The sequence below is a fragment of the Squalius cephalus genome (assembly GCF_949319135.1).
Source record: "Squalius cephalus genome assembly, chromosome: 12".
NCBI lineage: Eukaryota > Metazoa > Chordata > Actinopteri > Cypriniformes > Leuciscidae > Squalius > Squalius cephalus.
In genome coordinates, this window is record NC_137133.1 from 32,905,829 (window position 1) to 33,050,007 (window position 144,179).

Here is a 144,179-nt window from a genome sequence, read left to right on the forward strand (position 1 = left end):
TTGCTGGTCATCTTACAGGCGCATATTGAGTTTCAAGCAGTATTGTCCATGATAACATTTATTTTGAATTGAGATGGAAGAAATCGCAACCACAGAGGAACATTGGCCTGGAAGTATGTTTGACTGGAAGACTATTAACAATGTGGTTGAATCTAAAACCAGGCAGAGATTCACGTGGTTATTTTGAATTAAAAGTCACTCCGGTCCAACATGCTGTTGTTTTCCAGAAAAAGGGATAGAATTCAGAGCAACGCCGGGTCAGTCAAGGACAACATTTCCCGATTCCAGCAATACAGGAGGAAAGCTATGACTGCAGCAGCTCATAACCAGAGCATTTAAACACTAACTGGTTGTTTTGGTCACTTTGGTGGCATCTACTAAAACCTCCAATATAAATACAGAAGATATTTTCAGAGTTTGGGTTTGTTTGGGTTCCTTCATTCCACTATAAAATGTGGAAATATCTGCTGCCATTTTTGCATTTTGTTATAGCATCTGTAATATTTTAATAATTCCCCTATATATCAACCCAATGAAAACAAATTCCCAAACCCCATAATGGTTAAATATTTGCTCCTTGAGGCTAGATGTTATGTTGTCAGCTGTTTACTGCGGCAAATTTGGATTCTGACAGCCTATTTCAGTATAGAAACAAACATTAAAGTCCTGACAACAAAGTTAATACTCAAAGTTAAACAATAACAAAAATATATAAATTTATAAGAATGGATTTTAATTGACAACTTGCCCTGAAAAACAAAACAAAACATACACACTGAAAAAAATGATTAGTTGAATTTACTAATTTTTTTTATGGTAAGTGGTTCCACACAATTGATTTAAGCTACATTTAAACAAATGCATTAAGTTGAACTAAAATTGTATAAATTCAACTTAATGCATTTGTTTAAATGTAGCTAAAATTAATTGTGTGGAACCACTTACCATAAAATCTTTTAGTAAATTCAACTATCATTTTTTTCAGTGCAGTGTATATATACACACACACACATTTATATCAATAAAAATGGAAAAGGAAATATAAAAATATCAAAACTACACTGTAAAAATTATTTTCATGATTTGTTATCGCAACTTTTTCCTTTTGTCAAATCAACTTGATAATTAAAGTGGTTCAGATAACATAATATTTTGAGTTTCTGTTGATTAAACCAATTTCCTTCTTTGTATTAACTCAATTTTTTTATTTCAATGACCTCACAATTTTAAGGCAACCAGGTTATTTAATTTTTTAAGTTAAACCAACATTTCACTAAAAAAAGCCTTAAGCCTTAATTTTTAAGTACAGTCAACTTGGATGTTTAAGTCAGTTCAACTTAAATTACATTTAACTGACTTTAAAAGAAGAGTTGAATCTTGAATAACCCATGACAAAAGATATTAACATATTTTGATGAGTTACAACATTTTTTTTTTTTTGCGTTGAATTGTAAAATATTTAAACACAGTTGAAAGTACAATAATAGTTGCCTCTACATGATGGTAAAAATATGATATAATTTTTCTGTTGAAGACTCAAATAGTTACTGAGAGATATAGTCCTTGTGACTAGTAGTCCCAGTCTCACTTCTAGGCAGGCCTCAAGGTGAGAGAAAACTACTCAGTGCCATATTGTTGTCAGGCAAGTTACCGTTTAAAAAGTGTTTCACTTCTTCCTGATGTCTTCCTTGTTAAGAGCATTCTGGGTTTATTGGCGTTAAGTTCAGCGTGAAAGTGTGACCTTAGCATTCCTCTTCACGGTTTCCTGCTTTCTCTCCGTCTCCGACACTCAACAAGATTTCCAGACCAACATGTACCATAATGCACTGAGGCAGATGTGGCTCCATTGTTTTTAGCCGGGGGAGAGGGAGGCTTTCTGTAGCTGTCTGGATTTGAAAGCGTGCCGGGTTACAGCAGCACAGACGCCGTGGCGGAGCTCCAGAGGTAAATGGAAAACCACAGTCTCCGGTCCACACAAGTGCAGCATGAGTCACCGGAAGGAGCCGCGCTCTTGCAGAACTCATTAAGGGAAATGCAAGGCATATGGATTTCCTATGTCAATAAAGCGTGCTTTGGCAGACCACGCAAACCCCCTGGTGAATCCTGGAGGACTAACACACAGAAAATGCCTAAACTTGCATCTGATTAGCATGATAGATCATGACTCGAATGAATAAATAAAGAGTCCAGTTTTCTATCAACAGATCATTAATAACAAAGACGGGGCATTTTATGAAACCTCACGTTGTGCGTGAAATGGGACCGCCGTTAGGAAAACATCTTGGCAGTGGAAGCTTTGGAAATGCCTCTGTCACTTTTAGTCAGTTTAAACTTGACATGTTCGTACTAGTAAGGAGGGGTTCCACATTACTGCACTGTATTTCCATGTCTGTGTTTAGTTTTCGGTGTCTAGCGGGAGGTTTTGTCCAGATCAAATTAATGCAGGGGATCAAATGTAACTGTGCAGCGCCCGGACATGCATACCAAACTCAGGTCCAGTTTTCCATTATCAAGTTACCGGTTTGCAACAGCGCCATCTGGTGGACATGAGCTAGTAGGTTTCTGCAGGTTTTATGAATGTAAATTTAAAGTCCCCATGAAATAAAAATATGTTTTTTGTGAATATATTAGCCTTACTGTTATCTGTAAGATAGTGTGCTCCAAAACAATGACAAAATTCGCATTTAGAAGATATAAGCATTTAAAACTTACAGTCTCTCACTTCCGCCAATATGGATCAATGATTATGATGACATCACTATGCACTTAAGCTTCTCATTAGATCTTCTGTCCAATCAAATGCTCTCTAGAATCTGAAGCTCCGCCCCTACTCTATAAATAGACGCTGAAGCTGCAGCTGAAAAATTGGTCACTTGTTCACACATTTACTCTTTTCTACATGGTGAATGGCACATAGTGCACTATAGAGGGGATAGTGAACGATTCAGACTGTGTAAATGTGCTTTCCATTGGGGCGAATGAAGTCTGGTTTCACGTTAGTATCACGCAAACCATCGCAGCCTGTCTGCTCCGGTCCAGAGACACGATACACAGAGCGGATCATATGCACGAGTCGGCGGAGACCACAAAAAGTATCCGTTCATTTGAATTCTGCAGAGAATACTATATTTTAAAGCAATATGGAGGAGATTAAGAGGAGAAACGGTTAGAGGAAACTGCAGCTTTACCGAGCTCAATGGCTCATTTCCATTGCACAAAATGTTATTTATACTGGAAAAAGGTTTTCTTTAGATTATAAAATGTTCTTCTATGGGATTCTATGTTTTTAAGTTCCTTGTGAGAGTGGGATACATTATTCACATATTGTACATAGTTTATACGTGGCATATTGCATGCATTTTATTGCAATTCCTAGGCCTAGTTTCAAAGACAATAGGCCTTAGTTAAATTAGGACATTTAAGTAGCTTTTATCAACGTGCTTTAGAAAAAGAAAAGAAAACATTACTGGTGTGCCTCTTGAGACAAAACAATGGCACTGACATATTGTAAGATATATCAGTGCAAGTTGCTTTCAGTTAAAACAGCTCAAACATGCATTTTAGGCAAATGTTAAAAAAGCTAAAAAAAATTGAGTAGCTACAGGCTTTAAATGTGAATGCGTTTAAACCGTAGTGCGGTGCAATTTTGTGTGATTCAATTCTGAGCCAATTCCTTATAACAGAGATTTACTGCCAGTAGCTCTGTAATAAAACCTAAAACTAAGCTTGTTAGGCTTCATCTATGTTTTTATCTCTGCCCATTTGTGAACATGAGTCTTGAAGCTGGTGTTTTGGATTGTATTTGAAGGCCACACAAATCCTTATAGACCTGCACTTGTACGGTCTGAGAAACATGGAGAAAAATAACTGCTGATTGGTCTTTATTTTCCCCCCAAAATGCATGCAGATTATAGCAAATTGCAGACCTCCTTGTATGCATGCACAGGCAAGAATAGTAACAGGGTGGTCACAGTAGTTTACCCATGAACTCGGTTGCCCTTTAGTATTTTAAGAGCAATATCTTATTTAGCAAAGGTCACAAGCCACAGGCACAGAGTGGGTGGGTGGTTGTGTTTACAGCATGAGCAATATTTTCCCACCCCTGACATGTCTTTAGAACCTGTAGGGCAAGTTATGTAGAAAAATCCAATCTGAAAATGTAAAACATTACCTGATTGGAGGAGTTATTCAGATTTCAATGATGCATGAAGTAGCCTATACAAAGCTCTGCAGTAATAATAATAATACAAAAATTCAAAATCAGACAAAATCATCTATCCATACAAAACAAAACATTATTTAATAAAAAAAAAAATGAAAAAAATATGTATTTGCAGTTTTACATTATTATAATTTTACATTTTATTTTATTAATAATGCATTATTTACTTAAATAAAGTATTATTATTATTATTATTATTATATGGAGTGATTTAACAGACAGAATGTGATTTAAAAATACACCACCACACATCCTATCACGAATCAAGAGAATCTCTAAAAGAAAAACTCAATTTCCCATGATGCCTTCTGCTCTAGTGTGCGCTGAGTGCGCGTTCTACCGGAAATACTCTTGTTGTGCCTGTGGATTTGATTTGTACAGGGCTGCCGTTTTACTGGCCTTACGGTAAGAAATCTCCAGCCTGCAATGCAAACCCTCCTTTCACGGCATGTCACCGATGGACATTAAACATCTGATCTAATCACCTGTATTTCTCTCTTAAGTTTCACTAGCTCGGTTGCTAATACCCGAAGATCAAAGCTAATGATGCTAACTGCTTTAGCGTCCCCTTTTATTTTCTCTTGACGGTTTTACTCCAAAGCAGATAAATGAACACGTATACATAATTAGGTGAATAAAAGAAGTTTAAATGAGACTGAGAGAAATTGGTTTATATATTTTGTGCCGTTACCATGACCTACAAAGCTATAGTTTTAAGCATGTAACGTTACAATAACCGGCTTAACATAGCTAAAAAGGCTTTAGTACAGAAATACAAGGGTTATATTCATTTTATTAATAAAAAATGTAAAAAAGAACTCAAAGTGATTTATAAGGTGTTTAATAGTCTGTGTTTGTAAAAAAGAAAATACACATTTGTGAACCTGGACCACAAAACCAGTCACATGGGTCCATTTTTTGACATTGAGATTTATACATCGTCAAAGCTGAATAAATAAGCTTTCCGTTGATGTATGGTTTGTTAGGATATGACAATATTTGTCCAAGATACAACTATTTGAAAATCTGGAAACTAAGGGTGCAAAAACATCGAAACATTGAGAAAATCGCCTTTAAAGTTGTCCATTTATGTTCGCGATTGTGCTGCATTCACTCACAAAAATAAATGTTTTATATATTTACGGTTAGAAATTTACAAAATATGTTCATGGAGCATGATATTTACTTAATAGCCTAATGATTTTTGGCATAATAGAAAAATCGATCATTTTGACCCACACAATGTATTGTTGGCTATTGCCACAAATATACCCTTGTTACTTGTGACTGGTTTTGTGATCCAGGGTCACATATATAGAAATTTGTCACAGTAAATGCATATATATATATATATATATATATATATATATATATATATATATATATATATATATACATATACACGTATGTATGTTTGATAAATGTGTCTGTTACTGACTTGCCTTGTTTATGTTGTGGCAGCTGCAGAAACCAGAGAAGATGAGTGATGGATGTGTTCAACTGCAATCCAACTGTCACCACAAAAATCTGCTCAATGCCATGTGGAAGCTGAGGACCATGGGAAACCTGTGTGACATCACGGTGCAGGTGGATTTTCAAGGAGAGCTGGAGGAGTTTGAGGCCCATCAGGTGGTCCTCGCCGCATCCAGTGGTTACTTCAAATCCCATCTCTTATCTAATGACCAATTGAAAAAGATTTTCCTGTGTGACATTTCACCAAATGCGTTTGCAAAATTCTTGGAGTATGTGTATTCTGGGAAAATGGAGGTGGAGAAAAGTTACATCAGTACCGTATTACAAATGGCAAATCTCTTGAAGTGCCCAGACTTAGTGGATGCTTGTGAGGCTGAAATTCCCAGCGCCGTTTCAGCTGAATCTCTGCAGAAAGATGACGTGGATTCAAATACTACTCAAGTCAAGACGAAACAAGAATGTGTGAAAAGAGCAATAAAGAGAAAAAAGACCGTAAAAGTGTCTGAAACTGTGAAGGAGACGGAACCGGACGTGCACGGCAGGAGAAGCAGTAGGTTAGCCGGTCGCAAAGTCTCTGTGGACTTCCCTCTGAAAAAGTCATCAAAAATATTTGATGATTCTGACACAGCAGCAGAAGAAGAACAGACGTCACATGACCCAGAGGCAGAACCATCTCAGGCCGCTTTGGGTGAAAAAGACGCTTGCGATGACATTGGGCCCGAGTCACCTCACGATGTGCCTGAGGAAGACCCTCAAGAATCAGACTACCTGCCCAATGAGGAAATGGACGAGGCAGACGAAGCCGAGAAGGAGATCAAGAAAGGAGCATCAAAATACAGGTGTGAAAAATGCAGCCGTTCCTTCTACTACGAGAAGAGCTTCCTGAAACACTTGAAGGTCAGCCACGGGGTTCAAATGGACACCTCGTTCCGCTGCGACATCTGCGAGCAGACGTTCGCCAACCGCTGCAACCTGAAAATCCACCAGCGGCACGTGCACAACGACGAGAGGCTCTTCCCCTGCGACGTCTGCAACAAAACCTTCAAGCGCAAGAAGGACGTGACCCGCCACAGACGGCAGGTGCACGAGGGCGGCACGGACAGGCACTTCTGCCACATCTGCGGCAAATCTCTGAGCTCCAAAACGGCCCTGACTCTGCATGAGAGGACACACTCGGGGGACAAACCCTTCAAGTGCGACGAGTGTGGATCCAGATTCTCCCAGAGTTCAGCCCTCAAGACACATCAAAGGTAGTGGGCAACTTATGGGATGCACTAGTTAATCTGATACAAACCACAAACCCTAAATATTAGGGTGCTAAATACATGAATGCTACCTAAAGTTGGCTCTTTAAGTAAGCAACCATTCTTTCACAATTTGAGCCTGATGAATCCTGACATTGTCATCCTGGATTATGGCCATGATGTGTCTTCCTACATAGTTGTTTAAGAAATGAAAAGCTACACACTCCATCAATTAGGGTTAGAAAAACTGTTGCCAAACATATAACATGCTCGAAACATAATAATCACTGCAGTAATGATCCAATCATCAAGTATTTGCCTATTTAAATCCAAACAGCGACTTTTTTTGGCCGAGCAGTGTATAATATAATATAAAATCTATAATATCAATTAATAAAATATAGCATATAATATTTAATATAATATGATGGCCAACATTTTGACAAAAAATACGGTTCACACCTGGTGAAAAAAAAAAACCAATTACAATACATTTTAGAATACCAGTGCAGAAAATGCAAATTGGTGCAATCATAATTGTTTAAAAAAGTACTAAATATTGCAAATACTGAAATAGTCAGAGATTTGTAATGCATCCCTAATGAACATCTTGTGTTGCGCATTTACTATTTACACATTCCATATTGTATTTTTCCAGGATCCACACTGGAGAGAAACCTTTCGCCTGTGACCTCTGTGGTGCCAGATTTACCCAGAACCACATGCTGTCCTACCACAGAAGATGTCACACAGGTGAGCCAACTGGTTCTTGTTACTGAAAGAGAAATAATATGATGGCAAAAGATAATGACTCCCTCTTCTCTAGGTGAAAAGCCGTTCATGTGTGAGAACTGTGGGAAGAGCTTCGCATCCAAAGAATACCTGAAACATCACAACAGAATCCATTCAGGATTCAGACCCTACAAATGTGAAACCTGCGAAAGAGCGTTTGCTCAGAGGAACTCCCTCCACCAGCATATGAAAATACACACAGGTATTCTAATATTGCTGTGCATTTCACTCAAGTAGTGCTCAAATGCTCTCTAATGTGACATAAAACGTATTGATCATATAAAATAGTTGCAAAAGCAGTTTGATGAAAGACACCAATGTGCAGTAAATAATTGCATTAATTATAATTACATTAAACTTCAAAGTAATTTAGTTCATTAGCATGTTCAAAGTATAGTATAGTTCAACAAGCAATGCACAATTTATGTAGTCACAGGTTTGAGTATATTTTACAATAGGGACGATCATTAAAACCAGAACCTCCTGTTTTGGCTCTGCTTTCTTCACAGGTGAAAGGCCGTATCATTGTAAGGACTGTGATAAGCAGTTCACTCAACTCAACGCCCTGCAGAGACATCAGAGAATCCACACCGGAGAGAAGCCGTACATGTGCAGCATGTGTGGAAGAACGTTCACAGACAAATCCACCGTACGCCGACACACCATGGTAAAAAACCTGCCATTTTACACAGCACGGTTTTATAAGTGGGTTTATAGCGCCTATAAAAAAATATTCATGCCCATGGGCTTTCAGTTCATTGCATCACTACATTAAATCATGATGTATTTTACTATAAATGGTGGAAAAAGTCCGGAAAGGACTGTAAGTATTTTTATAGGTGCCAGTATGCCAACTAAACCTGTTACTGATATTTCCTAACTTTTGAAAGAAATGACTTTTATTCAGCAAGGATGCATTAAGTTGATCAGATGTGACAGTTAATACTTTTATAATGTTACAAAAGATTTCCATTTTAAAGAAATGTTGTTCTTTTGAACTTTACATTCATCAAAACATCCTGAAAAAATTGATCAGTTTGCACAAAAATATTAAGTAGCACAACTGTTTTTTAACATTATATATTTTTTCTTGAGCAGCATATTAGAATGATTTCTGAAGGATCATGTGACACTGAAGACTGGAGTAATGATGCTGAAAATTCAGCTTTGCCATCACAGGAATGAATTACATTTTGAAATTTTGAAACATTTTGAAAAAAATTTTTAATTGTAATAATATTACTGTTTTTAGCCTTGGTGAGATTAAGAGACTTCTTTCAAAAACATTAAAGTTGGCATGAAATCAAAATTGACACTATTTACTTTGTTAGCGCACATTACTAGTCTCGTGGTTAACAATTCATCTGTGCAAATTCATCCACAAAAAATATTTAAAGGGATACTCCACCGTTTTTTCATATTAAACTATGTTATTCTCTTAACTAAGACGAGTTGATACATACCTCTCTCGTCTCAGTGCGTGCACTAAATCGCTCTGTCTTGCGGCGAAACTTTGTTAGCACTTAGCTTAGCCCAGTTCATTCAATATGGGCCAAGCAGAGAAGCTACCAAACACCACCACGTTTTCCCTATTTAAATACAGTTACTCGCGTAGTGTAACTCGACCTAGGACGGTGACACAAAACAAAACATTGCGCTTTTCTAAGCGTGTAAAATGGATAGCTATATTGTATGGCGGAATACCATAGCAAGTGCTTGGAAGCACTTTGACTTCGGCGCAGTAATATCTTCACTAGAGGGAGCGGGGGCCGGTGAGAGGATTTTTCACGAGTGTTTGTGTGTTTGGTAGCTTCTCTGCTTGGCCCATATTGAATGAACTGGGCTAAGCTAAGTGCTAACAAAGTTTCGCCGCAAGACAGAGCGATTTAGTGCACGCACTGAGACGAGAGAGGTATGTATCAACTCGTCTTAGTTAAGGGAATAACATTCAAGGGAATAACAGTTTAATATGAAAAAACGGTGGAGTATCCCTTTAATCAAAATCTGAAAATATACTTCCCCTCTGGAATGGCCTTTCTTAATGGAACGCCCACTTTTCTAGATCCAATCAATTCCCAGCAGGAAAAAAAAAAAACTAGCCACGCCTTTTATTTTTCTCATTCGATATTCAGTTTCATTCTGAAAATACGTCACAATGCTAAAGTAAATTTGGTCGCAACTTCCAGTTCACGCAGACTTTAAAAAAAATCTTACCACTAGTGTAATTCATGCCTAAATGTGTCCATGAACACATTAGATCTTTTATTCCACTCTAGAACACAATAAATCTGTTAGCAGTTACAGTTACTCAGAACAGAACACACACCAGTTACAGCTATTTATAATCATCAAACTCTCATCACATTAATTAGATATCAATAATGCTGGTTAAGTTAGCAAGTTAAGTTAGTAGGGATTTAGTGTTGTGCGTTGAATTGGGACTTAATATAATCAAACTTTTTCCATATGCAGACTCATGACAAACAAACTCCATGGAAGAACTTCCTGGTTGTTTTGGAGGGGAATGTTGAAAACAGAGACAAGAAACCGAAGGGCTCTTCTCAAAAAAAGGACAAGGCAGCGGAATCTGTTCCCGAAGCTCAGGATCATCAGAGCGACACAGGGTTGACTGTATCCGGAGAACCCGTGACCATTTCCGGAGACTGGGCCGGACCCGGAACCATCGCGCTGGTCAGCCACAGCGCCCTGGGCGGCCTCACGGTCATCCAGACCGAAGTGCCCGCGGGAACACAACTGCAGCCGCTGGTCACCACGGACGGCACCAGCGTTATCTCTCTGGATGCTTCTGCGGTCGGGATGCCCATGACCGTTCCCTTTTCCATCCCCATTTCAGTCGCACGTTCCATCAGCGTCTCGCCAGCGATATCCGGTTCTGTGCCAATCACAGTCACCAGTCACGTTTCAGACGCCATATTGGCTCCAGCAACGGCAGCCGCAGCATCAGGAGCCGATAAAACCGAGAACGTACTGGCTTCGGCTGCGGATGAAGAGTGTGTAGCAGTCCAGTCTGTTGTGCTTGAGACGGACTGTGCAGACATCCAACAGGAAGATGCTTCAAACACCATAGAAGTCTCAGTGGAAGTGGATGCCGAGTAGATTATATCAACTTCAGTTGCAAGAACTCAAAAAAAAACAATCAAACATTGCTTCAAATTATCAATGTAAATACTTTTATTTGCGTTATGAGTGGAGAAATGATCTATAAATGTAACTCGTACAGTACTTAAATCACAATGTTAAATTCTTCTCTAGTTTGTTTCTGATAACATCATATACAATTTCCCATTCCACATCTTGTCATTGAACTGTTTTTTTTAGTGTTTCCTGTAAAATCAAATACTAGCTTTTTTTTCCTCAGTAGTGATTTTCAGATATTTATTATGCTCAACACTACAAATACACATTTCAAATGACGCAAATGCTTTGTTTTAGTATCCTATTATGTGTATAATGATTTGCAACCATGATAACACTCCCTAAAATCATCCAATAAAGTGTCTATTGAATTCAGCCTCCTTTTTGTCTTTTAGATCAGAGATGCTCAAACCAGGCCAAAGTTGGCCCATGATGACCTTTAAAAAAAAAGGTTTAAATTTTTTTTATTTTTTTTTTTGGATTGATGTGTTGAGATAAGTGAATAATATACAAGTGAATATAAGTAAAAATTAACATTTTAATATAATAGTTTGATATGTCCTTTATAGTAAAAATCCAGGCACCTCTGTTTTAGACTGAAAATATATGTTTAATATAAATACACACACACACACTCACTTGTATACACTAACGTTCAAAAGTTTGGGGCCAGTAAAAATCTTTTTTTTTCTGGAAAGAAATTCATATTTTTATTCAGCAAGGAAGCATTACATTGATAGTGTGAAAAAAGTCACAGTTAATACATTTATAATGTTTTAAAAGAATTGTATTTCAATTAAATTAATATTAATAATAATAAGAAATGTTTCTTGAACAGAAAATCAGTGTATTAAAATTATTTCTAAAGGATCATGTGACACTGAATCATGCAAAGATGCTGAAAATTCAGCTTTGATCACAGAAATAAATTAGATTCACATAGAAAACAGTTCTTTGAAATTGTAATATTTTTGTTTTTAATGTATTTTTTGATCGAATAAATGCAGCCTTGGTGAGCAGAAGAGACTTCTTTCAAAAACATTAATAAATCTTATCGACCCCAAACTAAAATTATATATATATATGGGCCTATATAAATAAATATTCTTATATTTACTTTCCATAACTAGCCGTGTGATCTGATCATGTCCACAGCACAAGAGTTACTCGTCAAGATGTAACACTGAGAATACGTAATAGTGATGCTAGGCTTGGCGAACACCAGTATTTAGACAGAAACCGATAGAACTGAATCATGCACCCATTTCAATATTGGTTTTTATTTCTGTACATTCTCACAGACATTCAGTAAAGACATCAGTTGCTCTGTGGGAAAGTACATCGTTTGGTACGTCTTCATGGCTTCTTAAAAACTCTAGAATATGGTAAAGTACAGACGTCACGACACGTGAAACACAGAATGACATGCGCTGCTAAAGACCACAGGAGTGGAGAGTACATGAGCTTTGCATTCACAACACGACACACACACAAATAGAGCATGTTAATAAAGGTTATACAAGGATTTTACAAACGCATCAATTGCTTTGCTGATGGAGATGCTGATTTAACTTAGACGGTGTAAAAATAGATTTTAACTAATATTATTAGAGTAATAATGTGTATAATATTTCTGACTAATTATAATATTATTACAGTAATAATACTCTGACTAATAATAATAATAATATTTCAGGTAATAATTACATTAAATAAATATATATTTAAGAAAACAATCCAAAAGTAAAATTTCAAAGAGTGGATAGAAAAAGAAATCATTTCCATCAGGTATGACATGATTTTGTAAGAATTTAAATTCCAATTCAAAATGGTGGATTATGGGGAACTGAAATTCTCAGTGCTGCATGAATTAAACATGGGCGACAGCTGCATTTTGAGGCCTGCATGCCAACTAGTGTGAGCAGACTACCAAAACTGCACAAATAAAAACAACATAAAGGTCAATGTCTAAATAACATTAATCAAAATACACAATCCTGCAGCACTGACTCAATAATTATATCTGTACAATTCATGCAGCTCTAGCACGTTACAATTCAGTGACTGTTGCGAAATAACCCGAGGACTATCTCAAATTCCCATTGAATCCTCTAATATCTCATGAACCGGTTCGCTCCGTGTTTCCAGAAATAGCCTCGTAACGCAACAGGGAAACCAGAGCACATCTTTCAACTGCTGTGCTAAATTTTGATATGTGCTATACTATATAACTGGATATCAATGTTAACAGTACAGGCTTATAAGTATATTCTCTAGAAATGTTGTAGCAATACATTTTGACATACTGTTTTGGGAAACCTGGACTTGGCCATTGCACAAAACTGATGTAAAATGGAAGTGGGGAAAGAGTGTGCCATGCAGTGGGTGGTCCAGATCATTTTAGGTCGCCCTCGTCGTCGCCCTGAATGGTCTTCTTGATCCGCAGAAGCATGGTGGTGTGCCACTGGTCCAGGCGTGAGATGGAGTCAAACTCCTTCACCTGAAAGATGAAGAGAAAAACTCTTATCGTCATCATATAGACCAACTGTGGAAGAATGAACACTATTATCATTAACTAAAACATTTCTGAAATAAAGCATAAATATTAGTAACATAAACTAAATAAAATGTGAAAGGCAATAAACTGAAATAAGTTTAGGTTGAAGCACTAAATTTAATAGCAATATTTAGATAAACTAAGAACATAAAAATAAAAGCTAATTCATATTAATAAAACTAAAATGAGATTTCTGTGGCATTAGCGTCGCCAAAACGAATTGCAAAAATGACAGCCTAGTACAGTCCCGTCCCAGACTTATTTAAGTATTTTAACATGGCAAAAATTCAATTAAATGTATTTTATACGAATACAATGGAAAGATGTTAACGTGGAGTCTTACCGCTTCTGTGAAAGCCTCTGCGTTTTGCTCCTCATGGGCATCTAGAAGTTTCTGGAAGGACGAAAACTCTTATCATTATTCATTTTTGAAAGTGGTGCAAAACTTGATGTTTACAGCTCATTGATGGGAAACGTTCTTTTCTCGCTTTCTTTATATAATTGTTTTTTGAATGTTACTAAGATAAAGATAACCAATGTGAACTCTTTATTTTCCAATACGTAAAAAAAAAAAAAAAAAAAATTCATAAATGGTTTTCAGGTTGCATTGCCTGAGTAGACTAAAAGAATATGCCGTTTCTCCACACATAAAAACATTTGTAATGTATTCCGTTAATAGACATCATTATTACAATATCAAGGGCAATAGTCGACTAATAATAGTGCAAGCCTTATCCTGTAATGAGTTCCTGTTTTTTTCATTTTACAATTAGAGGCCAAAGGTGATATCTGGAGGGGATATTTGTTTTTAATGACCCTACGAGGTCGATTTAACCATCAAAATATGAGGAAAATATATATTTTTTTTTCATATTTTAAATATGAGGAAATATACAACACTAAACCTGGTCATGGTTGGCGCATGTTGCGTTCCCAAATTAAATTATAAGCGACTCAGTGAATTGAAACTGAAATTGAACACAGTGCTGTGCTCTGAAACATGCAGCATGTCAGACTATTTTTATCATTTTATATTACAACCGTTGCGATTTGATGATCGCACTAAGCCAAATCACATTCTCACAGCCATGCTTTGTTAATTCATAAAAAAAATGACCAGGCAACTGTCAAGTAACAACCGCGATTCTTCCTCACATTTGGTACTTTGAACACTGGCTAACATGCTAATAGTGTCCCGCAGTTAGCGGTGCGATGATGGTGCATGAAATAAATGTATTAGAAAACGCAACATTTTGCAGTTTATTTAGTAATTAATCACACCAACCCCAACCATGTGTTTCTCTGATTTACGCAATTCACGTGGCTCATACTTTTCAGGTCAGAAAATATGGAAATCCGTCCATAAAAAAAAAAAAAAAAAATCCCATCCGTGAAATATTGCACTTTAATGGAAAACTTAATTGAAAGAGTCCTTCAATGCAAGCAGACTTAATTTTTTTCTGCTTTACCCACTAGTCTAATCCACCCTGATTAAAAATTATAAGCACAAACTCTATAATCACAAACCTTCAGAAGTTTGCACTCTCTTGAATCTGAGAAGGCTGGAAACATCTCTTCATACTTTCCAATAGCGAGCTACAACAGAAAAGAAATCATACACATCATCTGTATCAGATCTCCATATCAATCTGCGCATCCTCAACTGAGAACTGACCTTTGCGTTTAGCTCGTCCACGATGAAGTGACACAAAGCAGCTTTGAAGAAGTATTCTTTGGCGCTGTATTTCAGAAGGGGATTGTCCATGGTGTTGGATCCAACCTGTTCACACACACACACACACACACACACACACAGAGTGATTTAGCAACTGCTGGTGAGTGACTAAGCAATGTTGGAGATGGACAGATGGCATACCTGCTCATAAATCTCTATTGCTTTGGCGTACTGTTCTAACTGAGCGCTGTATGAAGCCACCTTCAGCAGACACTTGTTTGCAGAGCTGTAAAATAAGCAAATGGACCGTATCAAATCTTAAACTAATAATCAAAATGCCTTAATCATAAAACCTCTCTTTAGAAACAAATGGGGAAACCACAATACTTCTGCGAAGCAAGCTTACCTGTTTGATTCCTCTCCTTTGTAATAGTCAGCCGCTTGTTCATAATGTGCAATCGCCTTTGGACAACCAGACACAGAATCATCTTAACCGGTGACAGAATACTGTTCTGTTTAACATCAAGTGTTTACATCCACACCAGATAACTAGAGCAGCGCACTATTAGAAAACAACTTTATTAAAGGTTATAAAATCTGTTTTAAGAGATTGCATGCTATTTTTAAACATTTATTATGTATTATTTATTAATAATACTTTATTAAGAATAATAAACTATACATTACAATAATTTATAATCAGTCATTATTATTATTAATGATGGTTGGTTAATGATTTATTATTGATAATTGTCAATAATAATATATTACTTTTTATTTGTATTATTATTAAAGCAAAATTCTAGTCAACTGGGTTTTTGCTTAACTGTTTATGAACTTGCTAAGAAAACCCCATTTAATGCATGACTTTAATAATAAATAATACATTATAATAATTGTATTATCAGTAATTATCATCATCACCATTAATAATAATAATAATGGTTGCTTAATGATTTATTATTAAGCGCTTTGTTTGCATATTAAATGTTTGCGGTTTAAGAATGTGCATGTAAATGTGTTCATTTACACTTCAAAGCTTCGTGGTGGTAAGAGATCGAACTGGCTAAAATGTATTTTAAGATGATGTAAACTTCAAACAACATTCAAATACAGCTTATGAATATCTGTTAAATTAGGAATGTGTCTTATACTTAATTTAGTTTTAAGAATTCAGTGTCCAACAGAATATAGAAAACCATTCAACATTCTCAGTATATGCTATATAAATAAGATGCACCGTTGGGTTACACTAAATGACATGTTTGTACCTTCTCAATGTCCACCAGCTCTGACTCGTACACCTCAGCGATTGTGATATGATGCTTGGCTGCGATGGTGAATCTTCCCTGAGGACAGAACAGAAGAGACATTATAAAATGAATATCAATTGAATATTTCATTCAGTATCCATCAAGCTTTTCTAATCTACATGCTTTGCAGATTATACATATTATAAGCCTCATCTAAGCCCCTTTCACACAGAGCGTTGATCCCAGAAAATTGCCATAGAATTGCTAGAGTGTCTTCTGTGAGTGTGAACGCAAACATGTCCCAGGATTGATACCGAGATGGGGACCTAGTAACATTGCTGGGATCAGTCCCGGAACGTGCCCTGTGTGAACAAAAGGCAGGACCAATGGCATAAGGAGTGTGTCGTAGTGATGACGCTGAAGCTGAGATCGTTCGCCAGCTTAGTGGAACGTTACGCGATGCGCTAGTTTACAATAATAGCCAAACGCAGAACCATTATTTTTTCCAGCAGTCTGAGGACAACAGCGCCAGGCCAGCAGTCTCACACCGCTGTTGGGGTGGAGCTTATAGCGTCATTAAAGGTAGGTTTAGTGGTTGGGTGGGGTTTGCATTCGTTAAAGGGTTAGTTCACCCAAAAATTAAGATTCTGTCAGTAATCACTCACCTCATGTTGTTCCAACCCCGTAAGACTTTCGTTCATCTCCGGAACACAAATGAAGATATTTTTGATGAAATCTGAGAGCTGTCTCACTCCTCCATAGGCTTCTATGTTATTGAAACTTGCCGGCCCAGAAAAGTTAGTAAAGGCAATGTTTAAAATAGTCCAAGTGACTACAGAGGCTCAACCTTATATAACAGCGCAGCGCTTCTGGGTTGTACGTCAGAGCGTAGGCTCACTATCAAAAATATCTTAATTTGATTTCCGAAGATGAACGAACGTCTTGGAACAACATGAGGGTGAGTAATTACTGACAGAATTTTCATTTTTGGGTTTTCCTTTAAGGTTGAGTTTATAGTTCTAGTGAAGGATAAGGTTAGTGGTAGTGGGTTACACGATCGTCAGCACCACTAACTTCAGGTCTGACGCTGTTGTCCTCAGAGTGTGGTTCTGCAGATAGATATATCAATTAGAAAAAAAATGCATGAACATGGTTTCTTCTTGAGAGAGAAATCACAGATCATAAGCAAACTTAAGACGATGCGGAGATATTACACATCACATCCTGATGTCACGTGTCTTTACAGGATGTGTGTGAATGCATACATAGATTCCAGGAAATCGCTGGCAGTGTGAATGAACCGAAATCTGATGATCCCAGGACACATTATCGGTGTATTTTCCGGAATCTCAGTGTGAAAGGGGCTCTAGTGACTCTATGAAATTTCGCTTAGATTTCGGAATGCTTTACGGTCTCATTATTCTGTTCAAATGTTCTGTGGGAGTTTCTCCTGTTGGTGGGTTGCTGGACAGCTAAAAGGTTTATTGCAGTTTAAAATGCCCCCAGATGACAACAGAACACAACCTGACTGAACATTATATGAAACTGTGATTTTTGACTGCTATAAAAACATCTTACCATGTCTGTGTAAATATCAATGGATGCGTTTAAGCACTTGATAGCCTCTAATTGCAAGCATTAAAGAGAAGGAGGAGGAAGAGTTAGACAGTCAGACTTAGGATCAATGATATGGAAATAAAACAAAATGTATTGAATTCTAAGGGCACTTTTTGTCTACTTGGTGATATAAATATATATACAGTGAGGAAAATAAGTATTTGAACACCCTGCTATTTTGCAAGTTCTCCCACTTGGAAATCATGGAGGGGTCTGAAATTGTCATCAAAAAAAAAATCCAGAAATCACAATGTATGATTTTTTTAACTATTTATTTGTATGATACAGCTGCAAATAAGTATTTGAACACCTGTCTATCAGACAGAATTCTGACCCTCAAAGACCTGTTAGTCTGCCTTTAAAATTTCCACCGCCACTCCATTTATTATCCTAAATTAGATGCACCTGTTTGAGGTCGTTAGCTGCATAAAGACACCTGTCCACCCCATACAATCAGTAAGAATCCAACTACTAACATGGCCAAGACCAAAGAGCTGTCCAAAGACACTAGAGAGAAAATTGTACACGTCCACAAGGCTGGAAAGGGCTACGGGGAAATTGCCAAGCAGCTTGGTGAAAAAAGGTCCACTGTTGGAGCAATCATTAGAAAATGGAAGAAGCTAAACATGACTGTCAATCTCCCTCGGACTGGGGCTCCATGCAAGATCTCACCTCGTGGGGTCTCAATGATCCTAAGAAAGGTGAGAAATCAGCCCAGAACTACACGGGAGGAGCTGGTCAATGACCTGAAAAGAGCTGGGACCACCGTTTCCAAGGTTACTGTTGGTAATACACTAAGACGTCATGGTTTGAAATCATGCATGGCACGGAAGGTTCCCCTGCTTAAACCAGCACATGTCAAGGCCCGTCTTAAGTTTGCCAATGACCATTTGGATGATCCAGAGGAGTCATGGGAGAAAGTCATGTGGTCAGATGAGACCAAAATAGAACTTTTTGGTCATAATTCCACTAAACGTGTTTGGAGGAAGAATGATGAGTACCATCCCAAGAACACCATCCCTACTGTGAAGCATTGGGGTGGTAGCATCATGCTTTGGGGGTGTTTTTCTGCACATAGGACAGGGCGACTGCACTGTATTAAGGAGAGGATGACCGGGGCCATGTATTGCGAGATTCTGGGGAACAACCTCCTTCCCTCAGTTAGAGCATTGAAGATGGGTCAAGGCTGGGTCTTCCAACATGACAATGACCTGAAGCACACAGCCAGGATAACCAAGGAGTGGCTCTGTAAGAAGCATATCAAGGTTCTGGCGTGGCCTAGCCAGTCTCCAGACCTAAACCCAATAGAGAATCTTTGGAGGGAGCTCAAACTCCGTGTTTCTCAGCGACAGCCCAGAAACCTGACTGATCTAGAGAAGATCTGTGTGGAGGAGTGGGCCAAAATCCCTCCTGCAGTGTGTGCAAACCTGGTGAAAAACTACAGGAAACATTTGACCTCTGTAATTGCAAACAAAGGCTACTGTACCAAATATTAACATTGATTTTCTCAGGTGTTCAAATACTTATTTGCAGCTGTATCATACAAATAAATATTTAAAAAATCATATATTGTGATTTCTGGATTTTTTTTTTTAGATTATGTCTCTCACAGTGGACATGCACCTACGATGACAATTTCAGACCCCTCCATGATTTCTAAGTGGGAGAACTTGCAAAATAGCAGGGTGTTCAAATACTTATTTTCCTCACTGTATATATATACACACACACACATATAATGTATAGGCTAATTAGTCACATGTAATTAATTTGATTAACATTTTAATCAAATGACAGCCCATATTAACATAAACATTCTCTATTACATACATGGCTACACTGCTGAATTATTGTGTCTAAGGAACCATTTACATTTTCATAAACTGTATTCATATGCAAATTTTCTCTGATTTGTATTTGTTAGTGGTCAGTTGCATCGTTTCTACCTGCAAAGCCCACTAATATTACAGGGATCGTTCACCCAAAAATGAAAATTCTGTCATCGTTTACTCATCCTCAAGTTGTTCCAAACCTGTATTCATTTTCTTTCTTGTGCTGAACACAAGTGAAGTTGTTTTGAAGAATATGGGTAACCAAAGAGTTACTGTTCCCCATTGACTTCCATAGTATATATTTTTTCTAGATACTATGGAAGTCATACTACTATATACTATGAAGTATGGACCAGCAACTGTTTGGTTACCAACATTCTTCAAAATATCATCCTTTATGTTGAACAGAAGAAAAAACTTCATGCAGGTTTAGAACAACTTGAGGGTGAGTAAATGATGACAGAATTTTCCGGTGAACTATCCCTTTAAGTGCAATGAGGCATTCATTCTTATGCCATATAGAGTCAGAGGACAGTTTTGATTTATTGTCTGAGCTTCACTGTTCTGATGCTCTTTAAACTTCAGTTCCAGTGCTGTTATTTGTTAACTAAAACTATTAAAAAAATAGTTACATTAATTAAAATAAATATTATAAATATTAGATGAGATTTTTTTAACTTAAAACTGAATTCAATAGAAATATAAAAAAACGAATAAAAATGACATATTACGACATAATGACATAAAATTACTCAAATTTAAATACAATTTAAAAATGAAAACTAATAATAAGTATTAATACATACTACAACAGTATATAATATTTAAACAAACAACACAGAAACAATTGTTTTATAAAATCGAAATCATTTAGTTAAAAGGTGCACTATGTATCTCTAGCGTTTAAAAAAACTAAACTGCATGCATTTTGCGGAAGAACATTTTGTTTGGTTGTGCTTCGACTCGGATGAATATGGTTATCCTGCTGTTCATCAAACATTCACTACTACTAGGCTTAAGAGATAGATATTGATATTGACTCATTATTTAAATCTTGTTCATTTTGAAAAGAAACACAGTTACATAGTGTACCTTTAATGAATCAATTCAGCAAAAATATGATAGGATGAAATGATTCTTGTTTGAGATTTGCTTTAAGAACAAATTTAGGATTACTTAATGCATCTCAACAGTCAGGCCTCATCCAGTACTCTCCTCTTGAGATGCATCAACAATCATTCAGAATAAATCAGCTCTGTGATTGTCATGACACTGGGAGTTATGATCTGTGTCCTCACCATGTGGATCGGCCTTCTTGAAGGCGTTTCCCGCATCGACGTAGCTGGTGGCCGAATCGTGCTTATTCTGAAGCTGCATGTGAAGTCTGGCCGCCTGACAGAAAGCATTGCCTGCAGCTGGGTACAAACACACAAACCTCATCAGTGCGATATGAATATATCATAAACATATAATACTTCCTGTAAATTACAAACAAAGCCGTTTCAATATTCACGATTCCACTATAATAACTTGCATTGATGAGATAATCATTCAGAAATATTAGTTGGCTAGTGACCATTCAAACAATTTGAATGCGTGTTACATAATGACCTTTTAAGCATTATATAATACAATAATGATTGTTAAAGGTGAACGATGTAATTCCTGCACCACTAAAAAGCACATACCACTCCAGTTTTTGGCCATTTTGAACATGTTGGCCGCTCTGGCGTACATCTCACAAGCCTCTTCCACTTTCTGATTTCCCCTGAAAGATGTGAGAAAATTCAGTTATGGCTTTTTGTCTATTTTAATATCTTAATGCTTAAATGATAATGTTTGTCTAATAAATCTACAAGACAGAAGTTATAGCCTATGCTTTATAAATGTTGGTCAGGATTTACAAGTAAAATTTGGTTGTATATTGGATCAAGACTTCAAGTCAGAAAAGTATAGCTGGTAATAAACAGAAAGGCCTAGATAACGTGTGTCCTGGTGGGAATATTCAATTGGGTCAGTTTTTGAAATGCCTCATATAATATTAATCAAACCTATTTGAATTAAATCCATTTCACAACATAGTAGGTCAGAGCTTGTTTACAATAAATAACACTGAATATGTGCTTATATGATCTGGGTATCAATAAAACATCAGCTGTTCTTAAGAAATTTAAAACCATAGGTTATAAAAAAAATATTACAATAAATTTTTATTTTTAAATTAAGATTTTAAACCTTGATTTAATAAAATATAACTACACTTAAATATTTAATACATCTACTATGAAATTTTAATTAGCAAAAATTTTAATTAGCAATACATATCTTGTATATATCGACCATAAGCCATTACTAAACTAAATATTGCATAATGTATCATTCATATATATATATATATATATATATATATATATATATATATATATATATATATATATATTATAGGAACGTCATGTCACATGTCACTTTTTTTTCATATACTGTATATATACTTTTATTCAATATATGTAAAGTGTCATGACGTTCCTACTCGAATGCATTAACTAATAATGTTTTGGCCATTGTGCTCGTACCGTGTTACTGTGTTTCTTAGTATTATTATTGTGAAATAAAAACAAGCAAATGTAGGGTATGTAAATACCGCAGCCACTGCGCCACTAATGCGCCAAACACACAACTTCACTTACTGGGACAGTCATGATGAACCCACATCAATTATTATTATTATTAATATTTGATATTTTATTAAGTCATTATGATCATTGCAAATAAATTCAGCTATCTTTTATAATAAACAAGCCTTTTTTCTATCGATTGATGCGCAAAGCGGCCTGTAACAGCTTGGGTCCCTTTTACAATAAAATTCATGTATATTTTTAATTTGCATGACATAAACAGTCAGTGTTCACTGGTAAACCTAAAACCAAAGCTTGACAACATGATCATACTGACTATATGCTATTTTTACGGACTAGCAGACTGATCGGATAAATAGAGAAGGAGGCATCAAGCTTACCCAAACATTCCCCCTAAAAAAGAGCCGGAAGACTTCACTTTCTTGTCGGCGTCAGCCATAAGCTGAATTGCCTCTTTTTCTTTCCCGGAATTGTCCATTACTTCTGTGGTTAAATGAACAGATAAACGATAAAATATATTTTCCGCTTATCTGCTAGCTTCTCTCGCGCTCTGTCACTATAGCAGCGGGGATTATACTGTCATAGCGTTTCTTAAGCGTGGGCGTACGTCCTCAATCGGGGCATTATGGGATTTCGAGTTCTGCGAGGGCACTGGAACGAACTTCCTGTAAAGAGAATCGAGTACAAATAAACTACAACTCCCATACACACGCATAAACACGCGTTACGTAATATTGCAATTATCGTACAGTCACTTTTATAAATTTAGGGTTATACTAACAATTTTAACTAAAAATCTTAAATAATTTGTAGTCATTTTAATCAATTTACTTTTTACTTCAATTAGATTTGTGGTTTAGTGTAGTTAGTGAATGTGAGGATATGCATTGTGGGCTTAATTTTGGTACGGCTTGTAGCCTTATGGGTTTACACAGCTCAAATACAATTTGCATTTATAGAGAACATCCTTCATTGAAAGCTAATAATCTAATTGATAATAATCAGCAAGAAGCTTCTTTACACTGCCACTGCAGAATATTACGATGAAAAATATAATGCTCGTTCCATACTGACCACTAGATGGCATTGTAGATCAGCAGACTACAGGGAGTCGAGGCGGGCTGAATCATTGAAAGAAGCTCAGTTGGCCTATTAGTTTTCTTTTATCACAAAATCAAAATGAACTAATACAATTTTCATCTTTACTAACTGTGAGTTTAGTATTTTATTCAACATACTAAGACATATTGGGACATAAATATGTGCTGCATAACAGGAATAACCACACAAATGTGAAAAACCAAGCTTTTAGGCATAGTGTGCAAACAGAGAGAGAGAAACAGGCTGAGGCAGAACTTAGCGTATACACTGTCAAAGCTAAAATAATGTACAGAATACAACAAAATAGCATCTGTAAAACCGCATTCTTCCATCTTAAAATTATATCTAAATTACGACAAATGCTTTCAATAAAAAATGCGGAACAGTTAGTTCATGCATTCATGACCTCAAGGCTAGATTATTGTAATGCTCTTATGGGTGGTTGCCCTGCACGCATAATAAACAAACTACAGTTGGTCCAAAACGCAGCAGCTCGAGTTCTTACCAGAACCAGGAAGTATGACCATATTAGCCCTGTTCTGTCAACACTGCATTAGCTCCCTATTAAACATCGTATACATTTTAAAATATTGCTGATTACTTTCAAAGTACTAAATGGTTTAGCTCCGCAGTACTTGAGCGAGCTCTTAACGCATTATAGTCCAAAATTCCGGCCAGTTGATAATACCTAGAATATCAAAATCGACTGCTGGCGGTAGATCCTTTTCCTATTTAGCACCTAAACTCTGGAACAGTCTTCCTAACATTGTCCGGGAAGCAGACACACTCTGTCAGTTCAAAGCTAGACAAAAAATGCATCTCTTTTACCTGCCATTCATATAGAACATTATGCATTTCTATTATTCAAATCAGTTAAATGATTATTAGGCTGCATAAATTAGGTCAGCCGGAACCGGAACACTTCCTATGACACCCGATGTACTCGTTACATCATAAGAAGAATGGCATCTACGCTAATGTTAGTCTTTCTGTTTATTCCGAGGTTTACTGAAGTCAGTCGGATCCGGGCCGTATCCAGATCAGATGGTGGACCTGCGCCTGGACACGACCACAACTCATCCCTGAGGTGCCAGCCTCATCCACCCTGTGAAGGCCTCATCGGCACGACAGCCATCGGCACTGATCCTCAACAAACTCGTCTCCATCCTGGCGTGATGACTCCGGCTTCCAACCAGATGGAACTGGATAAATATTCTGAATGTTCTGATCCATAATGCTGCCTGAATCATGATCATATACTGTTCGTTCATTGGCCAGAGGAGAACTGGACTGAGCTCAACTGAACTCAGACTGAGCCTGATTTCTCCCAAGGTTTATTTCTCCATTCTGTCACCTTATGGAGTTTTGGTTCCTTGCCACTGTCGCCTTGGCTTTTGGCTTGCTTGGGTACATTTAATATTCAACAATATTACTGACCTGACAATGACGCAATTTTCTTCTAAAAACAAACTTTGTTGTATTATTTTCATGTTAACACTGTGAAGCTGCTTTGATACAATCTGTATTGTAAAAAGCGGCGCTATATAAATAAAGGTGATTTGACTTGACAAAAGCATCACATGCACTTTCCCTCTGTTTATACAATTATGTCAGGAAAGGGCGGTTAGTTTCCATTCCTCTGATCACTTGTTCAAAGTGACCAAAGAATGTCGGCCGCTCACTATTGTTTGAGACACAGCCTTTAGAGTCGATAGGAGCAGCTTTTCTGGTGATTTTCCTTTGCTGTTTATATGAATAAGGAGGGAGAACCAATAGAAAGTGCTCACCCGCACAATGTTAAATATGAACGGACACGGCCACAGCTGCAGAATGACATTACGCATCAAAGGTCACCTCACCTATGCAGGATAAAAGAGTATTTCAACATGAAACATTTCAATGCCACATCCAGTGCCCTTACATGAAGTCAACTAACACTTATAATCATCCTGTATAAAAGAATTAAAGTTTTTGCATTCTTGCTGAAAACCTTGAATTTACAGGTATTGCTGTTTTATCGTTAATACCTACTTTTTGGTGGTTTAGTGACAACGTCAAAATCCAAAATTCGCCACTGGTTGCCTCAAGATTTTCCTATGGACAGTCCTCATGAAATCAAAATGGAATTTTTTTGGGCTTTTAGTACGAATATGCTAGTCTCACTGTTATCAATAAGCTAGTGTGAAGATATAAGTGTTCAAAACTTACAGTCTCTTACTTCTGTCAGTGGTAAGTTCTGTCAGTGTTGTTCACTGAGCTAGGAATTTATTTCAGAAATCGGGTCACCTTACTTTAACGTACAAATTCCATTCAAACGGTTTCGTTTATTTTTTATTTATTAAAAAAATAATTGTAATTTTAAGTAATTAACTATGATTATTTATGCCATTGCGTATGAATGCATGCTGAGACAAGACCACACTGACACACAGCAGCACATACATCAGACAGAGGTTTACAGAGGCACATTCATTCAATATGTACCCAGTTACAATGAAGAGTTCATGTGAATTACACAGCTGAATAAAAATATAAAAATTTCTTCTATTGAAACCATCAATGTTTCATTTATGAATTAATCTAATTAATTATGATCATTTTTGCCATTGTGACCTGGTCCTTGAAAATTAAATCATTATTTTATTTATAATATTTAATGCAAAATATTTTTTTTAATATAGACTTCAAAATCTAACTGACAGACACCATAGCAGGGTGATATTTGCATACTAAATTATGATTGGTCTTTATTAAATTTTCACATCGTGTATTTGTTGTTGGTTTTGTTGTCTTGAAAAACAATAATTTATCAATGCAAAGTCCCTTTTCCCTGTATAGTGCACTATAAGAAGTGTCAGCCATTTTACAGCCTAAAGTTGTAGTGTACAAACTTTATTCCTATCTTCCATAGTGCACTACTTTCTACCCATAATGCATAATCTTATCTTTAGCATACAACGAACTAATGTTTTACATTATTGGTGATATTAAGATCTTCCTGAACAAAAGACACAGATTTCATTCATATTAAATATATTTATTCTGGCTCTCAGAGCATTGTTCTGGTCTACGTTGGCATGGTGGCATCCACTACAATGAGTGTGGATTCATACAGCAAGTTTAGGGAGTCCAGTGTGGAATTGAACAGCAAACATGCAAGATTTCCCTGCCCTGCCGTATGAATGCATGCTGAGATAAGACCACACTTCCAGTCAGCAGCTCATACATCAGATAGGTTTACAGAGGCACATTCATTCCAATATATACCCAGTTACAATGAAGAGTTTGTGTGAATTGCACAGCTGAATAAAAAGTTTTCATTTTGTTCTGCTGAAACCATCAGCGTTTCATTTATGAATGAATCTGTGGATGGATACAGTAGTGATAAAAATAATATACATTTTCATGAGTGTCATTTTAAAGACAAAAGCCCTCAGAATCAGTTTTTTTTAAGAGAGACATGTCTCACTTTTAGTTAGTAAATATTGTTAAATAATAGCTATTAAACAAAATAGCTATTTATAGCTTTTCATGAATTTGAATTCTGCTTGTTTGTGATTCATGAAATTCTAATACTAAATTGCATAATGTTCAATACTCATTCCGCAGATAGAGAAATCAATAAATACTTGAAGAGAAAAAAAAAAAAAAATCCGAAGGCGTCCCCAAGATCCTCTTATATAACAGAGTATTAAGAATGATAAAACAAATATTTGCTTTAAGGCAAAATACACATTCTATACACCATTTTTTACACCCAAATATACAGCAAATTGGCTAAATACAGCAAACACACAGCCTTAGTGGAAGCTAGCATTGTCCTTAATATCATTCTTTTGACATGTTTATACTCCAAAACATCTCAGACTTAAGTGAACTTTGGCTTAATGACGGAGTGCATTTGTGCGTTATTTCTGGTGCATTGTGGGAAGATTACAGACATTGAGTGAAGGCAGACTGGGTGTGTGGCTCTCAAGAGGAACTGAGTCCGGAGTCCGACTCCCCGTTGTTCTCCTGGGATTTCCCTGTGCACGGAATGGAGCAGCAGGGAATACTGTAGGAGGAGCAGGCACACGTTTGGATCATGTCCTTGAGAGCAATCTGTTCCTCTACATTGAAAATGTTTGATTGCTCGAGCTTGTCGTCGCAGATTCTGTAATTAAAAAGAAAGACCAAATCATTATTTTATCTGTAGGTCAATCTGAGGGAGGATCGTCATCAAACAAGGAAAGAGCTAGAACAAGTTTCATTAAAGGATTAGTTCCCCCAAAAATGAAAATGATCCCATAATTTACATAATTTACTACATAATTTACTCACCCTCAAGTCATCCAAAGTGTATATGACTTTCTTCTTTCAGCCAAATACAATTAGAGTTATTTTAAAAAATATCCTGGCTGTGAGTGAATAGAGCCTGAGATTTTGAAGCCCGAAAAAGTGAATCCATTCATCATAAAAGTGCTAGACACGGCTCCAGGGGATTAATAAAGGCCTTCTGAAGCCAAGCGAAGGGTTTTTGGGAGAAAAATATCCACAATTATATCTTTATAAACTGTAATCACTAGCTTCAGGTAACGTCCGTGCGTGCGTTCACGAGAGAGTCGAGTTCCGGCGTTTGATGTAGGAGTAGCGCAAGTTTAGGTGAAAGTAGACGACTCTAGTGGTTCAAACAAATAGAGCTGGGCAACAAACTCAAGCTCCTCCCACATTTCTCTTTAAAAATTCTCATATCAGAGCAGTGTTTTGTTTTGCTCTATCCTCTGCGCTTTCGCGTTCGTCAATGCGTCAACCGGAACTCGACTCGCGTAAGGCTGTTACCGGAAGCCAGTGATTATAGTTCATAAAGTTTTAAATATGGATTTTTTTTTTCATTAACCCACTGGAGTCGTATGGATTACTTTTATGATGGATGGATGCGCTTTTTTGGGCTTTAAAATCTCAGGCTCTACTCACTCCAATTATAAAGTTTTGAAGAGCCAGGATATTTTTTAATATAACGTCAAGTTCGGCTGAAAGAAGAAAGTCATAATCACCTAGGATGGCTTGAGGGTGAGTGAATTAAGGGATAATTTTGGGGGTGAACTAACACTTTAAAAAAAGAATGAGGTGAAGCGGATCATACAAAGGTTCTGACCAAAAGCAAAAAAAAAAAAATTATGATAAGCATGTCCACATGTTTGCCACAATCATCACAACACCATGCCTTTAGTTTCTGCTGAAGACCTTAGAGTAGACAGAATATTTAATTAGACGCAAATGAAAACGAAGATGTGAGATTACAAGCACAGTCTGTGAAGTTGAATATTACAATTATGTCTTTCAAAACAATTCTGTGGAAAAAAACCTTCAGAAAACATGGACAATTATGATCTAGGACAGTGAGACATGTTAAACGGAACTGTGATTGTTGACACATTTTCATCCATGTTAAATTCAAGTCAACTTAATAAAATAAAATAATTTCAAATCAGAATTGATTCAGGCCAAATGGATACCTCTATATGTGTGCAGTTCTTTTTCATATTGACTTTAAATGTGGTGTCTGCTCTCATGAAGGTCAAAAAAATGCCACAAATAAAACACATTCTCTTTCAGAATAAATAAAAATAACAACAGTCAGCCTAAAAATCCAACCAATCCTGCTTGTGTGAAACACGTTCACATTTCATAGTCCAAAAACAAGACATTCAATAAATGTTCCATCACCAACGTAAGAAACTTGGAAAACATGATATCATTTAGGTGATTTTCATGGAAACTGGGACAACTTCTATATTTTATAAGTGAGAGGCATATATGTGTATATTTATTTTTTCTCCATCATGATGTCAGATGATATATGTGTGTTTAAGAACATTATGCATACTGTTGGGCCCATTTCCGTTGTCTCTCGGAAGACTTATGTTTATGTTTTTCTATCATGCCCTAATCAAGATGCTCAGTCAAGCTTGTTTGAGAACAAAAGCCATCCATCTATTTCATTCATACATTCATTCATACTTCAATGATTAAGTCATTGAGGTCCACAGAGGTCCATTCATGCACTGTGGCTAGTACTGAAAAAAATCCACAGTGAAAATAAAACAAATGCACATCTGCACTGTAATTTGGGTTCTGGAAAGAAAACTAGGTCACCCATATAAAAAGGAAGTCTCAAATGCTCAGATTGATATAAAAGGCAGCTGAACCTTAACCCAGTGCTGAATAATTAAAAAAAAAAAAAAAAGCCACTAAAAAATCACAACTCTAGAGTTTTACTGCTTCACATCATTGCTGTAAAACACTACGGTTTCTCTTGGTGCTAGTCTGTGAGCATGATCTGTCAGGCAGCAGCCAATTGCCAATAAAAAACAAACACAACCGGGAAACAGAAGACATTACGGGTATCAGAGGAAGTTGAGGCATTGGGATTTGGCACCAAGCATTCATGTATTCTGAAAAAAGAGGCAAATGACCATAAAATGATGTGAGAAATATTCAAAAAGGGAAAGGAAAGACATGGAAAGAGTCAATACTGCATATAAATATCTGGTTACAGATCAGCTTATAAATCATACTAAATTAAGTGTTTTGAAAATGTAAAAGTGCAGAAAGTTTTGTGTGATGGGTAGGTTTAGGGGTAGGGTTAGTGTAGGGGGATAGAATATACAGTTTGTACAGTATAAAAATCATGTCTATGGGAAGTCCCCATAAAACATGGAAACCAGTGTGTGTGTGTGTGTGTGTGTGTGTGTCTAATATATATATATATATATATATATACACACACACATATATACACACACACACACATATAGATATATACAGAAAAAAAATTAAATGTAATAAAAATAATTAACACTAAATAAATGACAAACTAAAACTAAGAAAATCATACAGGTTTGGAATGAACAGAGGGAAGTACACGAAGAGAGAATTTTAGATTTTTGTGTGAACTATTTCTAAAAAAAAAACAAGGATTCAGTTTCTCTGAGCAGCTCTTTAGGGGTTTTACTGCAGCGGAGGAGGAACAAAAAAACAGAACAAATATCAGCTGAACTGTCAGAAACTGCAAAAAACGGCAAGTTACAGCATGTTATGTAAAACCTCAACATCTGTAATTGTTCGGTGGAAGTGCGTCCTGTAAAACCTAGCTGTTTTTGAAGAATACATTTTAAAACTAAATGTTTTATTGTGTGTGTTTGTGGGTGTGGGTGTGTGTATAGATATATCATCATTCTATATAGATAGATCATCATTGATTAGTTTATTAGTTTAACCTTTACCCAGAATAAAACACAGTTGCACTTAGACATGATATGCCTGAACTATCAGGGAACAGCCATAAACCACTGTCATTTCCACAGAAATTCACATACAGGCTGACATGGGCATTAATGGTGTTGAAAGAGTAAACATGGAAACAAATTTACTATGACAACATCACCTCTTGTTGGCTGATACATTATGCATCTAGTTGATAATTACTCTTTCAACATTGTCTCCACATTGTAATATTTTATTATTTTCCCTATACACGGCAAGATTCCATTTACAAGCCATTTGCCTGTCCATACCTAACCAGATGTGACAAAATCAGTCAAAAAATCACAGCCAATCAGAAGAGGTGGGCGGCGTGTGGGCGGAGTCTTTCTGCAAGTGCACTCCATGTGCAATGACATGGATATTACAGCTAGTTAGGACAAAAACTCTGGTTTACCGCTTGTTGCAGCACGTCTGGTTAGGTCATAGTGCTGTAAATGTTAGTTTATGTTTCCTGCACCAAAAATACCATTTTCCACCCTTACGGCCGTTTCACACCGCAAGCTTGAGCTTCGCATCAGCGTAACTACATCGTCACTGCAGTTGCAGTAGCAGCAGCGGCTCCAAGGCTACATATAAGTGAGCATTTCTTTACAAAGACAACTAGCCTATAAATTTGTTTTTAAAAGTTGGTCATTTATAAACTTGATGGTCTTGAAAGTTCGCTTCAGTCATACTTCGATGTTAAAACACACTAGACATGCTTATTCTGTGCATTTTGGGCACTGAATTCATAGTTATTTTATCCATCAAAAGTGTGCTTTCACTTTAATTGAGCTTGAATAGCGCAGCAAAACTAGACTGCTTCACTGCTAAACCCTCACTTCACTGCTGCTCATGCTTCCGGTGTGAATGCACTCATTGGTTAACATGCACGCCGAAAAAATACGCGCTGCTCATGCTTGCAGTGTGAAACGGCCGTTAGAATTAAACCAGCTGCTATTGCTACTGTACCTTTATGACTTTTATGTGTAAATCACCTCTGACTATCTGATTTGCTTTTCACATGTGAATGAGTAACAATATGTAATCAATATGACATGCCACATAATTGGACAGGAGAGGGAAAAATGTTAGTGCAAGTAAACAGAGTTCATCAATATGCTCAGTCCTGCTGTTTGATTACCAAGTAAGGAACCAAAGACAAATCATGGCCCACCTGTCATATATGAGGCCATCAATTCCCTGGTCCCTCAACTTCATTCTGTTCTCATGGTCGTTGTTATAGTCGCCCCAGCAGAAGACCACTAGTCCTTTGGACTGAGCCTCTCTGATGAACTCCATGTTCCTCAAGAGCTCATCAGCGTGGGCGCTAATTCCCTGTGAGCACATTCAAAAGCTATTTAAGCAAGTTGTTTAGTCTTTGTGATGAAATTTGACATGGCACCAATTTAAAGAAAACAAAATAGCCACATTCCTCTTGCAGTTTAAACAAAACTCACAGAAGCGGAAAAACATGAATAGATCTCTTTTCACTTCAAAGTTCAATACATTTTATTACCCAGCCAAACTGGGCGTCTCACCATGCTATTTCATAACTATGTTCTGAAGTATCAACAGCTGTGCTATTGCACCATCTGGCTGTGTGCGTTCTCTCACCAGTATGTTCTCACTCTGGGCAAAGCTCATGGCGATCTTAGTGCTCTGACAGCGGATGTCCATGAGTTCAGGGTAGAGGTCTGTCACTCCTTGGGTCAGAAATAGGATGGGGTATTTGTTCTGTTTTTTCCTTACCCTGATCAAGAGAACAAAAATTATTGCAACTTAAACGCAACATGTAATCAGGATTGACTATTTACTTTCTTAATAAATGTCCCTGAACTTATTGTGCACATACATTTTAAACAAGAAATACATTATTGGTTTATTTTGTGTTTAAATTGGCTGCCCTACAGTCTTAAAAATAAAGTTTCTTTATTGGTTTCTTTAAGTTTCTATATGGTGCCATAACATCCATGGAACCTTTTAATTGCACAAAAGATTCATTACAGTTGAAAAGTTTGTTTTGGATTATTAAAATTATGTCTTTACACTAAGAAAAAAATGGTTATTTTAAGAAAAGTTCACTGAAAGGTTCTTTGGAGAACCCAAAATGATTCTATGGCATCACTACGGGAAAACAGGAACTAACAATGAATAATACTTCTAATCTTAATTCATGTTAATCTCAGCATTTACTAAAAAAAAATAAAGATCAACCATGGTATCTGGTAACATTAGATAATGCAGTGTCAACTAACATGAATATGAACATTTTTATTAACTAACATTAAAAAGGTTAATAAATGCTGTAAAAAAAATATTTCTCCTTGTTAGTTTATATTTATCAATGCATTGACTAATGTTAACAAATGAAACTGTAAATGTTTCCATAAAAATATATCTATTTTTCCTAATCAGTGCATCATCATCAAAATATGCACGTGAACTAGGCCTCTTACATTGTGCAAACATCAGGATCAAAGCATGAGAAGACTATCCTCCTTTTGCCGGCGTTCTGCAGCACGCATGTGAGAATGATGTCCAAGAACTGATTCATGTTGAAGTAGGTGGAGAGTTTTGCATCCCAGGAGCCATCCTGTTTGGAGGAACAGATATGATGAGGGACGGTGTTTTCTTTCTCCGTTAACAAAGAGATCAAACCATCACATATTGCGTGAGGAAACACAAACCTTAAACTGAGAGATCCACTTCAGCTCAATGTTGAATCCCACATGTTCTGGAACAGAATGGAATATCTGGAACATGATGTCAAATGAGAAGAGAAGTTAAGCAAGCAGTACGGGTGGGCGATATAAACAAACATTTATCACAACGTTCTAAAATCTTTTGGTCAGTAGTAAAAAAAAGTTGCAAAAAATAAATAAAAATAAAATAATAATAATAATAATAATAATAATAATTTATATTTATATATATATATAAAAAAACCCACAATTATTTAAAAAAAACAACTATATATATATTATAAATCTTGAGGTAATTTAATTTCATCTCATATATATTTTTTTATATTTCATATATTTTTTAATAAGTGTGGTTTATATATATATATATATTATTACTGACCATCATTTGAAATAAAAACACACATTTACATGAAAAGAAATGATCAAGCTGTCACACCTGTGAAAGAGAAGGGAAAGGCTGGTGCTCATATATATACTCCTCTTCATCTTGCAAGTCTAGACAAAACAACACCACAAAAGCAATCATTTTTATCTATTCAACAGTTAACTGTTTATTTAGTTCAATACAGCTAAACAGAGGCCTGTGTTTGGCAAGTATTTTTAAAGCTATTAGCATTAAAAATAAAACACTTATTTACAGCAAACTAAGTATTTGAACCTTTTTCTTAAAGTACAATACTGTGTGCTTATTAATGAACTATCCTATGTATTGTAAATTATGCAATAAATCAGCCAGGTTTTTTTTTAATCATTATCAGAAAACACTTCTCTTTTATGGGCTACCACATCCTATATGAACTAATGATAAGTGAAACAGGGATAAAACATCGTTTAACAATCTTAGAGTTCATGATAGATCTGTCTTGAAAGATGTATATGTTATCGCTAAAAGTCTTTCACTATGGAAATTTTGAATTTGATTTTTACTTTTGGTACCTGACTGTTATATAATGATCAGTTATCGTTAAATATGATAACTGATCATATTGCACTTTTGTGACATGAATTAATGGGGCAATTGTACCTTTGTCGTCATCAACTTCCATGGCAGTTGTATGGGCCACCTGAAAAAGACAAACACATTCATATCATCATACTCATCAATATCAGCATGGAGATAATTGCATTTCATTATTCAAACAAGGTAAAAGAATCTGAAATAAGTCGTACTTTTAAAAGCTGAAGTTGATCAAACGTAAGATCCTTGACGGGAACTTCGAACAACACCAATGAATTTTTGTCATTTTTCTATAAAAGGACACAAAAAATGTAAAAAGTTGAAGAAGAGATCTTTCTTTCTTATGATTTGCAATTTAAATCAGTGTTTACGACTGTTCATGTAAAAAAATTTAAGTAGGAAGTCTTCAGTCAGAGTGAAATCAAAAGCTGTACTGAAGGACACAATGGGAGTCGTTCAAATTATACAAGTAATTTCTCACTGCACCAAGTGAGTCAAATTGCCATTGTTACCTTTTTAGTAGAAATACAGCAGGTGAGGTCGTGGTACACGATAGGAACTAAATCTTTAGACAGATGAACATCAAACTCTACATAAGCTGCTCCCTGTGATGAAAACAGAACAGATATGCTTTAGACTTTCATATTATTTAACAAAGCTTTATGCATTTTGGTACAGTTGCAGTATTTATTTACACTCACATGGTTGGCTGCACTTAGAAATGAGACAATTGTGTTTTCTCTGATCTTGTGATGCCTAAAATACAAGAGCAACATATGTACTTTTTCATGGTTTGTTTATGCAGCAAAGTCAGGTGAGCTTATTGTGGTTTCTTGACACCTCGTGGGCCTATCCATAAAGACAAACACAGGACTCTTGTAGCACAACAACCACACTTTTGCTACTCACTTGGCAGCGTGTGTGCTCCCTGCTCCTCTGTGTCCAACATGCAAAGCGCTCCTTTTCTTCCAGTATTTGGCAAAAGACTGACTCATGTCACACTGAAGGCCTGGGATAGGACGCGTCACCAGGTAATCCACTGACATTGCATCAAGAACAAAAAGCATTTACTTTACTTAATGTGTTCACTTCAGTAAAGTCAACACTTAATGGTTAAACTTTAGCACATCAATAAATGACATGCATTTAAATCACATAATCTAGCTACTAAGCAACAATTCAAGCAGGGCGGATCTTGCCAACATGACTATACTTGCTGTCTGTGAAATGTTTACAGAGGCAAATGTTGTGTGCAAGCAGCGAAAGAACAGGTCTCCTCATGGGCAACAGGAATGTACATTAGTTTTATGGTGTAAAACAAATGAGACCAGACAAAATAACACCAGTGCAGTGTGGTACAGATTATACCTCTGACTTTTCCAATAGTCTGTCTGCCGTTTCGGCTCATGATGGGCAGGGTGACCACACCCAAATCTTTGCCGCTCTCCACAAAAGAGGACGACAAGAGGCATGAGGTGCCCACGTAGCCTGGATGGGAATCACCCTGAACCACAGCCTCACTCATGTCCTCCTAATCCATAAAGACAGGACAGAATAGTCATGATTCACTAAGAGGATCCATGCAGAATTTATGTCAATCAAATAAAAAAGCATAAAAATGCTTTCTGATATAGTTGTGGTAATAATCTTTATATGAAGCAACACCAAAGACCATCGTTCACGCACCTCAAAGAACTCAAAGGTGAGCTCTAGGTTGTCAGGGTCCATGGTGTGAATGCTGTATTCTGTCCACTTGGAAGGTACCAGGGAGTATCCACATTCTGGCTGGGAATGACGAGACTTACATTCAACATCACTGATCATACTGGTCTCCAGTGTGGTGATCATCTCATGCCATGATGAAGGGCTTTCCTCTGCTTCTTCCTCAACACCTTCCAGCATCAACTTCAATCTAAAACAGCCATTAATTGGGTAAATTATATTTGAGCATTTTCTCGAAAAGTGAAATCATGCATCAAAACAGTATAATGTGAAGTCAAAAAGACAAATAAATGTTTAGTACTTGTTCTAGAAGAAAGTATACTGTATGAATTGTAAAAATAAGCTCTACTAACATGCTTGCAATATTGTGCATCCCTACATTAATTATCTGATATAAAAATAAATCTATTTGACTATAGTCAATTGTTTCTCATGTAATTTTAACAGACTTTATAAGAACTTATAAATAAGACCTTTATAAATAAATTTGACTTTTTCCGTAATATCTGCATTTTCTTTCGATGGCAATGATGTTGCGTTGGTATAGGGCTGCACAATATATCGAAATCATCGAAATATGCATATCGCAACGGCTTGCAATAACTGGGGTCATGAACAAAAGACAAAGAGAAAATCAATCACTGCTCTTGGCTGAATAACCTTTGTAGCTTTAATAAAGAATCAGTATATCTTTAATTCATACAGTGAAAACTGATTATTCAGTTTCTGTTGTTAAATAAACCTAATGTAGGATAACCTGAGCCCCTGAACCCCGTGGTTTACACTTTTTTCTTATGCTACAGTAAAACACTGCTGTTCACTTTCAGAAGTTTAGGGATGTTTTCCTGTCACAAAAAGAATGTGAAACACGTATGTAGGTTATATAATTTAAAATATATTTTAAAGATAATATAAGTTTATTTTACACACTTTAAGCATTATCGTATCGCATATCGAATATCGAATTTTTAATGAGTTATCGCATATCGCAATTTTCTTCAATATCGTGCAGCCCTACGTTGGTATAGCAAAAACAACATAGAGGAGTTTGCAATGTTGTCTTAGAAGAACATGACAATGTGTAGCAGCAGCGCTGGACTACTAATGAATCAGCGACAGAAACGGAGGCTGGCATGAGCAGTTTACTTCCGTGCTGCCGTCTCTGCCGCACAGTGAAAGAAGTATAGACACCTCATCACTGGACCACAGAGATGCTCCAATGTATTATAATTTTCTGCATGACCTGCACATTAACAACAACACAACGCAATGTTTTCTGCAACGACGTTGCAGTCGTGGCGTGAGAAAGTGACATAAGTTAAAAAAAAGCTATGCGAAATCGGTTCAGACTGAACGGATTTCCAGAAATTAGATTTGAATAGGATTTCAAACCACATATGAATGTATGTGATTTGTAAAAAAAAATTGCCATTGCTAAATAGGATCAAAATCCAATCGGATATGCACAAAAATCGGATTTGGACTGACAGTCTGAACAAGGCTTAAATGTTCCTGAGCTAATTTGTAGGGTTAAATATGTGTTCTGTCTTCTGTGAAGAATGTTACCTGAAGCGTGACTTCTTAAATTTATTCTTAGTAATAGATACTGGAGGTTTCACGGAGTAATGAAGCCTGAGACGAATTTCTGTCTGGCACGTCAACCAGCCAGAGTCCACACATTCAACGCCATCTGCACATAAAACAAATTTTATTTGCATGTTAAAATAAGATACAAAAATTTGGTTTGAATTTGAGTGTGGGTACATTCAAACTGTTTAAGTAATTTAAATGGTCAAACTTACTATGGACTCCAAAGTGTCCATCGTCAATCATGAGCTCTGGTTCTGCGAGACAAGAATACAAAATTTATATGGGAGGTCAAACACTCATGCTACAAAAGATAGTCACCAGTACAGAGTAAACAGACGCCAACACACTTGCTAGTGCCGACATGAGACATTAATTTCCTTGTTTAATTCTTAAACAATCAAAATGTAAAGATAAAATAAGTCTTTAGTTTGCTCTGTACTGGATAGAGCTGTACACACTTGTACCCTATATTCTATACAAGCAAAACTGGGCATGTTAGAATTTAAGAAGAACACTAGAGATTATTAACTGGTTAAATGTATCTTAATTAAATAATATAAAAAGTTAAATAATAATAATAAAAAAATGCAGAATTTAACAAGTATTACCATGCAAGCAAATTGTTTTTGTGGCAACACAAGCACAAAGAAATGCTGACATCTGGAGCAAACATTTACATGATTAAAATTATAGATCCTGCCTAGTAAAAAATAAAAAACATAAATAAAAATAGTATAGACGCCCTTAAAATGTATTGTTTTGAATAGTTTGTTAAATGCATGTGTTAAATGTGTGTTGTGCACACAAATAAAGGAACTCTAAATGTGTGTGTGTATTAAAAAAGTTTTTTAATCATTTTAAGTGTAAAAACTAACTCAAAATTATTAATGCAATTGCTTAAAAAACTAAGAATAGATTAGGTGCACGCAACAAAAGCAAAAAAAAGCATTGCTAGTAAACCCAGGAATGTGCCAGCGGAAACAGCTTTGCCCTGTTTGTCTAAGACGGGTAATAGCCCACTAGATATTATGGTTGCTAATAATTGATCCATTACGTTCCCTTAAGTGGCTTTTATTGACATTACATCTGTCCATGACAAAAAAACACTGAAATCAACATTTAAGACAACATGAAATAAAATAAATGCATTATTTTCTTTACATGCAACATACATGATTCATGCACAACAAGACCACCCAGGAAGAAATTTTGTGTTTAAATGACATCTAATAGCCGTCCAAAAACAGCCCTGACATCTAGGCTAAAACAAGGCAAGATTTGGGCTGTCAGTGAAAATTTACCAGACGTCTAACTATAGCCCAAAAATAGACTAGTCATCAATTAGATAACATGTCAAAGAAATGAAACCAAACACCTTGTAATCACTGTTGACTTTAAGTTAAGTTATTCTGTAAAAACAACCTGTAACCAAATTCAAGGTTAATTTGGCTAGAAGTGGGTTACTCCTAGTTGGACTATATCGGGTCTATAGTTAACCTAGACGGTGAAATGACGGCTATTGCTTGCTGTGCAGGGAATTAAGATGGTTATTTACTTTCTAAATAAATGTCGCTGGTTTTATTGTGCATGATTCATTGATGCATTGTCTAAAGAAAACAATGCAGGCAGGGAAAAATTATTTTAACTAACAACAATCAGATCACTTTAAGTTCCAGTAATGTTCTGAGAGATCCAAGTCCCAAATCACATTACTTCCCACCAGATTAATTCAATTGGAAAGTCATCATATTACAAATATGAAATGTGTTGGGAATATTTCTTGTTGTCTTTAAAAAGTTGAAGTCAACATGTATTGATAATGTACGCTTACAGTTAAAGGGGACAAACTGATCTGAATGTGATAAGCATGAAGAATGGAGTCTAGGGGTTCATTAGACATGTGCACTATTCTGGGATCAGATACCTGAGGGACTCAATGAGCGTGGCATCTGATGGGTCTCCCATCTATTGACTATGACTTGACATGGACCACCATCGTTCTGTAATTCCAAATGGGGGTTAAGATTATGGACAGATTTTGGAAAAACAAAGCCCACTTTGGCCATTCAAACCAAAGTATCACTCCTGGAAAAAGAACATGAGGCATATTCACCACTTTCTTGCCAGCCAGCCAGTTGGTTGACATCTGAAAAGTGGACCAATTAGTCAGAAGAAACAAATTGGCATTTTTCAGTGTTTAACTAGAGATATCCAGGTTATTTATACGTTAAAAAATGCTTTAAAAATCCCTGTACTTATCATTTAGCTTAAAATGTTATTTAACAAGATTAGTTTTCCTCTAATAGTTTGCTGATACGCTTAACTATGAGAAAATGGTTCTAAATTCTTAAATCTTGTTCTTGTTAATTCTGCTTCTAAATTTTAAAAGAATATTTCTGGCTGTGAGATAGTTGATGTGTAAATATTATGTATGAGAGCACAGCATGTTAGGAGAAGCTCGCAGGAAATCTGCAGCCACTGTTCCAGAAACTTCCTTCTCCAGGAAAAAAAAAAAAACCTAAACTACCAAGAACCGAGTCAAGGTCAGCTAAAAGAGATTAACAGCTGTGATGAGAAAATCTTGGAAACCCCCCACACACACACAGAAGAATGTCAAACTCTTAAAGCACCCTAAGAATTTCCACATGTGTAATAATTCTCTAAAGAGAATCTGCAGTCATACATGCATAGTAAAACAGTTGGATGTAATCATCATGAATATCACAAAAGTTTAAACAACATCAGTAGATAGTGCATAGATTATGATGAGTCTTTAAGAAAGATAAAAAAAGATGTTCTAAACAACATCTATAAATACATAAAGCTGAGACTGGTCTTTAAAGGTGTTGGGAAATCAATTCACCATCGGGCCTTTAAAGATTATTTATGCCTTATATCACATCGTTTGTTTACTAGTAAAAGAAGATCTCACCTTAGATTCAAAAAAGAATCCCTTGAAATAGCGATATTTGGTTTCACGCCCTCTAGGAACCTGAATGGTAGTTCTCCACAGGGTGCTGGGGTGAGACGAGACAAGCAAAACACAGAAGATAAATATGTGTGTCAAGGGTAACTGTGATTGTTCTGAAAGACAAACGTAAGATGGCATTGCATGTACCCATCCTCCTCCGCTGGCTGTAGGGGCACGGCTTTTTGATGAAACCAGCTGCCCAGGGTTTCACAACTGCCAACCACTGCTATCACCTCACCTGATACAGCAAAAAGACAAAATACTTTATTATTTCTCTCCTGTGTGGTAAGCAAGTAATGTGTCTCCAGTCGATATAATGGTATTTTCAGAGAGGCTTGCTATAGCATGCTAGCTTTGAAAGCATAAGGTCCCACTCTCCCTTTAGAGCGTCTACAAATCCGCCACTCCTTCAAAACACATGTACGAGTACAGCAGGGAGCAAACAAGAGCGTCAGCATGAACTCGTTGTTTTGGTTCAGGAGGACCTGTAAAAGGCAGTTTCTGTTTGTGGAGCTCTGTGACTGATTTCTGTCTATCTCTTTATAGCTTGAAACGCGCTGATGACGTGTAATATCTGTGTGAGCAGGTGTGCGGAGGTATGAAAATACATATGTTGACAGGCATGTAGGACCGAATGCAACTGGATGAACGTTTTATGGTCCTACGCCTTCCACAGACAATATAAAAGAAGAGAAGTGACTCAACCAGCATTAAAAAAAATATTTCAGGAACAAATCGCCTACCCTGCCTATAAATATCATATGTCAACACTTGCAAAATTTCACAACAAAAGACAATAAATAAATACAAACACATGTGGACGTGGTCAATATTAACTTAATAACAACATACTTATTATTAACAAAACATTTCTGTATTACTATTATACCAAATTATTACATTATGCACTAATGTAAATGTAGTAAAAAGATTATTAATCCATCTTAAAGTTAATATTGATTGAAGACCACTTAATATTAACTAAACATTACTTAATTATCTCACATATAATTGGTAATGCTTTATGCTTTATAATAACATTTTATTTAAAAAAAAAAAACATGGGCAGCTTGTTGTACTTCTCATTTGAAAGTCATTTTGGATAAATGAAAATGAATACATACGCAGTAAATGTAAAATATTATACATTTCATTATTACCATTGACACATTATTAAATGATTTAATGCTTTACATAGTTACAACCATAAAACACTGTAAAACTGGTTGGATTAAAAGAGACAATGTACAATGGACTAGGGACAGCACGTCTTCCTTTGTGGAAATACTTGTGTCATCAAGTTCAAACTCAAAAATCTATGATTAAAGTATCATGGTGTAACTTATGTTTGCCTTTAATCTAAATTATTTCAAAATTATTCAAACAGCAAAACAAAACATTATAACATTTGCTTTAGACGGGATATTAGACTCGTGTTCAGCAACTGAACAAACTCCAAACGATTCCAAAGTCAAACGTACAGAATTTTAATTAGACCACATTGATTTTTTAGAGATTGCAGTGCAGCTTTAACTTGATTAGGCTATATCATGTAAATGGCCAAAAGGAAACCTTATTCCACAGTTGAACTTCAGATTGACAAAATAATTATTGTTACTTTTACTTTTTATTAAACGTTGTGGTAAAACTTTATTTTACAGTGTCCTTGTTACACAAGTTACACGTAGTTACTATAAATTGTGCATAACTACATGCAAGTAAATGTATAATCACACTGTAACAGACACCTTAAAATAAAGTGTAACCAAAGTTGTACACTGTGTTATACTCTTTTATTGAATTATTTCTCTTACCTTGTCGTGCTGTGGTCCCTCTCACAGTCAGAGTCACACTAGTGCTGTCCATGACTGACACACAGGCAAATGGAGATGAGAGTGAAGAGACCTAAAACACAGAGGGAAAGAAACACATGTTTCCCAATGCAAAACAAATCTAAGGTCTGTTAACAGCATCAGTTGATCTGGATTTCCTCTGTGTTGTAATACCTGACTGCAGAACTGCAGTGCACAATCTGCTCCTGGTTCTTTAAGATCCCATTACATTATACGTTGCATCAACGGAAATATATATAACTGCCCCTGGTCACAATATTAGAAAATGAATTCTATGTCAGATTCTTGAATGTAAAAAACGGTCTTAAGAGAGTTGAACAACCGGTTTAAACACTCAACTGGTTTAGTAGAGGAAGCACACGGTCACAATAACACACACCATCATGTATCGTTAGAGGAAACAGACGATCTGAACCGGCTGCAGCCGGTTACTGTCGGTGACAACAACACCCGGTCTCCGATCCGAGGGTGTTGCTCAAACACAGTAAGCTGCTTACATAGACAACATTGTTACGTTCTAACCGGTTCTAACCACGCGCCTAAAATGCTATCTAGATAGGGAGCACAGTGAGGTTTTGAGACGCTCACTGTTTACTGCGCGAAAAACGTGTAAGTTTTGCGTAAAACGAAATGTATACCGTGCATTCGGTGTCGAGTCCGGCAGTTATAAAGTAATTCAAAACATAATAAAGTAACAAGTTACCTGAGTTTAAAGATAAAAATTCATCCTTTTGTACGGCTGTACCGAGAAACGTCAATCCCGCGCTGACGTGCCCATGTTATGTTTAGCTTTACATGCACGCGGATCTGAGAGCCGGGGTAATGCGACACTGTTGACTGTGTAGTAGACCATTTCTTAAAATAACTTTATCGAGGTGTCAGGGTTAAAACTATCACGTCGCTCAATTATGAGTATGTGTACTTGTTTAAACAAAAACAAAAAGATTTACAGGTTAAAATAGCGTTCAGAAGGTGACTTTGTTATAGGAAATAAGAATGAGGGAGGGCTTGACGTGGACAATTGACTCCTCCTCTTTGCGTTTTCTGAACGCATATGATTGGTGGAAGAAATGACTGACGTTTGATAGGCGAGTCTAACTCACTGACCCTTGTTGGGTGGAGTTCATCGACACAAACTGATATGTTTACGATGCAGTATACAGTAAATTAATAAATTGACTTTTTTATTTTTACGCTTTAGCTGAGCAGAAGTTTATCTCTTTTTTTTTTTAATACATAATCTAGATCCGCGTAGAGACTGTATAGAGTCATTACTCATTACACTGTTGTGTGTTACTCTTTTAGTATTTGTTTACATTGAGAGTAAACTCTCTGTACATTTTGTGCATTATCAAGTATGTTTATTTTTACCTTGTTCAAAAAGTTTATTGTCTATTTTATAATTGTATTGCTGTTTTGCACTACATCTGTTTCATCCAATTGGCTGTATGATCATTAAACTTGGATACTTCTATCAGTCTGAACAGAAGTCAAAGGTCTTCTTAACAGGAAATAATCTCCATATTGAGGCTAATAGATTAATTTCATGGCTGGTGAGCCGATAAATGAATGAAGCAGATAAACTTAACGGCCTACTCGAATAAACAAGCCAAGTAATGTTTTTAATGACAATTTAATAGTATATGCATGCTTAGAAAGGACAGATGAACCTTTGCTATAAAATGAGAATAACAGCACATTGATTTATCCCATGGCCTGTCTTTCAATGGAACTGGTTGCATAATGAGGTTCCTCAGCAAGACAGAACATGTTGCATAACAGAGGTCAGACAGGCACACGCATGTTTAAAAAAAAAAAGTTTAGGGGGAAATAGTGATAGAGAGAGTAGGAAAGTTCAGAACAGCATGACCCGGGTTCATGCAATGCAGAGATAAACCATATCTTCAGTCATAAATTAATTTAGCTTAGTCCTTGATTTCTTTATGACGGATGTTTGCTGCCCCCGTTAGCTCTTCCTGTTGCCTGTATGAGCCATTGAGAGGTAAAATACAATTGTTCTTTTGAAATGAAGGCTATTGCTCCCAGAATGGTGAATGCTGCATTTGTATTTGACAGTGCTTAGCACAGCTGAATGGATGAGACTGCAGGATTATAAATATTTAATGAGTCAGTCTTTCTCTCTATTTCCCCCGAATTCACCCACCATTTGCTGTTGTCTGTGGATAAGATAATAGAGAGATCATGAATAAGGTGTGTGTCTCTAGAACTCCTTCTAGATGGTGAATAAGTACAGTGTTAATTCCACAACCCCCCTTGTACGCAATTTGTACAAGTTACTATTTTTCTTGCTTGTATTTTCAAGGAAGAAGAGGAAGCGAGCACAACTTCTCATTAGCTGATTTGTGTGCTCGTGGGTTTGTGTAATAATGAATGCTGAGTTTTGCACATAACATTTCAGGAATGCCCTGAAAAATGCTGGGAAATGTGATTAAGGGTTTTTCTAAATCTAAATCTACATACAAAACAAAGAAACGTTCATAAAACTTTGGTTGACATTTATTTTGCCCTCTATTCAAATAGTCGTAAAGAAATATATCTAAATATATAATTAATTCCCTCTTTAAATCTGAATTATAATATTAATATGATTATTTTTTGTTTTCATACATGTTTTATTAGTTTATGTATTTATATGATTTTATCCTATTTTAAATATGCAGTGCATGATCTGTTTCTTATTTTAGTAATTATAGGAAATTATAGGAGATTTTTCAAGGAAATAGAAATGATTTGTGTCATGTACACAGTTCAAAAGTTTGGGGTCAATAAATTGATCAACATTGACACAGTAAAGAAATAATTTATAATATTACAGGAGATTTCTATTTCACATTAATGTTTCTTTTGAACTTTCTATTCACCAAAGAAACCTGGTAAAGAAATGTTCACGCTTTCTGCAAAAATGTTAAGCAACTGTTTTCAACATTGATAATATTAAGAAAGCAGCAAATCAGAATGATTGTGACACTGAAGACTGGAGAAATGATGCTGAAAATTCAGCTTTACATCACAGGAATAAATTACAGTATGAAAAATATATTCAAACAGAAAACAATTATTTTAAATTGTAATAATATTTGAGAATAATACTGTTTTTACTGTATTTTTAGCAAATAAATGCAGCTTTGGTGAGCAGAGGAGACTTTCAAAAACAAATCTTTCTGAACTCAAACTTTTGATAGTGTAAACCTAAGCATCTATGCATAAACATTCTTTAATCACTCACATTTAATCACACAAGTGGTGGAGGTTGTGGTTTTTGTACAATGAAAAACTTTAAATCAGAGACATGTAAAAGATTTCAGATTAGCTTCCAAAGTGGGAAAAGCAGCTCCACTTAGTGGCACACACTTGTACTACACTGCAGTTAGCCTATACATCCATGCTAATGTTTACAAGATCTTTTTTCTTAGAGATGACCAGTGCCACGATTAAGGGTCATGGTTTGTTGCCTTTAAACAAAAGCATGACTAATTTATTCAGCGTTCAGTGGAGTTTTATAGCAATTTGAGCTTCAGCCATCATTTGAAGCCATCCCACAAAGTAGGGGAAAACTGTTTCATCATCTACATAAGTTCTGTTAGCAGACTATTAGTTTAAAAAGTTGCTGATTCTTGACCAGGGTATGTTGGACATGCAGACTGAGTAGTACAAAACAGGAACAAAAACCATTTTGAGTCATTCTATAAAGCTTATTTGCTCTTTTGAATATAGAGAAGATCTAGTTTATGAATCATCAAATTGGGATTTTCAATTCTGCAAAACGTAGTCTTCTGGATGTTGTGACATTATATATGATGTATTCCATCTCTCCATAGATGAACCAATAAAGGATCTTGCTATAGACCTCATGTCAGGTTAGATGCCATATCGAATTGAATGCAGATGAAACCGAGACTGCATCCGAAAATCGCATTCTTCCCTTCTATACACTAGGCAAAAAACAGTATGTGACGGAAGAATTATGCCTGAATTCACAGTACTCATAAAAAAGTAGGCAAACAGTGACCTGAGATTCTGAAGTGTGCATACGATGGACACTTTACTCTCCCATGAGGCCACGGGAGAGGATTTGTGAATGGCAGTGAAGCGACGCAACTGACGCTGGTAGGTCACATGATATTGACAACATGGCGAATATAGTACGTCCAAATTACATTCATACTACACACACTCATACCGTTTAGAGCGTACTTTTTAGCGTTTGTGGAGTATTATCCAAAATAATTTACTACTCAAAAAGTGGCACGCACTGTAAAGGTCCTTGATCACGTCATTTTCACAACTCACAACTTTCAAAACTGTTTTTTGGGGTTTTTGTCTACTGAAAGTTTTTTTGGAAAGACATTTCGTCAGCTGAATTTTGTACATTGTTAAACAACAGTATAATCCATTGAACGCGCTGTACTTTTATCCATCACAACCTCATTTTCATTCCTGTTAAAAATTAAACATGGCGCTACCGAGTTAGCTACTAAGGTCAATTAAAGCACTTCTCCAAGTGCACTACTCTCCAAAGAACTCATAATGAAATACCCAATGAGTCAAAGAGTTTGACTGTGTTTCTCTGTTTCTCTCTGTGTTTTAGGACCCTTAATCAAACTCTTAATTTGTATAGATCCAATAGATGGGCTGCCACGAATAATGTCATCGTCAATCAAAGACAGAGGCGCTGCCAGTGTGAACAACAGCATAAGGGTTTTAATGTAGATCAGATGCCATTATAATGGATCTGACATCATTCAGAGGCCATTTGCACTTCAGGGCCGCATGCGGGTTGCTTCATTTGCAAATCAGACGCTAGACATTGATGACAAGCCTTTATATGTGACCTTCACATTTCAATTATTTTGAGTGGGGCAAAGAGAGGAGGCTTCAAACAAACACGGTCCTCACATAGCCCGGAATAACAGAAACAAAAGCATGTCCGCCCATGCACTTTTTGTCATTGGTGAAACGCACAAATAAACATCAGGGAAATAATGATATGCAAAAAAGGCCTGATATCAGAAAATGAGATCTTATTAAATACAGTTCACGTTCATTTACATGAACGAGTGGTGTGATTAACTCTGATGCTGCCATTTGTATATTTAAGACTAACCGATATAGATTGTTCACTGAATTAGAATTAGACTGGTATTCATGTAATTGAATAAAAAGGACAAGCTAGAGGGCTCCTTTCAATCTTAATTTTCTTTTTCGAGAGAATAATTTGAATGGCCAATATATTTTTTCAGAAGTTTCTTCTGTTATAAAGCACTTTTTGTTTCTCAAACAGGCCAGGATTAGTCCTTAGTTCAAATAGGACATTTAAGTGTCTTTTATAAACGTGCCTTAGACAAAAAACATTACTGGTGTGCATCTTGAGACAAAACAATGGCACTGACTTATTGTAAGATATATCAGTGCAAGTTGCTTTCAGTTAAAACAGCTCAAACATGCATTTTAGTCTGGGACTATAGCTTAAGTTTTATTCTACATTATCAGGGCCGACCCTGGCCAGTTTGCTGCCCTGTGTGTATCGCAGCAAATATTGTTGTATTTCAACCCTCTCGGATGAAATTGCATTCTGGGGAGGGGGGGCCTTCAAATCTCAATACGATCGAAAGGGCATTTTACTATAAGCCAGGGGTGCCCAACCCTGCCCCTGCTGATCGACTGTCCTGCACAGTTCATCCCCAACCCTAATCAAACACACCTGCCTTTAATTTTCAAGTGATCCTGAAGACCTTAATTGGTTGCTTCAGGTGTGTTTGATTAGGGTTGGAGATGAACTGTGCAGGACAGTCGATCGGCAGGAGCAGGATTGGGCACCCCTGCTATAAGCTATTAAAGGGGCAGGGTCCCGAGTCCCCCGATCACCCCCCGAACCCCTCTCACCACATAAAAAACAGTAAATGTGTGAACAAGTAACTGATTTCAGCCACTACTTCAGCTACTATTTATAGAGTAGGGGCGGAGCTTCAGATTCTAGAAAGCATTTGATTGGACAGAAAATCTGATGAGAAGCTGAACTGCAGAGTGATGTCATCAAAACCTTTGATCCATATTGGCGGAAGAGAGAGACTGTAAGTTTTAAATGCTTATATATTCTAAATGCAAATTTTATCATTGTTTTAGAGCACAGCTTATATAGATAACCTTAAGGCTATATTCATAAAAAAGCCACAAAACTTCAGTTTTGATTTCATGGGGACTTTAATTTATTCCTGTGATTCAAAGCTGAATTTTCAGCATCATTACTCCAGTCGTCAGTGTCACATGATCCTTCAGAAATCATTCTAACATGATGATTTGCTGCTCAAGAAACATTTCGGATTATTATCAATGTTGAAAACAGTTGTGCTGCCTCAACAGAGCAGAATCTTTTGTAACATTATAATTAAATGTCTTTACTGTCACATAAACAGTTGTTCTTTTTCAGCTAAATAATTATTGTCTTTTTGTTGCTTTGCTACAGAATTGAATTCTGTCTTCATCATTGATTCTGCTGTAAAGCTGCTTTGAAACAATCTGTATTGTATAAAGCGCTATAGAAATAAAGGTGACTTGACTTTTTGTAAACTTGCAAAGTTATGATGCTTACCTGATGAAAACAGTCCATCACATTGCGGTTGTCAGTCTGAATTCTTGTCCTTGTCTCTTTGAGTTGTTATGAAAAGAGCCACAGGGCTGCGTTTGGTCAGTCTCGTTGACATTCATCTTTGAAAGATCTTTGCCCAGAACTGAGCGGTGCAGTCTAACATTTACCTCTCTATGGTTTAGTTTCACACCGCAATGAATGCCGCCGGTCATGCTGGAACACCAGGCTGATGTTTATACCTCCTCAGATCATATTATCCAAATGAGAGATCACGTCAGCCCGAGGCATCAGGGATCTGGTGCACAGTGTTCAAATGTCAGATCTCAGTTAAACAGCTCTGCCACTGCGAGTTCTCATCTGGATCATCATGTGTGACGTCTGATCGATTTCAGATAGGGCACCGGGGGTGCGATCAGCTGACAAGTGTGACCTCGCAGGGTAATTGATGAATTAAAGTTGATCAGCAGGTCATCTTTGATGTGGAAACTTTTGGAAGGATTGGATTAAGTCACTAAATTGGCTGGGATTGTCTTTTAAGGCAGTCTGCGCTTATCAGCATCTCTCATTTCATCACTCTCTCATTTGATTATCTGAAAGACTGGAGGCTGAGATCATCACAACTGACGATCTGTATGTCTGTCAGTCTGTCTGTGAAACACAGAGACAGTTTAGTTATCCATTCTCACATGCAGAGTATCACTCTTCTAACTTATTGTTTTATGCGAAAAATAAAAATAAAGGTTATTTATTGGCATTGATGGTTCCATAAAGGACCTTTAACATCCATGCAACTTTTCCATTTCACAAAAGGTTATCTATAGTGGAAAAAGGTTCTTTAGATTTTAAAAATGTTTCTTTACACTAAGAAATAAACTGGTTCTTTTAAGAGAGCCAAAATGGTTCTTCCATGGCATCACATGTTTTGGAGTGTATAAAGAGAAATATTTTAAATGATGATTGCATAATACTTTCATGTTTAACAGGTTATTTAAAATTTTAGGGATAATGTATGTTTGCGATCTGTTTAAAATTAAAGGAGAGCTCCGGTTGTCGATTGTCGAGTTCGGGCGCATGATCGTCCATACTAAACCTATGCACGTGAACTCGACAATCGATTACTGTGGACTTCGACCGAAAACAGGATGTAAATACAGGTATGTGCGCTGGCTGACATAACATCATTTTTATTCATATCTTTCACATCTACTGCAGTCAGATTCACCCGCGTTCACTCTGAAGGAATCACTCACATGGCTGGGCACTTGTAATGACACATCAAGGATGTTAAGAGGCTAAAAGCAGGTTTAAAACTTGCCCCATTGAAGTCAACAGGGTGCACATTTTAAAAAGAGGATAACACGGTGTAGGCAACACCGATTTTTGTCGTTGTTCTCTGTACTGACAGCACTCCAAATTTACAAAAAATTGAGCTCAATGTTAAAATTGACCGGAGTTCTCCTTTAAGCTCATAGATCATAAGATCATAAAATGAAATATAAAAAAAAAAATTTGATTTAAACTATTATTTGAACTAAATCCTAAAACCCATGACAGAACCCTTTAAGCTTCTAGAGCCTTTTATTCTTGCAACTATTTGTGCATGTTGAGTAGATATACAGTGGGACCAATTTTTTTGCGTGAATGAAAAAACTGTCCATGTCGTGATGTTCCCAGTATGGAGCTGTTTGTTCCCAAGTGTCAAACTTTCTATTCAATAAACCCTCCATGCCCCATTACCGTCAGCTTGAGTGTTTCTCTCTGGATGCTGCACTTTATGTTTGCAGTGTTGTCCTGAAACTGAACTGCTGCCTGTGTCCTGGATGAAATATAATGCGATTTCAGTGGGTAAAGGGAGAATAACTCCTCTACTGAACACTTCTGCTGTCTCCTTTAGTTTCAACATTATCTAGACTGTCTGAACGCTTCAGGTCTCACACATATTCCTCTCAGAGGATTTCATAATGAGAACAGGACTCAAAGCTGGAAAAGCGCAGATGTTCGCACTCTTTCTCAGCTTTGTCATTGTGTGTCTGGTCGCTTTCTAACCTCAGATTTCAGAACATTTTGTTTTAAATGAATACTATTATTCAGCAAGAACGCTGAATTAAATTGATCAAAAGTGAAATTAAAGACTTCTATTTCAAATAAATGCTGTTCTTTTGAACTTTCTATTCATCAAAGAAAAAATGCATCACAGTTTCCAGGAAAAATATTAAGCAGTTGTTTAATTAACTGTTTTACAACATTGATAATAATAAGAAATGTTTCTTGAGCAATGTAATATCAAAACATAAATGATGATGAAAATTCAGCTTTGCATCACAGGGATAAATTACATTTTAAAATATATTTAAATAGAAACCAGTTATTTTAAATTGTAATAATATTGAAAACATTTCACAATATTACTGTTTTTACTGTATATCAAATAAATGCAATCTGTGTGAGCATTAGAGACTTTAGACGAAAACATTAAAATCGTACCCACAGAAATATCAACATAAGTATCAGTGTAGTGATTGATTGTTTGCATAGAAGATGCGCTGACCAAAATATATTAGGGTTTCATTTAAATTATGGATCTGGCTGGGGATACTTATGATGAGGTCCTGGTTTATGCTAAATAGGATGCTGTATTTGTGTTTTATGGGACAAGAGAGCTGATGCAGTCCCAGGTCAACACAGGTTTGGTAGCAGTGAATACATAAAAGAGCAGCGCGCTTTCACTGCACACCTGCAGGAGTGCTTCGACTATAATAGACTGACCGTCTATTTTTATGTTTTTAAATATACACCCTTTCAAAAGACCTAAACTCCCCCAAACTGTGCGGTCACTGTTTCCGTTAGCTAATATCTACCTATTTTTTTCATTTGTAAGATACTTGTTTGATGTAGATTGAATGCTCACAACAAGAATATGAGCTATGTCTAATAGGCCTTTTATACAAAGCCTGAAGGTGTGTTTTCCTGTTTTGTGATATGCTTGAATATGAAATACTCTGTTTGATATCGCAAACGTCCTAAGTGGAGTTTAAAACTAAGCGTGATTTAAATAATATTGTTTTGCATATGTTCAGGGCTGTTATGGCAACTGTCCTGTGGTGTTTGTGATTTTTAAAGGTACACAAAATTTTGGCCCTCTAGCTGCTAGAAAAAAAACAAAACTGAATGCATTTTGTGGAAGAACATTGTTTTGGTTGCTCTATATGGCTCTGTGTGACTGTGAGGAATATATTACCCCTCACAACTGTTAGAGAGACATATGGCAGTTTATCTGTCCAATAAAGTATATTACTCACCTGTTGAATAATGAAAATGCAATCTCCGCATCACTTTTACAACATTTCACCTCAGTTCTCACCATCTCAGAAAAGCCAACCCAATGCAACAAGAGCAACTTTTCTTTGACGCCTGGCCTGGCCACACACAGGCGAGTGAAGCATTTACACAATTTCCCGCGAAAACTATGCCGACAGGTCTAAAAAATAAAATAGGCTTATAACAGGCTTACAATAGTGAATCAGGGTAATTTTGAGCGAAAAAAAAAAAAAAAAAAAAAGTTGCATACCTTTAAGGCAGTTTGTTTTTAATAGGCTATCTCTTTCATTAAAACTTACAGAAATTATCTTTCATTGAATGTTGTTTTTTTTAACACATATGAGTAGGTGTGCAATTTTGTATTTCACAATCATTTAACTCGTAATTTCTGTGTCAGGAGTATTATATTGTTTCATTAACTGTGACATATCTGCTGTGCTGTGTGTATGCTGACAGCGCTTTGGGGAAGATATATTTACAATGCAACCTCCCACCCTCGGAACACCGGCAATATTGGAAACAAATTCAGAAATACATCTCGTTTTATGATGCCGTGGGTTCAAAAAAGAAGATCAAAGAAACGAACCCTCAGAGTCTTCGCGTGCGCCGTTGCTGGCCTCCATTTGATTAAAGCCAGACAACCCATACGAGCTCTACTTAATTAGTACATAAGCTAATATGTACAAGGTACTTTGCACCCTGCATCTAATTCTCCCTGTTTATCGTGTCTCTAAAATCTTCACTTTTGACTGAATAAATTATGAACAGGGGTTTTGGCTTTAGAGTCAAGATGTCTCTATAATTCATTACATTCGAGCTTCACAGCTGAATAGCTTCAAGCATGATAGATAGGGATGTGGGATTTTTCCTAAGCGTGCCAAAGGTCTGGATTTCCCAGGGGAGGGGGAGAGATGATAATAAACATGATGAATTCTGGGATATTACTTGGTTCGTGTTGCAGCTTGGAACATTAAACAACAGTGCATGTTTGTATATACATTATGGTGACAAATATTCAGACAGGGCTATGCAATTATCACTTATTTATTCATGAGACTCATTATGCTATATTTAATTAAAAGACATGTATCAATGCTTTTCAGAGCCAGTCTGACAGTATCATATAGCTCAGTCAGATATCTCATAATATGTCAAGTGCAAAACAGGAAGTTAAAAGTGGTAAACTGAATTCAAATACAATTCAACCAGACATTCACAAAGGCCATGTTACATTCGTAACACCCACACCTTTTAATTGCAGATGTAGGCTACTGTATGTGATAAACGCAACAAACTAATTTGATTCAATACAAATCATCTTGAAACACTAGAAACGTGAGAAAATGAAAGACAGACTTTAATAGTGATGCATGCGCATGTGAACACAAAAAGATAGGATAGTTACAATGATAATAAAGCAGATGTTTTGATATCAAGCCCAAAACAACAATGCAACTTTTAAAGTACAGGTAAATGCCTAAAACAATATATAGGTATAAAAATTATGACTCTAAATTCAATAAGACCTGTAGCTTATTTAAAAAAAAAAAAAAAAAAAAAAAAAAAAAAAATATATATATATATATATATATATATATATATATGCTATGTATATATGGTTTTGATTTTATTTAAACAAATGTCAATCATTACTGAAACTATTATTTTGGCAGATATAGAGGACTGAAATGTGCATTTTTGAGCGTTACACTTCTACCTGTTGTCCGTCTCATGAAAATTTAAAGCCACATTACTGATCCTTCTCCAGCCACTGCTTCCTCTGCCTGGTTTTGACAGGCTAAAATGTGGCCCATTCCTTGTTCTGCTTGAGTGGATGATAAATCAAAGCCTCTTTTAACATTCTGCAGCTCTGAAAAAACTCCAACCGCCCCATGATGGTCCCGTTACCACAGCAACTACAGCATCCCAGGTGCAATCCTGCTGAAACAGAGCACCTGTACCAAACATTAGTTTGCAGTTTCACAATTCCCTCATGACACATACTATCCATGAATGAAGTGGGTTGTCTGAGAGTTGCACGACATTCTGTCTGATTTCAAGTGAAAGGAGACTTTTTATTCAAATATTGTATAATAGGCATTATTCAGATATAATTAACAATAAATTAAATGAATAATATTGCAAGATCTTGCAGGGATTTAACTAGATTTGGCATTATACCGCTTCTTGTTGCTATATTGGACTGACAGATTTCATATGACTGGAAGGCAACACACGCGCACACATTGTGTTTTCATGTTTTATGGGAACTTTCCAAAGACACTATGATTTTTATATTGTACAAACTGTATATTCTATCCCCTACTAACCCATCACAGAAAACATTCTGCATTTTTACATAAAAAAACAAAACAAAACATAACTTAGTATTATTTATAAGCTGTTTTCCTCATGGGGACCAAAAAATGTCTCCACTAGGACACAGATTTCAGATATTGCCATCTTTTTGGGGACATTTTGTCCCCATAACATATAGGGTTTACCAGTAGGGTTAATATTTATAATGTTTATATAATTTATTTGAATGTGTTTGAATTGAACACAAAACCCTGCTAGAGAAAACAAGCATTTGAAGTAGGACTTGACTCAAAATTTGAAAGCCCATGTGACAACTTGCCCCGATATCCTGCTTAATGTAACGCAACACATATAACTCCTGGATTGGAAAGTGATAAATGACACAGAAAAAAATTATATAAATCAGTATATTTATATATATATATATATATATATATATATATATATATGCACCGATATAAATGCATCTTCAATACTACACACAGGCTGGAGTGGAAGATTAGATCATTTAATTTAAGTTGGGGTGGTGGGGGTCTCATTATGGTTTCAAATTAGGCGTGACGTAAGCAACCACGAACTCACGAGCTCAGACCCTGTGTGTCCCGCGCGCTCAAAACAGACGCAGCGCGCACTCCGAGCTGCAGCACGCGGAACGGAGCTTGTCTCTGCCTCTTGAGTCTGCAAAACAAGACAAAGACCTTTCCGGATAAGATTGACAGCAGACAACATCTGTGTGCATCATGAAGTTTGCGGCTTTGGTCTGCTTGGTTGTTGTCCTCGCTGCGGGTAAGTGAAATTTTCATAAAGAATCATTGCATAAATCATTTCAGCACCATGGTCAGCGACACGACAGTTATGCTGCAGAAACAAATAGTACATCACAATGGGAATTTTCGTTTTTTGCACAAGTAAAACGTATGGATAATTGGTGATATCGAGATGAATAAGCTTAAAAACATTTTGCATTACGATTTGCACAAATATGATACAAGGCTTTTACTATCCCAGATGGAGATTCCATACCAGTTGAGCAGGACAGCCGAAGAGAGGATCTGGTATGCTGTAGCTTCTGTTTATGAGAATAATAAACATTTATTTCTCTACTCGTTTTATTTATGTACACTCTTTCATTTCAGCTTACCCGGTGTTTAGTTCAGATCCTTTCAAAGGTGCTCTACAAGACTGATGATAATCCAGTGCATCCAGAATGCAAAAACATCCTTACACCAGGTACGTTGTTACTTTGCACTGTTCGTATTGTGTTGCTTCAATTTTTGAGGTAAAAGAACATTGATTTATTATTGGATTAACTCAAAGGTGACTTCTTATGAAAGGTTATTCTAGCCTTGCACTGTTTGCAGAGTGAACTTACATATACATTCATTCAAAATATCATTTGGACATATAACGTGAAAACAGTCAAACTACATTATCGTCATAAATTCTAATCTCAGTACATTGTGTTTGGTGGAGGAGACAGTTATGGGTCAGTGGTTTCATTCTAAGACTGTGGAATAATAATTGGATGTATTCATGCAATGCATAAGCAATGGAGTGGAAATGAGTTACGAGTCATTTGCATTTGTGTTTTGTGCCCATTTTTATGTCTCCCTGAATTCAGGATCAGGTCATTCCACAGTTGTGAAAAATCAGAAAGATGTTTTACAACTGGCTCAAGAGGAGCTGAAAAAACCAAGAGGAGAGTCTAAAGTCAAGGACGAGGAACTCATTGAGGATCTTCTCAAAGCTGACAAACGCGAAGAGCTGGATGACGAACGGAGCCAGGAAGAGTTTCCAAATTTTATGAAAAGAAGATTAAAAGACAGGCGTGAGGAAATGGATGATGAACGGAGCCAGGAAGAGTTCCCTAGTTTTATGAAGAGGAGAATCAAAGAAAAACGTGAGGAACAGGATGATGAACGGAGCCAGGAAGAGTTCCCCAGTTTTATGAAGAGAAGAACCAAAGAAAAACGTGAGGAACTGGATGATGAACGGAGCCAGGAAGAGTTCCCCAGTTTTATGAAGAGAAGAATCAAAGAAAAACGTGAGGAACTGGATGATGAACGGAGCCAGGAAGAGTTCCCCAGTTTTATGAAGAGAAGAACCAAAGAAAAACGTGAGGAACTGGATGATGAACGGAGCCAGGAAGAGTTCCCCAGTTTTATGAAGAGAAGAATCAAAGAAAAACGTGAGGAACAGGATGATGAACGGAGCCAGGAAGATTTCCCAAGTTTCTATAAAAGAGGCTACAAGCATAAAAGAGAAGATTATGATGATGAGAGAAGCCAAGAGGAATTTCCTCAGAAAAGACATTTTTCCATCCTTTACAAGCGTGATAACCCAGATGAGGAGCGCAGCCAGGAGGAATTCCCTCCATACGAGTATAAAAGGAGTCATCTTCTGGCCAGCAGAGAAAAACGTGAAGAACCAGACTATGATAGAAGCCAAGAAGACTTTCCAAGCTACACCCACAAAAGGAACTACGGGGATGGAGAAGAAGAGGATGAGGAGAGTGAGGAGAGAGAAAAACGGATCTGGAAGCCATCACATAGATACCACCACAAGAAAAAGCACCACAAACGCAGTGAGAATGAGGGTTTTGAAGAACCAGACTATGACAGAAGTCAAGAAGAATTCCCAAGCTACACCCACAAAAGAAACTACGGGGATGGAGAAGAAGAGGATGAGGAGAGTGAGGAGAGAGAAAAGCGGATCTGGAAGCCATCACATAGATACCACCATAAGAAAAAGCACCACAAACGCAGTGAGAATGAGGGTTTTGAAGAACCAGACTATGACAGAAGTCAAGAAGAATTCCCAAGCTACACTAACAAAAGGAGCTATGGAAATGGCAGGCACCAAAAACAAATCGAGGATTTGCTGAACGAGCAATCTGAGGACATGAACTCTCAGGAAAAGAGGTCTGAGGAATCCGAAGAGGTAGACGAGGATATTGCAAAACGATACTGGAAACCCACTCATAGATACCACCATAAGAAGCATAACCACAAGCGTGGCGACTCCATAGAGCTCCAGAATGAAGATGAACCCATCTCAGAGAAGACTCACAGTCTCCATGAGTCAATAGACAAGGCCATCAAGCTCCGTTCACCTGAAGAGGAGGAAAAGGAAATTGTCCATGTGCTTAATGAAAATGAGCTGAAGAAAGGACACAAGAGTTCGGCAGAGGAGAAGCAGGACAGGGAGGCTGCGTTGAGGTACCTAACAAAGAAAAAGAATGAGTTAGAGGAACGTCTACTTAACAAAGGCGATGTCTATGAGAAACGCTCCCCATGGATTTACAGAGGATACTACCATCCAGCCTGGTATAAAAGAAGCCACAAGGTGGGTGAAAGCACTGAACACCCCAACCTCAAACTAGAAGAGGTCGCCGAGACCCTCCGGTACAAAAGGGGCCTGCCTTCTCAGGAGTCGTCACCTGGTGAGGAAAAGGATGTCTCCCAACAGAAGCTTTTCACACCAAAGGAGGTATGGTAGTTTCATCCAACAGACAGTGCATTTATTACCAGGATTGCCCACCGAGAGTTACCAAAGGTTACTTGTCTGGTCAAGGTTGATAGTTTACCCTTAACTGTACGCTCTTAGAAAAAAAAGTGCATACATTTTACCTTTAGGGGTACAACAGCAAGTCACTAGGGGGCAGTACCCTCAAAGGGACATCTTCATACCTTATTTACTCCAGAAAAGGTTCACAGTACACTAAAAGGAGAATAAGGAGGTTTATATGGAACCTTAAAGGATTGCTTCATATATAAAACCTTTATGGGTTCCCATTATGGGATCATTTTATGAATTTAGTTTTAATTCATTTTTTAGATTGATTAATTTTTTTTGGATTGAACAGCTGGTAAACATACTTTATCACTAGAAATTTTTAAATAACTCATTAAATATGAAAGTATTATGCAACAGACATTTCTCCTGCTATAGATACTTTTTGACATAAAGGGTTCTTCAAAACTGAGTCAAGAACCCTAGGGTTCTATATAGAAAAATATCAAACTTCTCTCTAAGAGTGTAGTACCTTAAGGATACATACTGTATTACAACTCTAATATGCACCTTTTAGGAGTAGATACAAGTAAAAAGTTGTCCCTTTATGGTTACTGCCCCATTGACAAACTGTTCTACCCCTAAAGATACATTTTTTTTTCCTGACAATGGACACACTTTGGGTGTCTTCCTACTTTGATTCAACTTGTTTGTAGAGACACCAAGACCTGGAATTGGTGTGCCAGATAAGAAAGATATCCAAAATGTGTACTGCTGGTGAAACTTTGGGAAATGGTTTGGGAAGTTTAACAAATGGCCCCACTGAGCCCTAAAGCCTACATTCCAAGTACAAACGGGAATAGAAACCATGGACTGACCAGAGATGTTTATGAATAGACAGGGATGCACTGCAAGCAAACAATGACATTAATGCAATCAAACGTTGCTCCATGGAGCTCTTGAAAAACAAGGCCAGTTTTTCTGCTTGAAGTAGCTTATCTGTATCTCTGCTTGCTGGACTTGGGCAAGTTGAGTTACTAAGAGAGGGCGTGGGTAGACTATAACCCTTTTCTCAGTTTTTATTACATGCAACTCCAACTGCACCAAAAAGTGGTAATTACCTCCCAGCAAAAAAAGTATCTCTGGTGACTACTTGTGTCAAATGTTCTCCTATTACAAGGACATTTGAGTTATCTGATATGCCTCCAAGCTATGCAGTAACATTACTTTTAGTTGAGGGTGTAGAGGAGTTTGAGAACAACCCTGGACTAGAGCAAGGAATTGTCTTTTGTTCATGAAAAGAACATAGTCTGGCTATCACCAGACCAAGCTCAATCTTTTAAGATTGAACATTGTTCTGGGGAGTCTGCTATGTATTTTCTACTGCACAAGAGGCGTGATTCAGCTGGCATAGTTCAAATGACTCTATACGCAATTGGATAGTCCTTCAACCAATCAGATCAATGATCTGGGTGACGTACTTTGCAGAGCAACGCAAAAACTCCAGGCAGGAAATGTGAAACCAAACGTGTTGATCAGCGGTTTGCAGAAGCAGCAATGGCATCGAGTGATTTTTGCAGGTTATGCAAAAAGAACAACATGAAAATTAGTGTTATTTACACCCACTCGAGCGATTTGTTTCCTAAAAAGAAGCCATTGAGCATCGTCGAGAGGTTAAAAGGAATTGGACAGAGCCGCAACAGCTCTGGAATTGGATTGGATTAAACCCGCCAATAGCGCGCCAAGTGGATAAGCCAGTTTGTGATTGGTTCCTGCAAATTTGTAAAGGAAGCAGCAGAGATAAATGCACAGCTTTCCAGCCTGAGCTGCAGGGCAAAATCAAATCGCCGGCAGATCAGGCTGGGTTTACCCAGTCTAAAAAAAAAATAACCTTTGCAAACACAAAACGATTGTAAACAGATTGCAAACACACACAAAAAACCATGGGGACTGATTAAGGCAGTGGTTTTTAAGCATCACTTAAGAGTCAGAAGTATTACATTTAATTCCTGCTCTTTTCTTTCATCAGTTAACCGAACTTGAGAAACTGGCCTCTGTGGATCAACAGATGAAAGAAACAACTTAACCATTCCAAGAACCAGCTGAAACATCATCTTCCTCTGCTGCCTGATTTGACTTTCCATCAGCTTTATGTGTGCTCACTTGGGCTGCTTTATATGAATGCATTATATGTTGTACCCATTTACAACTGCATAAGACTTTTGTTATTGGTGTAAGTCCATGTATATTTAATGTGAGAGTCTGAGAAACAAGACAGTCTATAAAAAGCAAAACTAGCTCGAAAATGTCATGTGAATTATTTTTCTCTTTATTACATAATCTAAAATAACAAAGACAAATGCCCATGTACTATTGGACTGCATTTAAGAGCATGCTACGTGAAAGATGCTGTACGTGTTTAAAAATTCCTGTTGTTCTTTATGGCCTTCAATAGAACCCCTGCATTGTTTGCATTTAATAAAATGTGTAATTATGGGACCAAAGCTGATGGATGCAGTTATCATTTGTGTTTTGATGCTGGAAGCCTTTTGAACATTATCAAAAACCGATAAATATACAGTTTCCCTTAGCGATGAATGATTGACTAAGCTTTATTTTGTGAGCAAAACTTGGTTATTCGCCAAGTGCAGAGGATGGCGTCTTTTACAAAAGTAAATGCATCTTTTACATCCCCCACATCTTGCTAAAAAAATAAATAATTAACGATGAAGGGAACATTCTGAAGCTCTTAAATGCAAATCTTGGTAAAACTAAAAAAAAAAGTAGACTTTGAATAATAAAGTCATGCAACCATACAGAGAATAAAGCACTGCCTGAATGTGTGAGTCAACACTTATTTGGTTTCTTCTCACTTAAGCAAGTTAAACTAAACTAATTGCCTTGGCAGAGCCATCACAAGACGAACTAATCTCATCCAGCTTCAGCCTCTTGGCGGCAGGCTCCTCTGATTTGTGCTGATTCCTAGCTTTGGCAGCGTCTGTAGCGACCGTGGTTCCAGACAGCAGATACCCTCCACCTCCACTCATGAGCAACACTGGATGAGTCCGGTTGGGCAACACCTGGAACAATGATACAGAAGTGAACTTGAAGTCATCAAAGTCTTTCTAGGGGTGGGCGGTATGACCAAAATCTTATTTCACAGTCTTCTTATATAATAGTAATTGTATAACAATGTAGCTATTTTTGCTGAAAATGCAACTTTTTTTTTTTTTTTACATAAACCATGGTAATGGCAATTTTGGGAAAATCCAGAGATTGAAATGCATCACAAATGTTGATTTTTTTTTTTTTTAATATATGGAATTTGATAGATGTACACTACCATTCAAAAGTTTGGGGTTTGTAAGACTTGTTTTTGACAAAAATAGAGTAATATTTTGAAATATTTTTACAATTTAAAGTAAGTTTTCTATTTGAATATATTTTAAGATATAATTTATTCCTGTGATGTCAAAGCTGAATTTCCAGCATCATTACTCCAGTCTTCAGTGTCACATGATCCTTCAGAAATCATTCTAATTTGATGATTTGATGCTCAAGAAACATTTCTGATTATTATCAATTTTGAAAACAATAAGCTGCTTGATTTTTTTGTGTGGAAACTGTAATGCATTGCATTCAGGATTAATAAGTTGAAATATTTATTTGAAATAGAAACTTTGAAACAGTGTAAATGTCTTTAATCAATTAAATGTCACTTTTGATCAATTTAAATGCATCCTTGATGAATAAAAGTATTAATTTCTTTAAAATTGTTAACACTTGGCCTCGGTCTCATTTGTTAACATAAGTTAATGTATTAACTAACATGAACTAACAATGAGCAACAGTATTTATTAATCTTTGTTAATGTTAGTTAATAAAAAATCCAGCTGTTCATTGTTCATGTTAGTTCACAGTGCATTAACTAATGTTAACAAATACAACATTTGGTTTTAATAATGCATTATTAAATGTTGAAATTAACATGAACTAAGATTAATAAATGCTGTAAAAAATTGTTAATTTTTAATTCATGTTCATGTACATTCAACTAATGTAACCTTATTGTAAAGTGTTACCAAAAAATCATACTGACCCCAAACTTTTGAACAGTAGTGTATAAATCAAAGCCTGGCATTAGAGCAAAATCAACTGTGTAAAATGAATATTCTTCATTGAGATGAAGAATTACCTGGTAATGCCTGAGCCAGGAATCTGTTAATCTGAGACTGATTGCTCCTCCTTGTTCCCTGAGCTTTGTGTAGCACTCAATCAGCGGCTGTCCGGAAGAGATCAAAGAGTAAATATTACTGGAAGCAGTTATCAAAACACTCCTCTCAAATTGAATATGCAAATCTTTTTAACACAGTGGTATACCCTGATTTACAACGGAACTGAATCAACACTGAACTGACTTCAGATGAAAATTAATCATTTTCCTGTTATCACTGTTAAAGCTGCTTTGAAACTATCTGTATTATATAAAGCACTTTATAAAAAAGGTGACTTGACTTGATTATATGGTCTTTGGAGAGCCTGGCAATAATTTTGCCAAATAACCACTTTTGTGTTCAACACCATGACGATTAGATTCACACTATTTTATTTAGTGCCATGTCAGCATTCAAAGCTATTTTCATGGCAAAAATTCAATTACAAAAATGCAAATATCATATAAATACAATAAAAACCAAACAAACAAAAACAGCAAATCATATTATACAAGATTTTCTACATTAACATATGATAAAAAAAATCCAAAACCTTTTCAGACATAATCTTACTAAATAAGTCCTTAAGTGAGGTCCTTTAAAGGGATAGTTCACTTTGAAATTAAATTTTGCTATGTTTTAGCTTACCTCAAGGGAATCCAAGATGTAGGTGTCTTTTTTTCCGCAGTAGTTTCAATTTTGATATTTTTAGGTCAAACCGTTCTTGTCTGTCAGTCATTTAATGCAGGTCTGTGGTCACTGTCTCAAAGAGCATGCACAGAGTCCAAATTAAAACAATTCCCCATCGTCCAAATTAAACAATTCCCCATCGTAAGTACACATTGATGGCCTAAGGCACAAAACGAGCGGTTTGTGTGAGAAACCGAACAGTATTATATTTACCTCTTATACACAGCCACGTCCAAGTGATCTGAGGGCGCGCACGCATCCTGGTGTGTGACGTGTACGCAGACTGGTGCATAGATATATACACTAGATGTCGCCTTAAAGACATTCGTTCCGATGAACTGCCGTAGACAAGGCGACATCTAGTGTATATATCTATGCACCAGTCTGTGTACACGTCACACACCAGGATGCGCGCGCGCCCTCAGATCACTTGGAACCGCTTTTCTCACACAAACCGCTCGTTTCGTGTCTTAGGCCATCAATGTGTACTTACGATGGGGAATTGTTTAATTTGGACTCTGTGCATGCTCTTTGAGACAGTGACCACAGACCTGCATTAAATGACTGACAGACAAGAACGGTTTGACCTAAAAATATCAAAATTGAAACTACTGCGGAAAAAAAGACACCTACATCTTGGATGCCCTTGAGGTAAGCTAAATTGCCCTTGAGCTAAGCTTTATTTCAAAGTGAACTATCCCTTTAACTTCATTAAAGAGCATTCTGCTTGTATTAAGTCAAGGGCAATCTACATGACGATTAGTAGGAGATTATAAAATCTTCATTTTTGGGTGAACTGCCTCTTTAAAACTCTTGTCAAATCAAACTCTTGTCAAATCAATCGCTTTACCTCTCTGTACTGGCAGTACACTACGAACGGCCGTGATGGTGCTAGGAACTTCAGCAGACCCATTAACACGGGACAGGGGTGGAACCGACAAGCAATCACCAACCTGAAACAAACATTCAAATCAGCGAATCACTGGAAGACTGCATACAAATCAATAAAAAATATGACATGACAAGACTCATCAATATTACAATACATAATATGCACAATGAACTACCAGGACATATAAAATGTTAGTTGGTTTTAAAAGCATTTAGGGCTGGACAATAAAGTTAAAACTAACATTTTAGCTTATAACAAGCCTTTAACTACACAAAAACACACACCCATCTGCATTTCTCCCCTCTAACAGAGCAGCAGCGGAGGCCAACCTCATCCTCTTCTCCTCCAACTTCACCTTTTTCTCTTGAGCCTGTAAGGTTAGAACGGTGAATTCAATTAAGTATTTGACTTCTACTGAGATTTTAGGAAAACTCTTAAAGGACACTTCCACCAGCCTGACTATTTAAAGTTGCCCCCGAACATTGTTCAACTGTTTTTGTCTGTTTTCTTCACACATTTTATTTCACACATTTCACCTCAAGCTGCTCTTCATTTAAACTTTTGTCTCCTTGGTAACCAAGTAGACCTTTGAAAACACTTCACCGAGGGCAAAACAATACATTTTTTAACAGTTTGATTAGCTTTTGTTTAATTTTTTATAATTATTGACATTTTATTCATATTTTAAAATTGACTAAATACAGCACATTTTTAAATAGTCTGTGGATATTTAGATTTTTCTTTAAACGATCAGATTCATAAAGTGTGTGTATATATATATAGATAGACAGATAGATAGATAGCTATCTAGATAGATAGAGAAAGAGAGAGAGAGATAGATAGAGAGAGTTTTAAAGGTAATCATTAATATTTATAATTATATACATAATATTCATATTTTAAAATGGAAAAGTTTGGTTGTGGACAAAATATAAATACTTTTAAATAGTTTGTGTTTATTGATATTTTTGTTTAAATTACTTTTTGAACAAAATAATAATTGATATTCATAATTATTCAATACGTTAATATTTAAAAATGGCAAGGTTTGGTCTTGGACATTTTTGTGTTATTAGCTTTTTGTTTAAATGATCTCCAAGTAATAATTAATATGTATAATAATTTAAATGATATTCATAATTTAGAATTGAAAGTTTTAAATTCATGTTTTCAAATTTAGAAACAATAAAATCTATACAAAAAAGCAAAAGCAGCAAAAAATAAATGAAGGCATGGAAATATGTTTCCAATTCAATGAATGTTAACAATATATGTTTTTTTAAATCAACCCCTTGGACATAATAGTAGTTGCAGAAACACCCAAACACGAAGCGATACATGAATGTTAAACTCTCTTACCCTCTGTTCTCGCAGTCTTTCTCTCTCCGCTCTCCTCACTTCTTCTTGCGGGTCGACGCTGACCTCCATACTCTTAGGTTCTGATTTCTTCTCCTCAGACACACCTGAAGTTTCCTGAGAAGAGTCAGATCCACCGATCCTGCTGCCGTTGGCCTGAGAATCTGTGTCCTTCTCCGTCAAATCCAGGGTTCCTGCCAGCAGAGCGTTGACTTTGCATAAAGGGAAGTCGTGCAGCGTCTCGTGGAAGTGTGACGGGAAGCCGAAGCTCTCCATGCCGGCTCTCGTTGGCCCTCCACCGGGATACATCTGAATCACTGAGCCAAAACCTGAGGAAAAAAACATTTAGATCATCAGCATAGTGTAACAGTGCTCAGCTGATATAGGTTTTTCAATAGCTCTATTAAAACAGTGAAAAGTAAAGTGTGATTACCTCCCATTCTCTCCATCACTGAGCCCAACACAAGACCAGCACAGGTCTCAAACACGATGATTTTACTGCCAGCGTGGATGTTACCCAGAGTCAATATCTGAGCCAATGTGTCGTACCGCAGGTGACTAAAAGAGTGGAAAAAATACTATAAATGCTTATGAAACATTCAAATCCTGATATGTACTAGTGCAGGGTTTCTCAAACTGGGGTTCAAGCTATTAATTAAATCATAAAAATGTAAAGCAAGCAATCAAAATAAAACACTCAGTAAAAAAATGACATTTTACCCGTTTACTTGAAATGAAACGAGGCATTTATATACATACAAACTTTTATGTTATATGCAATTAATCAAGATGATGAAAAAAATGAATTCAAATGAAAAAAGCACATAATAAAATTAAAACAAAAACTGAAAATAAAGAATAAAAGCCAATTCAAAATATTAATACATACTATTAATACATAATAGTATACAAATAACAATAAAATAACACTGAGAACTGTGACCATGTGGATATGTTATTAAAGAAGTAAAATATTAAGCTAAAATCTTCAAGTAAATGTTTTTAGGTTTGGATAACACAACGTATTCTAGTATATACATATCAAGTATACCTGAAGGAAAACTTAAAATAATAAACTGGACATGCCCCGATGATCTTCTTTATAGGTAGGCCTATTTGTGCTGTACAGAAAATTATAAGACAATAATTGAAGTAATGATCAACATTTTCATATTCATTTTGCTGCTGTATATCTGCAATTGATATTACAAAATAATGATTCAACACCACACACAGTTCATAAAAGCTTTTTGCTTTTTCTATTCTAAACCCCTGCGGTTTGGTGGATTTGTCTCTGACAAACGTCCCGTGCAACAAGTGATTTATTTGACATTTTCAGGTACAGCGGTTAGTTCGAAATAAAAGTTTGTTTAACAGTGGAAATTGAGTCTCATATTATTTAAATTTTATTCACACACAAAACATTAATGGTGAACATTTTTTGACTTTATACAATGATTCTCTCAAGACTTGGCGATCGGCCCCTATTAAACAATAAAGAAAGTACGACATCTTTTTCATTTACATAGTTAGGTAGCCTACTATTCTTTTTGGCAGAATTTATCATTATAATCAACTTAATTATTTCCTTGATTTTGTATCACGATAGTCCCTAAATGTATGTAAATGCAGGATATGAGATTCAAATAAAAATTTTAAAAATCGGAAAAACATTTTCCCCCATTTTGTGCCCCCCCCACTTCTCAAACCAAAGTTACACCCTTGAACTTGTGGGTTTGAAAAAGTGTAAATGATGACTGATTTGATTTTTGAGTGAACTAGTCTTCCGAGATCCCATACCATATTTTTCCTGGTTCTCTGCCGTGATACATCATGGCGAGGAGTCGAGCGGAGGGTTTCAGGACTGTTATGTCACTCTCGTACCTGTGTGCAGAAAGGCAAAGTACATGTTAATGGTTATATTTTTCAAGTGATTGATACAATAGGAATTAAAAATGTTTATCAACTGTTTGAACTCACTTTTTCTTTTTCTTCTTGATGTATTTCGCTTGAGCAAATTCAGTTTTGTCCTTGAATGTTGTACTGTTGTCTATGAGCTGCTGAACAATCTCCTTAAATGCACATGAAAGGACATGTGAGAAAAATGTCTTTGTAACCAACCTAAATACCTTCTATACAGGTATGAATAACACCATTCTGCATTCACACTGCAAACATCCATGAAAGCTTTTATCTTATCCACGCTAGCAAATAATCAAGGCCACCCAACGTAAATTAGAAAATAAGTATAGCACAGCCATTCAAAACACGAGGGTCAACCACAGTAAAGCAATCACCAACAGAATCATTTTGGCCGGGGATTCATGTAAACACAGATATCGGATACCAGTCGTGTCTAATGTGAATGTAAACAGGTTGGGGGAAAAAAATCTGATAAGTTATAAGACTTTTCAGTTTTATAGATGTTGCCTTCTTGGATATTATATTGGTCACTGTCTCTATGATTACTGGTAGGGTTGCAAAGGGGCGGAAAATTTCCGGTAAATTTCCGGAAAGTTTCTGGTAAATTGCCATGGGAAGTTAAGCTGGGGAATTTTGGAAATATTCATTACCGCAGCAACCGCTTGCGCGTCCACTCTGAAAGTAACTGTACACATAAGAGACGGATAGATACATTATTTAAGGTTATTTCTATTCGTTAGAATATTGATATATGAACTTGTTGTCAAGTAAGCCCCGTTGCGAGCATGTCTAAACTTTCAGTGTGCTGCACTGCTCTAGTTGACTTCTGCGCCTCCCCCCCCCCCCCCGAAAATATCACGTTAATTTTGAAAACGTAATTCCTTTTGTGGATCCTCTTAGTTTTTCTTCATGTTTCTTTGACAAATATCAGTGTCTCAGTCTCACACACGCGAGTTAACCACGCCTACCTATTTACATGTCGCGGTATACACGGAATAAAAAAATCTGTTACGGTTGACATTTTCTTCCGCGGTAACGATATTATACCGTCATACCGCCCAGCCCTAATTATGTGGCAAATAAAAGTTATGCTAGCTTATTTAGCATCTAACTTATCAGCTTGCTATCTACTAGATGAATACATTTGTATGTGATATTTGCAATTTAAACATTTAATAAATATATTTCCCCATAATATCATCAAAACTTACTTCACTTTGTTTAGTCCACAGGCTCAAATGTGTGCCTTCAATAGTCTTGTGCTTTGGGCTTCTGTACATGTGATGGAGGCATGCACAGTGCCAGTAGAGGGTGTGGTCTCAATAGCCATGCAGTAAGCAGTGTGCTATGTGCATGTGATTGAGGAATGGCATGGATATTCAAGTGTATTTGAATGGCATCTGTTTGTTTTAGTCAAGATTATGCTAAAATATACTTTCCTCAACTATATTTAAGTTCCCTATGAAGAGCCGACCCTAAACTTTGAAAATTCCCAGTTTATTCCCGTTTATTCCTGTTAATTCCCTTAAATTCCCATTAATTCCCATGGAAAGTTTCCATCTTTGAAAATTCCCATAATTTTGCAACCCTAATTACTGGTAAGAGAATAAAGGTTCGATTCCCTATATAGACAGTATTTAAGACGTTACTATAAGTTGCTGTTTGAATGGAACATTTCAAGACTCACACCTAAGTAAATGCGGTTGTAAAAGTAGCCTTTCCTCGGGTACATACCTGCCCCTTTAACCCTTGCTCTTTCAGTGTTTCAATATCATCCCTGGTCAGTTTTTGAGATCTGCCATCATCCACTATATGTCTGTTATCCTGGCCTGCTTCTTTAGAATCTATGACAGCGGAAAAGAGAAACAAATTCACCTCGTCCAGGAGAAAATAAACGAATACACAAATAACAACACAAATCTGTAATATCATTACCTAAAGAGTCTCCTGCACGCTTTACTGCCTTGGGTTTGAGTGTACCGCCGGCTTCGATTTCAAACATGGTCCCGTACAGCTGCCCAACCACATTGTCCAAGAAGAACCACTGCTTCTCAAAGATCACTTTCCTAAAACACACAATACACAGAATGTCAAATCAAAGCAAGTGAGGCGAGCAACAAGCCTTTAAAGACAGGGTAGGTGATTTGTTCCAGAAACATTTCTGTTATGCTGGTTGAAAGTCTCTTCACATCTTGATAGCGATCACTAAGTTAAGTGGTCTAAATGTATAAGTATGTCTGTGGAAGGCGTAGGACATTAAAATACAATGCCTGTCAATGTATGTTTTTTCATTCCTCCACGCAACTGTTCGCGCAGACATCGCATGTCATCAGCGCGCTTCATGCTATGCAGACGTCAGTCACCGAGAACATAAACAAAGACCTTTTACAGTTCCTCCTGAACCAAACAACAAGCGAATGCTGCGTTCACGCTAAAACTACTGTAATTTGGAAGATATGGAAACCCGTGACATTATACTCGAAGTGCTTCGTGACTCTAAATTATGCCTTTCAATGGCAACACTATCAACGCCGAAATGAATCTGCAGCAATCAGGTGTTACAGGTCAGAGCTCTTTAAGTTGATTATTACTGTAATGGTATGTGCTTTGAAACATGAGGTAGTTTAGTTTGCTCCCTGATGTATGCGTTTGTATGTGTTTTGAAGGAGGCATGACGTTGTAGATGCTCTGAAGTGATGGTGGGATCTCATGGTCTCAAAGCTAGCATGCTATTGCTAGCCGCGCCGGAAATTGCCTACCCTACCTTTAAAATCGACATGAGACGGAAGTTGTGATAGTATTTCCTTCCTTATTGTGACGAGTGAAAGCTTTCCTGGACAAGAAAAAATGTAGGGCAGTACTTGAGGCTTGCTATTTGAGGATCTCATGTGAGTGACAGGTTGCCATAATATTCCATAAAAACACAATAAGTCAATTTTGATTTCATGGTGTGAAACAGGAGTTAAATATTATACTTTATACTATCAATTGACAGATTTACAACAGATAAGATTATTAGCTGCTAATTTTTTATATTATATGGCATTAAAGATAAGCAGTGGTCTTCACAAGTCTACTAATGAAAAATGCATCAACAACAAAATCTTTTACAATCATTTAAGTGTAAAGATGAATTTAAAAACTGACATGAAGTCTAAGTTTATGTCATGTTTACCTTTTGCAGATTATTACACCGAAATAGCGCAGAAAGCAATACATGTCTGATAATTGTAATATTTTAACTTTTCTTTGATGTGCAGGTTTAATTCGTTTTTTAATCCCATCGATTTTCAAGGTGGTGTACACAAAACCTAAAGCCATTGAACCTGCAAGACTTATAACTTATAAGAAAGATGACATTTAATAAAAAGTTGTTAAACTCACTTTTTATTTTCGACCTGCACTGATTTGAAGACATCTCCTCTTTTCAGCACTACATAATCTCCGTAATTTATAGTGCTCTCAGCATCACTGTCATTGACACACTCCGCCATTTACTGTGATCAGCGTGGACAAAGATCGCCCGGAGAATGTTTAAAAACTAGTTTACACTTCAACAAACCCGGCGCAAAAGTGGCAGTTTCTATCCGAAAACAACCGTAATCACACACAAGCTTTGCTCCCTAGTTTCCCCACGTGTGTTGTTTTCTGTCACTTCCTGTTCCGAGAGGCCAGTTAATCGAGTGCTGATTTCGAGAGCCGCAGTCTGTCAGGAACACTACTAGTCACAGATCAAAACGATTTTAGTCACTTAAAAATAAACGTGTACATTTAATATATATCCTAATTTTTAAGTGACCAAACCTCACATTATGTGTATACTAATAAAAACTATATAAAAAATTATATTTGTGTGTATTATCTTAAGTGTGTATATTTGTGTTTAGATGTTTTGTACAGCACTTTGGTAAGACTTGTGGCTGTTTTTAAATGTGCTTTATAAATTAATTAATCTTGAAACTTGAAAAACTACCTAAACATAAGCTACCATGGTTGTCTGACACGTACAATCATGGAATTATCTCTGTACTATGGTACCGCGATTGTACTTTATAAGTTTGTTTAATGCCCTATTATGGTTATCATTACTAAAATACCAATATTTCTAATATAATAGTGCATGTATTGCAAGTACTGTATACGTGAAGTAGCCTATAATGTACAGCTAGATCACATTTGGTTCTATTATTAAAAACTAAAGGCTAATTTTACATCTAATTTATAAAAATACCTCATATTCAGCATGTTAGTTTTTACAAACATTCGTAAAATAGCAGTTAAATACATTCCATTTCAAGTATGATAAATTATCAGTACTTGATTATGAAATTCGGACAACATGGGATCTCATAATGGAAGTGAATATTTAATTAGACTATTTTAAGATTTTCAAAAGTCAAACAAGTCAAAAGCACAGAGACATTTGGGTGATGCGCAATGTTGTGGGTAACTCATTACAAGTAACTTAAGTAATGTAATCAGATTACTTTTTTCAAGTAACTAGTAAAGTAACGCATTACTTTTTCAATTTACAACAAAATATCCAAGTTACTTTTTCAAATAAGTAACGCTAGTTACTTTTTCACATTTATTGACTGACAGCTCTCCTGTCCCCATGTTGAGAGAAATATAGTGAGGTGTTGTGTGCGCTGTGTAAACATAATGGTTATTGTAGTTCTAGACTAAATCTCACTTGCAGGAAAGCATTCAGTATTCCTCAAAATGAATAAAAAAACTTTTATAATGAACTGTATTAAATTACACAAATATACTTGTATACTATGTATTTAATCACACTTCATTAACCAATGTATTTGCTGCTGCAATGTCTAATTCAACCATACTAATAAGCAAAAATGACTTTAGATTAGATTTAGAAATAAGAGTGTTGAACTTCCTTCTGTATCCTATTGTTCTTTAATCCAGAAAGTTTTGTTGCATGAAATATGCATTTCCTTCAGTCTGAGGCTTATTCATTTCACTTTTGTTGTGAAAGGGCCTTAACATTTGCCAAAAATATAACTTTTTTTGTTGTTATTAAAAAACAAACAAGCAAGCCCAGCCCAGGTGAGAAAAAGTAAAGCAAAAGTAATGCAATATTGCAATCCATTAGCTTTCCTGTAGCTCAAACAGTAGACTGTTGGTGCTTGCAACGCTAAGGTAATGGATTTGATTCCCAGGGAAAGCAAGAACTGATAAGAATGTAAATGTGTACCTTGCAATGTAAGTCGCTTTGGATAAAAGTGTCTGCCAAATGCATAAATGTAAATTACTTTTAAAAGTAACTGTCCCCAACATGCGTTTAATGTAAACTCATTTAACATTCAAAAACTGAACCGTCAAAAGCTCTTTATTAGTACTCAACTTCAAAGAAACCTACAATGGTAAACTAGCAACTCATTCAAATCCAGACCCCACCGTAACCATACTGTATCACGTCTATAACACAAATTCACGTATGGAAATGTGCACAGTAAATGATGTATATGGTTCAGGTGCAAAAACAACAAAAATAAAAACGTCAAGAGTCAGCAAATGAATTGTTTCAGATCAAAAATATGGATTGAATAATCCGATTTATTTTCTCTTTTGAGCACAAGGCTTGTGTGTCTTAATACAAATATAAAACGACTTTGGCAGATTAAAAAAAAAACACTATACAAATTGCTTTCCTGCAACACTAAGGGCCATGTCAGAGTCCCGACGTGTTGATGTGAGGTCAGTCTTGTCCTCCCGTGAGTTTGTGGAAGAGTTCTTCATCTAATGTTTCATTCTGGTCTTTTGAGCGCGTTGAAAGGAAAATGTATCCTCCGATATACTCGTGAACCACTTTGCAGTCGCAGCTCTGGCAGGAGAACGCAATGGACACGCTCTGGTCAAACTCAATGGCCACCTGTAACACAAATAAACACACTCAAAAAAAGTCATCTTTGCACCAGCCACACGAGTTACTACGGTTATTTTACTCACCTGTTTAATCTCCCAGTTGACGTTCCATTGTTTCATGTTGGAGAACCTCCAGGTGGTCACAGGCAAACCGGTTGACATGTCGATGCGGATCAGCCTGTTGTAGGAAATCCCCAGGAGCTCATCTTTCTTGCTCCCTCTGAATCTGTGGCACGCAAAAGACAAAGTGAAATGATTTTGATTTTATTTCATGGTTGGAGGGTTCAAAAACCATATTCAGACTTGAGTAATGCCAGGCACAAATCAATCTGTAGTTCAGCAAAATTACCTGAAAATACTATTATGTCTAATTTATGAAACAAATCATATTCAGCATGCGTTTGAATGATTCATTGACTATAGTTTGTTCAAACAGACTTTCACAGATGCATGTGAAGTATCTGTATATTGCATTTCAAGCACCAAAAATGATCAGTGCTTGATTATGAAATTGACAAAAAGTCAAAATTGGACCTTATAATGAAGGTAGACATACCATTCTCAATGAGAACAAAGTTGCAATTGCAATTGAACCTTTAATTTTTGTTTTTGTTAGACTTGTAAATTTTGATGATGTGTTAATGTAAACTCATTTATTATTTGAAAAATTGAACTGAAAAAAGCACTTAGTTAGGAGTACACAACTTCAAAGAAACCTAAAATTTGAATCCTATGTCATTGTTTAAAGGCTCAAAAACCCTAGAAATGTCCCCGAGAAATAACAGCCACAAATCAACCTGTTGTTCAGCAAAAGTACTTGACACTGGAAATTCTATGTCTAATTTTTGTTAGTAAAAAAAAAAAAAATCATATTCAGCATGTGTTTGAATGATTCCGTGACTATATAATTTGTACAAACCGCTGTGAAGTATCTGTATATTTGAATAATGAAATTAACAGAAAGTCAAAAGTGGACTATACTAAATTAATAATTGAATAGTCCTATGCATTTAATATTATTGAAATACTAAATGAAAAAAAAAAAAAAAAAAAAAACCTTGAAATTGAAAGACAACTCTCATTAAATGACCATTTTCATTTTTCAGAAAACAAGACTAGACATTTCGATGTAAACTCATTTAACTGAACTCTAAAAAGCACTTATAGTCCACAACTTCAAAGAAAACTACAATCTTAATCATAATTCATGGTTGAAGGGTTCAAAACCAAACTCAGCCTTAGTATGTCCCTAAAAATGCATTGCACAAATCAATCTGTTGTTCAGCAAAATTACCTGACGATATAGTACTTGATGCCAAATTCGGGCAGGGACTGCCAAGCTTGGATAAAACGCATTTTAGCCTCCATGAGGGAAAGCTGGGAAATATTGTGATGGGCCTCCAAGATTCGTGTGGTCAGCTAAAATAAGAAGAATACATAAAAATGTTGCTATTATTGTAACAGATCTCAGACAGCCAATGATGTTATGTCATAGTGAAAATGAGCCATATCCTGCCATTCTGTGTGTCGACATGTAATTTCACCTGTTTGGTCTTGTACTTCTTTGCATATCGAGGAGAAACGAAGCACTCGGCATTCATCTCCATGGACTCTACGTCAGGCGCTGCCTGGCCAGGAGGGGGCGCTAGACTCTTCATCTGCAGGAACGACTGGATGTTCTTCACCTCGGTGCGGTACGAGCTGTAAGCCATCGTCTTTCCTTTAGAGGCCAAAATACAGGCAGCTTTCCACTTGGCGTACTGCGTTTCCTGTTTTCATTTAGTTTTAGCAGAAGAAACAAATAAATGCAAACGCTCATAAAGCTCCTGATTGTAATTCAACCCTGTAAAGCCTGACATATGATATAATAGTAAGAAAAATCTATTTTTTAAGTAGTTTATTGAACCTTTTTATGCATATATAATATGAAATATTATTACAATGTAAAATAACTGTTTTCTATTTGAATATATTTTGAAATGTAATTTATTTCTGTGATGTCAAAGCTGAATTTTCAGCATCATTACTCCAGTCTTCAGTGTCACGAGGTCTTTCAGAAATCATTCTAATATGATGATTTGCTGTTCAGAAACATGTATTATTATTATTAATGCTAATATTTTTGTGGAAGGTGTGATTTTTTTTTTTAAGGATTCTTTGATGAATAGAAAGTTTTAAAAAACAGCATTTATTTGATATCAAACCTTTTGCACCTTAAATGTATTTACTGTTTCACTTTTGACCAATTTAATGCATTATATTTAAAATAATAATAATTAAAAAAAAAATAAGTTTGCATGTTTTATGTTTTGTATCATATCTGATACTTTTATAGTGAGAATATGTAGCTCACATTTGAGGAGGAATTTTTTTAGCGCAATTTTCCACCGGACAAATTGCGCTTGTTAACTCATGATTTCTGTTCTGTGCGTCTGTGCGCACCAATCTTGCACTTCTATCTACTCCTCAACCAGACCACCTAGAGACTTCGGGTTTTCGGCATTATGTTAAGGAAGGTCTAATCTCGGGAACGCACAAAAAAAATCCAGGAAAAGATTTACTATCTCTTAGTGTTGTGATCCCATGAGGTGAGAAAATTGCGCTAAAACACTCACTGAGTTTTTATTACTTGTTTCCCCTCAGAGACCCAAACTGAACAGAAATATGCAATTTGTTGTTGTTGTTGTTATTTATATGGCCAAAAAGTAAGATGAAATTCAGATTTTGAACATGCATTTAAAAAATGCATTTAAAACAGTTGTCACTCTGTTTCCCCCCATAATACGTCTTAATAATATGAAGCTTAGTTTAGTTCTTTAGTTTTAATCATAGGGAGCAAAACATATAATGAATTACAATGATGATTGAGAAATTAACCAATAAACATTCCTCGAAAGCCTAATGTGTTATATTTGACAATTTAACATGATTTTTCAAAAAAATTATAATCAAGTAAGTAACATACATTTATTCAGCTCAGTAAATGTTTATTGTGAAATATTAATAACAATACGTTTCTTATGTTCACTCTATAAAAAATCAAAAGGACGTGTGGAACAATCTGCATATAAAACACAAATATAAAACTCACATTGTCACAGCGAATATAAACCTCGTTCATTCCGTCAGCTGCTGGCAGTAACAGCTTAAGGCCAAACTTCCTCTCGGTGACGTTGACATCAGGAATGACCTCACATCCTGTATGATTAATGATACGCATTATCCCGCTGATGCATTGGCTATATTAAAATGAATGATCTTCTCTCTGATTGGCCGCTCACCTCGTAGATGGAGTTGCTCAATGGGCTCCTTATTGGCAGACTCTTTGTTTTTGAAATAAGAAATGGTGGTGTCCCTAAAAACAAACCAGTACTCCTTATACGGCTTTAACGTCAATCGTTTGGGCCTGTAGAGCAAACAAATGAACAGGTAAGTAAATATGCACTGTATAGTTATTGCAGATTATTGCAGTTCTAGACACAAAAAAATGTTTTATTGACAAAAAGTACTGTTTTGTACATGGAACCATGGTATATGAATAGGCTATCATTCAGTACCATGATACGCATCTAATTAACAATTATCGTCTGTATCATTTATGGTCTGTTTACCTCAAAAAAACTATTTTTCAAAAGATTATTTGTTAATAATTTGCTTTGCTTTCAAAGAGAAATCTGTAACAACCTAGACTTTTATACTGAAATAGTAAGTTGATTTTTTTTTTTCTCAAACAATTTTGATAACCTTAAACTCACCTAAACAGTTTAAGTGTATCTTCCAGCTTTGGAATATCAGTGATATCTTCCTGGAAAAAAAAGCACACGTTAATATTCATAAGATGGTAAGATTTGTAATGTTTTTTTGGAAGAAGTCTTGAAAAAAAGCTGTATTTATTTGATCAAAAACAATTATATTATACAATATTTTTACTATTTTATATTTGAATATATTTTAAATTGTCATTTATTCCTGTGATTCAAAGCTGAATTTTCAGCATCATTACTCCAGTCTTCAGTGTCACATGATCCTTCAGAAATCATTCTAATATGCTGATTTGCCGCTCAAGAAACATTTCTTATTATTATCAATGCAAATATTTTTTTGGAAGGTGATACATTTTTCAGAAAGTCTTGAAAACCAGCATTTATTTGATATTACTTTTGTAAGATAAATGTCTTTACTGTCACTTTTGATCAATTTAATGCATCCTTGCTGAATAAAAGTTTTAATTTCTTTAAAAAATCTTACTGACCCCAAAATTATGAACAGAAATGTATATAAACTACCTTAAATATCAGCCAGATTCATTTCAGATATAATAAACTGGCTATTATACCAGGCAACCTAATATCAGTCATAAAGCTAACATCCTTATGAAGAAAATCTAATCATAATGTCATGAAAATCACAGATACCAGGATCTTATCAGCGTTCCGTCCTTCCAGGGTAGATTCTAAGTTTGAGAGCGCAGCCTCGACTTCATCAATCTCTGGTTCATTGGAATTAGTCAGTGGCTCCGTTGACAAGGTCAGTTTACAGATGTGATACTAGAAAAGATTCAAGTATTATACATTTGAAACGCCAATTAAGATGAATTGCAAAAACTAGCACCCAAAACTCATTTTGGTCAGTCAATAACGGAGTTCAAGACTAAGAAGACACTGACAAAATTATACATTTCACCTATGAATGAATATAAATAGAGTTTTAATGGCGAGTTCTCAGTAAATAACTAATGAAGTAGATTACAAACTTTACTACATGCTAACATTACAGAAAAAACCTTGTACAGTAGTTTCAATGCACATCATTTTAGCAACAAATAATGTGCTGAAAAGGTGGGAGAATGCTTGTCTGTGCAAGCATTATTCTGTCATCTAATATTCTGTCTTTTTTTTGTTGTTCAGGCATGTCTCCCATCATCCTGCATTCAAAACAGATTTTCCTGCCCCAATTACCACCTGACCTGAGCCACAGTGGAGTGACACAGTTAGCCAGATTTCCCATCTCACACTGATCATAGATATAGATTACCAGCACAAAACTGCGTAACTGAATGCTATTTTGTGTTGTGGAATGTCACATCCTTTGTCCTCAAAGTAAGTTATCTCATAGCTTCAGGCGAGAAAGGACGACACTAAAGAATTCACCGTAACTCAAAACCATTTAAGATATGTCATTACACTAAATACTATATGTTAGAGCATACCTGTCAGATGATGTTTTACTATAGTTAACAAAAACTAAAGCCATAAAAAACTATAAAATAAAATTTAAAAAACAAACTTTTTTTCCCCCAACATTTCTTATTTTCCTTTAGCGTAACTTTTACTAAAATAAAAAATATTTTTTAAAAAACTTCAGAGACATTAAAATAAAAATGTCAAAAAACAACAAAATTACTAAAACTAACTAATATTAAAATGAAAACAGAAATTATAAACAAAAGCTAATGCAAAATATTAATAAAAACTATAATAGTATCTCAATTATACTAAAATAATACTGGAGCCAACGAATGTTTTGTCTTGCTTTCTGGAACTGGAATAAATCTGAAATAAAATAATGAACAGAAACAAAAAAATATGTTCTAAGAACGTTTTGCTACCATCCTCATTTAGTTATGGAAATGTTACATATGATTTTTTTTTTCTCCTGAAAGTTAAAAACATTTTTTATATAAATGTTATGAGAAAGAAAAAAAAATCTGATTATGCAACATACCATTTTATCATTTTGCAAACATTATGGGAACGTTACTTTCGAATGTTCTCTTAAACATTCAGTAGTATCTAGTAAAACAGTAGGTAAACAGTAGTAACTAAAAACTTTAAAAGTAGTAACTTTTTAAAAATGTAAGATGAACATCCAACTAAAACGGTTTAGAAAAAAAAGTCCTATGAATGATCTATAATACCGTTTTTGTGCAAAGATTTTGAGAACATTTTTAAAGACCAGATAACTCTGAATGAATGTTCTATTAAAGTTTGCTCATAACTTTGAGAGAACTTTTCCAGAATGTTAGCCAAAGTTCTGAGATTGTTCCCTGTTAGCTGGGGAACTGAGAACAGTCGTCCTGTACCTGCAGGGATGCAAACATGAGCATTTCTTCTTCAGTGCAGTCGATCTCCTCCAGCAGTATCGCCCAGCGGGCCTGTTCATACAACTGTGTGATTCTCACAGCATCATACTACGAGAAGAAAAAGCTCATTTAGACATATCGGGCCATCTAACGTTGTCATCCATAAACATTTGAGTCACATCTCAAAGATGCCATTTTACAAAGTCTTGATTTTGTTTGTGGAGTCTACTGGAATAGGTTGTTATGCTTGAATTTTCAAAAACATTATTTTTCACATATTTAACATTGTTGCAGCTCCTCTCTTCCCAGTCTGTCAGTAACACTCTGTTTTAGTTCCAGTCTATATAAAGCCCCTCTTTTTGAAAAGGAGAGTTAGATAAGTCCATACATATCCTTTTCATCTCCGTGCGTGCTGTAACTCTGTCTGACGCACCCACCGCTATCCTAGCTTAGCACAAAGACTGGAGGTAAACGGCTCCAGCTAGCATTCTTCTCCCAATAAGTGACAAAATAACGCCAACATTTTCCTATTCTCAGAAGGCGAAGCACTGCTACTTCTGCGGAGTGATTTACTCCAACTCTGAGCGAACTCTCTGCTCCTCACCACGGGGCTTCTCAGGTGCTGCGAGCAAATCACTCCACCCAAGTAGCAGTGCTTCGCCTTCTGAGAATATAGTTCCCAGTATGTATACGGTTAGAAGATGGCTGTGTCTCATGTGACCTTGTTATATGTACACGCTGTGACTATACAAATCACAACATGTAAATAGGAAAATGTTGGCGTTATTTTGTCACTTATTGAGAGCAGTATGCTAGCTGTAGCCGTTTACCTCCAGTCTTTGTGCTAAGCTAGGCTAGCGGTGTGTGCGTCAGACAGAGTTACGGCACGCACGGAGATGAGAAGGGTATGTATGGATTTATCTAACTCTGGGGGATACGGTGAGTCCCAAAAAGTCGGCGTGTTTCTTTAAACGAGGAATATTGTGACGTGTTTGTTCCCGGAAGAAAACTCAGGACTACAATGGAGGAGTTTCAGGGAGTTCAGAATCAGTGCTCACTGATATAGAGAATAACTCATTTCGGAGTGACTTTGTGTTTTGTAACTTTGCAGAACTTTTTAATGCTCAAACAGCAACATTACACACTAAAGAAAGTTGAACATGTAAAAAAGCATAATAGGTCCTCTTTAATATAATGTGGTATAATTTAAAGGAATAGTTGGTCTCTCACCTTTGGGTTGAGGTCAAAGAAGCAGTGGTACTTGAATCGCAGCAGGAGTCTGTCATTTTCCTGGATTCCCTGTTCCATCAGCGAGCGAGAAGAATCCAGCCACCTGCAGATCAACGTCTCAGTTAGAATACACAAATTCACAAAAACTGATCAATAAATACAGCAATATATTAGTCAACATGACAATTCTCATTTTTTTATGTTGCCCAAGGGTTTTAATAATAGTGCACATTATTTTAAATGCATGTGCCTCGTAAACAGAATAAATTCCCCTCCCTCTTGCAGCAACATCTCTTCTCTTCTCTGATGATGTGTTTACTGGCGTGAGGGCGGGGCAACCTGTCACTCATGAGATCGACCAATAGCAAACCACAACCATCCAACAATCCAATCAATTCCCAATAGACAAAAGCAAGTCCTGTCCTTCATTTTTGCTTGGATAAATGTCACAAGAGGGAAGAAACGACTATCACAACTTTAAGTCAATTCATTATTCAAAGCGTGTGCTACTGTGATTTTACCATAGTAAATTATTGTTTTTGGGAATGAGGTGAAATATATCTTGAATAAAACAGTAGAAACAGCAATATGCTAAAATAAATGTTGAACAAAAAAAAATTTATGTATACATAGAGTAATATAGTTGTAACTATTAAATCTATGTGTGGCTATTGTAATGGCACTGAATGCTTTGGAATGAATGTCCAATCAGATTTTAGAAACAAAACTACCTGTGTTATGAACTGAAGTATGAAGATCTATTAATAAAGATATTGAAGGAATCTCTATTCTTGGAGACATAGGATCAGGGGTCAAACACTATCATTCAAACATTTAATTCAGTAATTTAATGCATCCTTGCTAAATTTAATCAAAAGTGGCAGTAAAGATTTTTATGTCAAATAAATGTTGTTCTTTTTAACCTTCTATTCATCAAAGATTTCTGAAAAAAATGTATGCATCGGTTTCGGCAAAATATTAAGCAGCACAACAGTTTTACACATTGAAAATAATCTAAATGTTTCTTGAGCAGTAAATCAGCATATTAGAATGATTTCTGAAGGATCATGTGACACTGAAGACTGGAGTAATGATGCTGAAAATTCAGCTTTGCATCAAAGCAATACATTTTAAACTGTAATAATATTTCACAATATTACTGTTTTACTGTATTTTTGATCAAATAAACACAGCCTTTGTGAATGTAAGAGACCTCTTTTAAATGGTAATGTAAGTGTGCCTGTCTGTGTCTTCCTCTTACCCAGCATTAATGGCTGCTTTATCATCCACAGTGAGAGGCTTGTAGAGTTTGGCCAGTTCCTCCGGTGGAAGGTTGGGCTGGCTGGCCGTCAGGGGACTCTCTCCGAACCACAGACTGGTGGAAGACGCAGGAGAGCCGCTCTCAGGGTCATAGGTCGGAGTCATTGTTTTACTGTACAGACCAAGTGCTCCTGTAGAAAGTATAAATGTAAACTTGTAAGTTATTATTTGTTTAAGACTTACATGTTTATCCAAACTGTTGATAACTATCCAGAAGCAATCTACAGTACTTTCTACAAGAAAAAAATACATATTAAAGTGTTTAAAACTTGTACAAAAGGAAATATTTATTCATATAAAAAAAATTGTTTTATAATAAGATTTTTATCAGGAAGCCTAAATGCATAATGCTTACTTAATCACTGTACATTTAGTTAAAATGAACTTTATTTACCTATTTATTTATTTATTTTTTGTATTTATTTATATATTTATTTTGAAGAAAAATTATGTATGGTTAACAGTCTAAGAATATATATTTATTTGAATGAATGTTTTATTGTTTTGTATATTTGTATGTTATTGGTTATGATTAAGTGGTTCTTTTTTTTTTTTTTTTTTTTTTTTTGGTTTGTTGATGCTTGTTTTTTTCATTGTAATAAAAAAAATCCACAAAAAGCAAAATCCTCATGGCCATGTTCAGCAAATAAATACCTCCTGCCATTCCGCTGGCGATGTCCATGTTCAATATCTCATCAATGGCTGATTCTGCACCCTTGTCTTTTTTCTTTTTCTTCTTTGGTTCATCTATTGGTTTCAGAAGAGAAAGTTCTTCAGATCTTCTAATGTCTGAGAACAAAGAATGAAAACATACACAGTTTAGTAAAGAATCAACTAATGTAGAGAAAGAAATAATGGAAAAATTAATTACTCAGCATTTTTTCATGTAAAAAAGCTATTTTTTTTTAACCATTTTTTTAGTTTTAAATGTATTAGTGTCTATTTTTAAAAGTTTCAAATTTAGTTGTATAAAGGCATCTTCATTCAGCTGAGTCTCTCGAAATTCTGTGTAAAAGATGCAATGCTGCATTAAAGTCAGACTAAATTATGTCTGCTCTGACCCACTTCAGCCCCTAGTATAACAATATGCAATTAAAATTGTTGTGTAAATGCATTTATGCCACCTCTGAACAGCATTAAACAGTTGCGTAAAAACACCTAATTGCCACTTCTGAAGTGCTTCTGTGCCACATTTGCAGTTAAATTTGACAATTCCAGTTCTAGTATCAGGTTCAATCAAAAGTGTTAATCATAAATGTTTGTTTTTAATGATTGTCCATTTCATATAATGTGGTATCTAAATGACACAAACCTGAATTAGTATTACAGCACATTCATACATTTTACACAATATTTTAAAATAGGTGAATTAGGGTAAATTTGGACCCTTTTGCCATGGAAATGACTGTAAAATAAAATCCCAATTATCCCAAATTAACCCGATTTCTTTTTCATGTAAGCATTTGTAAGCAATTGCAATGTAATATTTTATAATATAACAAATAAATTATTTTCCTTTGCACTTGTTCTTACTGAGTGCTTTGCAGATCTCAGCCACGGCTCTGAAGACCACACCAGAGAAGGTAACCGGGAGCTTGATGGTCTTCATGTTGGGCAGCTGGATACACAGGGGTTTGTGTTGTGGAGTGTATCGCAGGTCAGCGTCCGCCTGGACTCCATATTTATCCAGAGTCCAGTGTGTCTTCAGCAGCCAGCAGCTCTTCTGCTCCCACCAGATGGCATGATCGGACCAGTCCTGAGGAGCCTCTGACAGAGAACGTCATACTGTGAGAACATGAGCCTGAGACAATGCTCTGATGCCATTTATCTCCACACACACACATATAGAGCACAACAGTAGGGCTCCAAAAGTAAAAACCCCCACAAGCAATTCCATAGTAAAACAGATTTTTGTAATAACATAAACCTTTTAAGACCTAGTACACGGAGGCAAAGTCCCTTTAACCACTTTCGTGGCAAAGATCACAGACGGCTTATTGTTGTTCAACATTCATTACTCGTTAAAACATCACACTCTTACTTGATCTGGACAAACTGAGCATCATTAGAAAGGTTTATGACTCCAGCTTCGATATTTGACCACTGTTTATGATTAAACTGGTTTGCAGTGACATTCATTTCTTAATTTATAAAAGGCTCTTTAATTTATTGAAAGGCTCGTCGATTTACATCAATAGAGCATGAATGGGCCAGTTCTCCTCACCAGACATTAGTCAAAGACTGTAAATGGGTGTTTACAGGGCAATCAAATATTTGATAATAATCTTATCAGCCTTCTCTAAAACTTCTGCAAAGCCTCCCCTGACATGGTCTCGTAATTTTAGAGATATCATCCTCAGATTTGAAATGAAGCATGACCACAATTGTTGCTACACTTTAGTTGTGGTTATAAGTTGCAATACTACATTCACATAATATTTGTATTCATTTAATAAATATATTCTTAATATTTGTTGTTTTTGTTTTTATGTTTGAGCTTATATATCTCAATATCAATAACAGATTCATTTTGAGTCTTGAACTGTAAACTCTCAAGGGTTGGCTTTCTAAATATATGTTGGTTATGTGTCTATTCAGAATGACTTATGAGCAGCAAACTTTTTATTTTGGGTATGTCATGTATGCATCACTTGCCAAAATTAGGGCTGACTGGTAAGGGGCTTTAAGGCATTAAAGTCATTTCACTCAACGGCCATTTTTGAAACGCCTCTCTGGCATCTATTTCAGTCATGAAACTAGTACAGCTCCTATCTCTTTGAATGGGGAAACATAAAATTCTCCAAAGCTGTTTACCAAGCTTACGATTACATTTCATATTTGAAATCACCAATGAAATCTGACAACAACTGTCTCATAAATTTTGTTTTTAAACACTCAAATCATGACCAGCCAATGGACATGTGTAGTCATAAGAAGTACAGTCATAATCTGTTTATGTTATCACAAAAATCTCAGAACTCATGACTGTCTATAGCTGTCTCTAGGCGGGACTTATTTCGCCATATTGTGCATTGCACATTCTCCCATTCATAAGCTGAGTCCCAATTGCATCCTTCAAAGCCCACAGCCTCTAAATTAGGACACAACTATAGTAATATGATATTTTGACGGAGCAGACAGTCACTGTCGCAAAACTTATCTTTTTACTTTATCACAGCATCTATACAAAACATCTTTGCTGTTATTACTACAATAAGAACATGTAACAAGTTACACGTTACATGTAGTAACAATAGTAATAACTGTAAATTATGCATAATTACACACAACTAACTCTAAACCAAACCCTAAACCTAATCCTATGGTAAGTATATGTAGTTAATTATTATTAATCAGTACTTAAAGGTATAATGGAGGATTTTTTACTTCCGGGTGGATCACCTATACTATTGGTCCTCCTAATTGTCAATCATTCTGGTGAATCAATCAAACTTATTCAAAAAGTTTAGAGGGCGGGTCTTATCTAAAATTCGGAAAGATCCTCCACTATACCTTTAAGTGTATAATTACACTGTAACAAGGACACCTTAAAATAAAGTGTAACCAAATAAAGTGTGCCCGGAAAACATTAGATTAATGAGTACTTATTGGGTTTATGTGGAAAAGTTGATGTAAAGCCCTAAAACACCAACAGGTTAGGATATCTAATCGTTTAATTGTGAGTAATGTTATTGCTAACTAAAACTATTCAAAATCATTGACAAAGTTGAAATAAAAAAAATACAAATATAAGATGAAACATTTTTACCTTAACAAATTTAATTAAGTTGAAAAATAAATTAAAGCTATAAATAATTTTAAAAGAAATTAACAAACGGTACACAACAAAATTATTAAAACTTAAATTAAAATGAAAACTGAAAAAAAAGAATATTTACAAAATATTATGACATGCATTACAATAATAGTATATAAATAATACTAAAATAATACTGTTATTTGCTTTTTTATTTTTTATTTTACTTTGCGCACGTTAGTATAGGACTTTGAGGAAATTATTATTAAAGAGCTGAACAGGAAAAAATTTATGTGGAGTGGTTTAATGTGTAGTTAAACTACAACCATGACATAAACCAGACCAGTTACCACAGAGCAATACAAACATGAGGCAATGTTTGATGACACGACAAATTCATTTAAACCTTGATGATTCTTCTTTTACTCACATTTCCTTCATCCTCCACACTGATCATCATCTGACTCACACCCCGTAATAACCTACTAGAAATTCTGGGGTGCCTAATATACCTATTACGTTGACTATAAACAGATTGAGTTCAAATGGCTTCAAGAATGACCATTTACAATTAAAGAGCTACATGGCAAAGCATAGTAATTATCAACTGGGTCGTCTGATGAGTCTGTAGAGGAAATCAGGATGTTTTGCTAACTAACGTCTCTCTGGCTAACAGTTACACAGTGAACTTCAGACCCTGCGTCGGCAAACAACGCCTGAGTCAAAGAACAATAGCTCTGAGCATGAGGCTATACAAAGATACGTAAGGCAAACATGGGCGTACCTGCGCATTTCAACCAGTGTTTAGGACTCTAGAACTGCACTTGAATGGGATCCAGAATACTTCGTTTTTCGTTACTTTGTTTATTTTTTAACAGGGGTTTCCCATAAACTCTGACTGCTTTTTTCAACCCATCCTTACAAAACACTATTCTTACTTTGAAGAGCTTTGGACGTGTTCTTAAAAAGCTTTTCAGAATTGCACTCAGAACTTCTTTTAAATCCAAAGGAAAACAGAGGCTGAAACAAAACTGCAGTTAAAATGGAATGAAATTTAAAGACATTACTGCGGTAAGTGTAGTATTATTAATACATTCATTTTTTAGTATGAATTACACATAAAATATGTTATCATATACACAACATATGAAGTATTTCCAGAAGCATTACTTCCCGGCCAAAAAAAGTTGCTTTTGGATTTAAATAGGCAAATGTTTAAAGACCCCCTAAATAAAAATTAGTGGTGGGCCGTTATCGGCGTTAACGCGCTGCGTTAACGCGAGACTCTTATCGCGCGATAAAAAAAATATCGCCGTTAATCTATTCTCCAAGTTGGGTTGGGAGCTGGCTCAAGCTACACAAGCTATGATGACGCAATCTACCCGCGGCCGCGAGGTACACCCGGCTGCAACGCATCATATTCGTCGTCATCTTAAGTAAACACGGCTGAAAGTGAAAGCTGTTGAAAAAGATCGGTGCAACCCTTATTTGGACTTGGTTCGGATTTAAGCCGTCCGACGTAGACTGTGTGGGGTAACAGTTCGGTAAGTTAACACACGACTAATCCGTTCTACCACCTCAAATTCAAAACGAAACATATCACTGAATACCAGCGCGCGCGTATTATTCCCAATATATCTTAGTGAGTGGTGTAGCACATAATCTCTTTTTATTAAAAGCGCCCAATTTTAAGAATCGTTGTTGTGTTTCTTTTTAACTGAAAAGACATCAGTTAGACAATATTCTAATTTTAAATTTGGGGTTTCATAAGCTCCAAGCCATAATAAACATTAGACCTACTTAAGTCTCTGCAGCTAGTGTACTTAAATTTTATTTATCTGCAAAATTATGTTGTATACTTACAGTTTTGCACAATATATGTTCTCAAAACTACATACACCCTTTCAAAAAAAAAAAAAAAAAAAAAAAAAAAAAAACCTTTAGTAGTTGTTTAGCAGGGTCTGTGTAACCTGTTCTGAAATGGTTTTATTATAATATCGTTATCGCAAGAGGCTGCAATGTATATCACAATATGGATTTTAGGCCATATCACCCATCCCTAATTGATAGCCTATAGTAGTTGATAATAACATAGGCCTACCTAATGTTGCCTACGTACGGTAACAGTACAGTAGTAACCTTTTACAGTCTATGAGTAGAACAGCTTTCTCAAGCAGTTTGTGATGCATTTTGGAAACAGGAGATGAGCACCTGGTCTAATGCGCCACCTGGCTTGAGAAACCCGTTCTCAAAGACTTACTTTTATAGTCCTTATTTGGGTAGCACACATATTCTGAATGCCTTCGGCAGAATTCAAATGAGCCATTTTAATCTAGATTAATCTAGATTAATTTCAAAATTAATCTAGATTAATCTAGATTAAAAAAATTAATCTATGCCCACCTCTAATAAAAATGTAAGTTTTTTTTAGCTTTTAGTACAAATATGTTAGCCTTAAGGTTTTGAATAAGCTGGTGTGTTGCAAAACAATGACAAAATTCACATTTAGGAGATATAAGCATTCAACACTTACAGTCTCTCACGTCGCTAAAATGGATCACAGATTTTTATGACATCACCGCGGATCAGCTTCTCAACACATCTTCTGTCCAATCAAATGCTCTCAAGAATCTAAAGAGTCCCGCCTCCTATGCTATAAATACCACCTGACCAAAGCGACCGTTGACGCGCCACGAAGCAATATGGGTTGGATATGTGTTGGTTAAGATTGAAATGGCTAGAATTTATTCACAACTCTACTATTGAATCCAACGTTTCATCAACACTCAGATTCGCTTCCATGGTGCTGTCAAGTACGACTTGCAGTCTGTGAGGTAAACTAAAAGCTATTGGCTATTTGAAAAGGGGGAGGAGCCATTCAATATGTCCCGCCTTAGCTTCCTGTTTCAGTGGATATTACGTCAACGCATCATACAAAGCTGCGCATTACAAGGCACCTCAGTGGGCCTTTAAGAGCCTATGATTGGATCATTATTGCAGTGATTATTATGTTTCTAGCATGTTATATGTTTGGCAACAGTTCTTCTAATCCTAAGTGATGGAGTGTGTAGTCTTTCATTTCTTAAGCAACCATATAGGAAGACACATCATGGCCATATTCCAGGATGACAATGTCAAGTTTCATCAGGCTCAAATTGTGAAAGAATGGTTGGGAGGGAGCATGAAGAATCATTTTCACACCTTAAATTAATTGAAAGTCTTTGGGATGTGCTGGAGGAGACTTTACAGAGTGCTGGACTCTTGCATTGTCAATACAAGATCTTTCATTGATGGACCTCTTGATGGAAATAAATGTTGTGATGTTATTTCCATCAAGAGGTGCATCAATTTTTGGTCAAGATCAGGAGTCGAGCACTCTGTAAAGTCTACTCCAGCACATCCCAAAGACTTTCAATTAATTTAAGGTGTGAAGATGATTCTTCACGCTCCCTCCCAACCATTCTTTCACAATTTGAGCCTGATGAATCTTCACATTGTCATCCTGGAATATGGCCATGATGTGTCTTCCTACATGGTTGTTTAAGAAATGAAAAGCTACACCAATTCGTGTTCATACTCATGTGTTGGTTCTCAAACAGTACTCACTGATCTTCTCTACAAGTTTGAGCATGAGACCCCCGACGTGGAGATCCCCCTTGACCCGCAATTTAAACTTCATGCCCTCATCTCCCTCGCGCTGGTCCACCTGGATGGTGAGCTCCCAGGAGTTGGCTACGGTAGTGGCCATGATTCTACCTGCAATCAAATCACAGACAAACACAGTTACGACGAACCACCACAGGCACATGATATAGTCTGATCCAAAAGACTATCAGTGTCACAATACTTTTTTCTTCATTCCAAACAGCATATGAATTATTTTATGATTTGATTATTTTATGAACCTTGTTTTATGTTTTGCTTGAAATGTGTGTTATTATACTTAATTGGTGACACTTTACAATAAGGTCTCATTTGTTAACATTAGAAAACTACATTAGTTAACATGAACTATAAATGAATAATACTTCTAAAGCATTTAAAAATCATAGTTAATTTCAACATTTACTGATCTATTATTTAAAAGCTGTATCTGTTAATATTATTTAATGAAGCGCAGCTAACATGAACAAACAATGAACAGTTGTATTTTTATTAACAATTGTTTTACAAAGACTAATAAATACTGTAACAAATGTATTGCTCATTGTTAGTTATTATGGCATTAACTAACGTTAACTAATGGGACCATATTGTAAAATGTTACCATAACTAACATTAACAAAGATTAATAAAATGCTTTAAAAAAAAAAAACACATCGCTCGTGCATTGTCAGTTCATGTTTGCTAATGTATTAACTACAAATCAGACCTTATTGTAAAGTTTTACCACTATTTTTCATTATTGATTTGTTAGGTTAAATGTTTTATATAGCATTACAGATATAAAGAATACATTAAACATTCTGTTTTTGATGTAAGTACAGGTTTACATAGGCTACACAAAATCAGAGGGAGTGACAGACAGAGAACTAGGGTGGAGGAGGGATGTGTGATTACAGAACAGGGGAGACTTCAGCTTAAAATTCCTGACAAGCTGAGACAAGACCACAGTCAGAAACAACAGAACGACTCACAGAGAGCCGTCATCCTGCTGTCTTGTTGGGTTGTACATCAATAAACAACAAAGCCCGGGTCTTACACACAAAAACACAGAGTCAAGATCTGCTGTGTAAACTACACAATCCAAGACTTCAAGGATCTTTTAGTGTGACTTAAGATGGGAAAGCATTAATGTTTTTACAAGTTGCATTTGAGTTCTCAATATTGCTATTTAACCAGGTCTGTCCATGTTCACTAAGGAGGGTGGGGGAGGGAGAGATGTTTGGCTAGATTAGAGATAAAACACACTCTCTGAACTAAGACAACTATCTAGCCCAAGGGCCAAGCTGGTAAGCGAGCAGGTTAACATGTCCGCAGGCTAAGAAAGAAAACTACTCTTCCCTATGTAACAGATACTTGAATTCAGATATAAACAAGTAGGACATTTAATTCATTATACAAGATAAATTCATCAGCTCATGTTTGCATTTGAAGATCATGCAAAAATGAAATGAGGGCTGTAAATAAAAGCAGCTGTGCAGTTCAGAGGGATTCACTTTTCCTCTGCTACAATATGCTGATCTGAAGGATCCATACTGTGACATCAACAACTCTTTTAATCTACAAAGACCCATAATGTAACTGAATAACCCTATATACAAGATATGCTGTAACTAAGGTGCTGCAAATGTCAATTAAAACCATATATGTAAGAATATACTATTACAAAAAAAAGTTGTGCTCAATATCTCGAAATACAGTGGTAGATAGAGATGAATGAATGTAAGCATGTGTATTTACCTCAGAACAGACCAAAATCTCTTACTTTTCCCAAAGGAAAGAGTACAGAATGTATTGTAATGCATAGGTCTACGATCCGACGTTTTTCACAAATAACATGATATAAAACATTTCTTAAATAGGTATCTCATATCTACTTTTAGCCTATATCAAACTCTTAACATCGTTAAAACTAAGCATTTTTCTCCAATAAAATAGCGCAGAGCAAACGAAACAGAAAACAGTTTGACTATATAATAATCTAAATTGAGTAAAATATATATTTTTTTTCACTCACCTGAACGTGTTTCCGAGGATTTTCCCTTTGGAAAGTGAAACAGATCTCCTGTCCAGGTGGGCAAGCTGGAGAAAACCCCGCCCAGAATTCTACTACGTCAAAGACCGGGCTCATGAATATTAATTAAATCGTGCCGCACGTCTCTCAAGCTCTCCAATGGTAAACTCGCGTACGTTAATTGCTTGTCAGTGACGTTACGGTTTTAGATTTCAGCAGCCAAAGCTTGATTTATGAACATTGTTAGTCACTGACTTATAAAGATTAGGAACACAGTCTTCACCATAGTAGCATAATAGCGGTGTGCCATAGAAATACAGGAAGGGCCCGTAACGGAAGTGACTAAGCCACAACGCAAATACCTGAACACTAACTAGGTTGTAATTGTTGCCCAAACTATGACCACATAATGACTAACTCGTGCGCTGTGTCTGTGAGATTTTTAAACCAGTTCCAGCCAACAAAACTAAAGATTTAAACCGGATTATAGGCTACAGCCAGAAGGTTAGCTACGGTTAAAATGGTTAGTCGCACCTTTTACTTAAATTTTGAATAGAATATTTTATAATTTACAAGCTGTCAACCCTGTTTTTTTGTGAAATGGTTTGCTTGAAAAGTTTATATAGGTTACACTTTTAATATTTTGTTATTTAATGCAGGGCCTGAGGATGGTCGTTTGACCGAAAGCTTGGCTATTAAATTTGCTGAAAGGATTCAAGTGTGCAGACAGTTTTATTTATCTTTTGAGATCTTCAGTTGTGTTTGTCTGGCACCTTGTTGTTCGTGAGTGCGGTGTTACTCCTTCAAAATTTATTATTTCACAAAAGTAGGCTAAATATAACTGATGCTTAAAATGCTGATAAATTATAAGAAAATGAGAACAATTAACTGAATTTAAATGAAAAAATTGTAATTTTAATATAGAAATGTTATGTAGCCGAATAAAAATAAATCTTACCATAAAAATGGATTTTTATATCCTAATCTTTCTTCTTTGCTTTCTTATTTGAAGTTAATCTGTCTTCATTCAGTTCATCTGTCCAGCAGAGGTCAGACTTTGCATACTAATGTGCTATGATGGATTTGGCCTGATTTTTTCTTTTTTTTCTTTGTCATGCACCATAGCATTCTTTACATTGGAGTCAAGTACATTGGAGTCCCATGCAAATACCATGGTATATGAATATGGTAATCATGCAATACCATACACTGATGAGAGAGAGACATCAAATGGCACATATTGTGGTCATAAAGTGAGAGAAGATTATTAGTTTCTGAGAAACAGACAGACTGTTTACAGGATTCACATATAAAAAAAAATTAACAAACTTAACCATGTGACATTTTAAACTACAGAAATGCCCTAAAATGTTTCCCAACTGCGTTTCTCCAGCACAACACCAGGTGTTGCTGTACAGCTGGTGTGCAGCCAGAGTTTAGCCACAATTTCGGCTAAAGACTCACATAGTTTCTGTCTCCCTATGGACATTATTTTATGGTTTGGTAAACCTTACAGGGAATGTGGACTTGACCAAAATATCAAATGTCAAGGCTCAGCCTAAAGACCCTAAATATGCGCCGTTATAGCAAACTCCCATGGGAGAAGTGTCCTCTTACATTTATGCTAATTCAAACCATGTCCAACGCTTATGATCTTTTGTTTTCTAGTTGAAAAGCACAACGTTAACACTTGTGTTCAAATTCCTACAGGAACACCAGCAGGAATATTTCATCATAAAGAAGGGGGCAGTACTGTATATCAAACAGACGACCTTTTCTCTGGACTCGACCAATTACTCAGTTTATTATAGTTTGATCAGGCACTCAGCAGCATCAGCGTGTCAAATAGAGAATCTATTGTGCAGATGATTAGATCCTTCCCTAGCCAGTGTTAAAACTCAGGTCGGGTCCGATTGCGATCTAAAACCTAAATCCCTGCTAGGAATCCACACACGGAGGCCAGTGGGATCAAGATACGCTCGCGGTGCGCTCTTTCCCTAAGTGGATCAGTCCATTAAGAAAAAAGAAAAGAAAACATTGTTGTTTACATCCTCCGTATGACCTCATTTGACCTCTCTGCTCCAGCATTCCTGCCATAGTTTTGACATTTAAGCGCAAGTACACGAGGCGGACAGGGAAAACAAGGCTTAATCACACCCAAAGGGCGAGCGGGAGATAACAAAACAACTTCTTAACCTGAGAGTTCAGAGGGGTGATGGATGCCACTCCATCTGCACATCAGCCTTTTCATTTTCTCTTCTCGCCTTTAAAGACGCTCTTCCTGCGAACCCAGCAGATGATTCTTTGAAAATGTTATTTTAATAATTACGAACGCCAGGAGGGCCTCTCTGCGAGGTCATTCCATATGAACTTGAGTTTTGATGCCCAAGTAAGTTTCCACAGCAGGATGAAGCGTGAGCGCAGGGGTTATAACTTTTTAACAACTTCATGTTCCTTTAATTCAAAGAATATTTGCCTAAAAACAAAGAAATTAACTTTCGGTTACACTTTATTTTACATAGTTACATTGTACTTACTCGAATAAGTACTGAGTAATATTAATTAATGCACTTACTATAGATTTATAGGGTTTGGTTTAAGTGTAGTTATTTGTAATTATGCATAATTTACAGTTATTACTATAGTAAGTACATGTAGTAACATGCAACTACGTCACCTTAAATAAAGTATTACCCAACTTTCATTTCAATATCTTTTTAAAAAAGGTCACCCCGAAATCAAAAAATAGTTTATGGCATTTGGAACTTTATATTTATTATGCATATACGTTTTTTTAAGTCAGTTTAATGTAATTTAAGTTGAAATGACTTAAACGTCCAAGTTGATTGTACTTAAAAATTTAAGGCAGCAACCTTTTTTTTCCCAGTGTTGGTATTTCCACTATTCGCTCCATTCTTCCTTTGATTTCTGAATCCAAGAAACTGGTAGCGTCCAATAATTTGCATTTGTAGTGGCATTCTGCACTTTTCTTCAAGTGAATATTCTTCTAAAGGCATACTTCCTCTTCTTCTATGTGATGCTTAAATCTCACTATTGGATCAGATAGCCTTAGTATCACTTATCTTGTGCGACATGTGCTACTGAAACAAATATTAAAAAGTATCAAGTTGAGTTGTTTGCTCATAAAGCTCCCTCTCTGCCGCGTATACCAAGATTTGGATTGTTAGAAAAACAGTTCTAGAAAATTCCAGAAAGTTCTCAACAGAACTAGAAAGTTATAGATAGTTCTAAACAGTTCTAAAGTGTTTTAGGAAGTGCTACTTATAAGCAGTAACGTTTGTTATTATGGTTGTTCCAATTTTTTATCTGGGCTGACTTTTTTAAACTTTGAGGAATTAGGGACTTTTTCATTGTTTTTAAGCTAAAGTTCATCGATTTATGATGCAGGAAATCTTTTATCTGAAAAACAGTCAAAACGTTATAACCCTCGTGAGCACAGAGTCACAGGAGACAGAGAGAGTAAATAGACAAGCCAGAAAGTGCACTGAACCTGTTGGTTTCCGGAATTCTCATTTAGTGCCGTATGGCGACCAGTTTAAATGAGTCTAATTAATTACTTTAAGCTAAAACACATTTACTGTGTAAAGAAGGCATTGTGCAAATGTAGTGCACAGAGGGCTGATGTTGAGAATTACGGGTTACATACTCTAAGCAGTGCAGTCCTTTCTAGTTAAAACTGATTTATGCCATCCCGACATTCCCACACTCATTATTTGTGTCTCACTTGAGTTTTACAATGTGCCTCTGCTCTCGATTAGCGATGAACCCCTCTAGATTTCTTATTTACAGCCACAGATTTAATTCAAGTCAAACATGTCAACATGGCTTAGGAAACAGTTGAGATCACTTGTGTGCATGGATCAGGCTTGGCTAAGTAAATATTACTGGCCTGTAGTGAAAATAAAGCCCGGCTCAGGTTACGATAGAATTAAGCGAGCAAATGTTTGCTGTAGTGACGTTGGCATGTGCGCACACCGTACAATTATTCCACAGACCTCACCGAGTGAGCTAACTGTCTCTATCTCGCACACACAAGCACAAATTACATAGTACAACCACGCGTATGATGATACATGCTCGGTCACTAGACTGAATTTCAGCTAGATGAGTTTAATATTTAGATTACAAAACCCATGAAGCAATCGTTCAACGCAAAAAGAAAACTTTCTTTCATCTGTGGAATATAAACAAAGATAATTTTGCAGCTATTCTTTTTTATATCACAAAAGCGAATGGGGATTCAGGCTGCAAGCAAGAAAAGCACCATAAAAGTAGTCAATGCCACTATATTTCTATACATTCTGTCTAGAATATCTGTCTAAGATTGGGGTCGGTAAGATTTTTTTTTTTTCTTTTTTTTTTTATGAATTCTCTTTTGCTCACCAAGGCCACATTTATTTGATCCATATGAATTGAATGCCGTAATATTGTGAAATATTACTTTTAATATATTTTAAAATGCAATTTAATCCTATGATCAAAGCTGAATTTTCAGCATCATTACTCCAGTCTTCAGTGTCACATGATCCTTCAGAAATCATTATAATAAGATGATTTGCTGCTCAAGAAACATTTATTATTATCAAAATTGAAAACAGCTGTGCTGATTAATATTTATGTGGAAAATTATACATTTTTTGCAAGTTTTTTTGATGAATAGAAATTCATAAATAGTGTTTATTTAAAAAAGAAATCTTTTGTACTATTATAAATGTATTTGCTGACACTTTTGTTTGATTTAATGCATCCTTGACGAGTAAAATTCTTTATCAATTTAAATAAAATTCTTTATCATTTTCTTTAAAAGAATAATACCGATCCCCATTTTGGATGGTAGTATACTAGCCTATATATATATTATACACACAACTTATTATTCACTAATAAACCTTTCCCTTCACTGCAGCTTGTCTCATCAAAGTTACTGTCAATGGCGGGGAAAAAGTTAAAGTCTCAAGACAATCTCATGCCAAGTTCACACTGCACGATTTTCAAAGTAGTCGGGTCACTGTTCATTTCACACTGCATGACTATCTGGGGTAACATTCAGTTGCTGGTGTGTTCACACTGCACGATGGATCAGAAATTGTTATCAAAAATGATAGCCTGCAGAAGATTGCGATCCAAATAGTCTGTGCGCTGATTTGCAGCAAAAAGGAGAAAAATAAATGTTCATCAGTGTTGCATCAGTGAATGTTTTCTTACCTATGCTTTCAAAAATGAATCATTTCGTTAAATAAAATTGCCAACACGACATCTGCAAGAGAAAAAACAATGAGATAACAGATTATTGCAATATGGCTTCATATGCGAAACAAAGTCACATAAGAACTTTTACCCCCGGTTTCACAGACAAGGCTTAAGTCTAGTCCCAGACTAAAATGCATGTTTAAGCTGTTTTGACCGAAAGCAACTTGTATGGAGGTAGATTTGTGTCTTTATTATTCAATCAAAAAAAAGGTTGCTTCAATCAAAAAATATATTTTCAATCAAAAAAACCCGTTTCAATCAAAGAAAAAAAGTGTTTGAATGCAAAAATATATTTGAGACTCAAAAAAATGCATTTGAACACTATTTTTTTTTGCTTGAAAATGTTTTTTTTGATAGAAGTGAAGGTTTTTTTGTTTGAAGCAACTTTTTTGATTGAAGTATTGTTGTTTTGTGTTTGGGCCATATTATGGGTAGGACATTTGTGTCTTTATAATTCAATCAAAAAAGAAGTTGCTTCAAACAAACAAAACATATTTTCAATAAAAAAATCACTTCAATCAAAAAATAAACCTTTTCAATCATAGAAAAAATGTTTTTGAATGCAAAAAAATATTTGAGATTCAAAAAATTGCACTTGAACACTTTTTTTTTGATTGAAAATGTTTTCTTTGATTGAAGTAATCTTTTTTGTGTTTGGACCATGTTATGGGTAGGACATTTGTGTCTTAATTATTCAATCCCAAAAAAGTTGCTTCAATCAAAAAAAAAACATTTTCAATCAAAAAAAAATAATTTCAATCAAAGAAAAAACTGTTTAAATGCAAAAAAAAAAAAAATCATTTGAAGTGTTTTTTTTTTATTGAACTTTCTTTTTTTTTGAATGAAGTGAAAAAAGTTTTGAAGTCGTTTTTTTTTTAAATCATTTTGACACAAACGTACCGCAGTGGGGGCGGGTGCTTCCCCATTGGTCAGACATGCTTGAGTGACAAGTGTCTACACCAACGACGTCTTTCTGACAAGCAAGTCATGGTCGCCACTCGCCAGCGAGCCAGGAAGCAGTGGTGGAGTTGTTGGTAAGTAGATAAAACCGTATTAAAATGATTGGTGTCACGTTATTAGCCTACTCTGTTTGATATTTCGATTAAACATACAGCTTGCTAACTTAGCTCACGTTGACTAATTTGTGTGATGGTGTTAGATATCTGACGCCTCATATTGTCAGGCAGGCTAGCAGGGTGCGCTAACGGCTAATTGAATTGTTTATTTCACTTAAGTAACGTTACAGAGGCTTGCTATGTGCTTGTGCTATATTGTGTTATAATACGTAACGTCATTAGTGGTCAAACAACAGTCCACAGGCCAACTGTTGCCCACAGCGCTGCCTGTTTAGCAGCAACAGGTCATGCAGAGCCTGAGTCTATCTTCTCACACAGCCCACAGGATTACAGCTATTTGACCGTCCCGCTCTCTCTCTCGCTCACGGGTAGTGGTCTCCCCACCATCACAGTCAAATGCTCGCAGACACAGAGGCAGATGCTGTTATTTTGAGAGCGGGGCTTACATATGCCGTCCCGTACGGAAAATAATGTTGCATACCACCGGTAACATGAATATATATTCCGTTGCTCGGTGCGCAAACTAGCTGTGTCAGGCATTATTTATAAGTAGCCTAATGTCCTGCACAACTCCACATGGAAAACTGGCAGTTCAATGAAGTGATGCTTATTGTCTGACATAGTGTACAAGTAGTTACTAGCTTAAAGTATTGTGCCAATAATGATCCTTATTTAAGTTAGCAAGCTGTATGTTTAATCGAAATATCAAACAGAGTAGGCTAATAACGTGACACCAATCATTTTAATACGGTTTTATCTACTTACCAACAACTCCACCACTGCTTCCTGGCTCGCTGGCGAGTGGCGACCATGACTTGCTTGTCAGAAAGACGTCGTTGGTGTAGACACTTGTCACTCAAGCATGTCTGACCAATGGAGAAGCACCCGCCCCCACTGCGGTACGTTTGTGTCAAAATGATTTAAAAAAAAAACGACTTCAAAACTTTTTTCACTTCATTCAAAAAAAAAGAAAGTTCAATAAAAAAAAAACACTTCAAATGATTTTTTTTTTTTTTGCATTTAAACAGTTTTTTCTTTGATTGAAATTATTTTTTTTTGATTGAAAATGTTTTTTTTTTGATTGAAGCAACTTTTTTGGGATTGAATAATTAAGACACAAATGTCCTACCCATAACATGGTCCAAACACAAAAAAGATTACTTCAATCAAAGAAAACATTTTCAATCAAAAAAAAAGTGTTCAAGTGCAATTTTTTGAATCTCAAATATTTTTTTGCATTCAAAAACATTTTTTCTATGATTGAAAAGGTTTATTTTTTGATTGAAGTGATTTTTTTATTGAAAATATGTTTTGTTTGTTTGAAGCAACTTCTTTTTTGATTGAATTATAAAGACACAAATGTCCTACCCATAATATGGCCCAAACACAAAACAACAATACTTCAATCAAAAAAGTTGCTTCAAACAAAAAAACCTTCACTTCTATCAAAAAAAACATTTTCAAGCAAAAAAAAATAGTGTTCAAATGCATTTTTTTGAGTCTCAAATATATTTTTGCATTCAAACACTTTTTTTCTTTGATTGAAACGGGTTTTTTTGATTGAAAATATATTTTTTGATTGAAGCAACCTTTTTTTTGATTGAATAATAAAGACACAAATCTACCTCCATAAACTTGAACATATTGACAACTTTGACATATCTTAAAATTTGTTAGTGCTACTGTTTTGTCTTAAGATGCAGTGATGTTTTTTTTCCTAAGACACGTTTGTAAAAGCTACTTAAATGTCTTAATTGACTCTTCGCAGGGAGTTTGATAGACAGGTGATCTGACCAATCATAATCCGCCATCCGCCATTTTTGTCCGACAAAGCAGTCAGGAGAGTTAGTAGATTAACGTCGGTGGACTTGAACTTTAGAAACGGAGTGTACTGACGTCTTTCCGCGGTTAAAACAACATTCCTTCTTATGTTCATTCATGTTTATTTGATGCTATAAATTAACTAGAAGGAAGAGATGATCGGTTCACGAGCAGCTTTAAGAGGCTCTACAGCGATCTGTCAGACACATCAAAGAGCCACAAAACGGTATTTATTGTTTAAATTTCTTTAAAAAATGACCAAATTTGGAAGTTGAGACTTTGTTTCATATCAAAAGTAACCTGGTCTGTCCTGTCTGTCAGCACGTTGTCAGTGTCCTCTCTGCTCCGCTATGTATTTTTCACTGTGTGAGAACATGGTGTGTGGCGAGAGCATAGCAACAGTAACTAAAGGGGGCGGGTCTTTGCGAACGGTCAATTGAACTAAGGACTAATCCTGGCTTAATCTAAGCCCTGTCTGTGAAACTGGGCCATAAGTACACAACTTTCTACACATTCTAATTGTAGTTAAAAGTTTTAGTTACTAATGCTTTTTTTAAAAACATTCCTACCAACTAAAAGTTTGGCAGACACAACTGTGATAACCAGTGGGTTATACTTCGATCTATTCGATCTATTCGAATAGAAAAACAGGAACCTTTCTCTCCATATCTGCATGCTAGTCTCTAAATGCTTAATGCAATGAAAGCCTGTACGTGTGACGGTCTAATTTAGGAAATGGTCTACCCACGCTGGATCCAGTGCTATACGGGGCTAACACATTCAATAGTAAAACAATTCTTCACTGCCTCTCTGCAGACCTCTGCCATGTTTCTGAAACCTTACGAAATGAAAGCCAACAGGGGGTAGTGTGCAATCATTCTCCTCCATCTGGCCTGTCCACTTAAATTAGCCGGGCCTTGCATCCAACGGCATCTGTTTCCAATATGGTGCAAGGACGGAAGGGTGGGTGCTTGGCTTTGCAGCGGAAAATACAGCCTACTGTACTTTTAAATAGCCCACGGGAGAAGCGGGACGGATGTGGTCCGTATATCGCCTTATCCCCAGATTCCTTGTTGCTGGACTGCCACTTCTTCGGCTTTGAAAGATGTCAAATGTACAATTAGGAAGGAATTCGTGTAATGCCGTCTGTGCACGTGAGCGCAGCTCTGGTGGCACATGTTTCCCATACTCCATGTTGCACTGCATGTCAGATAGAAACATGCTTTGCTTTAAACGCTTGCAAATAATACCGCTTCCATTGGTTTAAAAGTGCTGCTGCTTCCCCATAATTAAAATCTTCAGTAAAGTGGCTTTTATCTTTCGCCAATTGCGTGTTTTACACCAAACTCTTGGTGCAGCAGTGAAACTGTGTTGGGAAAAAAAGACCAGACTAGTGATGTTATCTTGACATGGCTACAGTTGTGAACGAACAAAGCCTTTATATAGCAGTCACACATCACTTCACGGCTATACGCGAACATAAATATTCCTGTTTTTACACATGTGCACATTCTTACGGTGCTAAATCATAAATCCAGAGCCTTTTTAACTTGTTCCTGAAGTGAGGAAAGGCAGTGAAGACAGTTCATACTTCTGGACTGCTTAGCCCAGCAGGTTCGAACCCTCATCCAGTGATGCTCAGACATTTCCTGTCCCAGAACAGTCTGGCTCAAACCGCAGCTTTAGCAGAGGTCTGTGGTGACTGGAGCAAACGGTTCAGACTTTACACGGAGACAAAACGTACAAGAGCCACTTGCAAAGATTATATCTGGGCACAAACTTGTGTGATACAAAAAGATGAAGGTTTAGTTTTATTTAAAGAGAATTCTGTCATCATTTACTCACCCTCGTGTTGTTCCGAACCCGTATGATGTTAGTCTGTGGAACACAAAAGGAGATCTTTTGAAGAATGGTCATGCAATTACAAAACTGTCCCAATGAATGAGGACTAAAGGTTCTTCAAGTATTACTGAAGCTCAAATAGTAGAGCATGGAGATAGCAATGCCAAGGGCATTGGTTTTGATTCGCAAGGAATACATGAACTAATAAAATGTATTCTTTCAATGCTTTGGATAAAAATATCTGCCAAATGCATACAAATGTAAATTTGGCAAATATTCTTAAGTAATATGGAAGAGGAACAGACTGAATTTGACAGTCTTTCCCTCCAGTGGTTTGTTAACTTGAGAACCATTGCGAATGGATCAATAAATCAGTAAACTGAACTGGAGAACCAGATTCATTCGTGATGATAATAATAATAATCAACTGATTCACTGAAGATCTGATTCAAAATAAAAACACAAAGTCATATACATAAACTACTTTCAGGATAATTTTATGGGTGTTTTGTATTCGTTTAGAACAGGGTTCACCAATCTCGGTCCTGGAGGGCCAATGCCCTGCAGAGTTTAGCTCCAACCCCAATTAAACACACCTGAACCAGCTAATCAAGGTCTCACTAGGCATACTAGAAACTTTCAAACAGGTGTGTTGGAGCTGGTTGGAGCTAAACTCTGCAGGACAGCGGCCCTCCAGGACCGAGATTGGTGAACCCTGGTTTAGAAGTTTGCAAACCAATTTCATAAAAAAAAAAAAAGCAAACAGTACATTCCACGGAAGAAAGAAGGGATTTGGAACGACAAACAAACAAACCAAAAATGACATAATTCTAATTTTGTGGTTAACTTCTCATAGTGACAGTAAATAAGCCAACAGATTTGTTTAAACACCATGACAAATGAGTTAATGTTCAGATGGTTTGTAATTGTTTGTTGTAGTTCGCATATATCTCAGTAGCAAGTAAACAAAAGATCGTTGTGAAAAATGATTTGTTATTGTACACGTCTCAAGGGACACCACGCACACAGTGCCACACTGAGTCGCGATCTTAGACACAGGGCTGAAATGGCAAGGCGAGGTGTTGTGTGAAACCATCTGGAAGAGATCTGGCATTTTTCAAAATCCATTTCTGTTTATCCAGAGTCAAAGACACACAGAAGCGAAGCGGCCATACAGTTTCCAATGTTGAATGAATGAATTCCATTTTTCCATTCACACTCAGGAAGGAGATGCACTGCAAAATCTGATAAGGCTGATGACAAATCAGAAGAATTGCTGACAAGCTCCTGACATTTTTTGGCATGGCTTTCCAGAGCCCTCCGTGCATGCTGAAATATAGATCACTTTGGAGGGCTCCTCTCAGCACAGAGATAGATCCTCAAGAAATGTGGTAAATAGTTGTTCTTTTTTTTTTTTTTGGTAGAATATCCTGTAGGGCTGCAACATCAACTGTTTAAAAAAACTAGTAACACTTTACAATAAGGTTTCATTTATTAACATTAGTTAATGAACTTTGAACTAACATGAACATGAACATGTTATTAACTAACATTATCAAAGGTAATAAATGCTGTAAAAACCTAATCTTTTTTTGTCTGATCAAAAAAAAAAAAAAAAAAAAAAGATTTTCAGAATAGCTAGATGCTCCAAATGATTTTTGTTCGCATTGCTTAGTAGTTATATTTGGTAACACTTTATTTTGATGGTCCACTTTAGACATTCCAACTATAAAATACTCTGTAACTACATGTCAACTAAGTCTCCTTAAAGTATTAGTAGACCGTCTGCTTAATATCTGCTATCGCTTTATTGTGATGCTCCCCAAAAGTTCTACTGACTATAAGTAACTTTGCAACTACATGTTAACTTATTCTACTAACCCCAACCCTAACCTAAAGGCCTGTTCACACCAAGAACGATAACTATAAAGATAACAATATTAGCGTTCACACCAGTGGATGACATCGTGTGCTTTTCTGCTGCTTTAAATGCTCGATATCGTTTCTCTGTGCCGTTATCGTTATAGATGTGGTGAGAACTCTGCTATTCATTAATATTGAGAAATATATCTTTATCATTATCTTTATAGTTAGCATCCTTGGTGTAAACGGGCCTTAACAGTCTGTAGTTGACATGTAGTTGCAAAGTTACTTATAGTTAGTAGAATGTCTAAAGTGGACCATCGAAATAAAGTGTAACCGAAAATATTATTGCTTTTACTTTGACATGCAAAACCTGCAGTCACTTGCTTGCCTTGGCAAATGCCACTATTTACGTTTTATTTTGGAGGTATACATTTCAATTGGGAAGGTGAATAGCTTACTGTTAATTTGTTCTTGATGCTAGAGTTTTGACATTTAGAAACCAACAGTAAACTGTTTAAGTTAGATGCAATGCTTGAGGCAAGAAGTGACAGGAAACAAGATTTATGGATTGCAATTTACGCTTCTATGGTAAATTTGTTTCCGAGCTAGGAATAAAAGTAAATATTTGAATGTTTCGCACACTTTATCAAGTGTCAGTTGAATGTCCGCCATGCCCGTGTAAGTTTAGACGTTTCTAGTGCTTTTGGAGTTAGTTCCTTCCTGTTCCTATAGCCATGGTTACAGCCTACTAATCCACAGACATTTGTTACCGTTGAGAGTTTTGAACTGCAGGTTGCGGAGGGCAGATTTCTCACACATGGAGAAGGAATTCAGACCATTGAAAGATCCACATCCCACACTGTTTTCTGATTAAATACTCTGATATATATATATATTCAAGTGTTCTCCACATGCTTCAGGCCGCCCTATAGCAAGACTCCCCACATTTTTCTGTTGGATGGCATGCCGAACTCATCTGCGGTCATCTTCAAAAGAGCTGAACGCCTCCGGCAACACCTCCTTTGTGTTTACGCGCTGCCTGAAACATGTTAAAAGGTTTCATTTCTCATTAAAGGCAAGCATCGTTAACATAAGCTGTTTGTAAAATATTCACTCCACCTTATATTTGGCAGTCAAAGGTCAAGAGGATCCATCAGCAACAACATGAGGATTATCCCGTTGACATTCCAATTTCGGAGTCTTTTCTCTCTGACTCATGGGAGAAAGGTCCTGCTCTGTGCTGGCAAGCCAGGCATCAAGGAGCAATTACTGTCGCATTAGGGATCATCATGACATGCTGCTCAAATACACAGAGAAGCTACTGTTTTCATCTGTTCCTTGAATGCACGTCCATCAGGTAGACACATTTAGCCTGCCTAAAGCCCGCCTGGAGAACTTTGAAGTGCGCTCGCGAGGAACAGAACTCACAGGTGTCCTCTAGTTGAACCTATCACAAACGATTTAGCACCTCTTGGCGCAATTTCACTTTATTATTCACGTACCCTTCTGCTGTCCTTTTAAGAAGAAATATGGATACGGTATATTCCGTTGATGTGATGTTATCGTTGGCAGGCGGCGAGGAAATGATTTTATCTTCCCGATTCTGAAATATTCACTACAAAGCATTTGCTAATGATTACTTCTCTATTACATTCGAAGGCAGTTTGTCAGAAACGTTTACAGACACTTGCAGATACTGCCACTGGAATCGCAAGTGCAAGATTGATCAGCTTTTCACTTCAAATATGTTGAAATAATCACTACAAATCATTTAATAATGATTTCTTATCAATTACACTGAATTATTATGTTGCATTTTGGAGTTGCAGATTAGCTTTTCCATTCAAATATATGTTGAATTACTCATTGAAAAGCAAATTATTGTTTCTCAATAACCCTAAGTTATGGCTTTCACACATGCATTTCGTCAGAAACCAATGTAAAAGCTGCACTTACTGCAAATGAAATATAAAAACAGGCATAATAATATAATTATTACCTTTTTACTAAAGTAAAACCATTTGCTTATGATTGCTTCTCAGTTATGGTGACTTGTTCCTGACAGTTGAAATAAAAAGACAAAACATAAGAAATTATGAGATCATCAGGTTTTTACTTGAAATATTCACTATACAAATCATTTGGTAATTATTTCTTCTCAATTGCACTGATTTATCACATCGCATTTGACTTGCATGAAGTTTGCAGATATTTGAGGTTTCCACAACTGGAAGTGCAGAAATTAGGAATTAGTAGCTTTTTCATTAAAATATATTCTGAAATTCTTATTGAAAAGCATCTCAATAATCCTAAATTCTGGCATTGATTATAAAAAAGTACATTATAATAGAATTATTAGCTTTATACTTAAAATTTGGACATTTGCTAATGTCATTACTTCTCAGTTATGGTGACTTACCAAATTGCATTAGCCTAGCTAACGTCAGACCTCTTTCTCATTGAGACGTGGTCTGGGAACCACATGTTAATTTTCTCGTATTTGAGGCGTGGTTTACGAATGCCCAGAGCCGTTTATTGGGCGCTACGAATGTCTATCAAATGCGCCTGTACGTAGCTCATAGCCAATCGTTTCAATTATACCAGATGACGTATGTAGAAATTCGACGAGGAAGAAGACGAAATAAACTTGTGTCCTAAACTACTTAGAACACTATCTAAGGCTGCATTGAAAGGTAACTTCGCGTCTGATGCGATGTTGGATCCATAGATATAAACAAACTGCTTCGGTGTGTCGCATAGACGTCGTCATCGTCTTGCTTCTCCCTCCCCTTTCTGTGATTGGTTCCCTTTTTGAGGGGAAAATCTGGTCCATGGTGTCCAGGCTGCCTAGCAGCGTGAATAAAATCACGCTGCGCGCAAGGCAGCATGGGGAAACCCAGGCTAAAATTGCATCATAGTTTTTGTCAGAAATGTTTGTAGATGTTTATAGGTCCTGCCAGTGAACATTAGAAATAAAAATAAATGATCAGGTTTTTACTTGAAACATTATGAAGTTTATCAGAAACATTTGTAGACAATCTCAGTAACAGCCACAGGAATATAATAATTATAATAGAATATATAACAAATGCTTTTTATTTGAAATGTGTGGAAATATTCACTACAAAGCATTGCTTTGACCTGACATATCATGTCACTTAATGGAGGTCATCAGAAACGCCTGCAGACATATTCAGTTCCCGCCAGTGGAATTGCAAATAAAACTTAGACAACAATGGACTTATCAGCTTTTCCTTTTTTCTTCAAGTGAAAGAGCATCGGAATTCTTGACATTCCTGTCAGAGCCGGCTCTGGTAATGGATCTCAAGATGGCAGGCCTGTATTGTAGCAGCTCATCTGAGATGTTCTGGGATCGCTCTCGGCTTACAGGAACCTCCCTGAAAATGGCCTCAGGTGCAGGGATTACCGCTCTTCTGTGTTCTGAACAAAACCCAGGCTGAGTTTCCCCTCTCAGTCCAAATGCCACAATGGGAGTTTACATCATAACCACAAGGAAGAAATGATGTCTCACCAAACAATGCGCGACAAAGCGTGTTTATCTGACCCTGGACCTTGCGGGATCGCGCACAAAGTGACTTCTTAGACTTTCATTAGTTGTGGATGCAACAAGAGAGGATTGAGCGATTAGATGATCATCCTAGGGGAGTCAGATGCGTTTTTGTTCTGCCATTTTTTTGTTGCATTACCAAATGAAGAAAGCTAAATAAATTGCAAACCTTTTCACAGCATAGGTAATGTTTAAAGTTACAGTTAACAATCAAACACATCGATCCAAAATTTCACAGATGCTTTTTTCTTCTGCCACATTCAGCCTGGATGGGTAATGTTACACAGAAACCGGAACCTGATGAAATATTTACGTAATGGCACTGGAATGGGCTTTTAACCTATACAGCGCTCACCGTTTAGTCAGTGGTCAGTAATTTTACCACAGCAGGCCTTGAAACCATTTCCGCAAACACATGGCATCAAGGCTGTCTATGGTAACAATTAAGCCTTTAAAGATGCCTGGACACCCTGAAAAGACAAATTAAAGCCCATCCTTCCTATACACCAACCAGCCCACAATGTCTGGAGCTGGCGACCCCATCCCAGAGCTTTCATCCCGATCGCTCATCTAGCAGAAATTGATTAAAGGCCCTCTAGATTACTTCCTTTTCACAAAGCTATTATTTTCCAATAACAGGAGTCCAGATTGAAGACTGTTTAACCGTTGTGTCCCTCCGCTCATTCTTATTTGTGTTTTTGTTAGAGGTAAATGAAGCGGCCTCGCTGTTTTTCTCGCTCGTCATCAGGCCCTAATACCGGAGCTGCTCGGGTAACATTAGACGCTTAAACGTCTCTGAGCACCAGACCTGTCACGGCTCTGAGTGAAACCAGTCACCCTCCAGACCTCGGCACAAAGGGCCCGGGTCACAAAAGGTTCTCTGAGAGAGTCTACTGTTGTATTTAAATGCTTTTGAAGTCACAAACAACTGAGTTCATCTGGATAATAGTGGTCCCTCATGACTTTGACCTCTCGGGGATGAGATTCCCCCATGACTGTAAGGCTCCTTTTCTTCCTACCGCTCCACTCATCACCTAAGAGTCATGCTATCCCTTCCGGGGGTCATCGGCAGGGTTAGTGGGGTTAAAGGATCAATGCAATTTCTGCTGCCTTTAACAATGGAAGCAGACTTGCCGATCGGGGATTAAAAATGTGGAAGTGAAACAGACTAACTAGACTATTAGCACTAGATTAGTCCGGCAACAAAGGGAAAAGTTGGCCACGTAAGAAAGGAAATAAAGAGGATTACGATGGTGAAGCAACATCTCAAGTTGTTGTTATGGTTTTTCAAAACAGGCATGTTAGGAATACGTCATGCTTTGCGCTTAAAGGGATAGTTGGCCTGAAAATTCTGCCATGATTTGTTTCAAACGTGTATTGCTTTTTCCTTCTGTGGAATACGAAAGATCAGTTTTTGAAGGATATCCTTGTCTCTTTTTTCAGTACATTAGAAGTGAATGAAAAATGCACCATAAAAGTGGTCATTATGACTTTTGTACTATATTCATACGATAGTAATCTATTTAAAAATCTATTTAAATTGTGAAGTACTTTTGGCATGATTGTTTACATTCAATTTTACCATAGCATCACTGCACTTAAAAAGAGAAGGAAAAAAATTATAATAACAACAAAATTATCTTTACATTTGGCGAGTTCATGATGTAGTACAAAATTTAGTCAATGGATTGTGACAGAATTGAGTCAGTGAGGTGGAGAATCAAATCCGATTCATGAATAAATCATTCGTTGGAGTCAGATCTTCTCAATGAATTGTTAAAAAAAAAAATCACAAATAAGACTCAAGTTCTCAAGTTCAACTCACTGATTTAATCTGTTCACAGTGATTAATGACCCCATGGAAGGCAAGATTATGAGTGAGTAATGACTCAATTTTGATCTGTTCGTCACACAAAGGCATTGTATGGCTGCAGGAGACTTGGAAAACAGCGCACAAGTCACTTATGGATTACTTTTACAATTCTTCTATGGTGCTTTTGGATTGTTGAATTTCAAATACGCCAGTTCCCATTCACTATAACTGCATGGAAAAGTGACCAGCATATTATTAATAACTTGTCCTTTTTTACGATACATAGACGAAAGAAGTGCATGAACGCAAAATGTTAATTTTTGGATGAACTAATCTTTAAGAATGGAGTTGAAAACAGCTAGCTGACATAAAAGATGAAGATAAAGAGGAATGAGACACTTTGATTTTTGAGAGGAACACCAGAAGAACGTTTGGCCTTTCAGAGAGTGCTTGGCAAACAGGATGTTCCACCGCTTTAAATACAGCAGTTATCCAAAACACCTGAAACACCTGCTTTTATCTGGGCTCGGTATCGGAACAGGAACATATTTTCCATTCTTGTTCACTTGTGTATGGCAACTTCAACCCATTCACGTCTCACTTTGGCAACATGAGACATCTGAAAGAACGACTGCGCATGAAACAACCACCTCAAAAGAGGGGGAAGTCCGCTTGAGGGAAAAAAACAATATGCTTACAAATGGTTTTGCCAAGAAAGCATTACAGTACATACGCACATGCAGGTGGTCCCAGACACGCTACACAAACAGACGCGTTTGATCGGACAGCATCTTCTCTGGTGGCTTTAGTGATTAATCTGATGGTGACTGACTTTTATCTGGAGACACCTCACGTTTGGAGACAAGTAAGAGCAGGTGCTGTTATGTCTCATGTCGTAGGCCTCTATTCTCAGCTCAAGAGCATTGTGGAAAATTGTGAGGGTCAATGAAGATGCTCTGAAAAATAAAAACGCAAAAGAATGAGTAAACACTGCAATAGCACAATTTTGCGCTTGAGCGTTTTTAACACTGCTAATTATCAGAATAATGTTTCTTGAGCAGCAAATCAGCATATTATTTCTGAAGGATCATGTGACGCTGAAGACTGAAAATTCAGCATTGCATCACAGGAAAAAAAGACATTTTTAAACTTTATTCAAATGGAAAACAGATATTTATAAATTGTAATATTTCTTCATAATATTGCTGTTTTTACTGTATTTTTGATCAAATAAATGCAGCCTTGGTAAGCTTCTTTCAAAAATTCTTATCGACCCCAAACTTTTGTTTTAAAGCAATAAAATGTAGATAAAGTAATGCAATGAAAATGTCTCTGGTTTTAACTTTTAAGGAATATTGTGGGTTATTTACAACTTAATGTACATGGGCGTACTAATAATTGTAATTGCACCATATTAGTCTTTACACAAGGTGTTTGACATTTCAATTGTACAAATATTTCAAACTTACTTCAAAGCAAAGTTCACTCACATATCTTTTGTTCCTAAACTTTTCGTCCCATACTGGTGGCCAACACAGCAAGCTTTCTGGAGCAGATGATATGACTTGCGTCTCCTGAGCAGACCTTTCATCATCAATTTGAGCGTCAAAAGAACAAGCACGTTTTAACGAGGAACCACAGCGTACTTTTTGACGGAGGGAAACAAAGCTAGCTTTTGTGCGCCTGTTCTGGGAGGCCAGTAGCTCTTGTCATGTACATGTGAAATTAATTATGAGGAAATACTAAAACACTTGGGTGGAAATTGCTTTTCACCAGATGTTCCGCATGTGAGGATCAATTTAGTATTCTTAGCAAAGCGAAATGACTCCATAAGTTCGATTCTGGCCCCTTTGATGAAAGCCAATCTGTCACTCAAGGCACGTAAAAAGGGAGCTGAACTTCTATGCTACTGTTTGTTCCACTTTATGGAGCCTGAGGTAATATGATTACTTAACCAGGTTAGGAAAATAGAATGTTTCGTTCTTAGGTAGAATTTGACATAATGACAAGGGGGGCCCAGTCTTTCTCAATGATCCATACACAAGCCAAGTGAGAGAGCCTTTTTCTCATTCTCAGCGACAGGAACCGAAAAAGCCAAATGAATCAAAGATGAATTACAGTCTCTATATGAGATAACTGTGTGATCTGAGAATTAATTACATGTCTACTTTTAAATAGGACCTCTGTCTCCTCTCATTGAGTTTATCTTCCATCTTTAAAAACGCTGCATGGCTCACATCCACGTTAGCAGGTCTTCAGGCAATACAGAATATTAGAAAAAGGTTTGGAACGCTGACTTTGAGCCAGATTTAGAGTTTGGTAGAGCTTGGTCTGTTATGCTTCATGGGATTTCTGTTTGATTAATAGTGTTGTGTCACGATGCAGAGAAATGAGGCGCAGATTATGCACTCCATCTTTTAAAATCATGCATGTACTGAGCTCACTCTCAATTGTTTATCCTACACAGGACTTTCGCTTAAAAAATCTCCTCTAGAGTTTCAGAAGATGACTCAATGTTTCAAACTCAAGATAAACTCAAATATTTCTCAGCACATTCATCCAGTATCAAATTATCTGTGCTGAGAACTTCAATTTAACAACAAAAAAACCTTATATTCAAAGATGATGAATTAAATTGATCAAAAGCGTCAGTAACGACTTTTATAATGTAAAAAAACAAACAAAAAAACATTCTATTCATCTAAGAATTCTGAAAAAAGTATCAGGGTTTCCACAAAAATATGAAGCAGCACAACTGTTTTCAACATTGTTAATAATCAGAAATGTTTCTTGAGCAGCGAATCATCATATTAGAATGATTTCTGAAGGATCATGTGACACTGAAGACTGGAGTAATGATGCTGAAAATTCAGATTTGAATCACAGGAATAAATTACATTTTGAAAATGTATTAAAATAGATAACAGTTATTTTAAACTATATTAATATTTCACAGTATTACTGTTTTTACAGTATTTTGATCAAATAAATGCAGCCTTGGTGAGCAAAAGAGACTCCTTTCTAAAGCATTTTTAAAAATCTTACTAACCCAAAACTTTTGAAAGGTATGTATCTCTAAGCAATAAAATGTTTTTCTGGTTTTAGCTTTTAAGAAATATTGTGGGTTATTTACAACATTACTTCTATGGGCAGCATTCGAGACATGCTGACGATTACCACAGACAAAAACAGTAAAACAGCAGGCAAGAGGGCAGCACCGTGAATAAACATTTCAAGTATGCGACTATCACAGTGTTTTTAAAGTATAACCATAACACGTGTTTGCTTGAGACCAGTGTAACGGAATCATTTCCCAACCTTGTCTGTGCAAAGATATAAACAATCTTTGTTTTCACCCATGTCATGATCAGCTAAGAACAATAAACCTGGGTACTTGCACTTGGTATCCGGTCAAGGATATCAGGAAGGAACATAAAAGGAGCGTGATGTAGTTTGGAATAGCATAGTATGCAGGAAGTCCAATACATATCCAATAGAAATTCTCATCAATCTTACATGTCACATTTTTATGCATAGGGTGAGCATCAATATCATCTAAATCTCAAACACCAATAAAAATAGCACACAGTATACATATTGCATAGTGTGCAATATGCCATACTAGTATTTATTCAGAAAATAACCAATATTTGTTTTACGTGAAGCAAACTCCAGGCACAGGGATTAAGTCAGTAATGCAAATCCAGACATGAGAGGTGGAGGGTTTCTGACTGCTTACAGCATACACATAAACAAATTATTTAAAAGTAAAGCAGGAGGCTCATTGGCTGCAGAAATACAATCAGCTTGAGCCATGTTAGATCATGTCATTGTTTGCAGATTTAATTAAGAACCTATCAGCCTGCATAATCTAGAGTTTCATGACTGAACTATATATGAGTACATGCGGGACTAGTCCACTTTTTCTTATATATTATAATTGATTGCATGCCACAAATGATATATATATCATATTATATGTTTAGCAGCAGCTTTTCTAACCCTAATTGATAGAGTGTATAGCTTTTCATTTCTTAAACAACCATATAGGAAGACACATCATGGCCATACTCCATTGTAAAAGACATGAAGTATCAACCTCTTGATGGAAATAACATCACAACATTTATTTCCATCAAGAGGTGCATCAATGAAAGATACTGTATTGACAATGCAAGAGTCCAGCACTCTGTAAAGTCTCCTCCAGCACATCCCAAAGACTTTCAATGAATTTAAGGTCTGGACTCAGAGGTGACAATTCATGTGTGAAAATGATTCTTCATTCTCCCTCCCAACCATTATTTCACAATTTGAGCCTGATGAATCTTGACATACTAATTCACTGACTATTTTTAAATAGTGTACATTTTATACTGCACAGAATTCAGTTCAAAGTAGGTTACTTACTGAAGTATGTTCTGAGTATGAGCTCTTCCTGTTTCCTCTGTAAGGTGGTCTCTGAACATCAGGTGGAAGGGGTACCAGCAGATTCAGGGAGGTCTTCGAACCTGGATCAAAGAGGTGTATTCTTGAGCATCTGGGGTTTGTTTACGACAATGTTAGTGGCACATCACTGTAATGGAGTGTGTGACGAGAGAGAGAGAGAGAGAGAGAGAGAGAGAGAGAGAGAGAGAGAGAGAGAGAGAGAGAGAGAGAGAGAGAGAGAGAGAGAGAGAGAGAGAGAGAGAGAGAGAGAGAGAGAGAGAGAGAGAGAGAGAGAGAGAGAGAAGGCGAATTACAGGCACAGTGTTTACCCACACGGATGAATAGACATCAGCCACTATTTGATTCTCTGCTGTAATTTAAGGCAGTGTTTGATCCAGCTGATTATTCTCTACACTTTGTGAACCCAGAGCAGTTTTTCACAGAGATAAATAGAGCAAACAGGCAATTAAGTCACATGACCCATGAGGGTTGGTTTTTCCTGCATACTGATTCTTGCTTACTTGCACCAAATGTCTTCATTTACTGTTTTCTTCTGTGAAAATTCAGAATAATGTCCTGGACGTAATATAAATACAATTGAAATAAAAACTTACTTTATTATTTTAATAGAAGTAATTTATTCCTGTAATGTCAAATCTGAATTTTCAGCATCATACTCCAGTCTTGGTGTCACATAATCTTTCAGAAATCATTCTAATATGCTAATTTGCTGCTCAAGAAACATTTATTGATACCAATGTTGAAAACATTTGTGCTGCTTAAAGTCCCCATGAAATCAAAATTGAAGTTTTTTGTCTTTTCGTATGAATATGTTAGTCTTACTGTTATAAGCTAGTGTGCTCCAAAACAATGACAAATTTGCATTTAGAAGATAAGCATTCAAAACGTACAGCCTCTCACAGTTCGCCAATATGGATCAATGATTTTGATGACATCACTCTGCACTTCAGTTTCTCTTCAGATTTTCCAATCAAATGCTCTCTAGAATCTGAAGTGTCCTGCTCCGCCCCCTACATTATAAATAACTGCGGCTGAAATCGGTCACTTGTTCACACATTTACTCTTTTCTATGTGGTGAATGGTATAAAGTGCACTATTAGGGGATAGGGAACGATTCAGACAGTGTAAATATGCTTTCCATTGGGGCGAATGAAGTCCGGTTTCACGTTAGTGTCACGTGAACCACCGCAGCCAGTCTGCTCCGGTCCAGAGACACGATACACAGAGTGCAAGTCGGCGCGGACCAGAAAACATATCGGACCCATTTGAATTCTGAACAGAATGCTCTATTTTAAAGCGATATGGAGGAGATTGGGAGGAGAAATGGTTCCAAAAAAAGGATTTTTTTAAAAAGCATTTTAAAAAATGTTCAATATGTCTCGCCCTGTCTTCCTGTTTCAGTGGAAATTACGTCAACACATTGAATAATGCTGGGTGTTTCAAGGCACTTAATGTGTTTCTTGGGCCTTAATGTTTTTTTTTTTTCAAGATACTTTGATGAATAGAAATTTTAAAAGAGTATTTATTAAAATAGAAATCTTTTGTAATATTATAAAAGTCTTTAGTGTCACTTTTGCATCAGTACAAAAAAAAATTTAAAAAATGAATATTTTAAAAAAATCTGCATGGCTTCAAGTCAAGTTGCCAGGTTAAAGAGATGTGTTTTTAGTTCTCTTTAGTTCTGCTTCTCGGACTGTACTGCAGAGCTAAACCATTTAGTACTTTGTAAGTAATCAACAATATTTTAAAATGTATACGATGTTTAATAGGGAGCCAATGCAGTGTTGACAGAACAGGGCTAATATGGTCATACTTCCTGGTTCTGGTAAGAACTCGAGCTGCTGCGTTCTGGACCAGCTGTAGTTTGTTTATTATGCGTGCAGGGCAACCACCCATAAGAGCATTACAATAATCTAGCCTTGAGGTCATGAATGCATGAACTAACTGTTCCGTATTTTTCATTGAAAGCATATGTCGTAATTTAGATATATTTTTAAGATGGAAGAATGCGGTTTTACAGATGCTAGAAACGTGGCTTTCAAATGAAAGATTGGTATCAAAAAGCACACCCAGGTTCCTAACCGACGACGAAGACTTGACAGAGCAGCCATCAATTGTTAGACAGTATTCTAGGTTACGTGCGGAGGTTTTTGGTCCAATCATTAGAAACTCTGTTTTTTCAGAATTAAGTAGTAGGAAATTACTAGTCATAAAAAAAAAATGTATATCAGCAATGCATTCCGTTAATTTCTTGAATTGGCAGATTCATTGGGGCGCGAAGAGATATATAGCTGAGTATTATCGGCATAACAGTGAAAACTAATCCCATGCTTCCTAATGATATCTCCCAAGGGTAGCATGTACAGAGTGAACAGCAACGGTCCTAGTACTGAGCCTTGTGGTACTCCATACTGAGCTTGAGATCAATAAGAAATTTCTTCATTTACTGCTAGAAAACTGATATCGAAGACTTCAGAAGACTCATTTTTAGTCCCATATATTTTTAATGGTAGGCCATTGATGTTGTTTAACTACATAACATTAGTATGTCTATTATTATACACAATAATATTAGTGTGTGTATTAGTATACACACAGTTTCATAAGTCAGATTAAATGCAAGTGTTAAATTCCTACAGCTGGTCGCAATGAAAACATCACTGCCAGGGTTATGTCAATATCAGCTAAGATGCAGAAAAGACAAGCGCAGGCATTTAGATAAGTGTTGATAAGTGCACAATCGCATCTAGCAAAATACACAGTTAAACATGAGGATCCCGTACCGTGCCACAAGAGGCGTGCTCAGTTAAATGTTTACACAGCTGCTCTCAAGATTATTATTATTGTGAAACCACACACTTTTAATGTTGCTGTGTGGATGCCAAGACGTGTCTGCTCTTTACCTCCCTTCTGAGCACTTCCAACTTCTCTCCATACTGAATAGAGCTCAAAGTGACAGATTCATGGGAGATTCGGTGAACGTTCGGCCATTATATCGCACATGTCTCCGGCTGTGTTTTACAAAGATAAATAAAGAAGTTGTTGCTGATTTTACGGAAGAAAAAAGCCTGTCGTCTGCACCTTACTGGGCCCTCTCTTTATTTAACCTTTCTACAAATACTTGGCATGCTCTATCTGTACAGAGACACTTGAATAGTGTCTCTGTACAGATAGGCTATTCAATAGTAAAAATAGTAAACATTTTTACTATTGAAGTAAAATAGCTTAAATAGGAAATATTTGTTTGACTCCAAACAAGAATTTTTGAAGAATGTGAATGAATGTGGATTGGTACTATAGGGACTGTCAAGATGACAAATGACAAATATATTTTTTGTGTAATAAAATTTTCAGTGTAAGCTGTAAATGGAATTGTTTGATCTAGCAGGATTATGTTTTTTTCATGTAAAACTAATTTGAAACAATGTACAATGTGTGAAGTTCAACATAAATAAAACTGACTTGACTTAATAGGACTTATTTGTGTGTTATTTACTGTAAAACTTGCCTTGAAAATCATTCACTTTCATTGAAAAGAACAGCTTGGACGTCTTGAAGAAAGAAAATCACAGATGGGGTGAGTAAAATACTGACAGAACTGTTTGATTTTTGGAGGGAGGAACTATCCGTTTAAGATCTCAGAAGAGAATGCCATTCGCTTGATATTTGTGTTTAAGTTATCTAACCCAAAAGCGCTGACATGTTTTTGTACCATAAAGGGTGACTGGAAGGGAAGAAATAGATATAGACAAAACGAAGACTTCTAAACTCAGAAATACTTGACAATCATCCCTTTAACAAGTCCATCTGAGGTATGGGACGTACTTGTAAAGGTTCTATGTAAATTGTGTATCTTTCCATGAAATAACACAAGCCTCTCACATGAACTCTCCCCATTTTGTTTGACGTGTACCCAAATGCAGTGTTTAGGTTTGTCTATCTTTGGTATGTGCACTTAAGGTTGCCTCTCAAGTGTAAACCTGCAGGCCAGGAGACACAACCCACCATCAGATGCCTCCAAATATCCCTCTTTGCAGACGTGGTGTCAGTCAGGCGAGCTCAAGTGCCTGTTGAAGACTTTGTCAAAGTTGAGAGGAAAGATTAATGTCTTGTTTTCTCTACTTGTCAGATGATATATGTGGAATAGGTACGAAGTATGCTGCCCATTTCGAGGTCACGTCTAACCGTAAGCAGACAATTATATTTGTGAGGGTAAAACGGAAAACCTTGGCCTAAAAAACTTGCGCGTGCACCAGCCACATCCTCTAGTGCGCAGACTCCGTCGCGTTTCCTTTCAACTGCCACTTTTTGACGTATGTCGAACTTCACTGATCGGTAGCTGCGTTTTCCGTAATTGAAATTTAATTTGCCACTGCATCCATTAACTCAAACGAGCCCCCTCAGGATAGGAGTTTTTAAAAGGTTTCTGCTTCTATGTATAGCCGGAGCTTCTTATGTCTGCGGAGGAGTCTATAAACAGCTGCATGTGCTTAAGCGGAGAAATGTAAATCTTGACACGGGATGTTTATGCAGCCCAAGCTTCTAATCATGCGAACGTATAATTCAGTGACATGTGGTGTCTTTACGAGACCAGTTTGATTCAAAGGGCAGATCCCTGTATTTACCAGTCTCTCTCTGAACCCCGAGCGCGTTATATCTCTCATCTCAACTCTTCAGATCTAGGCCTACAGAAGTTTTCTGTAGTGGTAGAATTTTTTCAAAGCAAGCTGTCTTGGAATAGATCACCAAAGATGTAAATACATTATTAATTCAATAAAAAAAATTATTTACTCATGTTGTTGTTGCCACGTTGATCAAGGTGACGCGCGCGCGCGCACACACACACACACACACACACACACCATAAACTATCCACGACATGTGCGCTATATTCCAAGTCCTCTGAATTTATATTATGAGAAAAGACTGAAAGTAGTTATTCACGGAAAACAACATATTTATTGATGTCCAACCTGAATCATATAGGCACAGTATTTGAAAGCGACGACAGAGGGGAAGCTTTTAATTAAAAAACGGCTTTACTTTTGGTCTACTCCTCACACAAAGCTACCATATGACTTCAAAAGACTTGAAATGTATCACGTGAGTCATATGGACCACTTTTATTATACTTTTATAGTGCTTTTTTTGGCCTTGACAGATGAAGATGAAATAATGACAGAATTTCATTACTTTAAAGCTTTCAAAGAGCACCGCCTCACACTGTTCAAGCGTGAAGAGAGCTACAAAACCTCTTTTACTCCAATTATGAAATTGCCTTCTCTATAAAACATTTAAACATGATACATTTTCTAGGAAGTGAGTAAAACTGTGATGAAAGCCTGTGTCTAACATGCACCTGTTTAATAATTTGCTTGAACTTTACTACAACCTGTCTTTTGTCCTTTGACAGACAGTCACTATCCATTTTAATGTTTCTATTATTGCTGTCTTGTCCTAAAAGGATTTCCAGTACTAAATATAGCGCTATATAGACCAATAAACCCATCAATATAACTCTGCAAGTCAAAGAGTTTAGAGAACTTCAACCTGAAAAATATAGGACATATTTCAACATCCTTTTTATATCCAGAGCAAAATTATAAAACAGTCACTGCTACTATATATATATATATATATCAGCACATTATTTTGAATTTTCACAGAAGAAATCAGTAAATGCAGTCAGAGTTCACAGAATTTGAATCAGTATAAAAATGTTTCATAGTAATTTTGTTTGAAAGACTGTTCAAAAGAACAGAAAATGCAGAAAAAAAGTTGGGGGTCAGTAGGATTTTGAAAAAATAAATAAATTAATACTTGCATAAAGATGCATAAAGATTATCAAACATGACAGCAAAAACAATTATGTTACAGAAGATTTATATTTTAATTGAATTATGTTCTTTTGAAAGTATAGTTAATAATAATCAGAAATGTTTCTTTTTTGCAGGGCAGAAAATCAGCATATTAAAATGATTTCTGAAGGGTCATGTGACACTGAGGACTGGAGTAATGATGCTGAAAATTCAGCTTTGACATCACAGAAATAAATTACATTTGAAAATACATTAAAATAAAAAAATAGTGTATGTTTCAAAATATTACTGTTTTTACTGTATTTTTGTTCAAATACATGATTAAATTGTGGAAAAAAATGACTATATGACTGGAGGGATTGGTGATTCCTAGGCAGGATTACAAAGACAAGCATTCATTTTCTTTAGAATAATGTGCATTGATGAACCATTCACAAAATACTGAGAATATGTATTAAAGAGTCCATTTTTGACTCTTATAGCTTGAAGCACTAAAAGATGAAAGCAACTATGGCACATTATTACATTTGCTTGAAATGCTTAGTGGGGTTCTAAGCATCATTGCAAAGACTCAGGGGGGTGGTCCGGGACAGGGTTTAAGAGAACCCAACTCAAGCACGTCCGATGACCAGTGGAATGTGTAGTGTAGCATTCTGCCAAACAACTGTTAGCACAATGTAAGGGTCTCAATCTGCAGAGTCATCTTCATGCCTTTTCCCAGACAGACCCATGGAATGCAGGTGATGACAGAAGCTCCACTCAGCTCTGTTGGAGGACACAGGAGAGACGCTCTGGCACTTTGATGCTCCTTAATGACGGCTGCTCTTCATCGGTTAGCCGGAGCGCTCAATAACATGCTGCTTGATTCATCCATGCAGACAGATGACTGACAAAACCCCATGTTCTACACTCATGGAGGTTTGGGATGGAGTCAAGAGGATTTGTGGGCAGAATTCTCATATTTCGTTCTGCATGCAGCTTTGCGCATATTGAAATAGCTGTGATGGTTAGGAAACCAAAATTCTTTGACTGTTGTTCAGGGTTTGGGGTTGCCAAGCTTAAGTTGTCTGGGCTTTCTTTAGGGTCAGAACTATGGTGACCAGCAGCCAGTAAATGATGTTCCATAATGCATATTTGTAATGCTAAATAAACCCATACCCACGGTTTCACAGGCAAGGCTTAACCAAGACTAAAATGCACGTTTGAGCTGTTTTAACTGAAAGCACCTTGCACTAAATATGCCAGTGCCATTGTTTTGCCTCAAGATGCACACAGTAATGTTTTTGTTCTAAGGCATGTTCATAAAAACGACTTAAATGTCCTAACTCAAACTCAGTTCCTGGAGGGCCACTGTCCTGCAGAGTTTAGCTCCAACCAGCTCCAAAAACACCTGCCTGGAAGTTTCTAGTAATCCTGAAGACCTTGATTAGCTGGATCAGGTGTGTTTAATTAGGGTTGAAGCTAAACTCTGCAGGGTTGTGGCCCTCCAGGAACTGGAGGGTCAGTAACCTGTCCTAACTGAACTAATCCTGGCTTAATCTAAGCCCTGTCTGTGAAACCAGGGCATAGAGTTTAAGTTGATGGTGCATTTTTAATTTAAAATACCTCTAGCATTTATAGGCTGATTGGCTCAACCAATGGTGTGAACATGGGGCAGGGCTATAAGTTTTCCGACTAATGGAAGACAACGGATGTAAGGGAAACCTGTTTGGAAACCATAATTTGCTGAACCATAAGTGGCTTAAAATACAAAAATCATCTTTAAATGTAGCATTAAATCAATTAAAAACAGTCAATTCAGTAAAGAAACAGTTCTATTATTGTTTAAATACTAATTACTAAGAATATGTAAGAAGTTCTTATAGTGCACAAATGGTCTAATATTACAGCCATTCTTATTTTTCATCAAATACAGCTTTATGGTGGCTTTCAGGGCTGCTTCAACATCAATATGATGAATTGAATCGAACAATTCCTTGTCTGAACAATGAATGGCTGGCTCTTTGATGAATTGCTTTTGTTGTTCTTTTATAAGTCCCTTTAGCTACTAAATGCATGAATCTAAATGTCAATAAATTGACTTACCAGACAAATGCAACAATTTTCAGCACAAAGCTCCAAACATAGGAATGATCTTTAAAGGTTGTTGCAAGAAAAGTCAGAAGTCGTTGCCCTTCCATACGGATCAAAGATTCCGCGAGCGGTATAAAGCCCCTGAAAGCAGAATATGTCATACAGGTCAATTCTTCATTTGCCATTTAAATGAGTGCCTCCATGACGTATTCCCAGGAAAAGCAAGCATCAGACCGGAATTTTTACCCACAGGCTGCAGCGATCCACCATTTGAGGAACTAAACAGATAACTTTGAGCAAATAATGAGATGGAATTTAAAAGATAACATTTCATCCAATCAGAGAATAATTAGATCAGCCATCAGTTCATTAGATAATGACTTTAGGTTTTTTTAATGGGGCATTGGGGTAAAATTGAAGCACACAAACACCAGCAGACCTTGTGGACAATCTGCTCGCCCTCACCGGTAGACAATAAGGCAAAGATAAACATTCTTTTCACTCTCCGCGGTCCTCTTGTTTTGAGTAATTAAGGCTACTTAACATGCATTGTGAAGTGTTATCCCTGAATCTAAAGCACCTTTGGCCAATGGAGAGCTTAGAGCACTATGTTCATGGCCAACTGTTTTGCAAACAAGGTGAATATTAGGGGAGCGGCAAATGGGAATAAAAGCGCGTAAAGGATTTTTATTATAACTTTAACAGACTACATATTCCTTATTAAACAAGCGCTCCCGAAGCTATCTGTAATCTTTTAAGTGATCATCTGATTTGTGAACCAAACTCACTTTTACTGGCCGGGACTGGTAGAGACCAGTATCACCTAAGGAATGGAATGCATCAGTGTATTTTAATTGCTAAGTGGATGATCCAGGGATTATCCCTCATAAGATGTTATTGTCTTGGAAGCACACAAAGATATCTTTTGATCTCAATGGGGTTTAATCTACTGCTGTCTCTCCCATCTCAATGGCCCAGTTGCTTTTGTCAAAACAAACTTGCCATCAACACATAATTGAAATGAATACCTGTAACCAATGAGGGGTTTTCATATGCGGATTTCTTCGACATACGTGCTGTTGACTAAGCAGACGTCCACGGATTTGTCTAATAGTAATGGTTTCAGTCTGACTTTCCTCAGTGTGACATCTGACCTCCATGGCAAGTTAATGCCCCTCAATACAGTCAACTGTCCTTCACTATAGAGCACAAAACAATACTTAACTAGCCAGTTAAGGTATATAAACATATCATAAATAAAATCTAGATTAAAAATAAAAATGTTTTGGCTGCTTGATGGCTGCTACTCTTCCCATTTTCTTAATAAATGTCTATTAGGATTCAGGAGAGGAGTGCCAGGCCAAGTCACTTTTAAACCCACTGGTCTGAAAGAGCAAAGGGCATTGCATTTGCAAACTCTCGTTAATGAGTATAATCCAGTTGTAAAACAAGATTTAATCCAGCCATTAACACTTCTTGATCAATGATAACCGGGGATTTATCTTATTTGCGAATGGTCAAAGGAATCTTCTTGGTGCAGCTGAGGGTTAATGTCATGTCATGCTTCAAAAAGCATTAAGCTTTTTTATAATATAGTATGGTACCTGTGGATTAAAAAGGAAAAGTACACATTCTTTATGCAAAACAAACACACTGTTGCGTTATAGAAACCTCTTAACCCTCACCAATCGATACACAGAGATCATTGTTATTTAAATAGAGAAGAAACACTTCTCCAGAACCTTGTCTGCTCAGGATCTAACTGTAATTCCCACCTTGATGGTGTGAATGGTTTGTGACTTAAGAAGTTTTGTTTTGTGTGTGTGTATACCGGTCAAAAGTTTAAAAACATTACTATTTTTATTGTTTTTGAAACAAGTACTTACCAAGCCTGCATTTATTTGATCAAAAAATACAGAAAAAACCCAGTAATATTGTGAAATTTTATTACAATTTAAAATAAATGTAACTAATGTGATGCAACAAAAAAAAAAAAACAACAACAGTCTTTAGTCCTTCAGAAATCATTATAATATGCTGATTTATTATCAATTATGAAAACAGTTGTGCTGCTTAATATATATATATTTTTTTGGAATCTGTGATACTTTTTCAGGATTCATTGATGAATAAAAAGTTTAAAAAAGAACAGCATTTATTAAAAATATAAATCTATTCCAACAATATAAATCTTTACTATCACTTTTTTATCAATTTAACACATCCTTGCTGAATAAAAGTATTAATTTCTTATTCAGTTCTTATTGTTACAAAAAAATCTATTTTAAATAAATGCCGTTCTTTTTTCTTTCTTTTTATTCATCAAAGAATCTTTGCATTACAGAAATAAATTATATTTTAAAGTATATTAAAGTAGAAAATCATTATTTTATCATAAATTCACAATATTACTGGGTTGTTGTTTTTTTCTGTTTATTTTTTTTTATTTTATTTTTTATCAAATAAACGAGCATAAAAGACATAAAAGACTTCTTTCAAAAACATTTAAAACAGTGTTTTCAAACTTTTGACCGGTACAGACAGGCAGATGGATAGAGCTAAATATATAAAGTAATGTACTTTGGGGTGTTAATACTGGGGTCAGGGACTCCCAGGGGGTCGTAGAGGGGTCCTATCTTGTTTTTTTTTCTTCTAGCGAGTGGCCACTGTCGCCTTTAGGCAATTTCCTATAAAGCTGCTTTGGAAATGTAGTGTAGAAATGTATAGAGTAGTGATATGGAAATGAACATTACATAACATAAAATGTAATTGAAAATGTTTCACTTTAGGTTTATCTAATAGTGCATGGGTAAAAATATTTGTCAAAACAAAATACAAACAAAATAAGAATTCATGGCCTCCCAGGGGGCCCTGAAGGGATGCTATCTTGTATTTTTCTAGTGAGTGGCCACTATCTCCCTCAGGCAGTATTTTCTGTAAAGCTGCAGTGGAAAAAAAATGTGTGAAAAGTGAAAAAAAAAATTGTGTTATAAAATTGAAATAAAATGTTTCTCTTCAGGTTTAAACATCTAAAAGAATATTCACAAACACTGCCAGTTTGAAACCACAAATATTTTTAAGACAATATTTTAAGAATTTCTTTTGGTTTTATATTGTAATGACAAAATTACAGTCAATTATTTATTTGTTTTTTGAAAAACTCATTTTTCCTATATTTGCACATTGTAAATGGTTCTTTATACATGATAATACAGAGTCCTTTATATTATAGTAATCGTATTTGGGAGAGTTTAAAGTTGGAAACCCCCTATTTTAAAATCTAATATTATTTTTAACCGTATTTAGTCTTCTAACATTCTTTTCCCGGTAAAATTACTAACATGTTTACAGTGTAGAACACATAAAATATGTGCAATGACAAATTCTATCCATCATCACGCACACTGTGGGCATGTTCAAACGTTTGAATGGAGAGAACGCGACGCATTTCAATGGACTTTAATGATGACAGTCATTGTGACATCACCAGACAACAAAAAGCCTCGCGCTCGCCGAGCGAAGCGCTCCAATCAATGGCACAGACGCGGCGCGTGGTGCACGCAGAGATGGATCTCCAAGCAGTCTCCCAAAACTTCTGATGATCAGTTTTTTTTTCCTTCAAAACAAAAAAAATGACAAATCCAGGATTCTGCGATCTCGCGCTGTCACTTTTGGGATTGCTGCTTTCTTTGACCTAAGCGCTCGTGCTCTTCGTTAGAGTTTAACACAGTCTAGTTTAAAGTGCTGCACAAGTATGGACAAGAAGAGGCGACCTGAGTTGCGGCGACTCTCTGTCGTGGGATAAAAAAAAGTGCTTGTGGATTAAAACACGAATTCATGAGGAACTTAAAAGACGACGGGAACGCAGACCGGCCACAGCGCTTCCTCCTTCGGTAACGCTACTAATTATTTGTTTGATATTTGGTTTTTGCAAACAGCGCGAGTGTATTAAAACCAATGCTGACATTTATATAACATAATGCATCGTATATCACCTTATATAAGTGCATACATGTAGTGTGCAAGGTCAGGAGTTATGCGCAAATGAAAAGAAAACACTTCTCTGGTTCCTTATCATCAGATCTCTTTGTCGTCTTTGTTGCTTGAGTTGTTTTTGCGTAAGATCTACCACCTGTAGCCTCACAACTCTGCCTCTCTTTTGCCTGGTCTTTTGCTAGACATTCAGTCCTTTTGAAGACTTTCCTTTCATGATCTAAAGGCAGACCCCCACCTAGACACTGCTCTCTTATCTCCCTTTAATTGCAGACTCCATGTCTGCTGTCTTCATGTCTCTCCCTTCTTTCGATTCCTTTTGATTCACTCTTTCCTGTTTCATCCCATTTGTCTGACATCCTCTTTGGAGTCTCCTGCTTTCACTGTAGATCAATCTCTTATTATAGCCTGCAGCAGGGATATTATTCTTAATCTTTGTGTGCGTGTGCGTGTTCATCGCCTCACATACATCTCCAAAAGATCTAGATATGTCTGTGGTTTGAGGCAGCCGCAGGTTGAATGTGGCTAGGGATCTTTTCCATGCAATAAAGTGGTTGAAGCTCTGGGCTGGTAGTCAAAAGTGTTTTTAGGACTTAAAGGAACAGGTATTCCATAATAACCAAACAAACTTTAGACTTCTATGAGTGATTGAAGGCTTGAACCTATCTATGGGTGATCTATGAACCATTGTGCCATTGAGCAAGGCACTTAACACCAGATTGCTCCAGGGGGGCTGTATAGTTATCAGAAACATACTGTATACTCTTTAAAACAAAGTTATTTAATGGTTCTTTGAAGGACTTGAGGACAGTTTTTTTTTACCTTACCGGTTTCTTGAGATCAGTGTGTTGGTTTTTTGTTTATTTAAAGCAGCAGTGCATGACGACTTTCTAAAAGTTATTTGTGGGACTAAAAAAGGTTATCCTTTTTTTTTTTTTTTAAATCATGAACTTGGTTGATTGATGGTAAGAAGAATGTTCTTTGCTGAACCTAAGATGCAAAAAACAAAAAACAACAACAACAAAAAAAAAACACTTATTTCAAATAAACTCATTTGTCAGTTTGATAGAAGGACTAATCTGTATTCTCTCTTCACAGGAACTGACTGATCATGGTCGCTGTGGTCCGCGCTCTCACGGTGCTGTTGCTCGGTCAGGTGTTGCTGGGAGGTGCCGCTGGACTCATTCCCGAAATCGACCGACGGAAGTACAGTGATTCTGGGAGACACACACCGGAGCGATCAGATACAAACTTCCTGAACGAGTTCGAGCTACGGCTTCTCAATATGTTCGGACTGAAGCGAAGACCCACGCCGAGCAAATCAGCGGTGGTCCCTCAGTATATGCTGGACTTGTATAATATGCACTCTGAAAACGATGACCCGAACATCCGGCGCCCCAGGAGCACTATGGGAAAGCATGTGGAACGGGCAGCCAGCAGAGCGAACACAATACGAAGTTTTCATCACGAAGGTGAGGCCTAATTTTTGATTGGGAATTTTTATGCAGTCTAATTCAGGTTTCAAGGTTATTTTAAATTACAATTTTGAAGTTTGAGGCTTAAAAGAGCGTTTGTTTATTCCCAGAACCTTCTACAATTCTAAGGAATGATGTGATGCAACCATTTGGAAACTATTGACATTCCATAAACAGCTCTCACTATTATTAAAGAAGCAAAAAATTGCATCCTAATGGTGACTTTACTGCAAATAATTGATAGTGTTTGAGTGCACTTAGAGTAGTTTTCCAGACAAGGTGTGGAGTTCATGCACTAGTTATTTTCCAAGAATCCACAGATTACAGTAACAAGCCTTATGAGGAAATCCAGGATGGTATTTGCGTATAGGCTGTTAGTTTTGCTGTTCTCCATCAAGTTCTGACATTGATGTTTTTGAGCCATCAATGGGGTGGGTTGTTTTTGCTCTACCTTTCATACAGATATTGTGTGCGTGTGTTTTTAGCTTTGCTCAACTCTTTATCACATGCCCGAGTAATTCTAGCCTAACTGCTTGAGCCAGTAGGGAGATTGTGGGTGGCCTTGTTGAATGGTCAGATTTAAATTCACTAGTAACAGAATCTGTTTTTTTTATAATGAAATCAACCCGAGTATGATCAGGTGGCATGTCAATTAAGTCTCTTTTAGGTGTGTTATCTGATTTAAACACTCGAGAAACATGCCCTCTCTTGCTCTGGAAGATTTGAGCCTTGTTCATGGAAGGCTTCTTTCTGGAGTCTGTTTAGAGGTCAACATAAACTATAGCACACAGTTTAGAAACATTTAACTTTAATTTCATGGCAACACAGGAAAAATCACGCTAACTTGCTGTACCCTGGTAAAGAGAGGGGGAGGGATCCATACGAGAGTCATTACAGGCTGTAAAATGGCACAGATTCGGATGGATGACATCCAGTGGTTGAGCTGACACACTGCAAACAAGGATGCTTATTGTGTGCTCACATTGAAACAAACTATTTAAGCACTTGCATTAAGTTTCTTCCCTGTTAACTCCAAATTAGACTTTTTCTCGTGCACTCAGTAGTAATTAGGCACCTCCTTTGCCTCAGGCTTTTGTCATTGTCTTAATATGGTAAACTCGGTGGTTGAGGACCTAACAGGAATTTTATTAAATCCCTCAAAAAGTTTCAGACACAATATTATGTCATTGTTTTAAAATTTCATCCAATACGGAGCTTTTCAGCAGCTTTTATTTGACGTCAGTCCTTTTGAGAGATTCTTAGTCAGTTTTGAAGGTAGCCGTCTTAAATGTACGACTTGTACGATTTGCTGTTTTGGCATAACATACAAACAGAAATTAGGAATGTCAATACATTCATAACTGTGGCTAACTGCTTACGACAAGCCCCGACATGTTCACAGTCACTCCCCCTCAAGACGGATTGACTGGGAGAAAAAGGAAAAGGTGAGGAAAGACAGACAGAACGAGGGAAAGAAAGAGCTGGGCTTTCCCACATCAAATAAAGTGTGCTTATCTTCTGTAGGCTTTTTGTGATTATGAAGCAGATAGGTTGGATTATTGGGAATGGAATTTCCAAAACGTCTCTTTTCAAAAGAGATTAAGTGAGCTCTTTGGTCTAAGAGCGTTTTATTTTAGGGCATTGAGTCGTAGGAGTAGCTGTTCCTTTGCTGATTGCAACCTTTATTCGATAAAGACCTGGAAACAAGAGAATGTTGTCACTCTACAGCCACACAAACAGCCTCGTGCTCGCAGCTAGCCTTTCATTTTAACACCTGGTTCTACTGTATAATCTCTCACTCAGGCCAGACAAGAAAATGCTGAGTGGAAAATCCATAGTCAAAGTGAAAATGTCAGGTTTCAGCCTGAAGAAGTGCATAGTTCACATCGAACAGTGTTCTTAATTTTTTGACACGATTCTAACAGACTCTTTCTTCTGTCGTTCCAGAGGCTTTTGAGGCACTGTCCAGCCTGAGAGGAAAAACAACACAGCAGTTTTTCTTCAACCTTACCTCCGTTCCCGTCGAGGAGCTCATCACGGCCGCTGAGCTGCGTGTTTTCAGGGACCAGGTTCTCGGTGACGCCGGCGCAGGTGGCTTCCACCGAATTAACATTTACGAGGTGTTCAGGCCAGCGCTGGCCCCCTCCAAAGAGCCTCTTACCAGACTTCTCGACACCCGATTGGTGCAGGACTCTCACACGCGCTGGGAGAGCTTCGACGTGGGCTCGGCCGTGGCTCGCTGGGCCCGTGAATCCCAGCACAACCACGGGCTCCTGGTGGAAGTGCTCCATCCTGAGAAGCCGGAAGGATCTGAGGAGGCCGAGAGGAACCGGAGGAGGCACGTGAGGGTCAGCCGATCCCTTCACACGGACGAGGACTCGTGGGCACAGGCCCGACCGCTTCTGGTGACCTACAGCCACGACGGGCAAGGCTCGGCTGTCCTGCATTCGAACCGAGAGAAGCGGCAGACGCGGCGAGGGCCGAAGCAGCGCAGGAAGCAGCACCAGCGCACAAACTGCAGGAGACACGCTCTTTACGTGGACTTCAGCGACGTGGGCTGGAATGAGTGGATCGTGGCGCCGCCGGGGTACCACGCTTTCTACTGCCACGGCGAGTGTCCCTTCCCGCTCTCGGACCACCTGAACTCCACCAATCACGCCATCGTCCAGACGCTGGTGAACTCGGTCAATTCCAACATTCCCAGAGCCTGCTGCGTCCCGACAGAGCTCAGCCCCATATCGCTGCTGTACCTGGACGAGTACGAGAAAGTCATTCTTAAAAACTATCAGGACATGGTGGTGGAGGGCTGTGGGTGCCGATGAGAACTACATCTCCCCCCAATGAAGACTTTTATTTATACAAAAGAACATTCAAAGAGCTATTTTGGAGGAAGAAAAGAAATATATATGAATATATTTATGTTGACTGAAAAAAAAAGTGAAAATAAATATTTTAATGAGAGTGCTTGCTTTTTCCAGTGGCTTTGAAGATGTTTTTTTTTTTCTGTCCCATGTACATTTCAAAATGAGTGCAATTGCACATGAAGTATAATGCTCAGATTTTTATGATGTATTTATTGCATAACCACTTTATTTGTAAATGATGTGTATTTATCATGAAAAAAATATATGATCTTCATTCAGTGTGCATCTGGGAATACATTATTTGAAACCAAAAAATAAACCATGGATGATGAAGTTCTCTTTAAAAGTCATGATACCTAACAAATATGCTGTTGCATAGACCAACATGGTATGTGGTTACTTTATGCAATACTGGAAATCTGACATTTTCTTTATGCAAACAGTTCAAAAGGTGATAATCTGATTTGAGTAAGAATCAGATACAAGCTAGAAACCAGCATGTCATGTAAAGAGCCCTCCAAAAGCTTGAAAATACCATAGGAAAAGTTGGGTTTTGGATCAGCATAAATACTCCATTGATAAGGGACAATGCAAACTATGAAAAAATAATGAATTCAAAACACAGAAAAAGCATCTCTAAATTGTGAATAGCTAAATAGATCAATTTAAAATAGCTATCAATCATCTAGCTCTAATGGTGTGTAATCTTCAAAAAGAAACCCAAGCCGAGTTTTATTCCAGCAATCAGACATCACTGCTGCTGTGATGTGTATAATTCACCATTATGATGTCATGGAAAAAAATCCTTATTGCTGGTTTTTAATTATAATTACAAGTTACTCTAATGCATTTATGCCAAAAGAAGCGTATTGTCCAAAACTGTGCTTCAAAACTATGGGAAGGCACTGCATAATCTTAAAAGAAACAGAAAAGGAAATGCATGTTTTTCAAGCATACATGGTTGTATTAGTAGCATTTTTTTTTGGCTCTGTCAAGTAGTGACACTCAAAAGTATATCAACAGAGGAAGCATCTTAGTTTTAAATAGATTTGCCAATCACATCCATTGGATTTGTCCAACGATGGATCAATCTGGAACACATCAGAAGATAAGATGTGTGTCAAGTTTCTTGGAAACTACTGCACTGGTACTCTAGGCATGATTCACATCTCATCTAAACTCAAATATTCATGCAGAAACATTGCAAACATTGGAATAATAAATCACAATGACCCTAAAGCCCACTGAGGGTTGAGCAGCTTTGATTTTAGCATAATTATGTGTGTTTGGCTACTTTTTTTCCAATCTGAAGTTTATCCAAAAGTGTTCTATTTCTTGCTACGTTAGTTTGTCATTGTATAGACCAAACCGCAGGTCTGGTATGGAAAAACTCAACAGCCTTTGTGGTTTCTATTCACCAGATATTCATTCAGCCGCAGAAGGAACTGTTTTCCTTTTTTTTTTTTTTTTTACCCAGAATGAATGCTTTTAATGAAAATTACATTTCATGCAACGGTAAAAGCTGACTTCCTCCATCCAGAGCGCTCTTAGAGTGGGGAAACATTCTCAGGGAGTGTTAGATTTAATGGTTTGTCTTTAAAGAGTCCATAAAGCTTTAATTGAGTTGTATGGCAATACAACTTCCCTACCATGTTTCACATTTAACGTGCATTTCCCAACGTCCCTCCTCTTCTGTCAGCCTACAAGCTCCGACCCTTTGACTTCTTACTACCCAAGAGATCAGGGGAAAAGTAAAGCAGGGTCAGGGTCACTGCAGAGAGCCATAAAACATTTCAGGCGTTGGATTGGCCAAACAACTATATCAGTGGCATACTATGCTTTGGTTTCACATAGACGTGCCTCAGCTGGGTCATTCCTACTATTCAGTAATTTGTCTGCATTAATTGTCCTAATAGATTAGATAAAATATAAAATAAAAATAGAAACTAACAATAAATGAAACAATTATATATATTTATGAACCATTGCATGCATTTTCAGTTTCAAAGGTACTGCACTGCAGGAATGACCCTGGTCACTGGATGGTCACCGTTTGCAGTGAAGTTGTTTTACAGAACACACTGAAACTACTAGTTTATTACTGATGTTATACTCCATTGTTTTCAGGCCCTGTTTACACCTGAAGGGGGGGTGAAATGCTATTTCATGCATACTGAGTTTTTTACACTGGTAAAGAGTTGGATTCCCATGCTAAACATGGACAAAGTTTCAAAAACTAAGTTGTACGTTTGAAGGAGTATTTTTGTTCCAAAAATACTCCTTCCGGTTTGTCACAAGTTTCGGAAAGTTTTTTTCGAGTATGGGTATGTGTGACGTCAGATGTAACGGAATTTCCTTATACGGGTCCTAAGGGCACTTCTCCGGTAAGATCGCGGCCGCGCGCGCACTCGTAGACTAGAGCAAGAGAGTGAAAGCAGTTCGCCATCAAAGCGCCCTGCCCGGCTTTTGGGAAGTCAATGTCACCAAAGAAGTGTGTTTTTGGTTGCCAGGGCAAGACAACCCTGCACAGATTCCCAAAGAACCCAGCGTTAAGGAACCCGTGGATGGAGTTTGTTTTCCTGAGCATAAACGGAGTTGTGTAAGACTGTTGTTCCCTGCATTTCGACGATGATTGTTTTATAAACAAAGCCCAGATCCACGGATTTGCAGATCGTCTAATGCTTAAGGATCGAGCAGTCACAATGATAAAGGTTCGCGGTCGTGCGTTGGAACCGGACGGTGAGTAAAACTGTTTGTTGAACAAATGTCTCTGTGTGTTGTCACTAGCTCGGCGCGTTAGCACAGCTAAGCTTCGCCCACACGGCCCGCCCCCAGCCGCTCGTTTTTTTCCGGAAAGACTCGGTACAGCCTATCTTTCTGTTAAAAATGTAATAAAACAAAAGACTTTTTGGAGATATGAAGGATGCAATATTACTCTATAGGTACTCAAGATTAACAGGAGATTGAGTGAAAATGAGCATTTCACCCCCCCCTTTAAGATGTGTTTTGGTCGATCGGATGGCAAGTGGACGACACTAAATACAGCTGTAAACGGGGTCTAAAATAGTTTGAGCTTATCCACTTTCAACCACTTCCAGAGGTATTTGAAAACACTTTTGACTGGATTTCGTAGTGTAAACGCTCATGTGGTCGAATGCGCTTCAACAGCCACAGAAGACGCCTACTGACTTAATGAGTAAACATTATGAGAAGCGTGCTAGCCAGATGGGATTTAAACTTTGTCGGCTGAAGACCCAAGGTTGGTTTGAAGACCAAAAACGTACTTAGCACAAAGTTCTCTCACCACTCCTGATTTATAACACACACTCACAGCGTTCAGCGTGGTCTAGTAGTGGCTGTCAGAGCAGAAACAAAAGCTGCTGCTCTCCGTGTGTTTTTCCGTCGTCTCCTTTTGTGTTCATATGTAAATTGCGTGAGCTTATTTCGTCCATTAGATTGAAAGATCTGAAAAAGCTCATCCATTTACCCACCCATAGACCCTCCCCTCGAAGAAATCAGGACAGAAGTGGTTGAAAGTGGACAAAAGAGACGGATTAAAACACCAGGTGTAAACAGGTATGTGTCGCCGATCTAAATACCAGGTCTAAACAGGGCCATAACTCATTCATGTCCAAAAATAACAATCTGCCTTAAAAATTGCAGTATGAACTCTTCAATGAAACTTTACAATGATATATTGACTGAAGATGCACCTTAGTGAATAGAACAGTTCGTCCGGCCAATTTTCTTTTTAAAGCATCAAAAAAGGTTGGGAAATACAACCATATGGCTTTGCGAGCATCAGTCTGGGCACTGGTTGGGAGGGATTCAGTTTGGCAAGGAACAGTAATTTGATTCGTCTCACTTAGTGCAAACCACACCGAAAGTATCTGTAGTTCCTCTGACCAGATTCATGCAACATCAGAATCCGATTTCCAGATTTCTGGCGGTCGGCGTTTGGAAACTATGCAGCGTGTACCTTTGATGAGGGGAACCCAACCGAGCTGGAATATGACTGCTGGCCCCGTGCCAGAGGGACGCTGAAGTTCGGACAGGGTCTGTGGCGGATCGGAAGGCCTTTGTTATCCCACAGCGGCACGCTAATTTGAGAGAAGGTTCACTACGCCTTTCTGTGAAGCGTCCATATGATGACGTCCAGCACACTTGGAAACGGAGCGTCTGTGGAGTAGCTCAAAACACATCAAAAAGCCACGCATCCATATGTTGCTGAAAGAGGAAAGAAACACACAGAAATGACTTTTCCAGAGTGACCGACAAACCCAGAAATGATGGGTCTAATTCTTGCGTCCCTGTAAAGAACACATTATTCTATTACATTATTAGATTTTATTGTGCGTGTATGTGTGTACGTGTGGGAGAGGGTCAGTTCTTTTGGAAAACGAGACAGAATAGAGGCCCTATGTCTGTATATGAAGGCCAGGCCAGCTAAATGTTAGGAAATGACTCAGTTGTATTTATGAAGTCTTCTGTTTGTTTGTGCTTTTTCCACTTCGGCTCCTGGAAAAGCAGATTATTTGCACATCAACCGGTTAACCCGGCACAAAATCTTTGAGATGGATTCATTGCTACAGGCCGTGGGTGCAAAGAGCCAAGGCTTTTCTTGCTTTGGTTAAGCTGACCAGAAATGTCACTGGAAAATCTTGTTGCCACCTGTATTTTCCCTCAGAAACCCTTGAAACATTTTTTATAGTCAGTGGTGTTTGCTAAGGCGAGCATCATTTCTATTGCTCATAGTTAGGGTTAGGGAATTGAACAAACCCATTACCCTTCACTAAAATATTCTGGGTTGTTTCAATACATGTTTGGGTCAAATATGGACAAACCCAACTATTGGGTTTAAAAATGTAATAAAAAAAACGTAAACCAACGGTTGTTAATACAAAATACAAAATTTGATCTCAGTATTTCTTTGATTATTTGAATATTTGTAACACAGAAATAACGATACTCTGAATCGAGTTTGAATCGAGATTGCGATCTTTTAACAGTTAATCGTGCAGCTCTACCATGAAACCCCCAAACAATTAGACTCAAATGAAATAAAAGATATAATAAATGAGTAATTGTTCAAGATTTGTGTTGCATTAAAAAAACAAGAAGTATTTTTGCCTGCACTGAAAAAAAAAATGGTGTAGATTTTGCACTCAGAAATTGTTAGCAAATGTCACACATAATAACAAAGAAACGGCAAGTAACACACTGAATTTTGAAATTTTGAAGTAGAAAGACTTTCATGTAAAATATAGGCCTCAAATAACCTTTGTTTTATCTACAACTGTTTTTACAGTGGACAATCAAATGCACAAAATGTGTTTGTGTCTTAGAATGCACTTAAATTGTTTCTAAAAATTGTTTTTGTACGTCCCCGAACCCATGCACCATTTGTTGTGCACACTAATCACCAAGGCATCCACTCAGAATAGAGTCCAGCCATTTTCTTTGCACCAACACACAAACCCACAAGCAAACACATGAACACACACAAACACACCCACAGAGCAGGTGCCTCAGACCGAGTGAGTCAGAACCCTCTCGTGGCCTCATGTCAGATCCACTGTTTGCTCTGATTCAGTGCCAGCACACTACGACTCATACCTTCAACTATTTGTTGTTGGGACGCAGGCCTCTTTCCCCTCACAGTAAACCACATCGCTCATGTTCCCCAGAGACTCTGTGTAGTAAACTTTGGTCATTTTTCTTGACATTTATTGGCTGATGGTAACCATGGCAGTACAGTGACTTGGTGTATGAAAGCATTTTGATGTTTCTCATAAAAGCTTTGCGTGGAGGATGTTTCAGTTTGGAACACTCTAGTGAGCAAGCATGTAAACAGATGGTCAAAGGAGATATTTGGGGTGTTTGTTTCTGAAGGGCAGCTGCACCGCAGCGCTAAACGCAGTTGGTGGTCTATCTGTTCTCTATCTTTACAAGAATTTTGGTGATGCATGCACTTAGGTAAGGTCCTGTTTGGATGGCTCAACTAATGGACACGTTCAAGTGAATCTCACGAAGATACTTCCAGGTCATTTCATCCCAAAATCAAGAGGAAAAAAAGAAAGATATAACAAATTTATTTTTGGGAAGGAAAATATTGATAATGAGAAAGTAATATAAAACATTGTCAGTATTCTGAAAAAAAGTTTTTTTTTTAATACACATACATTGTATATATAATACATAAAAATATAAAAAGTATTTTCTTTTCTAAGAAAAAGGCTATATTTTCTATATTTCTAAAAATATTTATTTATATTTTATATATACACACTGACATTCAAAAATTGGGTTCAGTAAGATTTTTTTTTTTAAAGAAATTAATACTTTTACTCAGAAAGGATGTATTAAATTGATCAAAAGTGACAGTAAAGATTTTGACATTGTTACAAAAATAATTATGTTTCAAATAAATTCATTGTTTGTTTTAACACTGATAATTATAATAATAATAAATCTTTCTCGAACACCAAATCAGCGCAGCATTTTTGATCAAATAAATGCAACTTTGGTGAGCAGATACTGCTTTAAAAAAACTTTTGAGCACTAATGTGCAAAATGATTAAAAAATATATCAAGAAAAAATAACTATTTATCTCTAATTAATGGGAAAATCAATACTGAAGAATGCACAAACTGTCTGGACAAAATAATGTTTACTATTATTAAAATAAGCAAATTACACAGTTTTTCCTCTGATTTTAGAGTGAAATGTGACCCGGGACTCTCTTTTTCTTACAATTCTTAATTCTTCAGAGGCACCATGGAAAGAAAAATTGCACACCGCGCGAAACAACAGGCACCTTGTATCTGAAATGGAATGTAAGGACGTGACCCAGAGAAAAACCAGCGAATGATTGAAAACATTTGATGTGCTTACAAATCAGAAACACATTAATAGTTCACCTGCAAATGCTAAAGCTTGACGGATAACAAGATTACTAAAGCAACCCTATAGTTCACTGTACACTTGCAATCCCCATTCCATCCCAGATGTCAGTATCCTGAAGGATCCCAGCAGCAGATGGCATTGATCTTTCACATTAACTTCTCCTCCGGCTCCAAACCCAGCTGATTCACCGTACATATGGAATGCTCTGAGAAGCTGATATACAATACGCTATATTGTTAAAAAAAAAAAAAAAAATGTTTTTGAAGACTTTTTTGAATACATCTGCTCCGGTTTTTCGCTGCAAATGAGTTACGTTCAAGGACTGTATCAATGTCATGTTGAGTCTCTCTCAAAAGTAAATGCATTCAGTGTATACTCGGGCTAATCAGGCTAGTTTGTGTTGAAAAAGTCCGGCTAAGGACACACACACACCTCGCCGTTGGTGGCCTAACGGCAAAAGCCTAGTCTTGAACCTGCCGCTTAGAATGGATTAACATGGGTTGCAGCCAGCTGCGGGGCCTTGGAGCCGGTCGAGGGCGGGTAAGGTTCGCTTCCCTGGGTGGTATGGCGTTAATTCCCTCCTCACACGTTTCCCATTAGTCTAACAGGCTACATATGAAGTACCAGGCAGCGCTGGTCAGGGACACAAGGCATCCCAGCCCAGCCTGATTCATGGCACCAGTCAGTGTTGATCAGTTTGAGCCGAAGTGTACCATGCACTTCAGAGAATGAGTAATGTCATGCCATACCAACCAAACAGCATGACGCTTCTTGTTCGAACGTCATCTGGAAGTTGACTGGATGGAAATGAGTAACTTGAGCGGTAAATACTATATTTACTGCCAGTGTGCGAGAAATGGGTGACTGTAAATTTTAATTGTATCGATACCGACTTGCATTTTCATTCGCGATTCAATTCTGCACTCAAAAAATATCTAGGCCTATAAAAATGTACGATTTGTATATTTGAATTGTTTGGACTACACGGATTTAACATACTAATAAACTTCCCTTACGAAGTGAACTTCCCTAACGTTTATTCAATTGTTCTATTAGTATACTTCTTTTAAACTAAAAATAAGAAAGTATACTTTCAGTCTACATTTTATATACTTCTCAAAAATATATTTTACGTACTACTCAGAAATGTACTTAAAATTACACTTAAGTGTACTTGATTATACTGAGAGAAAAGTTCAAGTATATTTGGCCTGTACTTGTTCTCAATCTTTTGATCGAGATATACTTAAAAGTATAATTAAGTATTCAAAGTATACTTATAGTACACTTATAGTACACAATTTAGTCCAAAGCAGTATTGAAATAGTACACTTACAAGTTTACTACAAGTACATATTGATATTAGTATACTTACTACATAAAGTATACTTAAAAATATACTTGAACATTACGTAAGTATACTTCATAAAATTAACTTGAAGTATACTTCTTTTTCGATACAGAACAAGCAATATTCATTTAGTTCAAATATAAGATTGGATTTATTAATGATAAATATTTAGACCTGGTTCTTTTGCATTTAAAACACATTAAGTTTATTAGTAATAAACAGAAATCTTATTGATTTCACTATGACTGACAAACATGCATCACATTAAGTTGATTAGTTTTTGTTAAAACTGTGTAATCCAAATAGATGCAATTTAGGCCTAAATACTTTTGAGTGGGTTCCTTGCCACTGTCGCCTCTGGCTTGCCAAGTTGGGGAAACTTAATATTCAACAATATTATTGATCTGACTGTACTGTGTATGAGAACTGAACTGGGCTGGACGATGAAATGTTTTGGAGAACTGCTTTAATAGACAAACTGAACTAATTTATTAATAAATTAATGATCTTTTCAACGGAACTGAATCAACACTGAACTGACAACAGCCGACATGCATAATTGTTTTCACTGTAAAGCTGCTTTGAAGCAATCTGTATTGTATAAAGCATTACATAAATAAAGGTGACTTGACTTGAGTGTGATTGCGAAGAGTGTTTGATGCATGCCATCTCCTTCCTCGGCTTAAGCTCTTAAAACTTTTGTATGCGACTGCCTCTTACATTACATGTGGCTGCGATGAGGTAGACTTAACCAGTGTGTGTGTGTGTGTGTGTGTGTGTGTGCAGAAGAGATGGATTGCCTTCTGCCTGCCTCACCTCAGCTCACTTCCTGTGAGTCACTTCCTGTCCCAGGCCCAGAATCCCGCTGTCCTCTGGCTGATGTCATGGCAGCTTTCCACTCCAGCCTATGGAACATAAACATCTGGCCATAAGATCATAAAGCGGAGACGAGTGGCAGTGCTTTTCTTCAGCCCACCCCATCAGTGACTACATCCTAGCACATTATACAGTCAAAAACTGATTTATTACAAAGAGTAAAGCTCTTTGCATGTGCAACACAGCTTTTTACATTTCAAAAGCCATGTACATACTCTTAAAAACAATGGTTCTTTATTGACATCGATGGTTCCATGAAGAACCTTCAGCATCCATGGAACCTTTCCATTCCACAAAAGGTTCCTTATAGTGAAAACATGTTCTTTAGATTATTAAAACATTCTTTACACAAGACAAAAAGAGGTTATTTTAAGATCTGTTCACTGAAAGGTTCTTTGGGGAACCCAAAACGTTTCTTCCATGGCATCGCTGCGAAAAACCCCTTTTGGAACCTTTATTTTTAAGAGAGTATATTTAAAGGCACTTGGTTCTTTCATTACTTTTCTTGGCATACCTTCCTGATAAAAACGGCATAATTCATTCCAACGCATGGTGCTCAGGCTCAACGTCTCCAATTCGACACCTCTATGTTCGCAAGAAAGGCAGGAAATGCCGGAGAGAGGTCGTCAGGCAAAAAGGAGGAAAGTTTCAGCAGGTCAAAGGTCGAAGGTGAAAGCAAAAGGGCAATGGGCATATTTCAACATTAATTTCCCCCCTAATTCATCCTTTCGGAGCATCGCTTTTTTTGTGTCTCCTCTTTCATTCGGTTCCGCCCCATTTGTCCCCGCCGGCCGCCTGTTGACAGCGAGCGCAGCACTAATAGTCTTCTGTGGGAAAGTTAGTGCGGGACATTCCGAACACCAGAATCTATTCGACAGAACAGTTGAAAGATCGCATATCCGTACAGATGTGTGAGAGAACGGGAATGTTTGGTTAGGGCCAAGCACTGGCTCTCTCTTTTTTTCTCTATGTCCCTCTCTTACTCAAACACATTCTCAAGCTCTTCTTGAGCCATCTTGTGTATGCCAGATTTGAAATACATGAAGCCAACATGTTCGTCGAAGGCAAGTTTTTTTAGAAAAAAGACAAAGGGACTATGAATTTTGTAAATGTGCACCACATGTAGGATGGGGGAAGATGCGATAAATCGTAATTTGGAGATGATTAGCACAACATAGGCTCCCAGCAAACTGTTTGGAGAATGGATGGATGGTTTGATAAATAAATAAAAACTATTAAAGATTAATGACGGCGTAATAAATTCTTTGAGATGAGATTTAGTTCATTTTTAAACTTTTAAAGTGGGGGGGGGGGGGGGATGTCTCACTCTACCCTACCTACCAATTTAGGGCCACTTCATAGATTGCACGAGATAAAGATTGCCTAAACAAAAAGAGTTGACCTCTTTTTGGTCATTATTTTTAGGCAGGACACTTCAGTATCTTTTCTAGCCGAGCATAACAGAACTTACCAGGACATCCCATAACTCTTACAGTAAAATAGTTGTGCAACGTTCTCCGAGACAGTTTTACTAACATTTCCCCAAATATTTAGATGAGAGTGAAAAGGCTGCGCATGGCACAGGAGAGCATTAATCATATAGCTCGACTGAAGCGCTCTATAAGAGTGCAGAGTATTTGCAGAGTTAGTAAACATCGCCGACCATCTCAGCGAAAGCCAATGCCATCGGCGTTCCAACACAGTGCGTTTGTTGACTGTGATATAAAATAGTGCTGTGGGGTTTTGGGTTTCCAGAGAAGGAGCTGGGCTCGAGTATATTGAGTCCATGTGGGGAAGACGGTTTTAATCGGAGCGTTACCCACATTTCTTCCTGTTTCTAATTTGGAGCTGCGGTGGTTTTTGTCCCCTGGCCAGCAGCCTCTCATCCACCGAGTGTCCATTTCCTCTGAAGTGAATAGTAGCAGGTGTGTTGGCATGGCTTGAGGAGAACAGACTCCATCTTTTTCTCCGCCTGCCCTGCATTTGTCTTCCTTTCAGAGTTAGAACATCCTGTAACAACATTGTTTACGTCCACTCTCCTAAACCCATTAAGCGCAGATTAAATCATTTAAAAAAATATCACATGCTCTAGAGGTTCAGAAGAGATCGCAACAAAGTCTTAAACTATGATCAGATTTATCTAAATATGGACTCACATATTTCTCTATTAATATTACTAAGACAAAATGCTCATAATCTGCATGCAATTTGCATTCATTTGACAGATTATGTTATGGAAGTCCTTTTCCTCCACATACGAAAATTGGCAAGCTTTGGGAAATCGAAAATTGGCAAGCTTTGGTAAATCATAAATATGACATAAAAAGTCATATAATGATGCCATAAGAAGTTCAATTTATAACAAGTCATAATTACGAGAATCGTTACATAAAAAGTCATAATTATGAGATAAGATGCCAAAAAATATGACATTAAAAGACATAATTATGACATAAAAAGTCATACAATTATGACAAAAAGTTAAAATTATTACATACTAAGTCATAATTATGAGATAAAATGTCCATTATGACATACAATGTCAAAATTGTGACAGTCATAATCATGACATAAAAAGGAATAATTATGAGAAAAAATGGCAGAAAATGACATTAAAAAGTCATAATTATAACAGACAAGTCATATAATTATGACATACAAAGTTAAAATTATAACTTTTATAAGAGATAAAAATTCAAAATATGACACTAAAGACGCATAATTATGATAAAATGTAAAAAAACGACATTAAAAGTCATAATTATGACATAAAAAGAAAAAAGGATAACATCCCAAGACATAATTATGAGATAAACTTTATTTAACAAAATTATGACAATTTTGACTTTATATCACAATTTTTTTAGGTCATTATTTTGACTTTGTCATAACTATGATTTACTACAGCATGATTTTGTTTTCCTTATGTTCCTCAGAAGGAACATCTGAGACTTAAATAAAACATAATTGAGAACTGGCCTGGTTGAAAGTCAGAACATCCTGTAACAACATTGTTTAGTATCAAACTAAATAGGGCAACACACAAGCATCGTGATGCAAGACGTCATAAAACGTCCCGTGTCGCATCTACGCCCATCTCCTCCACCTCTTCCTCGCATGACTTCAGAGCTGGAGAGTCGAACCCACCCACTGTGATACGCCAGGCCTCCTTGCCGAAAAACAAGTGGGAATGTCATCTCCCGGGAAAAGGGGCGACCTGTGATTGGCAGAGAAGGGAAGAGAAAGTCAAAATCTGCTCGAGCTCATTAGGTCCAGTGAAAGCAAACGCATGACCTTGTCCCGTCACAGGAGATGTGCTGTCAGGACACTCGGATTGGCATTAACCTCAGGCGACCCCGTCTGTAACTTCCTTTTTCGGCCTAATGAAGGTTTGCTTTTAAGGGGCGTCGTCACTTCCCTTGATCTCCGCTCACAGTCGCCGCAGATTAAACAAATCCGATCTGGTCGTTGGAGTTTGCTGCTTCCTTCCAGCGATTCATCCTGAGGGTTTAAACATTGAAAAAGTCATAACTTCCAAGCTGCTTTGAAGACCATATTTATGTGGCGAATGATGCATGTTTTCCCCAAAGAAGACATATCTTGCATCGAAGATGAATCGCAAAGGTTAATACTCACACTCCCTCAACAAAAACAACAGCAACAAAACAGTTGTTTCCCACGAACCGTGACTTACCTCCACACTCGGACCAGAAGCGATGTAATCTCGGCGTGATTAGTGGGCCGCGATATTCGAAAATCTGATAAAGTGTTCATTTTGCATGTGAAAACCGCATCCAGTTGGGCTGTAAACTTCAGCCAGAAATCTTTTCATCTCTGAGAGGTTCCAGGTTTTTCCTTAATGTGGTGGAGCTTAAATCAATAGAGGATACAGTCCCACATTAATCTTCACGCTGTGAGTTTCACAGCTTTGAAATACGAGCCACAACCATGAAGGGAACATTGTTGTGAGCTGTGTTTCAGGTGCATCCTAAGTCGGGCAGCTTAAACGCATTTTCTAGACTTTCGATGAATGTTTTTTATTTCACTTTGGCCTAATGCGCTTCCTCCACATGTGAACTCGCACAGTTGTGCTCTGGCGTGCATTGCCTTGAGCTCCGATTGACGTGAACCTTACAGTCTCTTCAAATGACTCCCTGCTGTTAGATGTTCGCTACACCCGATCGGACAGGCATGTCCCGGCTCGGTGTCGGCTCGCTGCCTTTTATCTGGGATCAAATCGGAGCGAGTAGCTGTCCGCCTAATTGTATCACATTATCTCCTCATTGTTCTCAGCGAGGAAAGCTTTCCGAAAGCTCATCTGCCACATCATAGGGCCTCTATTAACCTCTGACCCCCGTTCCGTGTGTACGGACCCGGCTGCTCCTCACACCCAACCCTGGGCCCATTAACACATCGCTGCGGCCCAGAAAAAAACTATTTTGACGGGCTGTAATTGCTTCTAAGTGACGGGAGACAAAGGCGGCTTTTCAGCGGGTTGAGATTTCCTTTCGGATGGGATGCGAGACCCCCGTCGAGCCCGTCTCCACGCCCACCTTGCGGCGGCCCCGTTTGAAACTGTGAGATAATGAGGGGTGTTTTTTTTTGGTGGACGGCGCCCAATTACATTCTCTGAATCAAGGGCGGAGAGTGCTGATTAGGCGATGCGTTCCCTTTCTCTGAGCCTCCGAAGCGACCTCCCTCAGGATCGGGGTGCGTAATGAGTTTACGTTAGCTACAAAAGGTCAGGGGTCGCTAAAGGTCGTGGCATTTCCTTTAAGGCAGCAGGTGCTGCCATGAGGTCATTCCGACTCGGGCTGCCAGTGAGGAGAAAACCGACAGCCCAGTCCGTTTGCAAACTTACAGAAACAAGGTTGTGTTTGTTATGACGGCACGTCGAGCCAAATTGATTTCGCGTTACCTTCCTCCAGGACACAACTTGAGAAACCGGCAGGAATGGAGCAAATCTGTTCAAACAGAGCTAAATATATACTTGTGTATATAATCGCCTGTGTTGGTTTTGTTTTGCGGCTCGGGCTAAATTAAATTCTGAGGTAGAGCTCTGTTCCCTGAGGCTCTGAAAGTATGGGATACACAGGATCCATTAGCTTAAAAAGCATCTTTTCCAGGCTTATTTTGTTTGAAAACTCATCTCACAGAATCTAAAGTTACGTGGTTCTGCTACCCGTAAACATGGTACCTTAACTTGTGCAAATAGGTCAATTATAAACTACGAAAAAGTGCAGAGCCTTTCAAAAAGGAGTGCAACAAATCACAAATGAGATTTCTTAAAGTTTCTTAAACAAAAGAGGAGATTAAATCTTTTTATTTTATTTTTTTTATATCACATGCTCTAGAGTTTCAGAAGAGATCTCAACATTGTCTCAAACTATACTCAGATTTATCTTAATATGAAATCAAATATTTCTCACTAAATATTTCCAAGACCAAATGCCGTATTCATTTTACAGATTATGTTATGGAAGCCCATTTTCAGCACATATGAAAAGAAAATCATGCTTTGGTAAATCATAATTATGGCATAAAATGACAAAATTATGAGAGAAAAATCATAATGACAAAATTATTAAATAAAAAGTCATTATGATGATATAAAAAGAAGAAAAAGTCAATGATGACATAAATAGTCATAATTATTACATACTAAATCTTATCAATTACATAAAAATGAC

General features: G+C 36.9%; 7 protein-coding genes and 2 long non-coding RNA genes across 15 annotated transcripts in view; 3 read left to right on the top strand and 6 right to left on the bottom strand.

Moving 5' to 3' along the window:
- The first annotated feature begins 4,548 nt into the window (after positions 1 to 4,548).
- On the top strand, positions 4,549 to 11,263 carry gzf1 (GDNF-inducible zinc finger protein 1). Of its 2 annotated transcripts, none has more exons than XM_079887416.1 (6): positions 4,549 to 4,627; positions 5,684 to 6,945; positions 7,598 to 7,692; positions 7,766 to 7,933; positions 8,241 to 8,398; positions 10,204 to 11,263. In XM_079887416.1, the coding sequence occupies exons 2-6, from the start codon at positions 5,702 to 5,704 to the stop codon at positions 10,846 to 10,848; spliced, it is 2,310 nt and encodes a 769-aa protein (XP_079743542.1). In that variant the 5' UTR covers positions 4,549 to 4,627; positions 5,684 to 5,701; the 3' UTR covers positions 10,849 to 11,263. The 2 variants fall into 2 exon arrangements, with proteins under 2 accessions (XP_079743542.1, XP_079743543.1); XM_079887417.1 differs by lacking the exon at positions 4,549 to 4,627 and adding an exon at positions 4,662 to 4,852.
- An 888-nt stretch (positions 11,264 to 12,151) lies between these two features.
- Positions 12,152 to 23,051, bottom strand: napbb (N-ethylmaleimide-sensitive factor attachment protein, beta b). Its single transcript, XM_079887777.1, has 11 exons — positions 22,838 to 23,051; positions 21,510 to 21,589; positions 21,120 to 21,236; positions 17,951 to 17,997; positions 16,391 to 16,468; positions 15,526 to 15,581; positions 15,321 to 15,405; positions 15,120 to 15,224; positions 14,972 to 15,040; positions 13,788 to 13,838; positions 12,152 to 13,387 (listed from the first exon to the last, which is right to left on the bottom strand). The coding sequence occupies exons 1-11, from the start codon at positions 22,933 to 22,935 to the stop codon at positions 13,283 to 13,285; spliced, it is 891 nt and encodes a 296-aa protein (XP_079743903.1). The 5' UTR covers positions 22,936 to 23,051; the 3' UTR covers positions 12,152 to 13,282.
- A 3,728-nt stretch (positions 23,052 to 26,779) lies between these two features.
- gpcpd1 (glycerophosphocholine phosphodiesterase 1) lies at positions 26,780 to 49,576 on the bottom strand. 6 transcript variants are annotated; one of them, XM_079888239.1, is made up of 22 exons: positions 43,348 to 43,631; positions 42,984 to 43,133; positions 42,798 to 42,890; positions 42,606 to 42,696; positions 40,939 to 41,029; positions 40,753 to 40,837; positions 39,745 to 39,820; positions 38,033 to 38,074; positions 37,797 to 37,920; positions 36,195 to 36,420; positions 35,877 to 36,039; positions 35,418 to 35,547; positions 35,210 to 35,264; positions 35,021 to 35,113; positions 34,721 to 34,798; positions 34,575 to 34,614; positions 33,987 to 34,045; positions 33,533 to 33,598; positions 33,302 to 33,438; positions 32,460 to 32,595; positions 32,020 to 32,180; positions 26,780 to 27,711 (listed from the first exon to the last, which is right to left on the bottom strand). In XM_079888239.1, the coding sequence occupies exons 4-22, from the start codon at positions 42,655 to 42,657 to the stop codon at positions 27,531 to 27,533; spliced, it is 1,995 nt and encodes a 664-aa protein (XP_079744365.1). In that variant the 5' UTR covers positions 42,658 to 42,696; positions 42,798 to 42,890; positions 42,984 to 43,133; positions 43,348 to 43,631; the 3' UTR covers positions 26,780 to 27,530. The 6 variants fall into 6 exon arrangements, with proteins under 6 accessions (XP_079744365.1, XP_079744367.1, XP_079744369.1 ...); XM_079888241.1 differs by lacking the exon at positions 42,984 to 43,133 and having other exon boundaries at positions 43,348 to 43,642; XM_079888243.1 differs by lacking the exons at positions 42,798 to 42,890; positions 42,984 to 43,133 and adding an exon at positions 29,940 to 29,992 and having other exon boundaries at positions 43,348 to 43,639.
- Positions 49,577 to 55,375: 5,799 nt separating this feature from the next.
- chgb (chromogranin B) lies at positions 55,376 to 61,164 on the top strand. Its single transcript, XM_079888237.1, has 5 exons — positions 55,376 to 55,674; positions 55,897 to 55,943; positions 56,025 to 56,118; positions 56,510 to 58,377; positions 60,431 to 61,164. Exons 1-5 carry the CDS (start codon positions 55,629 to 55,631, stop codon positions 60,485 to 60,487), a joined length of 2,112 nt encoding a protein of 703 aa, XP_079744363.1. The 5' UTR covers positions 55,376 to 55,628; the 3' UTR covers positions 60,488 to 61,164.
- On the bottom strand, positions 60,709 to 71,146 carry trmt6 (tRNA methyltransferase 6 non-catalytic subunit). The gene is made up of 11 exons (XM_079888244.1): positions 70,861 to 71,146; positions 69,412 to 69,542; positions 69,211 to 69,320; positions 67,534 to 67,625; positions 67,354 to 67,437; positions 65,987 to 66,111; positions 65,557 to 65,882; positions 64,482 to 64,567; positions 64,156 to 64,258; positions 62,597 to 62,683; positions 60,709 to 61,481 (listed from the first exon to the last, which is right to left on the bottom strand). Exons 1-11 carry the CDS (start codon positions 70,968 to 70,970, stop codon positions 61,284 to 61,286), a joined length of 1,452 nt encoding a protein of 483 aa, XP_079744370.1. The 5' UTR covers positions 70,971 to 71,146; the 3' UTR covers positions 60,709 to 61,283.
- A 1,663-nt stretch (positions 71,147 to 72,809) lies between these two features.
- fermt1 (FERM domain containing kindlin 1) lies at positions 72,810 to 91,746 on the bottom strand. The gene is made up of 15 exons (XM_079889447.1): positions 91,432 to 91,746; positions 89,358 to 89,507; positions 83,528 to 83,761; positions 82,649 to 82,783; positions 81,936 to 82,125; positions 80,675 to 80,777; positions 79,445 to 79,552; positions 77,778 to 77,909; positions 77,118 to 77,167; positions 76,644 to 76,768; positions 76,454 to 76,560; positions 74,907 to 75,131; positions 74,657 to 74,781; positions 73,447 to 73,588; positions 72,810 to 73,369 (listed from the first exon to the last, which is right to left on the bottom strand). Exons 2-15 carry the CDS (start codon positions 89,497 to 89,499, stop codon positions 73,196 to 73,198), a joined length of 1,992 nt encoding a protein of 663 aa, XP_079745573.1. The 5' UTR covers positions 89,500 to 89,507; positions 91,432 to 91,746; the 3' UTR covers positions 72,810 to 73,195.
- A 17,744-nt stretch (positions 91,747 to 109,490) lies between these two features.
- LOC307168789 lies at positions 109,491 to 117,207 on the bottom strand. The gene is made up of 3 exons (XR_013822984.1): positions 117,137 to 117,207; positions 113,093 to 113,193; positions 109,491 to 109,641 (listed from the first exon to the last, which is right to left on the bottom strand). It is a non-coding gene; the product is annotated as an uncharacterized lncRNA (long non-coding RNA).
- A 7,339-nt stretch (positions 117,208 to 124,546) lies between these two features.
- bmp2b (bone morphogenetic protein 2b) lies at positions 124,547 to 129,697 on the top strand. Its single transcript, XM_079888875.1, has 3 exons — positions 124,547 to 124,916; positions 126,115 to 126,488; positions 128,439 to 129,697. Exons 2-3 carry the CDS (start codon positions 126,128 to 126,130, stop codon positions 129,311 to 129,313), a joined length of 1,236 nt encoding a protein of 411 aa, XP_079745001.1. The 5' UTR covers positions 124,547 to 124,916; positions 126,115 to 126,127; the 3' UTR covers positions 129,314 to 129,697.
- An 11,719-nt stretch (positions 129,698 to 141,416) lies between these two features.
- Positions 141,417 to 144,179, bottom strand: part of LOC307168678 — a 380,672-nt gene continuing 377,909 nt past the window's right edge. The window contains exons 2-3 of the long non-coding RNA XR_013822957.1: positions 141,784 to 141,990; positions 141,417 to 141,706 (exon numbers count right to left, since the gene is read on the bottom strand). This is a non-coding gene — a long non-coding RNA (uncharacterized lncRNA). The remainder of the gene's footprint in view (positions 141,707 to 141,783; positions 141,991 to 144,179) is intronic.

Bases quoted from the DNA above. Each gene is read 5' to 3' on its own strand.
- gzf1 (XM_079887416.1), top strand. From the start codon at position 5,702: ATGAGTGATGGATGTGTTCAACTGCAATCCAACTGTCACCACAAAAAT. The intron at 6,946-7,597 runs GTAGTGGGCAAC...GTATTTTTCCAG, and splicing joins GCCCTCAAGACACATCAAAG to GATCCACACTGGAGAGAAAC. The intron at 8,399-10,203 runs GTAAAAAACCTG...TTCCATATGCAG, and splicing joins CCGTACGCCGACACACCATG to ACTCATGACAAACAAACTCC.
- napbb (XM_079887777.1), bottom strand. From the start codon at position 22,935: ATGGACAATTCCGGGAAAGAAAAAGAGGCAATTCAGCTTATGGCTGAC. The intron at 21,237-21,509 runs GTATGTGCTTTT...GTTTGTACCCAG, and splicing joins AATGGCCAAAAACTGGAGTG to CTGCAGGCAATGCTTTCTGT. The intron at 13,388-13,787 runs GTAAGACTCCAC...TTCATCTTTCAG, and splicing joins CAGAGGCTTTCACAGAAGCG to GTGAAGGAGTTTGACTCCAT.
- gpcpd1 (XM_079888238.1), bottom strand. The intron at 37,921-38,032 runs GTAAGTTTGACC...TTTTATGTGCAG, and splicing joins TGGACACTTTGGAGTCCATA to ATGGCGTTGAATGTGTGGAC. The intron at 32,596-33,301 runs GTAAGAGGCCTA...TCTCTTGATCAG, and splicing joins GATCCTGATGTTTGCACAAT to GGTAAGGAAAAAACAGAACA.
- chgb (XM_079888237.1), top strand. From the start codon at position 55,629: ATGAAGTTTGCGGCTTTGGTCTGCTTGGTTGTTGTCCTCGCTGCGG. The intron at 56,119-56,509 runs GTACGTTGTTAC...CCCTGAATTCAG, and splicing joins CAAAAACATCCTTACACCAG to GATCAGGTCATTCCACAGTT. The intron at 58,378-60,430 runs GTATGGTAGTTT...TTCTTTCATCAG, and splicing joins AGCTTTTCACACCAAAGGAG to TTAACCGAACTTGAGAAACT.
- trmt6 (XM_079888244.1), bottom strand. From the start codon at position 70,970: ATGGCGGAGTGTGTCAATGACAGTGATGCTGAGAGCACTATAAATTAC. The intron at 69,321-69,411 runs GTAATGATATTA...CCGCTGTCATAG, and splicing joins GCGTGCAGGAGACTCTTTAG to ATTCTAAAGAAGCAGGCCAG. The intron at 64,568-65,556 runs GTAAGAGAGTTT...CTAACCTTACAG, and splicing joins AAAGACTGCGAGAACAGAGG to GCTCAAGAGAAAAAGGTGAA.
- fermt1 (XM_079889447.1), bottom strand. From the start codon at position 89,499: ATGGCCACTACCGTAGCCAACTCCTGGGAGCTCACCATCCAGGTGGAC. The intron at 80,778-81,935 runs GTAAGAGGAAGA...GTTGATCTGCAG, and splicing joins AAAGCAGCCATTAATGCTGG to GTGGCTGGATTCTTCTCGCT. The intron at 77,168-77,777 runs GTATCTGTGATT...TTTTTTTTCCAG, and splicing joins GGAACGCTGATAAGATCCTG to GAAGATATCACTGATATTCC.
- bmp2b (XM_079888875.1), top strand. From the start codon at position 126,128: ATGGTCGCTGTGGTCCGCGCTCTCACGGTGCTGTTGCTCGGTCAGGTG. The intron at 126,489-128,438 runs GTGAGGCCTAAT...CTGTCGTTCCAG, and splicing joins ACGAAGTTTTCATCACGAAG to AGGCTTTTGAGGCACTGTCC.